This window comes from Haplochromis burtoni, unplaced genomic scaffold, assembly GCF_018398535.1.
Source record: "Haplochromis burtoni strain Fernald_Lab_line unplaced genomic scaffold, NCSU_Asbu1 Contig_326, whole genome shotgun sequence".
In the NCBI taxonomy this organism is placed as follows: domain Eukaryota; kingdom Metazoa; phylum Chordata; class Actinopteri; order Cichliformes; family Cichlidae; genus Haplochromis; species Haplochromis burtoni.
In genome coordinates, this window is record NW_024582687.1 from 256,674 (window position 1) to 400,852 (window position 144,179).

General features: G+C 40.6%; 2 protein-coding genes across 15 annotated transcripts in view; one reads left to right on the plus strand and one right to left on the minus strand.

Annotated features, from left to right (window-relative positions):
- The first annotated feature begins 14,530 nt into the window (after positions 1-14,530).
- rnf152 (ring finger protein 152) lies at positions 14,531-74,618 on the plus strand. 10 transcript variants are annotated; one of them, XM_014339960.2, is made up of 7 exons: positions 14,531-14,934; positions 25,870-25,954; positions 30,061-30,156; positions 31,117-34,057; positions 40,249-40,279; positions 53,867-53,944; positions 69,237-74,618. In XM_014339960.2, the coding sequence occupies exon 7, from the start codon at positions 69,383-69,385 to the stop codon at positions 70,013-70,015; it is 633 nt and encodes a 210-aa protein (XP_014195446.1). In that variant the 5' UTR covers positions 14,531-14,934; positions 25,870-25,954; positions 30,061-30,156; positions 31,117-34,057; positions 40,249-40,279; positions 53,867-53,944; positions 69,237-69,382; the 3' UTR covers positions 70,016-74,618. The 10 variants fall into 10 exon arrangements, with proteins under 10 accessions (XP_014195446.1, XP_042084422.1, XP_042084425.1 ...); XM_042228488.1 differs by having other exon boundaries at positions 25,870-30,156; XM_042228491.1 differs by having other exon boundaries at positions 25,870-30,156; positions 33,967-34,057.
- A 43,365-nt stretch (positions 74,619-117,983) lies between these two features.
- LOC102296449 (cadherin-20) overlaps positions 117,984-144,179 on the minus strand; it is a 107,187-nt gene continuing 80,991 nt past the window's right edge. For all 5 annotated transcript variants that reach the window (XM_042228486.1, XM_042228485.1, XM_005941898.3 and 2 more), the window contains 10 exons: positions 141,754-142,048; positions 141,332-141,451; positions 135,937-136,104; positions 134,313-134,500; positions 133,660-133,913; positions 127,537-127,673; positions 125,871-125,992; positions 125,492-125,609; positions 123,409-123,660; positions 117,984-120,236 (listed from right to left, as the gene is read on the minus strand). In XM_042228486.1, the coding sequence (XP_042084420.1) occupies positions 119,716-120,236; positions 123,409-123,660; positions 125,492-125,609; positions 125,871-125,992; positions 127,537-127,673; positions 133,660-133,913; positions 134,313-134,500; positions 135,937-136,104; positions 141,332-141,451; positions 141,754-142,048 (2,175 nt within the window). In that variant the 3' untranslated portion in view covers positions 117,984-119,715. The remainder of the gene's footprint in view (positions 120,237-123,408; positions 123,661-125,491; positions 125,610-125,870; positions 125,993-127,536; positions 127,674-133,659; positions 133,914-134,312; positions 134,501-135,936; positions 136,105-141,331; positions 141,452-141,753; positions 142,049-144,179) is intronic.

The window sequence follows — 144,179 nt, forward strand, 5'->3', positions numbered from 1 at the left end:
CAGAACACAGTGTGCTTTGAGGTAGGAGCCAAAAAGGGTGTAGTTTGTGGGTGTGATCACCCGTGTGTACACCTGTGAGCATGGACGCGCTTGTTTTTTGTTTTTTTTAAAAGGTTCCTTCATGTAATAATCTGCTAGAGGGTGTGGGGGGGCCACAGCCCCGTCCTCCAGGGCATGAAGCAGGTGTGGAGGAGATCAGAACTCCAGACATCCAGAGGCCCCAGAACACAAGAGACCAAGGAAGACCAACAGAGGGGCAGCCGCGCCACTGTCCCAGAAAAGCTGAGGAGAGTCCCAGATGAGGGCTCACTCAGCAGCCGCGGAGCAGATTTAAAATCCAACAGTGATGTACCGAAGCAATACTACAAAATCTGTCAGCAAAGATTTTTTTTTTACAAAGTCTTAAAATCAGAGTTACAAGTGGATGCCAATGCAAGTGGCAATGTGCTGCACTAAATATCTCAGTCATGTTTTCTACCACTTCTACGTTTTTGGAATTGAGTTAATTGAGTTAACTGGGTTATTTGACTAATAATACGACTTGCTGTGTGGTGCAGATGATCCAAGATATCTGATGCGCCAAGAAAACAACATTATGGTGGCTTGAAAATGCAGCTACATCCACCTTTTATCTTTTATCTGCCATTAAATCCAGATGTTCTTTCCAGCAGAAAGCCAATTTCCCAAATATAGAAATGTTACTTTACTTTTAAAGAATGGGATCTGTGAAGTATTATACTCGGTTTGCCGTGGAAATCATTTCTAGGCTGCTAAACTATCAGAGTGGAAATGATTGTACATTGGCATTCAAAAAGGCTGCTTCTGTCTCCTCGTCCTTCGTTCCCAGACTTTCCATCTGAACGCCTCGCAGCTTGTGACTCTGAACAAACTTCTTTGGACGGGCAAAGAGAGCAGCTGACAAACTGGTTGTCCTGGGAACGCCGCGTGCATGCTCACTTTCCACTCGACATACATTACACTTCCACTTGACATGTACATTACATTACAAGAGACACACGCTGGGGAGGGGGGTGGGGGGGATGTGTGTGGGAGACAAGGACCAGGAGTTACTTTTCTGAGGATGCGGCTTGTCACAGCACATCACAGAGACAGCCGAGCTGCGAGCACAATAGGCAATTAGAAGCTCCCATGGAAGCAGAGGAGACATGATGTAGCTAATAAGGGAAAATAGAGGAAGGACTGGGTGTAGAAGAGGAGGGGGTGGTTGTTGTTGTTTGGATGTTGCATCCTTTGAAGAGTTTGATCCCGCCAGGAGGAGATTCACCTTAATTTACTTGTAGGAAACATCGGGAGCTTGAAGGGTTTGTGTTTGGGAAGTACACAGCAGCCACGCGCTCTGCTGTGATATCGCAAATTTCTCACAAACACGCCATCAGCCTGCATGCTTCCCTAAATTACTCCATTTATAGCCTGGAGTGGCAGCAGGTGTTTGATTCTTTGTGGTGTAAAAGTCGACAGGAGCGGTGAAAATCTCCGCCGAAGCTTTCCGCCTTTCATCTCAGCCGCCGTCCCGTTTAGAGATGGCAGCAGCTGACCTAATTTTCCAGGAATGTGGATGCTTTGTTTTTAAGCCCATCGATACCCTTTCAATTGGCTGGATGCACGCTGACATATCTGTGTTGTCACACTTGTACCTTGCTGTGGGAAACACCTTATCCATCGTGCAACAGCACTGGGGAGAGGTCTGACCCGCTTCCATATTCATTTTGCAGGCGTACAAACATAAAGAGCTGCAACAGTCAGTTCAACAAGCACAGGTCCTCTGGAAGAACTGAAAGTAATTTATTTTATTGAAGAAAGCCTGACCAGAGAGCCAGATTGACGTAGATAAAATAAGTGACGTACCATATATTGAACAGCCAAATAGAAACATGATGCACAAAGTTTTGAAATGTAAATTAAATGAGATTAATATGAGATGGCAGTCATGCACTGGGGCTGGAAACAGAAGAAGTTAAAGTTTTCTTCTTCAAACTTTTCCTGCATCTCCCTCTGTGGAGTCTGGGGATCTCTGAGCTGCTACACTGATGTGTGTCACAGCGCGGGAACAGCAGGCCAAACATGCACAAAAACAGCCAATCAAGAACAACCAGAGTGGCTGGTATTTCTACTGTTTGTTATCTTAATGCTGAACTGTTTGCATTTCTCAAAGCTTAGTCAGTTTGTCAGTTGTCATTGCATTAACTGCGAATGCACTGTGCAACTTTGTGCTCCAAATTAACAGCATTGCTCTGTGCTTTTAGTGATGCTGGTGACTTCACCAATGCACACTCCGTCTTTCACCACAGTCCAGATGGAGTAGTGCAGATTGTGATCGATCTGCAGTTTCTTCAAAACCTAGTGGAGCTTTTACTCTGAAGTTAGAAGTATTTATCTATTTGCATTGTTACCAAACCACAATTAGTCGAAGACAGTTTGACATCTTTACGGTAACAAAGACAGTTAAGGCCTTTTCACACTGAGTGCTTTTGCGACAAAATTAGACGAAATTCAGATGCAAGCTTGTCGCGTATCATCCACAAACACCAAAAATGTGCTGTTTTTTCAAAAACTTCATCGTTAAAAAACTGAATTTCAAAATTTGTAATTGATAACTGTTAGTCAAATTGTCAAATGCACACACACACACACACACACACACACACACACACACACACACACACACACACACACATGCATACATATACACTCAATGCCTTAGGGTTTATGATGCACCATAGGAGTTTTTTTTACAATGGGTGTTGCTGTAAACTGTGTGTCACAGAAGTAAAAGGCTGCTGTGGGGTGATGCTTCTTCAAAGTGGTCTGATACCGAGGGCAGAAGGGCTGCTCTGAGATCCTTCCCTTGCTAGCACGTGAAAACCGGTTGAGCTGTTCTGTCTTGCTTTGTTAACGGGAATAAGTCTGAACTAGCAGGCCTGTGGAAGCGCAGACCCAACAATAACACACAATGATGAGCTGGTCACCGTGTTTCTAAACAGTAACTGAGATTCTGGGTTCATCCAGTTCTCACGAGACGCCAGCAGCAGGGAGAATTTCACGGTTTCATCCAGGAGCTGAAGCTGTATCACGATCGCTTTCATGCATATTTCAGGATGTCAGAGGGGCAGCTTGAGCTCTCGTCTGCAGAGTTGGGACCACATCTGAGGACGCAGAGAAACTGATTGATCCGAAGCAGCGTCCAGCTGTGTGTCTGAAATGAAATAGTATTATTTCACTATTTCCATATCATTGTACATTCAGTACTGATGTGTGTTTTGATCTGCGAGCATGCTTGTTGCCAGATCCAATCGTCTGATTGGTCCGACTGCATGCAAAAAATAGGAAAAACGCAAAACAAATCAAGCTAGGTCTGAAAGATCAAAATGCCACAAATTTGTCCTGCAAAATTATGCGATCGGTGTGAACAGTGAATACTTTTAATGCATAATATATTTGCGCATTTTACACATCCGGTGTTTAAAGCTCTTTAGTCTGGAAATGTTTTGGAAACACAGTAAAAAAGTTTTTTTACATGCCAGCCGTTGTGCATCACTTTTGGCTTCATGCTGCTGTTTGACGAAGATGAGCATAAATTCTGTGTAATAAACATTCAAGACTGTTACTCTGTAATAAGTGGTCTCCATCCCTCCAGTTGCTAAGTTTAAGGTATTTATGTTGGACCCCTCCTGGGGTAAAAGAGAGAAAATATAGAACAACAGCACAGGAAGTAAACACACTCACACACAAATAAATAAATCTATAAACAAACTCTCCACATCCAAATATAAAAATAAGTTCATTTGAAAATGTTACGTGTGCTGTATTGTAATATCTTTAGCACATATACAGGCAGATATTTCTGTCTTTGCTACTTAAAATCGTCCAAAAGCTTTCTCAATCTACAGAGTGCACTGCCACGTCCAATACCACGAAACCATCGAAACCTCATAAATTAACACCAAAAAGAAACATCTAGACTTCACAGGAACACCTGGTTAAATATTCTATCATTTATACAGAAGCTGTTGTTAAATCACAGATTTCTAACTTTGCCTCAGGATATCACATCTCATCTCAGCTGCAGCTTTTCTGTACCTGCCATTCATTGCACATAAATAAGTCAATCATGCATAATCAAGTATTTGTTTTAGCTTCGCCATCAATTTAAAAACACTCTTCTCCTGGTTATTCTTCAAGCATCTAGACTTAAGGAAGGGGCATCATTGTGATTTTGAATCCACCGGTTGGCTGGGTGCCGTTTGTGTGGAGTTTGCATGTTCTTCCGGTGTGTTAAGAGTGGGCGAGAACAACCCACAGAGTTAAAAATATAACCTTGAAGCACAGGAGGGGAAAAAACATGGGGATGATAAACAGACACTCTGAGACAGGAAAAAGGGAAAGCGTGGCTTTATATATCCAGACACAATGAGGAGAAACAGCTGAAACTAATAAGGGGTAACAAGAGCAGGAAAGCAAGACTAAATATAGGACAAAAGAAACAAAGACTATCAAAATAAAACAGGAAGTAACTAAACAGGGAAGCATCTAACAGAGACAGGAGGGAAAACCTGAGGCAACAATAACTACAACTAAGAATCTAACGTTATAAGACCAATAGTTAAACTAAGGATTAAACAGAGAATATTCAGTAATATTTAAAATGTCAAAGTTTAAAAAAGAAAAAAAGAGAACAAACAAAAACAAACTCAGCCTGCGTCTCAGAAGGAGGAAGATGACACTGTTCTCTTCAGGTACTTTGGCTTCCTCCCACAGCTTTTTACGTTAATTGATTATTCTAAAGTGGCTGTAGACAACCCTGCTAAGCAGGAAAAATGCATAGAAGAAAATATGAAAGGATCATGTATTCCTGTTGCCATTCACCAGAAGAAAATCATCTTTGTCTTGCCTCAAAGTTTCAATTACTTTAACCAGGTCAAACAGTTATTTTGACTATTGATGCTGTGAATACTGTGGTGCTGTAGAGTGGCTGTATGTGAAGAACGCTGAGGGAAGTTAAAAAAGAAAAAGCAAACCTTTCATAGCTCTTATAACAGAAATATATACACTATATAACAATACAAATAAGTTGTTTGGCTTTTCTCTTTTATTGAGTTCTCACTCTGGTAATTAAGATATTACCGTTGTCCATTATTATTGTTATGTGTGTGTATCTATAACTATGGCCTGTATAAAGTTTAGTTTGTAATTTAGGTTTTTTTTATACCAACCTCGCTGATGTATCTTGGTTTTCCACTTTTATCTTTTCATTTATTTGTTGGAAATAAACGAATCCATCTAAATGGCAGTCTAAAAGAAGCAGGAAAAGCTCGGAGAACGAGAGGTACGCAAACAGAAATTAGAGACAGCAGCAGCAATGAACACAACGCAGACAATAACAAAAGAGGGAACAGAACAAAAGCAGCCGGTAAAACCACAACGAGAAACGAGAGACAGAAGCAATACAGAGGTGGTCGCTGACATTTATCAGCTATAATTGGTTTTAAGACTTAAAGGCAAAAAAGCAGATCTAACACCGTTGATGATGTTGATGTGAGTCAGACAGCGATAAAACCAACCAACATAGCATAATGTGGAATACTTATGCACAAAAATCTGACTACTATAGCACCCAAGCAAATACTAACAATAGGTGTGTTTACCATGAACAAATAGAGTCTGAGAAGAAGAGCAGAATAGTTCTGCTTTCTTTCTCCTCCTACACTGATGCTACACCTTTACACCAGGTGCAGCAGCTTCCCCATCAACAATGAACACTGACAGTCTGCCCAGGCACTCTGCAAAATGTATAGACTTAGACTGTAAAGACTGTAAAGAATTATTTGACCCGTCCTTAAGTTTTTGGTATTCGTGGATGATGGCTAAGAAACACTGGGAGACACAAAATGCACATTTGAATGGAGGAAACAGGAAGAAGCTGAGAATTCAAGCTTTTGAAGCCCGATAAATAAGACAGTTACAATCCTGCTGACACAGATGATGCTGATAATTTGTGTAGCATTATGAGTCCTCAGGAGAGGCTCTTGATGAGGCTGCAGCACTTCAGCACTGGAAAGGATATTCAGAGAAGGCCTGATGGTTGGAGAAATGTTCACAATAGATAATAATTCTTAAGATAAATACCGAATTGATCCTGCCCTGCTCTATCCAACCTTAATTACCACACCAGATTGCTAGTTCTGGACAATTTAGCAGCAGCTTCGATAACACACAATTGCTATATTATTGCTCTTTCCATCAATATTGGAAGGGTTCAGCAGGAATCCCAGCCATCTGATTTTTTCTGCACATCCAAGAAGGAAATGTCAGATATTTTGAGCTATGCAAGGTGCAGCTGTTCTTATCTTATAGTGGCGAGGTCCCCAAAACAGAGCTGTGTAGGGTGACCAGATGTCCCTCCTTATGTAGGACTGCACAATATTTTTAGCCCTTGTCCTCCTGGCCCACATATTAAGACAATGCCCCACATTTTGATTGTCTCTGCTTTTCTAAAGTCAATACTGTAGGGCAAGACAGTTTTCTAAGATCTGGCTTAGTTCTGGCTTAAAAAGAAATCCAGCTGCAAAAAAAGAGATGATGCAGAGAAAAGCGTTCACAAAGAAGTGGCAGAATCCAGACAATGTTTAACACTGATGTAATGCTTTCAGAGAGAGGAGCCATACCAGAGGCAGGGAGAGTAAAATCCAAATATTTATTCCAGGCTTAAGAGCAGATAAAAGATACAGAATGACTGGAAACCAGAGGATTGCGCTATAAAGCAGAATTTTGGGTTAACTTTTAGGATGAACTCTGGGTTTTCACTGTTACAATGATGGTTCACTTACTGGTGTAAGTTATGCTACAGATCTGGTTCAGAGCAGGTTGTTTTTGAGATAAGAAATGTGCAAGGACAAACCTACCGCCTACTGGCCTATTAATACTCTGGAAAATAGCATCACGAGTCTTGGAAGATGCTCAGACATCAGTGTGTTGACAATAAGAGGGTCTGAAGTCTTTGTCTTTCTCTAATGAGCATCAGTAACAAATATGATTCTTAGATTCAGAATCTGTTTTCTTGTCTCATATCAAAGTTGCATGTAGTCCCACATGGTCAGGCTCCTGCCTTTAGCAAACATGCTGAGGGCCTCTTAACTGCTCCTATTTTAAAACCAAAGGTGATCCCAGGCTTTTAGGTTCTGGCTGCTAAACTTTGGAAGCGTCAGTCCGTCAGGTAGGCTAACCAGCCTGACGGATCGAGGAAGCCTGACGTAGTCTAATCGGTCTACCTGATAGACTGCCGGCTGATTCAGTGGTTTGTTTTAAAACAGCTGAAAACTCAGTTTTAGAGGTTAATTTTCTCTTGATTGTTCCCCCATTATTTTGGCTCTTGTGTGTATAGAAGTGTGTATGCAGGAATGAATGTTGCACCTGTAAACTTAATGTGAAGTTTTTAATCAGACTGTGAAGCACTTTGTGACTGTATGTTTTAAAAAGTGCTCTACAAATAAAAGTATTATTATTGCTAGATTACGTCTATGTTTGAATTCTATTTCTAGATTAATTCTTGCTTTCAGGCCAGTAAGAGCTAAACCAGCCCTGTGTCCATCTGAATATTACATTATAGAAATAATAATTACTGTATGACTTTTATTCAGTGCACTCTCACATACACTCGCACACACACACGTGCTGCTTTCAGCCTATATTATGGCTTCAACCGTATTTTTCTGATATCATATTTTTATGTTTCTTATGTGAATCAGCTGCTCTGCTGCTGTCCATGGACATACTAATATTTCTGATTGGATAAGGAAATGATAATTTGGGTGAGGTGAATTGCTTCATAGTGCAGGAATGCATGAGAAAATAAACTAATAATAAACAGAAAAAAATGGAAACTTAAAGCTGGAACGGTCAACTTGACAAAGTGCAAAGATAATCTGGCAAGTGGGAAGTGGACAACTGGTGTATGCACAAAGAAGGTGGTGCAGACACTGAACAAAGAGCAGTAAAACTGTCTGAAACTGAAGTAAAAGTGGCAGAAATGAAAAACTATTGCAAAATATTGCCAAAAATAACTTGAACAAAAACAATAAGAGACTAAACTTTTAAAAAAATGCCTTACGGGAGTGATATAAATGGTTTAAATTACGTTTTATGCAAACATAATTAAGAAATGTTGTTAATGTTTTCCAAATATGGTCATTCAATATGTTCAGGGAAGACACGAGCATCCAAGCTTGTATTGCAATATCCACTACACTACACTTTTGGTTGTTTGCTTTTACGGGTCCACAGTACATCATTTGTCTACATCTCACCCTGTTCCTACCATCCTCACTTAGCACACCAACCCTCTACCCTGCATCTTGCTTCACTTCACTACATCCATGAATGTTCTGTGGTCTTCGTCTTATTTTCTTGCCTGGCAGCTCCATATTTACCACTCAGTCCAATATATGCACTCTTCCTTCTCTGCATGTCCAAGCACTAGCACTTTTTGGTTCTGGTAGAACCGAGTTAGAAAAAGGCAATTAGCTGCTTTTATTAAAGAAAAATCAGTGTTTGAAAATGACCTCTTTTTCTTGACCAAAATGTTCTTTTTGTTTGTTTTTTTAAGCCACATACTAGAGTTTGTGGTGTGAGAGTCGAGTGCTTTGTACGCCCACTATCCACCCCCACCTCCTCCTTCTGACACTGATGTAGTTTGTAAATGCTTCTCCTCATTTATTTTAAATCAAAGCTGCTTCTGGATGTGATCCAGAAGGAATTATATGTCAGCTAAACTGGGAAAATGATTTATCTGCAATGAAATATTAGAGCCAGGACAAGTTAAGAAAAGGAAGAAAAACTGATCCATGTGTTGACCATAACCAGATATGATCAAGGGCAATAACAATCATTGCTAAATCTAGGACGTCAAGAGTAGTTTGTCAGAATTTTGTGATGAAAACTTCTTAAAGTGCTCTTTCCTCACCTAGGATAGTAAAGGGCAAGACGTTGTTTGACTGGTGCAATGCTTTCTAGTTTTCTCTTTAGACTATACCAACATTTTTTCTGTTGTACATTTACAAACTTGTTTTTGATCACTGTTGATTCCTAATAATCAAGTCTTGAAAGACTGAGCCTTGTATGATGGATATTATGAGCCTCAGCCACACGGGCCTAGAACCCCCTGCAACCTCCTGTTATAGGGAAAAAAATGTATATTTCCTGACCAGTTGGCGAGTGGTTGCTAGCAGTCACAAGGTGGATGTAGCTCCAGAGGTAGAGCAGGCCATCTACTAATTGGAAGGTTGGTGGTTTGATCCCTTGCTGATCCAGTCTGCATGCACATAGTCTTGGGCAAGATACTTACCCCAAGTTGCTTTCTAATCCATTTAGTGTGAATGTTAGAGAGCACATACACAGAAAAAGCACTTTTACGAATGAAGCAAGTTGTATAAAGCACTTTGAGTGCTCAGAGGAGAAAAGTGCTATGTAAGAACCAGATCACATGTAGTTGGCACCAAAGATGCTGATGTTTCTGCAAAAGATGAGAAAAGAGCACAGCAGAAATGGAAAAGGTTCTCTTTCAAAGTAAAAACTGTACCTCACAACTGCAACCAACATCTTTCAAAATGCAGAGTTTTACTGTGAAGCCAAATGCTCTATTTCCTGTTTATGTTGCACTTTGCACAGTAGAGTAGAATAGTTGGCGAGTGTTCGCTAACAACTTGATGTCTTCCATGCAAATGTGTGCAAATGACCAAAACAATGAAAGGAGGCTCTTGGTCCTGCACTGTCCTCTTTGTGACCTAGCGACACCAACAACCTCCATCGACCATTAATACTTTGTGTTGATCATAGACCAGCCTCTAGGTCTTTGTGACTGGGATCTGATGTGTCATCTGTTAGTCAAGTCAAGTCACGTCAGTCTTATCTTATCAGTCAAACTGGGTAGTTTAACCTCACGGACAGTGTCCAGGAACCTTAAGAGCTTTTTCTCTTTGCTTGTTGAATGTGTTTCTGTCCATGTGTCTCCTGCGCTGGCTGAGGCTCTCAACTTTTAAACCTGATCCAGTGATTTGATTTCTTTTTCTGAATAGACAAGAACTCCCAAAACTTTTCAGTTGGCCTCTCCAGCTTTATTTGCACTATTCATGTGCAGTTTTTCTCTAAGCCAAGTTTACAGGTTAAGGAATCCTCCCGCAGCGGTTGCTCGCGTGTCCGGTGAGCTGCTGCAGGGCTATCGATCAAGAGAGATGAAGACTGAAGGTTGCATCCTGCCTGTCTGTGTGTTTATTTAGCCTACAGTAAGGAGGGGAGCGTGTCTACCGAATGCCAATTAAGCCAGTGATGGTCAGATCATTGTCACGCTGCGCTGATGACTGGCAGGTCTGACAAGCTGGCTGAGCCGTGCATGTGGTTCCTTTAATTAACTGCATGTGGGCGGACAGAGCGAATGTGCATGTCAATGGAGAGCAAGCTTCGTATATTTTTTGTAGAACAAAGGATAAGAAATTGGGGCAGCGTAAAGCTTCACTGCTCTCTGACAGAGTAAAGTGAACGCTCTTCTATAAGTTGGTCTCCTGAGGACAATTTTTTGGTTTCTGCCAAGCATTTTGTTTGTAAGTGCAAAGCAGAATGGACAGCATTTAAGTGAGGGTAAGCTAATGCTTAGCTTTGCTCTCCCGTGACAAGTGCACGTCTCTATCACAGGCTCACTCATGTATTTGAACCAGTGAGTCCCATGGGCTGCAGCCAGATTTAGGCACCAAAAAGTCAGCATTAGCATTTCAGATGTCCTATCTGTTTTCATTAACTCAATCTTGCATGAGAGTTCCCAAACTTCCCAGGAGCCCGAAGCTCTGTCAGACATTTGTGGACTCCAGGGGGAGGTTGCCATTTCAGAGTCTTGATGCATCACAGATTCAAACTCCTTATCCTCCATAATTAAAGAAAATGTGTTAAAGGCTGCAGCAATACAGTCATTGAACTCTAGAGGGACCGAGGCTTAGGTCTGCATCACAGGTGGCTTCAAAGAAACTTAGGCACACACATTCACACATGCAGTATATCTAAGATCTTTTTCAATGCATCCCAAGGCCCCCTTTTAATAATTTAACTGAGAGACTTCCCTGCATCTACCTCAGCTGTCCGCTTATGAGCTGCATTTGCCATTACTTTTAATTACTCATCACATTTAATCCTAATGTTCAATCTGATGCTGGTGAAATCACTTTTGAAGCAAATCAGAGCTCCTTCACTGGCAGAAAGTGGTTATAATACCCCCATAATACTCTCAGAGGATCAGACTTTAACAATTATGGTAGTTTTTGAATTTCCTATGAGGGAATATGGCAATATTCTCATCTTCTGCAATCTATTATATTAAATAGAAACCTCTTTTACTCTCTTAGAGTGCCTTGTGTTGTGATTAAAAAAAGTTTTTACTGCATCTTTGCTTTTATTTGACTGAGTACCAATTGGTTCAAATAAGGCAACTTTAGTGAGCAGAACCGCCTGCTGCAAAATTATATATATACAACAAACAGCAAATATATATATGTAAACAACAGCAACAGTTAGGCTGTTTAGGTTAGCCTCAGGGTCGTTTAGCAACAATAGAGGTGTTTGGTGACCAGTGGGCCCCCACCTACTGCTTAATCTATCAGGCGCCTGCTAAGAAGCCAGTTGTTTTCATTTCCATTTGTATGGTTACTAAAATGTACTCCTTTGCCTATTTATAGGTCATTTGCATTCTCATCAGTATTAAATGGGGATAACAAAGGATTTTATAGAAAATGACGTGCAGATGGGGGTGTAATTACAGGTACAGTAAAATCATAATTGGAGAAAGAAAGCAATGAAATTTGAGCTTATCCAAACCATAATCATAATCATAGTTTTACTGCATAAAATTAAGCAAACAGTGACAGAAAATAAAAGTGGGAAGGCAAAACTAAAACTTAAGTATAAACCTGGACTGAGACTCAAACATTCTGGGTAAAAAGTCTGACTTGAGCCTCTGCTTATACTCTCAGTGGATTACAAACAAGTAGAACAGGCCATCGTATCACTTACAGTCCATGTCCACAACAAAGTCTGCTGCCTAGAATACATGTGTAGCTGGTGCACTGTAATGTTATTGGACAAATCTGCACAGTCACAGAAGCCTAGCAGGCATATGGATATCCCCACGAGCCTTGTGCTCACCGTCTAATGATGAAATTGACATCACTTGAAAGTAAACTCAAAGCCAAATTCCACAGCCTTCCCTCCAATTATTTAAAAGAGACTTTTGTTATTCTTTTAAACTGCAACACACTGATCAGCCACAATATTAAAAGCACCCACCCAAAGCTATGATTATTACAGATCTATTGGTTATTGCTTGTGCATAACCATAACCATTCAATGCTCGCATTTTAGGCACGCTTGACTCACTGCAGCCTTGTGTGGAGGTGTCACAACAGGAAACAAAGCAATTCTGAATGTTTCTTCATGGCTTTCTGCAGAATGTTTCATCTTTCCCAATTAGAAAAGAAAACGATCTCCCTCAGCACGATCTGGGAATCCTTATGCTCCCGCAGAGACCAACTTTCTTACAGGCTCTTGCCTCCAGCTTGCTTGCTCCAGTAGACATGGCATCAGAAGGACAGGCAGTGAACATATCCTGCCTATAATATGACAGGGCAGCCAATCCTTTGGGTCCTTGAGTTGTGGGGCTTCCAGGCTGGCACATCCCATGATGTGGTGGTGTAGAGTGTAGAGGACCCAATCTACAGAATGCGATAAAGTTGAACCGTCTACCTACTCCAAAAAGGAAACACAAAGAGCAATCCTTGATTAAAACCACAAAGAAGAAGAAGAAGTGGCAAAAAACAAACAAACAAGGAGCACAGGCTGGTAAAATAACAGACAATGCACTAAAGATGGAGGCAGGACTGTATTAATACATCTATATTGTTAGATTGGAAGCAGTAGCTGAATGAAAAGTAAAAGTGATGAAGATATTCAGACAGAGAAGTTAAATCTCAAAGCAAGGAGACACTAAAACAAAATGTAATTAAAAACAAATACGATGATTTGCAAATCTCATAAACACATTTGATTAATTTTTCTGAAAATACATTTTCAAAAAATTGTACATATCAATTGTACAGTTTTCTGAAAAACAGAAGGTCATTTTGAACAGCTGCTAGACGTAAATGGGCTTTGGCGCAGAGAACACGGCAGTGTTTGTTAGCATCCAATATTGATTTTCCACCTTGTCCCTTACACACAGAGATTTCTTCATATTCTCTCTGGATGACATTCAAAGTCTTGATTCAACAATTTGTAGATGGAGTTTTGCTGATTTTGTAAACCTCTGCCCATCTTTACTTCTGAGAAACTCTGCCTCTCAAAGATGCTCTTTTTAGACTCCGTCTGTAACTGACCACTTCCCATTTAACCTAATTAGTTGCAAAATATTCCTCCAGCTGTTTATTTTAGTATCACTTACATTTCCAACCCTTTGCTTCCCCTGCTACAACATTCATGAGTTCTGATACCGCCATGAAATTCAAAACAAGCTAATATTTTAATGTCTTAGTTTAAACATTTAATAAGTTCTCTATGTTGTATTTTGTGAATAAAATATGATATTTGCAAACTGTTCCTTTTTTGGAACTGGTGTTTTTAACTAAAGCAGGACATGGAAAGAAACTAAACTTTCAAAGTGAAGCAGGAAGAAAGTAAAAGAGAAATACTGATCACACAGAAAAGATGATTCAGGCGGGGAAACACTGAGGGAACTAAAAATACCACTTTGACCAAAACCTACAGTGCATGAAGAGAATTATCATGAAAAGGAATCAAGAATAAAAAAAATCATAATGACAAACAAGAATCTGAACCACAAAACCCTGGGATCATGGATGCTCAGTCAAAACAGCCCTAGTGTTTAGGTGGGTGGTAGATCCATAGTTTGTAGTTGAATGTCAGCCACTACAGCTGGCAGTGTTTTTATAGTTGAGGTTCACTCACTTATGACATTTCACAGCCGCCCTTATATGGCGTGAAAACGACCTGAGCTTCCTTGTTGTTGGAGGAGGGCGCCTGCTGGAGCTATACATGGAAATGGCATGCAAGTGGGAACATCCTTTAAGAAGAAATGGATATAGGAGGAGATTTAGCTTGAAATTAATGACTGCGTGAATGGGCGATACTGGGCAGGCACTTAAAATGTAAAATGGAGGCCACTTAAAAAGTAGGACAACCAAGTTAAAGGAACTTGGGTAACCACGGGGGTTGTTAGGGCTTAAAAGGGGGCACAAATAAGTCTGGACTGGATGGGAGACCAGAGGTGAAACTGGGTCAAACATCGTGGGTTTTTGTGTATCTAGGGTTCGGATTCATTAATATAATAAGGCATGAAAGGAGCTGGGGGGTGGTTGCGTGGGGTGTAGACATACCCCAGCTTTTCTGAATGGCACTTGTCAAAAAGGACAGACTGTACCCCTCCTCCTCCTCCGGGCATCTGTTTCCACTTTAAAACCGCACATGCCTTTTGCAGAGCAGTTAGAGCCCCAGAGGAGCTCGGGAGTGCAGCAGGACCCGCATCACATCGCAGCGCAGCCTGTTTTACTCTGATACCTGCAGCCTGTGATGTATTTATTTATACACATTATTTTGTCTTCCCCTGACAGTGAGAGGGCGTATCCGCTTTGAGAAGGAGGCTGAGCGAGTACAGCGTGAGTGCAAGGAGTGGGAGGGCTGGTTGGAAACACGGGATGAAAACAGTGGAGAGCCACGCCGCCCACTAAACAAGCCGAAGCGCGTACCAACAATTTCGCAACCACCTCTTCTGCTGCTGCTGCTGCTGGTGCCCTGCTTAAATCTACAGAGGAGCGGTGGAGAGCAGACATCCGCCGTCATACATCAGGCAGACAGAGGAACTAACAAAAGGTAAGCGCCGTGTCTCTCTTCCTCTTATCTCTTAAAACGGTGATTTGGTGAGTGAAGCCTGGTCTAAGGGGTTCGAAACACGGAAGAAACAAGTTATCATGAGAGAGAGGATTGCTTTGTTTTGTCGTGCAAAGGTAGGAGCAGCATCCCCGTTGTTTGGCTTTGTCTGCTCACTTTTGCGTGCGCATTGTGCTCGGAGATTCGCGCAACACGGAATGCATGATAGTGACTTTATTTAGGTACTTATTTTAGGAATATGAGTATTTTAGCAGTGTGCACTTTTGCAAAAGCACAAGAAGTTCCTGTACGAGCGGATTTACCTTCCTCTTTGTTTCTTTATCGCACTTCCTTTGTGTTGTTATCAGGATCCCTGCGCCTTCATCAAACTGCCCTTACCAGTATGCACTTCGGTAATTGGGTCTGCTCAGCTTTATCTGCCCGCTGTGTTTACTGAGACTGCGAGAATTCATGTTTAAACGCTGATGTCCTCAAACACTGCCTGAATTTTATTCTGTAAATGGTTTTTAACAACCTACAATAAGTGAAGCGCCCCAGCTGTGCCACAGGCCATCCATGTTGTGCTTTACGCAGCGCTTGTTGTGCCTTTTCAGCAAGAAGACACAGGGTCATTTCATGAAACTGTGCACTGTGATTACCACTAATCTAAATGTAAACTTTGATCTAACCCAGTCTTAATCTTCCCTATGACATTGTCATTTATTTATTTATTTTTTCAGCTGCCAGACTTCATGCAGCGTTTAGGATGTTTGCGCTCCTACCTAATTTTGGGCTTTAGCTTAATTATCTGGAACTATTATCACAGTTTTATTTCCCTGTTGCGCAAATAATTAAACGTTTACTGCTTTATAACCTGTCCTCCCCCTCCTTTTCTTAACAAAAAAAAAAGACACTTTCAGCAGGCGACAGTCTGTCGGCTCTTCCAAATGTGAGAATTTGGCTGCTAAATTTAATTATTTGAAAAATACCAAGAAGTTTGAACACCATAGTAAGGCAGTGAAGGATCCATTTCAAAGGGCCACAGGGTTGACAGTGAACTGTAGCCTTTTATATAAAGTTAAATTTAAAAAAGACGTGAAAAGAATCTGCATTGTCTAATAACCAGCAGGGTGTGACTCCTCTGGTTTCTAATCCATTGTTGAAATCTATGGGAAAACAGCCCCAGGCCTCTTGAGCCTGACTAACCACTTTCCTTTATGGGATTTACGTATTATTTAATATGATATGATGATTATTTTGTAATTCTTGGTCACAAATTAGAGTAAAAAAGCAGAAGAACAGAAGGCATGCTTACGAAGAGGGTTACTTTGTCATTGACAGGTCAGTGAGCGTAGCTTCTTGTCCTGCACTCGTCAATCTGGTTTCAAATTGCTAGGATGATGAATGCAAAAAAGCTTTGAAAACATGACTCCACAAACCAGTGCTCCAGGTCTGTTTGCAGTGTTGCTTACTATTATCACTATTAGCTTGTGACACATGTCAGTTGGTTGAGTTAGCACACTTTTAAATAAGTCTTATGTTTGCAGGCTAGCATTAGATTTATCCGATTGTTGAGTTGGCTCGCTCCTAACAAGTTACATATTAGTTACTATAATAGCAAGTTGCTAACCTAAGTTAGCCACTTGAACTAGCTTTAACTTAAAAGATCAGATATTAGCACTTAAATGTTAGCTTTGTCAGTGGTTTGCTATACAGGGTATATATATTAGTTTTATTAGCTACTCTAAATAGGCCACGTGTTAGCTAATTTTAGGTTGTTGAGTTAATGCTAATGCTAATTTGATTAAATATTAATGAAATAACAGTAGTTTTGGTAGATTGTTGGGTTCGTTCATGTTTATTAGATAACAGCTAGCATTAACTGATTCAGTTAAGCACATTTTTATCTGGCAGTTTCTATGTAAATAGTTGGAGTGGTTTAATTTTGTGTGCAAAAGTTCTCTTAATTCAGGCTTATTAAACAGTTGGTGCAGCTAGGTCCAGGGCCTTTTGCCTGGTTATACCTGCCAAACTGGCAGGATTTAATGTTAATGACATTAATTGAAATGAATTAACAGTGTTTATTAAATGCTGTTTAAATGAACAGGGTTCGGCGTTGGTGACTCATCAGGAGATGTTGCAGAGCAAGCAAGTAGGCATGGTTCAGAAAAGACAGAATATCAGACTGAGTGCAGCAGAAGAAATGTTTAACTTTAAGAGTTCATTCAGTGCAGTCATCCTGCTACAACCTTACACTTATATTATTAAAAGACAAAATATCTCCCCAAGTTACAGTTTTCATCTATTGGCTCAAACTAGCTTTACATTGCTGCAGTTTTGTTTCTTCTTTGTCAACGCCATCTAATTAGAAGTTGTTCCTCCAAACAAAAGCCACATGTATTCATAAGTTTTTTGTTTACTGGGAAGAGTTGTGGTAACCCGTCAACCTGAAAAGAAAGTTTGGCAGTGAGAGTCAAAACAAATCTGATTGTACTCTGTACTTGAAATGTGATGGATTTGACAAGCTTGGCCAAACAAACCAAACAAAAACAAACCAAAAAAATGTACATGTTCTCCTCTCACAGATTTGGGCTTGCAGTAATTTAAAAGCTGCTGAGGTATTTCACAGAGACATTGCGGTCTTTGTTTTAGGCAAAAAGAACAAAAGTCTGGAGCTGCAGTTTAGGTGTATCACTTAATTCAAGGAACCACTCTCCCCTTCACTTTTTGCAATTTTTATCGAACCTCTAGCAGCATTTAGACAGGCTACAACAATTAAGGGCATAAAATGTAAGAACATAGAACATAAAATCAGTCTCTATGCGGATGATGTGTTGCTTTTTCTGCAAAACACACAAACCAACCTCTCTGAGGTAATTACTCTAATAAACTGGTTTTCAAGAGTTTCAGATTATTCAATTAACTGGCCAAAATCTACAGTTCTCCCATTAACTGCTCCTTCCATAATTCTTCCTCTGCCCCACTGCAATCCTGGAAATATTAAATATTTAGGTATTAATGTTTCTCCTAAGCTTTCAGACTTAACTAAATTAAATCAAATCAAATCACTTTTATTGTCACATCACATGTGCAGGTACATTGGTACAGTACATGTGAGTGAAATTCTTGTGTGCGAGCTTCACAAGCAACAGAGTTGTGCAAAATACAAGAATGGCTACATCTGAAACTAATAAATATATGTACAATATATAATAGTATATGCATTTCTGGATGTGTATACTAAATATTTTTCTACGTGTGTGTGTGTGTGTGTGTGTGTGTGTTACACATATTTTACAAATTAAATAGAGTAAACAATAAATAAAATATATAAAAATATACAGAGTTGAGACATGTGCAAAACAGTGGCATTACTGTACAGTATGGAGTGCATAATGTTGAAAGTTCCAGTAGTGAAGTGAGGTGTCTATGACGTGTTCAGCAGTCTGATGGCCTGGTGGAAGAAGCTGTCTCTCAGTCTGCTGGTACGGGACCGGATGCTGCAGAACCTCCTTCCTGATGGAAGTAGTCTGAACAGTTTATGGCTGGGGTGACTGGAGTCCTTGATGATCCTCCCCGCTTTCCTCAGGCACCGCTTCCTGTAGATGTCTTGGAGGGAGGGAAGCTCACCTCCAATTATCCGTTCAGAGCACCGCACTACTCGCTGGAGAGCTTTGCAGTTGTAGCGGTGCTGTTGCCATACCAGGTGGTGATGCTAATTAAACCACATCCCACTTCTAAAGAAAGTAGAAGGCGATCTGACTAGATGGAAATCTTTACCCATATCACTCATGGGAAGGGTCGCCACTATAAAAATGATGATCTTGCCAAAAATAAATTACTTATTTTTGATGATCCCTAACAAACCATCACAAGATTGGTTCAGATCTCTGGATTCATATATTTCCAAATTCCTTTGGAAAGATAAACCCCCGCGTATCAGCTTAAAAACGCTACAAAGAACCAAGGATAAGTAGATCTGCCTAATTTTCACCAATACTTCTTAGCCAACAGGCTTCAGTTCATCTCAGAATGGTTAAAACATACCTTCTTAGTTGAGCCCTGGCTAGATGTTGAACAGGCACTATGCAAGGATCTAGAGATTTCAGACCTACCATTTATTAGCTCAAACATCAAAAGACATGAATGCTTTAAAAGTATCAACATCAGCTTTTCTCTGACAGCATGGTGGGAGTTTCTAAAAATAACGGAGTCTTCATTAATCCCATGCAAACGTACACCTATCTGGAATAACCCTGACATATTACAAAACAATAATATGATTAATTTCCCAGAATGGAGTTGTAAAGGAATTAAATACTTAGAACATATATTAGAGGGAACAGAATTTATTCCATTTGACAGACTAGTTGCACAATATGGGATCAACAAGAAAAGATTTTTAGAATATCAACAAATTAAATCCATAGTAAAAAAGAAATTTAACCTCAGTCAAGTTGAATTACAAACACCACCAAGTGCGGCACATTTCCTTACTCTTAAATCCCCCAAATTATTATCTAAAATATACAGAACACTTTCTAAATTAGATGAATCAATATCCCTTCCTATTGCAAAGTGGGAAGCAGATTTATCAGTCAGCTTAGACCAAAACTTCTGGTCTCAGGTATGCTTAAAAACCTTTAAATTGATTAAAAATCCCAGTCTGCAATTAATACAATACAAAATACTACATAGAGTGCACTATACAGGTCATCGGATGTTCAAGATGGGCTTTACATCTTCCAACAACTGCTCACACTGTCAAGGCAATACACCAGACAATTACATCCACGCTCTTTGGTTCTGTCCACCAGTGCAGAAGTTTTGGCGCGAGATATGTGAAGACTTATCAAAGTGTCTGAAATGTAAAATTCCAACCTCCCCTTTAGTGTGCTTGTTGGGCAAATTGGATGATGTCACTACAGAAACTAATACAGTCCACATGGTTTTTACTGCCCTATGCATCGCCAAGAAAACGGTCCTCATGAACTGGAAAAATAAAAATAATCTTAATTCTAGCCAATATAGAAACCATCTAATAGATCACATTAGTCTCGATATAGCCTCTGCCACCACATTAGATCAATCCCTCTGGGCTCCTTTGATCGGCTCCATCACCTAGCGGGGGTAGGGGGTCGTGGTTTGGTCCCGCCTTAGCTACTGTGGTTGATATGGAGTTGGGACGGGCTTAGGGCGCCTGGAGGACCCCTAGAGACGTTATCCCTGGAGGGCTTAACCCGGGGGTTGTGTTCATAACCTGGTTAGTGGCTCTGGTTGCGCTTAGAGGTTGTTCTCCTCGTGGCTGCGTGCAGCGGGGCTGGAGGATGGTCTGTACTGGTGGACGTAGGTTACTGGCCTGGTGGCCTGGCTGCCCCTGAGTGGATCCGGGGCAGGCGTGGGGGTTTGGGGTTCGGGGGTGCTTCGCCTCCGTGCTGGGGCTCTGGCTGGGCCTTGGGGGCTTCGGTCCTCGTCGGTGTGTCACCGAGGTTGTGAGCGGGTGGGTGCACGGGGGCTCAGCCCTGGCGCAGGGGGCCTCTTGTGCATCGGCCTAACTGGGGGGCTCTTCAACTGGCGGGGAGGTTGTTCCATCCTTGCAGGAGTCCACTCTGCAGGTGGGGGAGAGACATAGGAGAGGTGGAGAATAAACTTACCTTTTTTAGAAAAAAAATTCAAGGAACCAGACGTGCAAAATTTTATAGTGCTTTGTATGTGAGAAATAAACACACAGGGTGAAAATCTCATAAATCTTAGGAAGTAATGCAAATGGAATGGTTTTTTTTTTTCTCCTCTGGTTATGTGGTCATACTAGATGGTCAAAAGTATATGGACAGGTTTTACGTATACTAGTTTGGACTAAAGGGAAGCCTTAAAGATGACTTGCTTTGCTCATTTACAGCTGTGCATTTTCACCCTTGTTTCTCACAGAGTGGCTTTTCACGCACACAGTTGAAATTAATCTATATTTGTCTTCTTCTGGTCCTTGTTGCAGCCCCCTTATAAGCCAACTTTCTTTTTAGTAACAAATAACAGCGATTTTAACAGACTTTCAAGGGAACAATGTAACATCTCTGCCCTACATTTCCATGCAGGCCTTGTTAGAAGTCCAGGTTATGCAGAGTCGCACACTTCAGCACCAGTGCGACTAAATCTCTGGGGGAATATGTCGCCTTATATCACCAACACTTACCAATATTTACTTGGCTTCATCCAGCAGCTGCCTGCCTTCTGCGAGCAGTCAGAGGGAATGAAGGTAAACACTGCCTTTAAGGTTGCTGAGGCAAGGATCCTTAGAAACATGCACAGCTTTCAGACTGTCCTCTGGAGAGCTTAACTCGTCCTGGCATCTTATTCCAGCTGCTTGTCTCTTTCTCTGCTCTTGGGTAGACGTTTGATATTTAACATCATAAAATGTTGCACGTTCATTCAGTGTCAGTTGAAACGGGGAGATTATTTTTCAACCCTGCAGGTTAAGGTTTTTGTAACAGCTTGCCGGTGCTGGGTTTTTGACTTCAGAGTGGTCTTCTGCTGCTGTAGCCCATCTGCTTCAAGGTTTGAGGTGCACTCAGAGATGCTCTTCTGCAGGCTGTGGTCATAATGAGGTGTTATTTGAGTTACCATTGCTTTCTGTTATGTTCAGAGCTCTAGCATGAGTAAGGTATTTTCATCCAATGAACTGTCACTCACTGGATATTTTCTCTTTTTCAAATCGGTCTCTGTAAACTCTGGAGATGGTTTTGTGTGAACGTCCCTGTACATCAGCAGACTCTGAAAAAACTCAGACCAAGAACCATGCAACATTCAAAGTCACATATTTTGTTTCCATATTCTGCTGCGCAATTTGCTCTTCGACAGGTTATTTTGACCATGCATTGAATTGCTGCCACATGATTGGTTGATTAGACATTTGCATTAACAAACAGTTGAAGAGGTGTGCATTCACAAAAATTCAACAAATTGCCTACGCATCAAACCATGAGCAAAGGCATGAGCACAACAACTGATCTTTGATCCTGTATAGCTCACAGTGTTATGCAGCCCTGCCTTCTCGTGTAAATTTTAACACGCATAAATCACAAACTTACTTTGCATTTTTTTTCTGCACCTACACTGATTGGTGAGCCACAGTTGGAGTTTGCAAAGATTCATTTTGAGTTGGTTAAATATGACAGGTAGGTCAAATTTGAGGCATTTGATATATCAACCTGATGCTAATGCAATATTAATAAACATCCTCCTTAACCAGATATTTTCCCCCCTTGTTTCTGTTAGCTCTCTGGGGATCTTCAGTCCAGCTCTCTGTGCTCCCTCCATACATCATTTCTCTCCTTTTTTCTCTTTCCATTTTCCAAAAGCGCACTTCCGCTGTCTCCTCCATTAATTTCTCCTCTCCCAGGACGTTGGCAGGTCCGCTTCCACCTTTCCCTCTGCTTCATTTGCATCTTGGCTCCACACGGCTGCCCAAGTGTTTTCTGGGAGTCAGGTGGCTAATTGGTTCCCATCTGTTGGGAGAAGGCGGCCTTTACGGGATGGTGGGTAATTTGTGTCAGGAGTTTTACCATATTGATTGAGTTCTTTCCTTTTGTTTCCTTTATGCTGCCTGAGCTCTGTGTTGAGTTGCCTGTTTTCTGCTGCTCTGCCTTTCATAGAAGTGAAGACTGTTCTCCTGCAAGCTTTATTTTCACTTGTTTCTGAGGAGAAGTACATGAAGGCTTGTGCTTCAATTTTTGGCTGCTCCTCTGTGTTAATAGTTTCACAATCCTTATCTGCAGCATGAGTTTCTCTCTGTGTAAAGATAACTCTGAGAGGAGGAAGTGGTTGGATCTAGCATGGGCCCAGCAAACCAAAACAGGAAGTGGCAGGAAACACTGAAACGCTTGTTGAGACACACGCGAGAGCCATGAAAAGGATATTTTGTTTACTTCGGAGCTACCTGAAGTCGGGGACATAATTTCACACAGCAGCCCGGGAGACTGCTGGCTCTCTTCCATACAGCACTTTACTGCAGCAGTTTAACATTCAGTATTAACAGAGATGACTGTGTTTAGCCTCAGGGGGCTGCAAAGAACCAGCATGGTGAGGGGTGAGGGCGGGGGGAGGGGTGGCGGTGTCTGGGCTGAGTTGTGATTTGCCAGTGATGAGCCAGTGTGGGTGAGCGACAGACTGACTGCAGTGTTAAGTTGGAGCGTTGCAGATTCTGTGATAACTTACCAAATGATGGGGTGCCTGGCAAGGACGAGATGCTCTGTGGTTGTGCCCCAAAGCTGTTGATTTGGTGGATGCATGACTATTGGCATATTCTCCCTTAGCGGTGCAACGGGTCAAAAGTCTCATGGATTGGATTGGATCGGATCAATTTTTGGATCAGCAAAAAAAGAAACAATACAAAAATTTAACATTTACTTATTTACTTATTGAAGTATTTTTTTGCCCGTTAAAAACATTCAATGCAAGACTCATTCCACGCAATTATTAAAAAAAAAAATTATGGTGCAATATAGGGCTTTGTATCTACCACTCAATTCAATTCAATTTTATTTATAAAGCGCCAAATCACAACAGTCGCCTCAAGGCGCTTTATATTGTAAGGTAGACCCTACAATAATACATACCGCTCATTATATCGCACTCCGCTGTGATCGGATTGATCGGATCGGATTACGGATCAACCCTGATCCGTTGCACCACTATTCTCCCTCACTATCATCGCCTCTCGGCTGTATTAACTTTGCTAACTTTGCATTTCATGTATTTTTAGTTTTAATTCAAAGGTTTTATTGCAGACAAGGTGCAACATCTGGGCCACTTGATGCTGTGTTTGTAAGAATATCAAGCATGTCTGTCGTATTCTATCTTTTTGAAGTGTTTTTATTGCAATTATGTAACCAGTAATATAGTTTGCTGTGTGGTGCAGTTAGTCTGCAAACTCCAAGCCCCCCCCCCCCAAAAAAAAAACAAAAAAACAAAAAAGCAGTCATTATGTAAGTGCAAAAAACTGTAGTTCCTTTAGTGGCCACTGCCGTCAATCCCAGTAGACTCCCATTTATACGAAAGTGGTTAAAGCTTAAAAATTAATGTGATTGATGCTTTGATTTAGGGCATGGGCAGCTGTAGCCAACCAGTGTGTTTGGCTGATGGAGTGTTTGTAAGAGTTGTAATATAATTTTCTGTGAGGTAGAGAACATCCAATAAGTTTGTGGTTCAGTTTTAGCGAGTACATTTCTAGTGTTTTATTTATATCCTACTAATCCGCGTCTCTGTGTGTTACAACTATAAGTTGATAAATGCAGGTTGGCTGCGTTTGCTGATAACTTGGCGCTCCTCTTGTCCAAATATGGGCACATCTAGCTCCCAAAAACCCACATAGCAGCAGCCATGATGCAAACATTTAAGTACAACAAACAAAGTTTGCTGAGTAACTGGTTTCCTGTTCAGTATTCTGGAGTCATATGAGTGCTAACCACATGATGTTGACTAACTTTAAGTTCCCAAACTATAATAAATATGACGTGCCTGGGAAGTATTGACAGGTGTCTCAATCTGGTAGATAAAAAAAGAGACCATCAGCTACAGGTTGAGACGTCAGTCGGATTGTGTTCTTCTGGTACATCAGTCGCCTTCCTTGCCCACTTGTGAGCATGTGTGTATCACATCCTGTCTCTGTAAACCTGCTAGAGTGAAGTTTTATGACATTTTATTAAAATTACAAAGGCTCAATGATGAAATCCATGTTTTACCCCCTGAATGTGAGTTTTCATTGGAAAGTGTGAGTTGCTATTGTGTAAATACCTTTTTCACACTGCACATTCTGCATCTTCATGTTATTAATGTAATGACTGAAAAAGCATTTGTGTTTTTGTGTTATTATTAAAAAAACTGAACAAGATTAAGTGTTTTCAGGAGACATTTGCATAACAAGAAGAGGGAAATAAACCCCTGCCACAAATTAGCTTCATTTAATGTGGATCCGAGTACCAAACAAGCGTTTAGGGAGAACTTTAAGGTTATAGAAAGATTTTAAGAGCCCACTCATTAAATATTCCTTTAACTGTCTGTTTTTAATGGACCTAATTTGCAACTAAACAAACATTTGTGTCAGGTAATTTTCTTTTAGTCTCTTAGCTGATTGCTTTGAACGTATTTGGCACCTTTTTTATGATTTTATTTTTATTCTCTGACAGAAAAATTAAAACGTTTTCTCCTTCATTTCTTATTTTGAAGTGTCCCTTTTGAGATTTCAGCAGTACTTTATGATCTACATTACCTTCATATAATGCTTAAGTATTAGATTACTGTATGTTTTCATCTCTTGCCGTTACCTCTGACTGTTCAGGACGAGCTCTCAATCACTCTGCATCTGTGTGTTTCTACTCATAAAGTTCATCACACCATCCCCTCTGAGAGAGCCGCCAGTGATGAATCAATTTCAAGCTCTTTTTGAGAGCTTCTCGACACTCGGTGGGGTGCCAGTGTTGACCTTGTGTAATGAGGGAAGGTTTCCATATCTGCAAGTTATAAAAAAAAAAAAAAAAAAGTGAATAGCATGAGGAGATGGTGAATGGTGCACTGCTTGGGTAAATTTAATTTGCCATAAAAGAAAAAGGAAAGAGGAGAGAAATGATGAGCTGGTGTGTGGCAGTAGAGGGAAGATGAGGGAAGTAAGTGACATTGTTAGAGCACCACAAATTGAGACGCTTTCAGAGAATTGCACACATCAGTATGTTTTAATGCCGTTATCGTTTTTACTTTCCTGATATCAACGATTTGATTGCTTGCACCAGGCTTGTGAGCTGATACCGCCGTGTTTCTCCTTCCCGCGGCCTGACAGTCGATTTGTTTAGCTGCTGTAATCTAAAATGACTTGCATGCATGCATAGAGACTCGTACATCCATCCTTAATGACACCATTTAATGCTTTTTTTTTTTTTCCCTTTGAAGGAGTGCTGTGTACCTGTGGCCACGGATTCCTGAAAAGGATCCAATTTGATTCAATCACACTCTGTCCTGGTGTTCCTGTTGTTTGGTGGGTGTCTCTGCCAATGATGGATTCAGTTATTTCCATTCGCGGGATGCATTGTAAACTGTGACGAATGGTGCAGGCTAATGCATCATGTGTTGTCAAGGAGAATCATTTACCTTGCCTTCACAATCCATTAAGCCGATGAGAAGAAGAAAAGTTGGATGTGCAGCTGTGGTTTCTCTCTGACACTGACAGAAGATGGACTGAATGGGATCTGTGGATTCTGTGCGTGCCATTGTGAACATTAAGTTCAGTGTATGAAATGCAGTTTGATGGCTGACGGTTCTTTACATTTAGTCTTTGTTGAAAATTGGCTCCAAAACAAATGTTGTGCTGACGCTACTTCAACATCTGATCAGCTCGAACGTTGTGTAGACTTCCGTCTTGGACTCTAGCAAGGAAAAATATGCGAACAAAGTATCTGATATCTAAATCTCGCTTGTTGAGATTTGAGCCTGTAAAAACCTGAGCTGGAGACCATAACTTATGCTGTTGTTCCTGTTGGTAAGGTGAAGAGTGTGACAGGTACAGTACTGTGCAAAAATCTTAACCTGGACTTTGTCTGCTTTTTCACGTATTGTAAGTCCGGGCCTTGTACTTGACCTTTTTCTGATGATGTTTCTTTTTAAACCAACATTGAATTCTTTGAACAAAGGGTTTACTAGATATCATACTGCTGTATTACCCATCCATCTAGAAGCTTTAAAAGAAAAATCAATACATTTTTTCTACAACAGAAAGGCAATGAACATTGTGCTTATTCTTTTGTAATGGAAATGAAAGTGAAAGAAGAGCCCATTCTCACTCCTGGGGTGTAGCATAGCGACGTTTTGTCACGTCCCGTGGCGTTCCAGCCGTAACCTTATCCCTAACCATATCCATAACCTTATTCCTAACATTAATGAGACGTTAAATGATGTAAAATAGTGTTTTCCAAAGCGATTTGAAGAAAATGAACGAACATGTGTAGATTGAGTCCAAACGGTTCTCATGTGTTCTCCTTTTTCCGATGTCTTCATTTAGGAACGTGTTGGGTACCCGAAAACGAAATATGTTGACGATTTGTCACCTAGCGTAAAATGTTACGCTTTGGGAGTGAGAACGTGTTGGAAAGAAAGATGATGAGAGGTAAAGCATTCGAATGCAGTTTACTGTCACTAAGAATGAATTGTGGAGTTGTTGACTCAAGTGTTAAATGGATAACAATATATCCATTAAGACAAGTGCAGGGTGCCCATAATTAAACAAGTCATCATCAGCTTTCTCTATTGTGTTAGCCAAGGAGAGCCACTTTGTTTAGATAATTATTAGCGAAGAGATAATTTGGCACTTGTGTTCGTGTAATGGTGGTCCGTTGACCCACACGGCTTGATCAGGCAAGCGCTGGACGACTAAACTGTCGACTGAGTTAACGATTGGGCTGACTTTTTCTACGGAGCTGCCATATTGTGACCACAGAAAGTGATTTTTATAGTGCTTGTTCACTATTTGAATACCCCCCTTGTAGTTCCTGTGGCAGGTCCACCTACTCAGCCATGCTTTTTTTAATAAGTTGGTCTCCCACAGTGATTTAGCCACAGTGTCAGGCAGTAACTGAGTAAAATATTCATATCTGCTGCCCTTTCTTTGTGTACCCAGGTAGCGAGCTAGTGAGCATTTGAGATGCTTATTTGAGGAATTATGCAGCGAATGCTTCATTTATATATAATGTGGGTGGCGTTGCATGTCACAAACTTTGGTAGGGGTTGCTAATCAGCTGAGAAACAGTCAAGCTGGGCTTCTTCTCACTGATTTGACAAAGGGCTCAGGCCCAAATGACCTATTACCTACTGATTATTTGGTTATAATGCAATCAACTGCTGGCATTCATGTTGCAGATTAGCAGAGACATCGCACCCATGCCTTAACAGGCCTGAGCTGTAGTAAAACCCAAACCATGTCAAAATCTTTAGGTTTAAATGCTTTAGGTGATTATTGTAAATGCATTTTAATTAGACACTATTAGGGATCTGCCAAAAAGGATTCTTTGCATAATAACCAGACATCCAAGGGCTGATTCAAAATATGGTCTGTAATTCTGAACACGAGCTTCAGTTATTTTTAGGTCAATAGTGTCACTTTAATGAAAACCATATAAAAGTAACTTCATATTCCAAAAAGACGTCTATAGTAATATGACTCCTCGGTCTTGTAGTCTGATCAACTCAGCAAATATTTACTAGTTTTCCTCAGTTTCTTGGTCAAATGATAGCGATGGAGGCAGTTTCAGGCTTCACAGCGAAACTTTGCCTGCTAACGGTGACATCACCATGTGTGATGTCACTACATCCATCTTTTATGTACAGCTGGGGCCTCAAACTCTAGTCCTTCCCCTTAAATTTACTTGAGTACAGTTAGGGGTTGCCACGTAAGCATCCAGTCAGGTTCTATAGTCTTACTAATGACCTATTAATTTTATTCAGGTGTGTTGCAACAAGGACACATGGAAATGTTTAGGACACAGCCCTCGAGGACTGGAGTTTGAGACCTCTGGTGTACAGTATGTGGTCTCACACAAGATTTAAAGCCAGCACACATAATATTATACCACACAGTATTTTTCTGCACTTCTTTTTATATTATTGAGGTACATACCAGCCCATGAGTTTTGTGTACCGCTGTTGAATTTTATTCAAACTAGATGTCATGCATTTCAAAGTAACAGCAGCAAAAAATGCAGAACTTCTTCTTTTTTTTGGTAGTTGTTTTCTCCTTTTTGCCCTTTTGCATTTAAATGCAAAGTATCCACATGTTCTTTGCAGAGCAGTCATTGTAGTGCTAAAATAAGAGCGAAGGGCTAAAAGCAAGATACCATCGCAAGGGTTGAACTGATGTCAATAAGGTGTTAATAAATGCGTAATTAAGTTTTTAAGTGTGCAAAGCAATTGTTAATGGACTGAATTGAGGAGCTTTAATAAAACAAGGGTGTGTTGTGCGATTTGTGAAATGATCCAGATATGATTGATGGGCTGGACTGTAAATGGTCGATTTACGGTGAAAGACGTATGTCCTGAATGCTGGGATTTGCATGATGAGATGGCGCCGGGGTTGGGATTTCAATGTCTGAGGCAGATGTTGGAGGATTGATGGATGTTTTGTATTGGAGACGTATGAGGCTGTGAAGCATTGTTGAGCTGTGAAAAATCTGGAGCGCACAACTCTCCACTGTGCAGCGAGTGATGTATCGAGAGCTGGCAAGACGCCCCTGGGAGTCGTTCATTGGGCAGTTCAGGCGACGTGACTCTATGCCTCACCTTTTTGACCTTTTAATGAACTGCAACCAAAGGACTCGCGAGTTTATGCCCTGCTCGGCTCAGGTGTAACCACTGCTTGTCATGTGACCTGTTTTTCCATTTTTATTTAAAGCTTGACAGATTTCAACCATCCGTTCTCCGGTTGGGCTGAAGCCTCGGCTCGCTCGTCACGCAGCCGTGTGCTCAGCATCAGCTAGACACCTGACCCACTTTTCTTTTATTCCAACATCTGGGGCCGTCTGCCTCGATTTGACGCCTCGCGCATGCCTTCGTTATTCATTACGGGGACGTGACACAATCTGTGACAGCTGCTCTTCATGAAGGCATCATGAGAGAAGAAATATAAACAGCAGCAGCATATGGTGCCTTAAATGATGTTACAGATGCTCTAAAAAGATAAATAATAAACAAACAGAGGGTTTATTTTTTCTCTCTATCTTTATCTCTTTGCACACACATCTTATTTGACTGGGGGACTGAATTAGAAAGCCATAACAGAAGCTAAAAATTAGGCTTCTGCAGTTGTTCTGTGTATTTTTTTTATTTTTATTTTTTTATTTTTTTCATGTTCTGTGCCAGGTTCTGGCAAACTGAGGCCCGGGAGGTGAGTTGTTAATGTTGTTATTATCCCGGGAAATGTGCTTTATTTTTTTCAGGGTGACCTCTCCTTTTGAACCTTTTGGAGCTTTTTGGGGGACGTTCTGTGGAAATGGCTGCATGCTGTTTTGTGTCTGTAGGGTAGAGGAGTCACAACGCACTCCTGCCGTGATTGAGTTTTTATTTATTTTTTTCCTCCTCTTTCTTTTTTGTACGTAGGACAAAACCCCAAAAGGCATGCAGCTTGATGGTGCAAAGGGAGGAGGAAGAGAAGATCAGTGATAACGGAAAGTTTAGAAGAAGGGCACATAAAAGGTAGATGAGCAGCAGGGGCGTGCATTTGATTTTTAATTATGCTTGAGGCATCAGCCAAACTCTTTGGTCCTGGGTTACATAGCTTTGAACCATTCCTTGTTACTAGGATACCTGGTACCATATTTTGGAAGTTACTTCAAAGTTAATGCCATGGTGACGAGCCTGCAGAGTAATAATCTGCTGTGTCTGTGAAGCTGAGAAAATATTCATACTAAACCTACAAAATATTTGACTTTAATAACCAGGTTTGAATTTAGTAAAATAAAAGTGTCTCGAGAGCTGTCATGATCAGTAGGATGGTCCGTAACAAAGGATAAGACTGATGCTGATAAACTGTGACTTCATGTGACAGCTCACCTGTCTAGCGTGAAGGAAAGTAACCTTCACAGTCTTGTTTAATGTTAGCTCCTGAGTGATTTTGCCCTCGATGTCCTCGTTCATCAGAATGCATAAATGCACGGATCTTTCTAACTTTAGAAACTCTTGTATCCTGCTGCTCTCTAAAAGCTGTAATGTTGATTTGTTGGCATGTTGTCAAGCCTGTATGCTAAATGTTTCACTCTCTTTGCAGCAAGCTTACCAATGTAAGGCTTAAGAAATGTTAATAGACAAAATGCTATAGATTAACTCAAAAATATAGAGGTGGTTGGCACAGTTTAAAAGTGATTTTTGGCATTAATTCAGATTATTTCATAAGAAAGGGTAAAATTGGGCATAATGAATACAAAGGCAACTGATGTAAGACAAAGTAGGAGACACTGTCCCTATTCCTGGAGACCTTGTGCATCGAAATCTTGCAAAACAAAAAAGTGCATATGTAAAATTACCATTGGATTTATTAAATGTGCACACTGGCCTAGGGGTGGGGCAATCTATCGTATCTACTAGATGTATTTGGGACTGCATGTAATTCATTGAGGTTTTTTTTTTTTTTTTTTTTTTATCCCACATGTTGCGAAGGCATCACTACCTCCCCCCGCCTAATCGGAAAATGTTCTGCCTGCCACACGTGTTTACCAGATGGGGGGGGAATGGCGACAACAGCCCTTTCAGACGAGCGAGGGAATGAGACAGAAGAGGAGTCAGATGAGCTAGTTCCAAATAGAAACAGCACTGGATCAATGATCTGGCAGTGGTTTGGATTTCACAAGAAGAATGTTGAACAAAATGTAATAATTTTCAAGAAATGCCATAAAACTATTTTTGTTAAAGGTAAGAGTACCATGAATTTATTCTACCACCTGAAAAGTCATCCACTGCAAAATGAAGAATGCTTTAAACTCCGCATATCATCATCTCCCCACACACCAAAGAAAATGTCAAATGTTTTTATTTTGAATTATTCTATTTTGTCTCTTAAATTCTTACTTGGTGTACTTTTTGTTGCTTTAAACATTTTTTTGTTAAATGTCTAGTGTTGACCACACAAAGAGATGCACTGTGACAATATTGTAATTTGAGAAAACCTCTGTGTGCAGCTGATGGTTACAAAATGGTTAAAATAAAACATTTAAACTCATTTTTTTTTTTTTTTTTAAAATTTTTATTCAAAGTAGGAAAAAATATTGAATTTTGGATTTGAATGAGGATGCCAGTGCAGTTTTGGGCATTATATGGTTGAGAATAACATTTGTTTTTGGAGGTTATTTGAACATATCATGATATATATCTTGTATTGTGGAGGAAAAAAAATACACTTGCCTATTTTGCTCTTTAACCAACAGATTTCTATAATCTGCATACACTTTTCATACCATTTATACACTAACACAACCCCATTTCCAAGCAGAGAAAGTGGTGACAGTGTTGTAAGAAAGTAGTTTGGACATCAAAGTTGATTTAAAAAAAAAAAAAAAAGACTAATAGACAACAGCAGGTATTTTACTGCCCATGAAAAGGGGAGAAAAAAAATCGACAAGTCAACTAATCTCCACGAAATGGCTAAAATTGAGCTCAGCTACTAGATGAAAGATTGACTGTACAAATATTGTGTATTTTTCTGAGCCCTTTGAAACCATCAGTCACATTCTTTAATAATCAGATCAAGTTGCTAAAATGTGTTGCACTTTCTGCCGTAGGTGGCATTGCAAACACACTGTCCTAGATCAGTTTGCAGAGTGTGGCTAACGTTCTATTGCTCCACATAGACATTGTTCCAACTGAGTGTTTAAATATCAGTAAAAATCTGATTCCATCATTTTAGTACTGCAGATCCACGCTGGTTCATGCTTCTGTTATGTTTATTTTCCAACTCGCTGTCAATTTCCTCTCACAGAAAGATGGAGGGGAGCTTGTTTCTGTTGGATATCCCTCTGTTAGTCGCCAATGGCATTATAAAAACTTAGAAGCAACAGTTTACTGGTGTAAAACATCCATTAAATATGAATATCTAGCTGACTAGTATTTAGCAATATTTAATCATCTAGTTGACTAGCGAGCTTTAAAACAAACAGCAGCCATGTTTACATGGAAACGAGTAACCAGATCAAAAGCCTGACCAAAAAAAAAAAAAGCTTAATGTAAACACACTAGTTGGAAGATTCTGACCTGATCACACTTGTTTGGAGTGAAATTTCTGTCTGATTAAGGCAGGTGGTTTATACAAATCATTAATTAGATTGGGTTGCATGTAAAGACGCCTTTGTATGTTTGATGTGAAATTATTGTGGTTTTTCTGGGAAGTTAGACATTTGTATTGTACAATCACACATGTAATTTTATTGTATTGTAACTATTTGATGTGTCTTCTGGGTCTAAAAGGTTAGGGCAATCCAGAAGAGCCATAAATCTGCTTTCTTTCTAATGACTAGCAGGTACAGCCACTGCAAAAGGTTATTTTGGTTTACAGAAATCTTGGGGAAAAATGGTCCTTGGGCTCCACTGATCCTTGGCCTCAGTAAACGCCAAAGCAACGTGATGTTCACATTTTTAAAGCGCGATATGCTTTGCCATGTTACAGACAAGCTGCCAGCCTACGAGTGTCTAGTGTCCTTGGTTTCTCAGTCAGATCTATCAAACATGTTCAGATTGATGCTTTACAGCTGGATTTGCCAAGTGATGTGTGATATTGGGATAAAATATTTCATGATTCAAGATTTCATGTTAAAATTTTTTTCATTCATTGTTTCATTTTTTTTTTTTTTTTTAAATCCACCATGTATGAGTGACTGAGCTTTGCGCCAGATGATGCCAGTCAGCCTTCCCTTCCATCCTTCATCATTAGTCCACTGCTCCACATTTTGAGTCAAGTCTTTCTGTGCTGCAGCTATTTAACGGTAATAAAGATGTACTGTCTTTGGATTCCCCAGTGCTCACTCTGTTCAGCTCTGCCAGCGAACCTGTCCTCGTAGCCAGATTTATATGCTTGGCAGCCATTCCTCGGATCATTGTTGGACATAAAACAAGCCATGGGTGGAGGGTTGGAGGTGGAGAGGATGTTCAAATGAATAACTTTCATTTCTTTTCTTTCATTTTCACCCAGAAAGGAGTCATTCCTGAGATTAGATGTCACACATGTGATTGGTTTTGGTATTAATAGACTAGTCTGTCATATATGCTGATATTATGTACTGCTTTTTATGCAGTCCACAACAGGAAGGGAACATTTATGAGAATTTCACACATGCTCTCCAGAAGACTACTAGCAAAGCAGTGAAAACCAGGGAGTCTGCAGCAGCATTCCTACACCGTCTTTTACTCCATCTCGCAAAAATCATCTACCTGGCCTCTAATGTGTCTTTACTGCTGCCAGGAAGCACTACAGTGACTTTAATCCCTCTTTTCCTTTTTTTCCCTCTACCTGTTTTTAAGTCTGAGTCAGCGCTCAAACAGAATGACAAACTGGGCCCAGCCGCCTTCCCTTCTGCTGCATTAGACGTCTCAGTGGCTGTGGATCACGATGGTGGGTGGCGAGGCTTTGCCCAGCACCTTGCCGATGGGGAGGTTGATGGTTGCATGTGGAGCAGCATGAAATGACCCTTTTGATGCACACACTTTAAACACACATAAACATAGAGCTTAGTGTGGCTGTGGGTCAAGATGTTATAGTTTTCTTGTTTTATACATTTAAATATGCAGGTTTTAGTTGATTAAAAGCAAAATCCTGAAGCGTTATTTGGTTCAAAGATTTTTGCAGATGTGTACAGAATACGTTCATTTTTATGAACATGTTAAGATCGCACTCAATTAAATAGACAAGTATGCATTTTTGCAGGTCTTTAATGTTGACTGCTTAAGGTGGTAGAAAAGGTCCTTTTAAGGGTTTTGGTGGCTATTGTAGGGCTGTGCGATATGACAAAAATCCCATATACCAATATAAGACATATACATAGCCCCTCCTTTAGGAATAAGGTCCTCGATTTGTTTTGACTGGTCTTTCTGTCTCAACAGGGTCTCAACAGGATCCTCAGCTTTATTGTGAAAGGTTTATGTGGAAAATAAATAAGCGGACAACGGAGCCACACGCTGGGTTTAACTTCATTGTTGCTAACGACAAAGCGTAAAAACAAGCCGTTTGTCCGTCCGTAGCGTAGTTATTTTAAATATAAGAGAAAGGGGGAACTTTAAGAAATTAACATAGCTACTACAGTGACCGTCAAAGCGATGAAAAAATATAGCTGTAAACAGTTTATTTTGCGACACCATGAAAGAAACAAACGGTCAACGTCTTTATATCGTCATCCGATATATATCGTTATATCGAACAGCTCTGGGCAATTGGTAAAAAAAAAAAAAAGAAAGTTGCATGTTGTTGTTGTTGTTGTTGTTGTTTTTTTTTAACATATGAATGCTATGCTTGTAGGTTTTGCATGTTATTTTTTTCTCAAAGATGATTTTCTGTTTTGTAAATCTATATACACTCACCAACCACCTCATTAGGTGCATCTCGCTAGTACCTTGTTGGACTTCCCTTTTGCCTTGAGTGCTGCCTTAAATCTTCACAGGATAGATTGAACAAGTTGCTGGAAACGTTCCTTGGAGGTTTTGATACATGATAGCGTCACACAGTCACGCATGAAGATGAAGATGAAGATCTCCCATTGCACCACATTCCAAAGCTGCTCTATTGGATTGAGATCTGGTAACTGTGGAGGCCATTTGAGAACAGTGAACTCATTGTCATGTTCAAGAAACCAGTTTAAGATGATCTGCTCACAAATCACTGATTAAGTTATCTATGTTGGTGTTATTTTGAGCTTAATAAGGACACATCAGCTGGAAGTGGTATATTATTTATTTAGGTTCCCATCAAGGAAAAACTGCCAGCGTGAAACGACTTAATCAAAGGCTCGTTAATGAATTTCCCTGAATCTTTCTAAAGGTCATGCTGGTGATCTGCAGCTGTGTGTGGCTCAACAGTAGGTTTGAAAGACAGGATGACAAGTCATTTAAAGAGCAGGAAAGAGTTGCTAAACATGATTGACCAGCTGCTTTGAAGGCAGTGGATCTATATTGTAGTCTTTTTTTTTTTTTTTGTACAGCTTTTAAACATTCAGACAGTGTTGCTCTTGCTGCTGTGAGAGATGCGTATCATTTGCGCTTTCTCGGAAACATCATGGTTTATTTGCTGCAAGTCTTTGATGAGCTGTAATAAATTATTATTTTTTTAACAGACAAATTGAACACTGTGTTTGAAGCGCACTTCAAATCCAGATCAAATCCAACTGGAGCCCATCAGTGGCTTTTAGGTAAAAAGGAATAAAGTACTCCTACTATGCATATATTATTTTAAAAGCCTGTTGTATTGGAAGTAAACCAAATAATGAAAGCAGGCATGTCAAACGCATCAGGTGTCTCTTCTCTTTCGGCTCCAAACCCTCATTTGTCTTTGCCTTAATGGGACAGCCGATTGTTTTCCTCCTTGTGAGCATGTTTCCACACAATTTGAATTAATTGGATTGTAAATTGATCCTACTTTGGAGCCAAAACCCTGGAAGCCGTAGCTTTGGCTGCGTACAACGGTTTAATCTGAATACTAAATGTTATTAAAAGCCTCCCCTGCTTCGCCCGTGTAGGACAGTGTGTACCTGGTAATGAGAAAAAAGCCCAGAGGGCTTATTGCATTCATTGTGCAACAGCATGGTATAATTCAGTAATTGATTGCCTTAGTGCCTGCATGTTGCCGTAATGTTTTCAAGATAAACACTATGACGTAGTTCCCATTAAATGGCTCTTTTGGCTCATGCTAACTTTGCATTTACCACCTCTGCTTGGAAGTATCCCCAGATGGTGACCTCTTATGCAGGCAGCAAAATGGCCATCCCAGGCAGCTAATATATGTATTTACTTTGGATCTGTCAGAATGGCAAATGTACACAAGGAATCATGTAAAAACCAGCTTGTGGCATGTGGTACCTTTTACAGAAAGGCAATGAGAGCTAAGAAACACAGATAACTTTATTTAAAAAGAAAAAAAAACAACAACCATGTTAAGTTAAACTTTGTACATTTTGGCCAACCAAGTGGTTTCACAGCTGCTAATCAAACAATTATAACAAGTTATTAAGTTGGTTACGTCATACAAATTGGCCGAGGTGGTCAGTGAGAGAATGCTCATTTGTTACAACGATAAATGAAAGCAGTTGTTTACTTGCCAATGCTAGCTTTGTTTCACACAAAGCACTGAAGGTAACTGATCTGAGAGCAGTGAAAGCAGAGCCAGCAGTGGCTTAGCTAGCATGCTAATCTCCGACAGTCTCCCGTCATAGACCAGAGGTTTATCCACACTTCACATGTGCAATCAAGCTTTATTAATAGGAGATGGAGACAGACAAGTCCATGAGATTTTAGTAGTTCTGTAATCAAGTTTGCTTCCAGAGACAATATCCAACTGCAATCACAAGATGGCAGAGATCTAAAGGATAGATGCAATGAGAGGATGAGGGATGAGAGAAGCTTTATGACAGAATACTGTTTGAGATGAAAGAAGATTTCTTTCACTTAATTTAGGCCTATTTATTTAGAGTCCACTGCACAAGCACTTCCTGCCTTGCTTGCTCTGATAGAATGTCAACGTTCAAATCTTTATAACACAGGTGGAGTTTGCAAAGTTAGCATAATCATTGAAGTTATAATCGCACAGTATTGAAAAATCTCGGTTGAAATAAAGTTGCAATATACTTAAAACAGAGAATTTGGTGCTTTACTTTCTTTTTTTTATTGGTTAAATCAGCATTGTGTAAAACAGACTGTGTAATATATGGATGTCCACACCTCTACACCACACATCAGTTAAACGTGTTTTGCAGTTTCACTGCTGCCATGTACATATCTCCTAGTTAGCTAAGCAACAGATGCATAAAATACTAGAATTGCAGCCAAAAACGGCCTCCAGTGGAATCACAGGTAATATAAAAAGAGGGATGTTACCACTTCTTGATGAGAGGTGATTAGATAAGGAGTATATCCTGGTGACTGACACCATGGACTTGACTGACCTAGGGGTTGAGGACCATTTTCTCACAAACATCTATAGGGCCGAAGTCCTTTTACAACCACAGTTATTGGCCCCTGGTAGCTTCACTTTAAAGACCTTTATACTATCTGTGGTCGGGAGACTAGTCATTGAAAGCAGCCAAGCAACAACTCCAGTATTGAAATGGATAAGCTATTAAAAACAAACCAAAAAACAACAACTCTATAGAGTTGTCCTAAAAAGAGAAGATAAAATAAGAGAGATTTATAGTGTTTTTCACTGTATCTCTGTATTTACGACGATGTTTGTGCAAGTTTTCCCATGAATTAAGGAGGACATAAGGTACAGACACACAAATATTCATACATACATATACTACAATGATGATATGATATGACTATATGGAAGTAGAATAACTTGTCTACTAATCAGAAGGTTATTTGTTCGATCTCCCTCCAGTCTCCATGCCAATAATTCTTGGGCAAGAAATCAACCCCAAGCTGAATGTTTGTAAATGTTAGATAAAAAGAACTTAAACATAGAAAAAAAGTGCTTGGATGAATGGATGAATGTGGCATGTTGTACAAAGTTCTTTGAGTGCTCAGGTAGAGTCGAAAAGCGCTACATAACAACATGTCCACTTAACCATTATAGTAGGATGTACTGTTTTTAAAGCTGGGCAGTCACCTGAGACTATTATGAAGGTGCCACATGTTTTATCTTAACATCCCTTAAAGACCTTATTATCCTTGGTGAGCAGGTTTTTCCTGTGTACACTATACATGTACTTATTAATATTCTGCTCCCAGTAGTAAGAGCTCAGTGTGATGTTTGCATTATATGAGGAGCTCATTGACCTTAATTTGCATGCATCCTTTGATTGATGGTATTTACCTGCCTTTTTATGAATGGCCTTTTTATAGTTGGTGCTCTCCATGAGAACATGGATGAAGTGTGGACTGAAAGATGAACACGATTTTTTTCCCCCTCCTTTCTGTCTTGTACTTTTCTTAAGATCACATTTAGCTGTATTTTTTAAAAAAAAAGAACAATGAGAAAAAGGACTTAAATGTGTCTGGTCTGCTTTAGCTCATTTTCCATTCTTCTAAATTCTCTCTAAACCTTGTGTTTGTTCACTTTTAAAAGCTCTCTTTCCAAGAGAGTGAAGTTCTCCAATCAAAAACACATTTCATTTCATTTTAAACCCCTCCCCTCACAGACACACACGTGGCATCTTATTTTGCTCCACCGGTGGCAGAATTTTAATTCTCTCCTTGCAAAACCTCTTCGCCTATTGTGCTTCACTATTCAGAGTACAGCGCTGCTTCTTCTCATCTCGCCAGCTCTGCTTACACAGCCAAAGCTCGAAGGAGCGAAAGACGCTCCCCACAATGTAGATGACAGGATAAAGGGAGAAGGAGACGGAGAATGAATGAGGAAGGGGAGCGAAAAGAATGGAGAGAGTGATAGAACGAGAAGCGAAAAGGCCAGGGAGGGAGGAGAAGCCATGTCTCCTTTGTCTTGACATTTCTCTGCGTCTCTCCTCTGGGAATGAACACCTCGATATAAATGTTCCACACATAAGATTGAGTGGGATAGGAGGAAGAGGAGGAGGGCTTGTTTGATGTGCATTAGTTATTACAGAGTCTGCGTATAATTTGGTTTGGGGTTGATGTAATTAAAGGGTTCGGGCCTCAGCAGTTTTCCTCAGACTAATTTGTTTAGGAAGTGCTGATTCCCCCACCGGCCGCCGGTGACGATAGAGTGACTCTGCTGCAGCTGTTGCTGGTGGTCATGGCAACAGGAGGGCCCACAGGTGTCCATATTGATATCTCTGTCGAGCTAGCTGCCTCCTCAGCGGGACTGCATTCACATTCAGCACTTTGCAGCTGGTGCTGTTAATCCACACAGTGGCTGGAAAGGACATCCACCTGCTAAATTCTCTAAGAGATGAGGTGGTATTTAGAGGGTGGTACTCATTTACACCTGGGAAAAGGTTATATCCCACTAATAAAATTATATTAACTGCTTATAAAAACTGAAAAGAAATCACGCTAATTAGTGAGCCTTAAGCCAGCACTCTTGTCTGAATTGTTTTCCAGATGGTTAGCCGTGTAGCTCCTGAACAAGCAGCAGCAATTAGACCTGAACCTACCAGAAATTGCAGTTCCTCTAGTGGCCACCTGAGGCTGGCCCAAAAGTGAGTCAATCCCCAGAGACTCCCAGGTTAAAATTTGGACATTTAGACAAAGCATGTTACAAAAAAACTGTTTTTTGATAGTTTCCCTCTTCATGATCACTCTGATCTTGATGCTGGAGGTAGGGACGTGGTGTATTTGACTGACTGGTATCTGCCAGCTCACTAATCTGTGGACCTCTTTTAATGGATTGACTGATTTTGTGGTTGGTTTGTGTGATACACACCATCCTAAATGTTTGTGCTTCAGTTTTGATGTGTGAAATTCTCATATTTTATTGGTCTGTTACTTAGCACTAATTTGCAGGTGTCCCTGTCTGTTCTTTGTACCTGTGCAATTCATAGTAGTTTACCTTCTCACACAAACGGTGACAGCCTGGTGACTATGTTGTCTTTTATATACAGTCTATGCTCCTGAAGCAGATTATATAAAAAAAAAAATGACACTAAGATGAATTTTTTTTATTTCTTTGTTTTTCAGACAAAATAAACACAGGAGTCCGACGACGCTGGTGAGTGAAGTTTATTTAAGTAGAATTAGATTTGTGCCCTTGTGTTTTTAACTTTTAGTAATTGTTAATGAACATTTTGCATTTCAGATGTGAACTTATGATGTGTGAAATGCAGCATGCTAAAAAAAATTTGAGAAACAGGGATGATTTCTGCTTATTTCATAGTAACCTTTAGGTTCTATTAATTTCACTGGACTACTTTTTATATTAACTCATTCACTGCCATTGACGTCTATAGCCGTCAATTGCAGTGAATGAGTCAATGGGTTTAACTCATTCACTGCCAATGGCTGGCAGTGAATGAGTTAAAAAGTATTTTATTTTATTCCCAATTCTTTCATTGACTTTCAGTGATGGTTCCCATTAGTTTTACAAGTGTACCTTTGGTTTTCATTATTATCTTTTTCTTGATGCATGCTCAATCATCCAGGTAAGTAAATCCTAAAACGTTGATTTTGTTCATCTGGACGTTTTCAGTGGAAGAAACGTTTTGTCGCTCATCCAAGTGACTTCTTCAGTTTCAGCTGACTGCAGGTTTCCCCAAGCTTATAAACAGTACATTTGCAGAATGACTGAAACCAGCCCAATTAAAGAACAAAGGGCTGTGAGGTCAGTTTTTTTGATCATTAATATGGAAATTGTCCACTCAATTAATCACTGGCCATGAGGACCATTCACAGAGAGTTGGGGAATTGTGATGGCGATACTCAAAATAAACAAATAATAAATAAAATAAAAACATTTATTCACTGCGAAAAAGAATTAAAAAAAATAAATCTCAATTTTGGTTTCATTATTACACTTTAAGTTTAATAAACAAGCAAGTTGCACTGAGATGATGCAACGCTTGCACAGCACATGGACATTGCATAGACTTGTCTGAATAACAAGTGCTGAATTTTGTAATATAATAAAATAATCTGCCATGCTACAAGCATGACACACCCACAGAGTAAAGGCAGGAGGGCCACCCCAAAGTAGATTTCCAAAGAGTCTGAGGGAGGGAGATTTGAAGAAACAGGAGACAGGAAAACAGCTCATTTCTGACAGAAGATGAGATGATGAGCTGCACAAAGAGCTAAAAGTTCACTTTCAAAAAGAGTTCTTATCCAATATTGTGTCAATATGTTATGTACAAACTGCATGCTGGTACCTGATATGATTGCAAAAATGACTGATTGCACAAAAAGCTAATTTGCCTTTTTGTGTTGTTTTTCTGTGGAAAAATCTAACGAGCTAATCAGCCTTAATCACAAAATGAGGCTGATGAGATGTGTCATTTGTTTTTTGTTAACTACAACAACATGGGTTCCCTCCAAATAAAAAATCTGGCACGTGTTACAGTACAAACACATTCTTGCTCGCAGGAAAGGATGAGTTGGATTTGAGAAGTTGTGAGTGCTGGCAGGGTTTTGGGTTTGTGCGAGTGTGATGCTTGTGGTTTTCTTTGATTTAAAGCCTCACAGTCTGGCGGGGACAGCTAAAGTAAGCGTGCTGTGTTCACGTGCACTTGATGTCACCTTGCAGGATTTCTCTGGGCATTAAAGTTGACTCATACTGGAGTCTGGAGCTGCGGGCATGTGAAGTTCAGCTACAGAGATCATGATGAGTCTCAATTCAGCCTGAAATGAAAATGCAACTTTTTGAGACGTGAACTCAGTTTCTCTGTGAAAGCATCTTCATACTCATGCAACTACATGATTCTTACTAGACACTGGTTATATCTTAAAATTGCTGCCATTATTTTTTATAATTTTACCATTTTGCAGTAATAAGTTCTTCAGTTCTGCTATGGCAGACTGCAGCTTTTGGGATTGGTTTTCTCTGCGAGGTATTTGATGAAAGCAAAGCTTTGCCTACATCTCGAGGCCTAAACTCGGCAGGTTGAGAACCGATCCTGCTGCTCTGCTTCCTGCCGATGATAATCTGTCCACTCCTCGGGTGGCCTGAATGAAAGCAGGAGCCGGCTGACAGATCAAACAAACCACCTCCTTGCTTTCCTGCTTGATTTTCTGGGAAAATAAATAGTTTTCAGCTTTGCTGACAAAGAAAATCACAGGTGGAAAACAGTTGCTAACTATGTGCAGGTGGAGTTTTCATTTTGTGAGCTGCAGGTCTGATAATCACTGAATCTGTAAGTGGTACTGATAAATTCTCAAGTCCTCTCAGGAAATATTTAGATGGACTTGCTGTTTTTGAAATCCTGGAGGCATCCACAGATGTCCTTACGTGGCCTCCCCTGATTGTGTTTACTTCGTGCTGGACCAGGCAGGTGTTTCATGTATAAATTATGCCCATTAGCTCTAACTAAATCGAACACTGGAAGCAAAGAATAAAAGATGTTTCCAGCCTTCTCTAATTCAAATGGCTTTGTAGATTTACTCTGTTCAGTCATGCATTTAGTGAATCTCCTCTCAGTGCAGAGAAAGCTGGCTCACCCGTAATAATCTTTTGTTGGCCAACTGTGTTTTTAAGGCCACCAAGCTGCTAACCATGAGTGCACCATTAGTACTCATGGTTAATTCTCTTTTAATGCCATCTGGAGCAACCAGTTACACAGATTTCAGCTCATTCAGTTTGAGTTTCACAATTAAAGTATGGGAACACCAGGTGATAGAAAAACATCATTAATAATCCACAAGGATCCACTCCAGGAGAGTGGGGTTTAACTCCCAATGCTTATGCTTTCGTCTAATTTGTTGTTAGATTATTTTTGTGGTAAAGTGGACTTTGTTACAATGTTAATCACATTAAAAGCTCTATTTTCTGAGATACCAGCTGACAAGTCCAAACTCATGGAATATATTGCGTGCCTGCAACCCTGAAAAGAAATGCAGTGTTTCCCGCACAAAGAGTTTTTCAAATTTAAATGTAACAATAACAAGTTGTGATAATCCTAAAAACCAACTACACCTCACGATTCAACAGCTGTTAGAACTACCTTCAACAGCTCTCTTAAGATCTTGTCACGTCATTTAAACCAGCTTAATATCTGGCTTTGACGGGGTCATTGCAACACCTCAATTCTTGGTTGACTCAGTCACTGCAAAGTGTCCGGGTCCTGTGGCTGCAAAACGGGCCCAAATCCTCACCCCTCAGCCACAGCGCTGACAGTTGGTGTGCGGTGTTTCAACTGACAGGATGTGGTTGGTGATGCTGTCCACTATCACCCAATATCTTCACTCTGGTCTTGCCTGTCCAAATGGCATTGTTGAAGAAGTCTTTCTTTCTTACATGACTGTATTTTTGGCTGTGTGAAAAGAAATGCAGTGTTTCCTACACAGATTTTACATGGTATGACTCCACAGGTATATTTGGTGATGCATTTTCTTAGGATTTTTTTTTTATTTTTATTTTTCCAAATTTTGATAACATGTGCCACAGTAGAGTTAAAAAGTTTAGTCGCTGCGAAACCAGCAAGCCTTTGCTGTTCGTCTATTTTGCTACTGTAAGGAGGACACACTGGAGATGCCAACAGCTGGCTCTCCAGTGAGTCTCGTGTCACATGGCTTGAGCCTTCACGGCCTGCTGCAACGTGGTTGAAGTTTCAAATAATGAGGTAAGCCTATGTAGATGTAATTCCTAAAGCTTTGGCTTCACACAATTTTTTTTATTTTTTTTATTTTTTACATTTTTTATATGATGTCAAGGACGGAATAGGATTTCTTTGGACTGTAAAGCACGCAAAGCTACTCTAGAGTCCAAGACGAATGAAAAATGAGCATAATAGGCCCCCATTTAAAACTTTTTTTTATGAATATAATTGTGTTGAAGTAGCTTCTTCACTCTAATCCTCTAATTGAACTGTATTAAAATGGCTTCACATATCTCTGTCCATGTATTGACACTTAAATGCTCTTTAATATTACAGCACTTTAGCTTACAGTATAACATTTATGCTATGTTGTATCATACTGCCATAAAAGTTGCTTTCAGATCATTTTTGTAGTGGAGTTCATATGAAGGGAATACAAAAGAATTCATGAGACTTTGTGCTTAACTGTGTGCGTGACAGCAAGTTAACATGGCTACAAATATGAGCTCCAGAAATATATATGACCCATATTCATGTCTTGTGGGACTGTCTTCACTCAGTTCATCCTCTGGTGATGTCTTCAAGCTTGATGTATGTCTTTCTTGCCGGCGTCTCATATCTCATTCGTGCTCCGTGTACTCGTTTTTTTTTTTTTAAATCCCCCGCCGCACGCTGTCAGTGCGTCCCTTGGCCTGTTGATTGAAACATGCCCGCAGTCTGTCTGACGACATTCGATGCCAAGTGGCTGATTTATTTGCTCTGTAACACACCGATCCTCCTGCTGTGAAACCCCCCTCCACTCTGCTTCCATTTGAGGAATCTTGGAGTGGATGTGGTGCATTTCATCAGACATTGACTCTGTAAAACAGTTTTCCTCCTTCTCACTTCTGGCTGCTGAGCTGTCACTTGCTGAGATGGCATTGTGCTCTTCATTGACTGCACCTTTGTGTGTTTGTCTGGTCCTTTACAACGGTCTCATCGGATGTCATGGCCATTGATTAACTCGACAGGCCTCGTCAGAGCTTGTTATCCCGTCCATTTTCTTGCCAACTGCTCGAGTCATTAACATTTAGGTTACTGCGCAGAATGCCTCAGCAGGTGTTAATGTAGCTCATTTTCCTCACCAGCGTCCATCCACACCTGTGCTGCTGTCCTAGAACAGCGTGTGCTGTGCAAGTGTGATAAAGAAAAGCAGCACATCACAAACACTCTGAAGTCTGTGCATCTTACAAAGGACGAAATTAATGATTGGGTCACTTTCTGATGCTTTGTTAATCAGCTGATTGCATTTGGGTCGCAAATCCTCTTCAGTAAACTCTTAAAATAAACTAAATGACCAGCTGAAATCTGTCCATCCGTATGTCCATCCACTCAATCACCCATCCATCCATCCACTCACTCATCCTCCCACTGACCCATCCATCCACTCACTCATCCTCCCACTGACCCATCCATCCATCCATCCATCCATCCATCCATCCATCCATCTCCTCATCCTCCACTCCACATCCATCCATCCACTCACTCATCCTCCCACTGACCCATCCATCCATCCACTCACTCATCCTCCCACTCACCCATCCATCCATCCATCCACTCACTCATCCTCCCACTCACCCATCCATCCATCCACTCACTCATCCTCCCACTCACCCATCCATCCACCCACTCACTCATCCTCCCACTCACCCACCCATCCACTAATCCATCCATCCACTCACCCATCTACCCACTCACCCACCCATCCACCCATCCATCCACCAATCCGTCCATTCATCCACTCACCCATCCGTTCATCCACCCACCCATCCATTTATTCATCCATCTAGTACTGATTTTCTGGGTTGTGGTCATGGCGGCAGTAGCTGGCAGAAAACTCCAGACCTCCCTCTCACCAACAGCCGCCTCCAGCTCGTCTGCGGGAAAACCGTAATCTTTCTGGTTTGCCCTGGGTCTACCTCACAGCCTCTTCTTGCTACGATATGCCAGGGAATACACTGTTCATCCATCCATCACTACCCTATGACCACATAGATCGACCGGTAAATTGTCAGCAGCTCTCTTTACCACCGTTCCTGTAAACCATCCGTTTGTCAATCACCCACTCATGAACAAGACCCCGAGATACTTAAACTCCTCCACTTCTATTAGAACTACATTATCTACCACTGTATCTTACAAGGTCATGTCTGTTTTATACAGTTATTATATACTACACTGGGCTACAATTAAAATGACAAAATGCGCTTTAAATTTTAAACTGGGTCAAATTTTTCTGCACCCCCGGCCCCCCCTCCAAAAAAAAAAGAGAGAATACGTAGGACAAATTAGAGGATCTCATCCAGGCCGGTTTGTGACTGTTTCTCTTTGGTGGGAGCCACTGCAATGATGTCACAGTGTATAGGAGGAAGTGGTGCACTGAAACACAGGGAAATCTCGGTACATAATATTTACATATCACCTGACGTCTGCAGGCTAAAGGACTGTTCTCCTGGCTTCTCTTACCATGGAGGTGTTTCTTTAATACAAGCTACATGTTGTTGACCACTACAGCCACAGCTCCCTCTGTCAGCTGCAGGTCTTTCCGGAAACCAATTGTTTCCCCAGGTTGTCCACTGCCAAGCCCGAGAATTGGCTTTACAAAAGGAGCTCTATGAGGCTGAACCAATTTCATCAGAGGCACCTTGAAAGCATGTGTGCACAGGTAGCCTTTCACATGTTTGGCCTCAGGAGACACCACTGAAGGTCAAGCGTGTCAGCTGTGAATGTGCAATATGTGTGTTTGTGTGTGTCTGTGTGTTTTGTGTTTGACATTTGCCTTTTTTTTTTTTTTTTTTAGTAGTAGCTCACTCAGCTGCGGGGCTCTTGTGTGTTGCACTGCTTTAAAGAGAGGGGTGATCTACAGGAGAGAGTGGTGCTGGAGGTGGAGGTAATCAGGGGTTTGTCAGCGGTCGCATCTGTGTGATGTCTGTACAGGTCAAAGGTGCGTCATTCAGCTCATGTGGATGTAGAGACAATGACACGAGCCTCTCTGCCTCTAGTGTTGTTCTTTGTCTTTCCCACTAACTACCCCCCACTCTCTGTTACATTGCAAAGGATTGTAATACAAGATGGATTAACCTCCCGTTAGGCCAGAATACAACAAGCAGCTGAGACTATTAGAGAATTTTTTTTTTTTTTACTGCAGTAGAGACTTTCATTATTTCCTTTTATCTCCTGAACAGTCATTTGCTTAAGAGTCCACATCTGAGTGTCTCCTATAATGGATGAAATTGCCATTTATTAAACGTGCCACAGTGCTTCGTCTGTCAGCTCCTAAAAACAATACAGTCATCAATCTCAGACGTGCTCTTGGCAGAAGTTTGGTCCATTTTCAGCATCCTCTCCTACCATATGATGATACTTGAACTTTGCTGATATTTGAAAGATTAGCATCTTTCCTGTGCTAATATTTCATAGACTGGTACATGTGTAGTGCTTTCCCACAATATCTGGTAACTTAAAGTGCTTTTAACCAACTATTTATACACTCACACTCTGATTCATCAGGGGCAGTTCAGGGTTCAGAATCTTCCCCCAAGGATACTTAAACATACAGCAGTGCTCTGTGTTTGCAACATCATGACATATAATCTTTAGCTAGTTAGCTAACTGTTGTTGTTAGAAGAGTCTTTGTATTACTGCTGTATTTTTTTTCAGCTCCATTCTGAAGCTTGCATTTGCACTAAATTATGTTTACACACCTCTGCCAACTGTATCCTGACAATCAGTCATTAGTCACTCTGACATGTTTCTTTCTGGTAGTTATTGTGCAAATTAAGTGGTACTTAAATGAATCACAGGCAGCCACAGACCTGATCTGATCTAAAACACGTTCTTTAAGATTTTTACCACCAAGAAATGGTCAAAATCTCCCTTTTTGATTACTGGCATGAATTTAAAAAACAAACAAACAACGCAGCCTTTATTGGGTCCGTCCATGCCTTGTGCCAGAGTGCAGGATTAAACCACGACTTCAGATGACCTCGACATGCTCACAGATCAACACCACGATTCCCCGACATGCTCGGGTGTAATGAGCAACACCTGACACCACGACAACAAAACACCATCAGGCTTTAATCCTGTCAAATTGCCACCACTGGTCTGTTTTCTAAAGCCCTTTATCTGCCTCGCCTGCCCATTCACTAACATGCATAAGCTCCCAGAGTCTCTGTGCATCCTATATCCTCCCCACCAGGGCCCATTATCTTAAGTGAGTGCTGATAGGATGTGAGGGGTAGTCCAAATGAGCAAAAGTGTGTTTGAGATCTGACTCGTAATCTAGCTTGTATAAAAATTGCGTAAGTGATATGTTCTAAATTTCCCTCTATGTGTTAGTATAAACCAAACCTGTATATGTGAGAGCTGCGGGGCTTTGCTACTCGGCTGTCCGACACATCAACTCCATGCTCTTTTTAAACACAGCAAACACAGCGAGCTTGCCAGTGAGGGATAAGGCATGTAGGAATATCAAAGCCTTTTTATTTGGCAACATCTGGGGACATTTTCTGGAGGCTGACTGCAACAGAAACTAATGAAAGCTGCCCTTAAAGTGGGAATTATGCACGTCAAGGTTCCTCTGGAGAGGAGTCTCTTTAGCGCTGGCAAGCTGTTTTACAGTCCCCATACGGAGGACTGCTTTGTATTTCAAAACCAGCCCCGTGTTTTCACTTCTACAGAAAAAGGAGAGGCTTCGAGGCTGAGCCGTTTTTTTCTTTTCATTTCGTTTTCTTGATGTGTGTTGATGTGCAAATAGTTGTCAAAGCCGTAGTTCCCTGTCTGAGGTCGGAAACACCAAGACTATATATTTCCTTTCTGGTTGGCACAGGTTGCTGATTTAATGGGATCATAACAGATTCTCAAGTCTTGTTATCTCGGCCAGACATGTTCTAATATTTCATATATGTAAAGGTAATAACCTTGCATTCATTTCGCAGCTCGCTTCTACAGAAATGTGATACAATGTATGCCTTAGTCTATCAAATAAACTGCGAGGGTGCCAGAGTTCATCCCTGACAGTATCTGATAGTGTTTTTTCTTTTAGATACTTCTTCTTATCAGTTGCACCAAAAACACGATTCAGGACTTTCTGTGCAGGCTTCACAGCAACATCAAGGATCACTTGATGCTGCTGGAAAGTAGATGAGTGGAAAGAACAGCTTTCAGTTCTTCCCACTCATTGAGATCAGCTGCAATCTTGTCATGGTCTCAGGGATTGTGAATTTTTTTTTTTCTTTGCTTCCCTCGGTCTTTTCTATGTCTGTGCCTTTGCCTTTCTCTTTACGCAGTTACTTTTCTGTCTGTCTCTTTTACTTCCTGTCTCTGTCTTCCCTCTGGTTAACTGTTCTCACGTGCTGTTATTTCTTTCCTTGCACTGGTATCTGTCTTGTTCTCTAATTAGTGCACTTTGTAAACACAGTAACTGTCCACTTTGTTTGTTACACCTTGGTAGTACCAATTTTGATCTCTTTTTGCTTTCTTAATTCTTCATTGCATAGATTCAACAGGCTGTTGTATGTATTCCTCCAAGATTTTGGTCCATATTGACATGATACTCTCACAGATTTGCAGATTTATTAGCTGCACATCTGTGATGAAAATATCTCATTCCACCACATCTCAAAGGTGCTACATTGGATTGAGATCTAGTGATTATGGAGGCCATTTGTGTATGTTGAATTCTTTGTAATGTTCTAGAAACCAGCTGCGTGACATGGTGTGTTATCCTGCTATGAGCAGCTATCAGCTGAAAGATGCTCAGTTGTTACCTGGGGACCTAAAGTGTCAAGAAAACACACTGCTGCTCCACCAACACCAGCCTGAAGTGTTGATACAAGGTGGAATGGATCTATACTTCCATGTTGTTTATCTTAAAAATGACCCTACCATCCAGGTGTTGCAGCAAAAATCGAGATTCATCAGACTATGCAATATTTGTCTAGTCTTCTGCTGTCCAGTTTTGAATTGTAGCCTCTGTTCTTCCCAAGAGGAGAGGCACCCAACAGGAAACAGACTGTGGTCCTCCAGTGTAATTGCAAAAGAGGACCACATTGTGCTAAAACTGTGCTTCAACGTTCTTCAACGTTTGACATGTTGTGCATTCAGAGATGCTTTTCTGCATATCTTTGTTCAAATTAATGGTTATTTAAGTTACTGTTGCAGTCCTGTTAGCTTGACCCAGTCTGGTCACTTCCCTTTGACATCTGGCATCAACAGGGTGTTTGCACCCTTTTTGTTTCTCGTACCTCAGATGGATTCTCATCTTTTGTTATGTCGTCTGCCGGTGTCTTATATTTGGGTCCTTTCTCTTAGTACAATGATATATTTACAATCAGATGTCTTAGGTTGGAGCCATTACTTCCAGTAACAGTACTTTGTAAAGATATATGCACTGATCATCTTCTCTTATTCTGAATGGCCATAAAATCTAAACCAACTAAACAGCCCCCAACAAAGCTGTTAGAGGACAAAGGGAAATCGGGGCTGCAAGGAAGATGGAATTAGAGAAATCAAAAATTAAACAGTACAAATTTGTAAAATTGACTTTTTATTAATAAAAATGAGTCTAAAAGGCCATAATGTCACCTTTTCCTAACAGAACTGAATGTTACCATTGATTAAAGGTGACACAGTATCTTTCCATTTATTTGTTGATAAGGCTCGTTAAAGAGATTAAGAGGTTACTGTATCGGTTTGCACTGCGTCCTGATGGATTTATTAGTAGTTGTCCTGACCTGTGACTCAGGAGCTACCTGCCAATCAGGGTATTGACTCGCTTTGTGTTTTCACCAGCTGAAGGTGTCCACGCTGACATCAGCCTCTGTGGAATATTTCTATCCTAGGCTGAGTGCCAAAGATGTGCTCAGCCTCAACACAGTCTGTCTCACTAAAAGAGATGAACGGGGAGGGAGAGTGGCAACATCCCGGCCATTCCTCAAAGTCTAAACTGTGTTAGCAGGTGGCACAGCAGGCGGCGAATTTATGAAATACTGTGAAAACTTGCTTTTCCCATTTTTATCTATAAACTGGCCACATAGTCCTTCAAAACAATAGCCTTTACTTTCCCTAATGTAGAATGTGTTTGAGGAGTTTTGTTTCATTTGCAGTTTTACAACACAGGCAGCTTTCTTTTGTCCTTCCAGAGACACCACAGCTGCTACTTAAAGATTTCTGCTCTCTGTTCTGGTGTTTCTTCTTTTCCTTGTTTTTAAGATTTCAATTTTCACTTGAAACAGAAGGATTAAATAGTTTTAATTGGTTTATACTCAAAGGATTTAGGATTATAATATAGAGTTACGTCATCTTGCCTGAAAGTCAATGTTATTGGTGGTGAAAACAGAGCTTTCTGAGACTGGTGCTTATTGAAAAATATCTTCAAGCACACAGAAACAAAAAGACAGGTTTACCCTGACATATCTGGAGCCTACTTGCTATGAAGAACAATTTTGAGTCGTGATTAAGGTTCAGAATGTGGAACGAAGGCCTTTGGTTCTTCTTTGATAAGATTTTCTCTTGAGGTAGGTGATGCCAGTGCACATCATTTGAGGTTGGAGTCTTAAGATAAGATAAGAGTTGTTGGGCTGTCAGTTTAAGAGCTTTGATAAGCCAGTTATGTTATGTGTGCTACCAAAAGTGACATTGTCGCTCACAGTGTCTAACTTTGCATTTTATAATCTGAGTTTATTCACTTTCTGGCTGAAAGTATGGGAGACTAGAGCACACCAAACTAATGCCTTAGTCATCTAGGCAGTGACCCCCTGGCAACCTCTGGGGGGCGAGGAAAAAAATGTGCATTCCCATTTCCAACCATTTTTCAAGTGGTTGCTGACCTTGGCGCAGTTGCTTTAGACAGTTTCGCTTAGGCTTGGTTGTCAATAGTTTGCATGGTACACACTGATTTGTCTGCAAACACTCACAAGCTACCCACTGTTTCCAGTTTCTGGTTTGGATTGCACTTTTCAGATTCACTCCAGCCCGTTAGCCTTCAAAGTAAAAGCTTTGCCTTATTGTGGTAACTAACCCCTTTCAAAAGGTGTAAACTATATAAAGCAAACTTGCAAAAGGAATCAAACCATTCCAAGAGACTTCCTCAAAACTTTCTCAAAAGATGGAAAAATAAAAGGAACATAAGGAAACAATAAAAAGATGCAAAACAAGAACATGTTACAAAAGAAAATCATGAATCACTGACTATAAAGATGCAATCCAGCCCTGAAGAGATGCAGAACAACCACAAAGATGCAAAACAAAAATAATGAGATACAAAAAGACCTCACAAAAAAAGACTAAGAGATCATAATTAGAAACAAAATGGCCAGTGGAAGAGCAGGGGGTCCTTTACATATCAGTACTCATGGTTCGCTCATATCAGTAGATAGGATTTTGCAGTACTTTTTTTTTTTTTTTTTTTGCAGTACCTTAAAACACTGGAATTAAAGGTGATATTTACCACCGTCCTCTCAGCACTTTACAGCTGGATTCAGAGCACAGTTTCCTGTTGTTATTTCCCTCCATCCCACTCGACACATGCTGAATTTTACTGAGGGGAGAGCGAGAGAGGAAAGTGAGCCGAACTGGAAATCGCATTACACGTTTCCGCAAGGACTTGGAGGGAAAACAACCTGTTGTTGTTGCCAATGCCAGACAGAAAAACCCTCGAGCAAGTGTCAAAGTGGCACACGCTTCTTTTTCATCCTGTGTCAGAAAATATTCCAACTTGTTCACACGTGTAACCCCAACCTGACAGCTTTTTCAGAAGTAAGATTGGCAGGAAGTTATTTTTTTTTATTTTTATGAAACGTGTATAAATGTTGTGTTGAAAGTAAAAGCATGAAAAGACAAAAACTGGGATGTTTTCCACATTTTCCCAAACCATCAGATATACTTTAATGCCTGTTTACAATATGGATTACTGAGCTGTCATTGGTAAAGGACGCAGTTCATTTCTGACATCTGTCTTTGGACCAATTGCTTGGCAACAGCACATACTCCATCATCCTACGACTTCGTCATCTCAGGCCACTCAATCCTCCTCGAGGCTTTTCATGTAATTCACAACGATGTTCCTGTGTTTCATTGGCATGTTGAACCTTGATTTCATTGAATGGAAACTGGCTATTATGCATTTGCTTTAATGGCGGTTTGACACGATCGCAGCTAATGGGACGGGCGTTACTCTGAAAAGGAGAATAATCCACCATTTAAATACAGCTTACTATAGAGAGGAAATTAATGCATGAAGGTTGAACTTGCTGTTGGATAACACAGGATCTGTGGAGTGCCTCTTAGTAAAGAGTCGGGGACATTACACAGCAGATAATGGCATGTCTGAGTGCTAATAATGAATGTAAAGATGAGTTTCACATTTTCTTATCCGACACCTGTGATCTAATATATTTTTCTTATTTTACTGGAAAGATGAGATTTGTGTTTGAAGTTGAGTTTGAAACATGATTTTGTTTTTATTTTAATAATAATTAATGCTAAGCTGTACCCATCCATGATTAAACTTGTTTTAACATTGTGGATTGCTCCCTTTTTCAAAAAAAAGTTTAAATGTCTCTAGATCTTGATCAAGAGTGATTGGATAGCAAATCCATATTTAAACACTCAGCAGTGGTGTTGAGCTTTAGTTAGAGACCAAAACAATAAAGTTTGTGTTTAGTGTGGCTGGGTTCAGCCCAGATTGAGGAGTTTGTGGTCTAGATTTGGTGATCTGGACATCTGAGCATGTCGGGGGGGAGGGGACACCAGGGTTGGAACCAGTGATGTTATTAAGCCATAAATGGACATAAGTTATTTTTGGCAGCTCTTCAGCGATCAGAGGCCGATCCCCTCAAACTGTAGGTGTGCCTGACCTGAGATTCTTTAGCAAAATATGAAAGAAGTGGATCATCAGTTCACTCCTCTTTTGAGGCTTTAACCCCTCAACTTCCTCAGGCCTCCATAGAGGCAGCTCTTCAATTGGGGCCAGTACTGACAGTTTGTCTTTTGTCCTTTTCTCCTAACAGCGATCCTTTTGGCCCTGATTCATTTGTGATTTGGGCACCACGACTGATCGGAATAAGTTGGAATCCGCTTCTGTCTGGGTGAGTTTGTACTGCCCGTCGAGAGACCCTAAAGACACTAGTTAGACTCTGGTTTGCCTTTATTTTTATTTGCTCTTTACTATATTTAGTCTTTTGTTTATCTTTCATTCTCTTGTAGAATAAAAGACAGAAGGAACAACATGACAATCCTGCCCCTTTTAGAAATGATAGCTGATGTGTATGAGAGTGAATTTGACATTTCAGCCATTGCAAATACAGACTATATTTGACCTGACCATAAAACTTGCTGTCCTACAGAAATTGTGTAGTATTTAGAAGGAAGTGCTGCATTTAATGAGAACAAGCATTAAAGTCAAACTATAGTTCATGAATTGAAGGTTATGGAGGGCATAACAACGCCGTACTTACCGGCTTTAAGAAGCTTGTACCTGTAAGCACTAATTGGTGAACTATGGTTACCTGTAGTTTGTCATGTTTGTCTGTAAAATCTCATTAACCACCAGCTGAGTGGTCGTAAAATTTGGAAAACAAAAAAACAAAAGAGTGCAACACAAACTGGAAATGATGGTTCATCTCCAAAGTAAAACTTGATCCCTCTAAAACATGTTGGCACGCCTTTTGCTTTCATGGTGAACTTTCTTCATATGCGGTTTGCGTCGCACTTTTTCCCTACAGCTCAGAGAAGAGCAGGACAGTATTTGTAGACAACGTCACTTCCATTCAAGCTACAACTACATTTGCAACAATATGCTAGCAACCAGGAGGCTTTTGAAAACCAGTTTGGGAATATAAATGTTTCTCTTGTGAGTTTTGGTTGCCACAGGATCACGGACTGGTCTGGTGTGGTTCAGTTTTAGCAAACACTCAGAACCAGTCAGGTAATACTAATTTTTCCCCTCACAACCGGTGGCTAACTGCTGGTTGAGGACTAATCTCTGGGCCTTTATTCTCTTCTCACATGACCAAAGGTAATTTCATTTGGTTAGTGGTCACATGTCTGCAAAATACTTTTACCACTATTTTTTCTTTTTTTTGCCACATATTTCTCCCATAGATTTCAATTTAGTGTCTTTCTCTAATCAGAATCATAAGAAACCTGTCTAAACTCTGCTGGTGTCATTATTCTACCAAATGAAAATTTTCATTTCCTTCATAGTGATAAGGTAAACCTTGTTTATTGCAGCAATTACTGCTGAGTAAAACAAAAAGAAAATATTTGTTTACGTTCTGTGAAATAATTAAGTTGTCACAAAGCATTAAATTACACTGAAATACGCAGAATTAATCCTCAGGCCTTCTTCTGGTTTTCTTGTGCGTGTGGGAGTAGACGACGTTTGTTTGGGTTCGCCCATAATTAACGTGTCAAAGCGCCAGCGACGATATAGAGGTGTTAATGGTGACAAGGTGACATGTAAAGGTTTGAGGGCAGCTCTAAAAATATGCCGCTGTCACCTCATCAGTTCTCCCACCGTCGGTCGTTTCCCCGACGCCCTCGGAGCGAGTCTTTGACAAAACATCCACGATATGACAACCCGTGTCTCCTAACAACGTGCCACGGTTTCCAAACGCGCTTCAAACTGACTGACAGACTCTTGAAAGCGTTAGCTGGCAGCGCTGCCGTCGATGGATGTGCGAGCCAAGGTGCAGGTTGAAGAGGAGGCGATACGTGTGATGACTCTCTAATCGACTGGTTCTTTTTTTCTTCTTCTTTTTTTTTCCCTGAATGTTTTCCTGCCGAGCTTCTAAAAGACACTCAAGCTTGGAGTTTTTAGAGCTTGTGCTGTGAAAATGCTGCAAATGGACGCACACACACACATGAACACCTACACCAACACGCACACAAATTCCTGCTGTGCTGCTTCCTGATGTGCGAATGAGCTCATACTGAGGGATCGGGGTCGAGGTGCATTATCTCAGGTACCAGAGAGTCTTATTTACCACTTCCTGTCAGGCTTAAAACCCACAAATCAGGGCACAAACACACAGAGACAGAGAAAAGCTCTTCTTCATACACCTGTGATTATGGTTTCTGTTTTTTTTTTTATTTTTTGGTTCTCTCAAATGTCTTCTCACAGCCTCACGGCCTGTCCTTAAATGCCATCACCTCGCCTGTGAACTCTGTTATTTAATAAGTGAATTGAAGTGTTTCATTCTGCAGCGAGATGTGCTCCATTTGAAGACCTGATGGTACAAAATGATTTCTGCCATGAGAGGAAAAAAGCACATTATGAGCTATGAGTCATCTGGAGACTGCATTAACCTCTGAAAGTTTTTCTTTGTTTTTGAAATATTATTCAAACTTTTTTTTTTCTTCCAGGAAACAACATAAAATAATAACAGTGCCATTGTCCCACAGTTGATAATTTGTGTGATCCTCATTTACATAATTTCTGTAAGCAGATTAGCTTAATTAAAACTGTCAGTGCTGTTTTGAAGTTTAGCCAGAGCTGCTGCGCTTGCCTTTATCTCCAAGCTCCTGGATCTTTATTTGAATCTGCAGATGTAGATCGAGCCTCCGGCTGCTGTAGTCGCAGCGATGACCTTTTTCTGCTTTAAAAATTGCATGTTTTCTCAGGATAGAGATGCCTCTCATCAAAGAGCAGAGAGGAACATTGATTAGTTTTCCAGAGGGAGTTTTTTGGACTTACTGTGACCTCTGTGAAAGTTGAAGGGATGCATCATGCTGTAGTCATAGGCAGTTTAAAGGATGGATGAAGCTTCATGGGCTGAAACGTGAAGCCAATCCTGAAAGCGACTTAAGCTGGGCTTCTTTTTAATGGCCAGCAGCAGTTGTGTCCTCTGCTCAATCGATCTTTTATTTCATTAAAAAGATTTTTGAGGCTTTTACAAGGTCAGTGTGCAAGTTTATAGTCTCATACATTAAAACGTGATGTACATATTGTGTTGTTGTTGTAGTCAGAAAAGTTAATAAACCAGGGAAAGCATCCAGTTTCATGTTGTTGACTGCAAAGATTGTCAACTCAAGTCTTCATAACCAGTCTGTGGCTTCAGTAGAAGTGTGCTTTCTGGTCTTATATTTATTGGAGAAAGCGATACATTTAAAAAAGTTTTAAGTTTATAAGGTTGAATTATCCATCTGTAATATAATGGACTCTGTAAGTCACTGTAAATCATCCTGGGATGAATTGTTGTTATGCTTTATAATTAAACTACAGTTGAAACTGAAATGCAGCTGACAAATTCTAACTGGCTTTTATAGCTGATTTTAAGTTCAGACTTTGTTTTTGTACCTGGAGAGAGGTACTGGATGAAGTCAGTTCTCACCAGGTAACCTCCCAGCATTGCGGGAGTTGATGTGACGGACAGTGCTGCACAGGCAGACCTGTGCTGGTGGAGGGAATCCATCCAGCAGTTCTGCCAGCTCTGACTCTCTCTGGCTTCTCAAGCTGGAAATTGCCATAATGTATCCTGCAGTGGTCGGCTGCACAGGCCTCTTTCAGACGCTCCGTCTGCTCTGCTGACACACATATACACAGTGCAACACTATCACATTATGTGTGATGCACAAAAAGAAACGCGCAGATACAACAGTGTCAGCTAATGTGTGCACTTAATATATGCTTAAATACGCAGAGAAAAACGGTACGATTACTAATGTGGACTCAGGTTTGGTTAAGCTGCTGTTGTAAAGAAGCATTAGGGAAGCAGTAGTTTGCACTTTGATCACAGCGAGAAGCTTAGAAATAAACTCAGCTTGGAGTCGTTCTTCCCAATTCTGGGGCAGAAATTCTTCTGTCTTCAGTAACTCGTTATCTTTGGCTCACCTTACCCTTTCTGAGTCAAGCACACAGCCTCTCTACTTTCTTTTACTGTATCTGTCTTTACTGTTGAAAGCAGCACAGTAACCCAGCAGCTAGCTGGCATTACCCATCATGCCTTGTGACAGTGTGTGTGTCATTGTGTTTGGTCTGTTCAATAGGCTTAGCTGCAGATTTGTAATTCTTCTTTTGCATGAATGTTTATGATTTATATCATTTAGTGTAACAAGAACAAAAAATGTTCTTTTCGGTGCTACTAGTGACCAATAATAAAATGTGCCCGTGACATTTTAAAAGCCACAGTTTATATCTTTTCTGTTCACCAGTACTCCAAAACCTAAAATCCCACAAGTACTGATTCCAATTTTCAAGAGTAAGGTTGATGCAGAGCTGTAGCTACTACAGAGCAATAAAGCTGATGAGCCATGCCATGAAGCTATGGGAAAGAGTTGTTGAAGCCAAGTTAAGGGGAGAGGTGATGATCAGCGAGCAGCACTACTGATGCAATGTTTCCTTTGAGGGTGTTGATGGAGAAGTGTAGAGAGGTCAGAAGGAGTTTCATGGTGTTATTGTGGCTTTAGAGAAAGCATATGATAAACTACCAAGAGAGGAACTGTGGTACACCATAACGAAGCCAGGAGAGGCAGAGAGGTAAGCGAGGGTGGTGCAGGACGTGCATGAGGACAGCGAGACAGTTGTGATGTTTATGATAGGAGTGACAGATGGGCTCAAGGTGGGGGTGGGATTACATCACAGATCTGAGCACTTTTTTGTTTGCAGTGGTGGTGGACAGACTGCTAGATGAGGCTGGCTGGGAGTGTCCGTGGACTATGATGTTTACAGATAATATTGATCTGTAGTAAGGGTGGGGAGCAGGTGGAAGAGAGCCTGGAGAGGTGGAGGTATGTTGTAGAAAGAAAAGGATTGAGTGTCAGTAGAAGCTTGAAAGAATACATGTGTATGAATGAGAGGGAGACGGATATAAGAAGCAAATACCGTAGAGTAAAGTGGATAAAATTTGCATACAAGAAACAGTGGAGAAGAGAGGCAAAGAACAGAGTGCCAGCAGGGTGGAGTGGGTGGAGATGAAAGAATGAGAGAATGAAAGGGAACATTTACAAGATAATACCAGGACTTACTTGCAGGACTTATCTAAGATTCGGAGACTGTAGCATGGACAAGACAGGAGGCCAAACTGAAGATGATAAGATTTTTATTGTGATTTCCATTGAGTGGAATGGACAGGATAAACAAGAAGCACATCAGCTCAGGTTAAGCAGGTTAGAGAGGAAAGAGTTTGGACAAGTGCACAAGAGGGATAGTGGATGCATTGAACAAAGGATGTTGAAAATAAAGGTTCCTGGCAGGAGTAAAAGTGAAAGACCACAGAAAAGGTTTATGGATGTAGTGAAGGAGGACATGCAGACAGTTGTTAGGACAGGTGAGATGGAGGCAGATGTGGTGACCGCTAAAAAGAATGGCCAAAAGAAGATGAATGAAATTATACCACACAGTACTGTACAGAACATCACAACTTTTTAGGTGTGTCCCCCTTAACACTTGAACCTCTGCTCTGTGCCCATTATGCACAGTGCAGAGGTTCATCCTCCATGCCCACTAAAATCAAAAACTGGTCCTCATTCTGTACTCTACTCTTGAGCCCACATTCACATATGTACTGTAAAATGTAACGTCTCAAGGGCAGCCTGTTCTTTGCCCTTCTCGCCTGTGCAGTTAACATGAAATGTGTATGAAAAATGGGCTGCAGTTTAACGAAATTGATGAGTTTTGGATTAAAACACACGCACATACGCGCGCACACACACAGCTGCTTGAGTCTTAACCCCAGCAGCTCCTGCTTGACCACTTCACCTTCAGTTAAATGTACTCTGGAGGAGAAGTGTTGAGACCCATCCAGACTCGTGATGTGTGGGAGAGAAAATCGACACAGCAGCTTTATGCAAACGCTGCCTCAGCACAATGCCTGCAGTCCTGACACACAGCAGAGGAGAGCACGTTTGATTTGGCATGTTTATTCGCACTGTAACATTTATGTTGTTGCAAAGAGCCTGCAGCTGAAAACATGAATGTTGATGGAAAGATTAAAAAAATTGGAATACATTAGTGACGATTAGCTGCAGTAAAACCAACACTTTATCCCCATTTGTCTGTCATGTCACGGAATACATTAAAGCGGTGATGTTGGCACTCTGCAGCTATGCTGGTCAGTTTGTTTGACACTGAAGGCGACACAGGTGAAAAAAGCAAAGTGGGGTGGAGGTGAGCGATGAGTTCCAGCAGTGAGCTACATCAGCGTCTGTCTGTGTGTTATTAAAAGCAAATCTGGATGCAGTTGTGGATGAATAAGTGGGTTAACTGGATGAAACTGGTTTTTCACAGGTTGAATTGATCGTTTTTTAACAATGGTAGCAGGGCCACAGCACAGATTTCCACACCAATTTTCACACTAATCAGTAGTAACCTATTGCAGTGACCCTGGAGGCAACACTGCCATTTCATAGATGTTTGCCGGGGAGAACGCAGGTGCTTCAGCTCTTTGATGTTGGTTTGAGTTGTTTGTTCATGATGGAGGATCAGAAGCAAATTTATTGTTAGGAAGCTGCTGCAGAAATACGTTTTCAGGGTTTTCCAGATTGTTCTGACTGAACTGATGAGTTACATTCACTGGCAACTCCTCATTGATGCAAATATGTGGTTGGCAGCAATTTAGCATGCAGATGTGGTTGAGAAGTACTGGTGTGAGTATTTCAGCAACTGTTGATCTGCTGGGATTTTCTCACACAACTAAGGTTTAATCCACAAAAGAGAAAATATCCAGTGAGTGTTGTTTCTCTGGGTGAAAATGTGTTGATGTCAGAGGTCAGCAGAGAATGGCCAGACTGCTTTGAGCGGATAGGAAGGCAACAGTAGCTCAAACAACCATTTATTACATCCAATGTATCCAGAAGAACATCAATGAATGCACAACAAACCAAAGCTTGAAGCTACAGCAGCAGAAAACCACACTGGATGGCACTCCTGTCAGCTAAGAACAGCAAACTGAGTCTATAATTCAAACAGGCTCACCCACACGGGACAGCAGAGGATTAAAGACACGCTGTCTGGTCTGTTGAGTCTCTGCTGCAACACGGTGGTAACATGATGGTAGGCTCAGAATGTGGCTTAAGTAACATGGAAGCATGAATCCATCCTGCCTTGTTTCAACAGTTCAGGCTGCTGCTGCTGGTGATGGTGGTGTAATGGTGTGGAGGATATTTTCAGATTGTTTAAATTCTGGCCTCTTGGAAGCAGTGACATGTGAGAAAATCACAAGTCATGATCAGCTGTTCTCATAAAGATTATGACGGCCAAATGCAACAATTTATTGGACACCGTTGTGTTCAATATGACATTAATTAGCTTAATTTTCATTACGACTTGTACTGGGTGAGTGCTTTAATTTTCTCATTTTTAGACTTTTAGATATATGAACCCGTGTCCAGTCCTCCTGACAGTAATGTTTGTGGTTTTATTTGTTCTCAACTTCAAAGTAAAAAGAAAAATTAAAAATAGATCAGTTTCTGATTGCGGTCTAATTTTTCCCAACCTCAATCTGGGCAAATCTGGTTGAAATCTGACAAAAACATTGAGCTGACAGCATTGATTTAATAGTTTTTATTAAATGTCATTTTGTTAGTGTAGAAGAACACTTCAGTTCCTAAGAGATCTGGTTAGCAGTGACATAGGATCCTTTAGACACATGAACACTAAGTTTGTGTGTCAGTTTGTTAGTTGAAGCATCTTGTTGGCTCTTGTGGGTCGAGGTGTTGCTTTTGTTTTGACCTCACCTGAGTTTTTTTGTCTGTAGTATTTTAAAAAAAACCCAAAAATGCCAAAACAAACTATCAACCCTTTCAGGAATTTCCTTTGTCTTCTGCTCTTTTGTCTCCCTCGAGCTCACACTGTACATCATCAGCTCACTGACATTTCACGGGTGCAAACCGCCGGATTAGCAAAGCTCTCCCCAACGCTGCTTCCAGCTTCTTTATTATGTCGGCCATGTGGAGCTGTGGCTGTTGTGGTTATTTTTAACTCCTGTCTGCGAGAAGGAACACTTTTTCTGTCCTCCTCCTCGTTTGTGTGCGGAGGCCCCGTGGGGAGGGGTTGTTTTCTGTTGGTCACTCCCAGAGGACCACAGGCGCGATGGGCCTACGGAGGCTGCTGCTCGGTCACTCTGCATCGTTACTAAATCGGACATCATTCCCTCCTCCCACGCTGTAAACTTTCCTTCAAACAAACCGTCTCCAGGTGCGCTTCAGTCTCAGGTTGCTGTTGTTCAACGCTGCTCCTGTTGGACCTTTTGTGGATATTTCGTTGTTGCATATCCACAGTATGTAGGTGTGACAGTAAGTGGGTCAGCCAGGTTGTCCTGGTTACAGCTCAGTTGAATCGATAAATCATATTGTTAAGTCGCAGCCGCGTTTGGTCCTCCAGCTCCTTGCTGTTATTTCATGGCCTCACAACGCTCCTTGAGAGCAGACAAGGACTTTTTTTTTTTTCTTACAGGCTGAGAAAACGATACCGTGTGGCTGATTTTCTATTATCATCCCTCCCCATTTTCAGGGAACAACAACAAAAAAACAACTAAATCCCAGACATGACAGATTGTGACGATGATGGTGACAGATTTTGGAAAATGGTGGCGATGGATTTTGAAAAATTAATCCAAAACATAAATAATCTGTGCTAATTATAGACACTGACTTTATTTAATCCCACACTGGGGAAATTCACTCATTACCGCAAGGGACAGAATAAAATTAGAGATGTATTAGAAAAATAAAAATATAAAAAAATATAAATAAGAAAACTAGTGTAGTGTACGCAAAATATTATACTATGCGCAGACAGTTATAATTTACAGAGAAATACCCCGTGGTGGTGGTTGTTGTGTACATAAAGTGCATTGGGAATGATAATGATACACGTGTACTTTTATCCCGTGTGGGTATTGTAAATCTTTTTCTGTTTCCCAGAACTGCAACCAATTCTCTTCTATCATGTTAAAACTAAAAAAAGACTTTAATTACTTTCTTTATTCACGCAAATGTTAAAAAAAATTACAAAAAATACATAAAAATCAAATTCAAATTCAAATTTTATTTGTCACGTACACAGTCATACACAGTACGATATGTAGTGAAATGATGCTGCAGGCAGTGTAAAAGATAGACAAAGCTTTCAGGTCTGCAAAGTTAAGCTAACAAAGTATGTTAAACCTGCACTCTGTTAAAGACCACTAGGGGGCAATACTTGTGGTTGCAAAAAGGTCTGTGGGAAAAGAGCCTTCTGCTGACCTCTGTGAACACTTTAAAGAGGAGTTTGTGGGCTCTGTCACAAACAGAGGTTGCTCTGTGCTGTATCCAATCCCGAGTGTCCCCTTCTGCCCACTCCCCGGTTGGACTATGCTCACACTCCGATGAACGATCCGAGCGTGAGCACACATCAGTTCGTCTCTGCTTTTTCCATGGAAACACTCACTCTTGCAGTTACAATTGCAATTTCGTTTAAAGCTTTAAAGCTAGCTACACAATCTGAAGAACGACATTTTTATCACTAAAGAGAACAAAGAGAAGGGCTAAATCGCACATCCTGACTGGGCTAGACCAACGGACTGAGTCGTTTGGTACCGGGCCGCGAGAGTTGAGGCTTTTGTGTGAAATTGATGGTTTTCAGGGTTTTTAGCAGTTTTTACAGTTTTAGCTTTATTTTTTTTAAATAATTTTTATAGTTCAGTTTCCCTGTGTCTTTTCCTGTGTGTTATAAATAAATCTTTTTTTGGTACCGGTACTGGTTTTATTTTGTTGTATCTGCGATACCTTAAAAGATGGTCTGTGAAAATATTGTCAGGCATAAACCAATCCGTGGTGCAAAAAAGGTTGGGGACCGCTGGGCTAGACCCAAAACCTTCAGGGTAGATGCCAACTGCAGTCACCCCTTAGCCCAAGTGGGGCCAATGTCCTCCTAAGTCTTCTAGTTGTTGCAACCAGATGCACTTAACAGTGTTTGTACTTATGTATTAAAATTACATTTTTTTTAACCCTTCTCAGGCTTCATGTCTTACACAGCTACAGAAAGAATGCTTTAATTAACATTTGAACTGCACTCTGAACACGAACACACCAGAAGTCGATAATTACTACAGCAGTTCATGGCGGTCTGTTACTGTCTAACCCTTAAAAAACACAAACATTGTTTATATGTGGATCTGTAATGTGGCTTCAAGGTCTAAACACAGTATAACAACACAAGGAAATTAATGAAGCGTGGGAGTGTGTGGAAGTTTCTATAGTCAAAATATGTTTTTATTCTTATAATTAGTATTATATTATTAAATTAAACAAGTGTGTGAGCAAAAAGTAAAAGGCACCAGGGAAAAGTAGTAAAGTTTAGTGTAAATGCAATAAATAAGGCTCATTGTTTGCATTAATAGATCTAATGATTTATTGTAGATCGTATCTGACTGCAGGAACCACCAACCACTGACCTTTCACACACACTGTGGTTGGCCAGAACTGGACTCAAAAACCACAATAGTTACAGGTTGTGTCGATGCAACATTTCCTGAGAGTTAAATTTCCAGAGGGAGTGATGTCAGGTTGCAGGGTTTTGGAGTGGGTTTGTGGTTATGACTTACTCAACTGTACAGCACAGGCTATTCATTCAAACCTGCTATTGTATTAGTCTTTTTGACAATTTTATTAAACTAAAACAAAGTGCACTTTTCTTATTTTACAAGTCTATGCTGTATTTTTATATCATGTGACTTTATTTTCATCAATGGCGTTGACAAAATGCATAGAAAGGAAAAGGCCAAAGGGAGGAGAGCGAAAAAGTCACTTGGAAAGTGAAAATCCTGAACTGATGTAAAGCAGAGGAGGAAAGCATTTGCAGTCAGGAGGGAAGAAAAGAGGGAGAGCGACTGGGTGTATGGGAATATTGAGCCACAAAGCATTTATGTCAGATCAAAGCTAATCCTTATCTTTGGGAGAAGGATTCAGTAATACCCTGGGCTGTCTTTCCCCCCCTCAAGGGCAGGTTTCTGTCTGTCTCGCTCTGCTCTTCTTGCTCACTTTTCCATGGAACTAGGGGAAATTTTCTGCACCTTTTCCCAGCTTTGACTCAGTGTGGAGAAACTGGGTCAGCTGGGGAGTGCAGAGTGAGGAGGAGGAGGAATTGTGGGTCTAGCCTCCAGACTCAGCTGGAGAGGGAGTTTTGCCTTAGGGGGTGCTGGTGCTGAAGGCAGGGGAGGGAGGCGGGGCGGTCGAGTGGAGGATGCTGACTACAGACACTAGAGATGCTCCACGACAGGACTCTCTTAAGATCTCATCATAACTTTCTGAAGGAAAGTGCAACATTGTACCAACATACTTGGACTTGCCTAATAAAGCTGCGATATTACTATTTAGTCAAATGATCATTAATACATCACCTTCTGGGTCTTAGCCTCTGAAATGCCCAGCCTGATGCTTTCACGAACTCTGCAATTAAAACATTACATGTAATATATATCACATGTTCATGTGTTAGAGTTATTGTTCTTTTTCCAGCTTGCTTTGTATCCCTTTTTCTTAGTTTTGCTTTGGTTTCACTTTCTCGCTTTACAGACCAATTGGTGACCCCATGGTAACCTCCACATGCTAGGATATCAAATGCAATCTTTGACTGGTTGGTGAATGGTTGCTTGCTGCAATTAGGTGAAATCAGTAGTAAAGAGTGTGCAGCAAAAAACGTCGCTAACAGATTGCTGCAGTCACCTGTTGTTTGCATGTAAAGCTTGCCGACTAGTTGCTGAGTGGTAGTGAAACTGAAAAAAGTGCAGAACATTCACCTTCAAAATATCTGCGCATGGAATTCACCATCTTCTATCAAATTGCTATACTGGCGAATCCCTAAAAATTAAAGCTAAATAGAATCAGTATTCAGAAAAGAGGTTAACGGTCTTGCAAATCAGGGAAGGGTTTTGTTGCTTCTTTATTCTGGAAAGCGTTCGTTTAGGTGGCTCAGCCCTCTGATCAGGATTCCTCTTGCATGCATCCCTAAGGAGGTGTTCTGGTTAGGGCAATTTGGAGGAAACCCCAGGGCGAACCTTGAATACACTGGAGGGATTAGGCTTCCCATCTGGCTATGCAGGATCCCCCAGGAAGAGCTGCAGGATGTGATTATGCATGAGGGTGCTTAGGCTACGCTTTTCTTACAGCATATATTGATGACTCAGTCAGTGAAATTATTTCAAACAGACCAGCCTGTCCTTTTTTTTTGTTGTGGTTGTTTAATGCCACTCAAGGTCGAATGTGATCATCTGTTTTCACTCAAGTGAACCAAACTAAAAGAAGACTGAATATAGCGCTCCAAGCATGCTTAGTGTGAACTCATTCTTATCTGTCACTGCTACATCAGTGTCCCCACAGGGCCAGAGGATGAGTTTAATTGCCTAAGATCTTGTTTTTGATAACAGTGTAAGATGCGCAGTGTTGCAGGGCAATCAGTGGTCACCTTTTTCCCCATTTCTGTCAACACTTTATTTTGCCGACCCCCACCCACCCTTTTCGTCCTCGACGTCGGCCCACAGTCATGCCCGGACGGACGCCGACGGCGCCGAGATGGCAGCATAGAGAAAGATAGATGTACCCTTCCCTCCTCAGCAGTTTTCACACTTGACAATTTGAGCGAGAAAATAAAATATAAAGTCGGCAGCGCCCTGTTTGGTATTCATTGTTTCCTTGGTGCTATTTTGACAGGGTTTAATCATCTGCAAAAGCAAACTATCACAGCTTCCGCATGGATTAACACGGTAGAGACGTGATTATGCAGGAGGAGGAGGAAGAAACTGTTTATGGAGTTTGTGGCCTGAAGGAGAAAAGAATTAGCCGTGGTTAACAAAGATACCGACGACGAGTCTTGTGAACTTGCCTCTTCTGCAGTCCACTGCCGGCTAATGTGTAGAGTGTCTGTTGCATATCACGACTCCTCATCCTTCATGATGCATTGTTGTATTTTGACCACTACCCTTGTACCTTCCCTTCTTCTAGGCCTCTTATCTGTGCATAAGTCACATCTGTTCCTCTTGCTGACTCATGTTGCATTTAGTGATTTGACATGACTCTTATAGCATCTTTGCAAGTTCTGAAAGCTCCTCTAATACAAAGCAGCAGCCGCACAGTTTGAAGGTCCAATAAGAGCAGCAAACGATGGCATTTGGTTAATTCTCCTTGTGATTTTGTTTTTGCTGCAGTAGCAAGCAGATTGCACAAAACCAATTTGTTTTGTCAACATGAATGCAAAATCCAGAACAGGAGGTACTCATTAGCTGAACCACAATGCATGCATGGTTTACAGACAATTATGAGATAGGAGGTTGTTAATTTTTAACGGCACGTGGCGCTGTCAAACCTCCTCAAAATTAGATCCAGCAGATTAATACTTTTAAATAGATTAAACAGACATTGAACATTTAGGAAGAAGTTGGATGTTTTTTATTTATTAGTTAAAGTTGCTTCGATATCTGAAATCATCGGAGCCAATCATATTTAAACATATTTTTAATTAATGGGACAGGAAGTTGTAACCAAGAAAAGTGAAAAGTCCAGTACGGTTCTGCATTACTTTGACCGAGAAACTGAAGAGTAAGCTGATATATAACCGCTTACTGGAGCAACGCATAATCACATTCAGCACAGGCATGTGGATGTTAAACCGCCATGAAAGATGGCTCTTATCATTAGCAACACTAATCACATATAAAAGCAATATTTTAACTTCATCCGTGAGATTATAATAAGTTTTGAGTGTCAAAAAGTCTGATTTTTGCAAAACTGCGATTTCAAACCTATAGTCCCTATGAAGGTCACATTACTGTATTTAATACACATTAAATCAATACATTTTGAATGCTAACATGTAGGTCATAACATGACATGATATAACTGTTTAGAAAAAAGGCCTCTTGCCTTTGCTGTTATTATATCAGGGAAAGGTTCTTGTTTTCCCTGGTAACCAGTAGTTGTTAGGGAAAAAAGTCATTCTGGACATTGCTGGGGGAAATTTGCAAAGAAAGTATTGCATCAAAAACCTCAGTGTTTGCTGTGGCTAATTGCCATGGTCGTTTGCAGTCTTTCATGTTTCTCCGAAAATACTAATTAAGCAAATACAATTTTTAAGTGTGTGTTTCACTAGTGCTTAGAGTAGCTGAATAGTGTTTGTAGCCAAAAACGTGACTCAATCTTCGTCTGCAGCCACACGCTAGAAATCAAAGCAATCAGAACGAGGTTTTCTTTTGCCAGCCAGTTGGGAAATACATATTTTTCCTTGGTGACAGGCTGCATGGATATGGTTGTCTAGTCTCCAGTTCTTGGGCCTTATTCACTTGTTCTACATTATCACGTCACACATCCCAAATTACAGACAAATCGTGTGGTTAGTGGTCAATATGGTGCTACATCGGAAACCTCATCGCAGTTGCATTGGTCTCTATCAGATTGCCAGTCACTGACCAGTCAGTCACTGACCAGTCAGTAGGCCTGTGTGACTCTGGGACTGGTCTCTAAATTTGATGTTTAACAGGATCTGTTTTTCTAGTGTTGCACTTTGCAGACAGTCTCTGAACAAAAAATCTTTGCCACTTTTGCAACAACTTAACTTTTATAAATACTGGTCTCATGTGTTTATGCTCTCAGTTATTAGTTTTAAAGTAGATGATAAAGCACTACATGCTTGACTGACAAGTTTCTAGAATATGAGTCTGCTGCACTCTCGCAACCAGATCCACTCCTAACTTGTCATTAAAACAAAACTTGATGTCGAACTCCAAAATGCCAAACCTTCAAACCAATAGACACTATCAAGGTGACATGTCCATTTTTATATACAGCCTATGTTACCATCACTGGTAACCACTTTCTAACTTCTGTACAGGTAAAAATAGCCAGCCTGCACACTCATATTTTACAACAATGAATTGATGTTTTATAAAAAAAAGATGGTCAAGCTGTAGAGGTGTCTGATGGAAATTTAACCTACTTCCTGTGCTGATTAAAGCTTGGGAACAAGTGAGTCAGTTGACCTTTTAGTTGCTGTTTCAAAAGGTCAAACACACACCGCTCAGCTCAGCAGCACGGTTTCTAAAAGCCGCAGTAACTGCAGGCAAAAGCACCGGTGCAGTCATGAAAGCTTGGGTTTGGGCACAAAAAACAAAACTTTTCTGCATCAGAGAAATGGTAAATATTGGAGCCGATGTTTGAGTATTCAATGATGAGCAAGCTACCGAGAGATGAGTTTTTGGTGAAAAGACTTTAAGCAAACAGCAGCTGCACTGTGTCCTTTTTCTCTCCAGAGTTAGAAGTGTTGTAGTTCCTGCTGATGCTGCAGACTCTTGATATCAAATGATGAATATCAAAAAGAAGAGATCCTCAGTAGATAGTTCTGCAATGTGCGTACAAAACCTTGAATTCTTATTGATGTTGTTTTTTTTCCTTTTTTTCTTTCTGTTGCAGATGAAGGGCCATGTTGCCCCCAAAGGGCCGTAATACCACTGTGAAGTTGTGAACGAAACCAGCTCTGCTTCCCCCCCCCCCTGCGTTTCTTCTAGAGCCAATTAAATTGTGTTTTCCCTCTTGTGAAAATACCTTTTTTCCTGGAAATGGAGACTCTTTCCCAGGATTCGATGCTCGAGTGTCAGATCTGCTTTAACTACTACAGCCCCCGACGGCGACCCAAACTCCTGGATTGCCGACACACATGCTGTTCGGTGTGTTTGACCCAAATGCGTAGCAGCCAGAAAGAGATCCGCTGCCCATGGTGTCGTGGCGTCACCAAGCTCCCCCCGGGCCTGTCCGTGTCTCACCTCCCGGATGACCCAGACATCATCACCGTCATCGCCATCCCTCACACCTCTGAGCACACGCCTGTCTTTATTCGCCTCCCCAGCAATGGCTGCTACATGCTTCCCATCGCTAAAGACCGGGCACTGGGCCTGCCTGGGGAGCTGGGATGTCGCTTCTTGCCCGGCAGCCAGCAGAAGGGGGTGACAGTGGTGACTGTGCCCGAGGAGCAGCCACTGGGTCTGGCTATGGGTCTAGACGGTGTAGGTTTGGAGGGAAGTGAGGGAGAGAGGAGGGTTACTGGTCCAGTGGGAGGAGCAGGAAAGGGCTCCACATGGTCTGGAGTGTGCACAGTGATCCTGGTGGCGTGTGTGCTGCTCTTTCTCCTGGGCATCGTGCTGCACAACATGTCCTGCATCTCCAAACGCTTCACTGTTATTTCCTGCGGCTGAGGGAGGCCGCTGCGGACCCCCTCAGGATTCCCTCCCACCAGCCCTGCCTCTCCTCAGGGTGGGACTCTGTTAAGGAGAGGGAACTAAACTCACATCGAGGGCATTAAAGGAAACTACAGTGCAGTGTAGAGAGACAGTGATGATGATGATAAAGAAGAAGAGGGCAGGAAGGAGAGCCACAAACTGGTCTAATGTTGTGGAGTTTTTTTAATCCTTGAAATGGAAATATGCATTTAAATCTTCACTCTCCTCTCATTGGACAGCACTCTGCTGGCGTTGAAACACCCACCTTTCTCCATTCCTTCCATTTTTCCTGAAAGAACGCTTTGGGAATCCCTCCAGATACGTTTCTGGCCCGCCGATTTGTTTTTGGCTGGAAGCTGTGCTGACACTCACACTCGCTGTGGTTGGATTGCCCGTTTAGTCTGTGGTTTGTAGAAATGCATCATCATAAAGTTGTTTAGATGAATGCCCGCTCCGAGTGCGATGTCTCCAGCTGGTGCTGCAGTACAGGGAGTCCGGACTTGGCCGCTCACCGTTCCCTGATGTTGCAGGAATTAACTGTGCAGGATTTTCTTCTGCCTCCTCCAGCCTGAATATTCTGAGGAGCTAAAATCAACTTTCTTTTTTCTTCTTTTTTTTTTTTTTGTCAAAAACACAACCTGTGCAGAACAAACTGTTGCTGTGATGATAGTTCCACATAGTTAGTAAAGGCTGCGTTGTCAAAAATATGGATTGTAATGTTCATACATACCAGCTGAAATACAAACACAGGTAGTACAGAGTCGTGTTATTAGGGCTTTAAGAAATAAACAATGTTAAATGAATTGATTGTCATTGGTTCCAGCCTCTCATATATCAGGTTTTTCTGTCTTATATAACTGTACGATAAATACTCTTGTACTTTGGCCTGTTGTTTGCACACAAAAACAATCTAAAGCTGTCACTTAGGATTGCCAATTAACTCATAATTGACAGAGAATTGGTATAAGCAATTTAATGAAGAAATTAAGACCTTGAATTGGTATTAATTTAAATGAAAATGATGAGCATTTGGAAGAATAATTTAGCTTCGCTTCAGGCAATTGGATGAGAAGTTCAGCATCACCTTCTTATCCGTCTTGAAGCTATAGAGAAGGGATATCTTTGCAAGAAAAACACGTTGCACTAGCTTTAGAGCATCAGAACTTCACTTTGAAGTTAGCTAGGCTAACGCTTTCCTCTTGTGTCCGTGTAACTAGCTAGCAGGTTAGCTTTCAAAATGAAGCTCTAAAAAATAAAACATTTGAACATCAAGACGTACCAATATAGAGCTTACCTGTTAGGGCATATTTGTTAACTTTAAAGTTAACTTGATTTTAATAGTTAATGAATATTCAAAATTTTACATTTTTTTCCTCAAATTAGCTGATTGGCTAGCTTTCTACATCTCTGCCTGTTTAAAAATAAATAAATCACAGCTTGATATTTTCTATTGATATTTTTTCTTCTTTTTTTCATTTGTTCTTCTTCAAAAAATAATCAGAAAATATTTTTCTGTAATTCGAGAACTTTGGATATATTAAAAAAGCTATCACATTTTTGAACTTTAAAGCAACCAAGGCTAGCTGGTTTCCCCGTTTGAGCTGAGCTCCAGCTGAGAATGGACAGATACAGTGATGCTGATCCTCTCATCAAATTCTCTGCAAGGAAGCCAACAAGCTCATAAAAATTTTAGTTTTCAAAATTGCAGCATTCTTCTGTTTTATTATTTTCAGTTTTTATGTTTTTGATGTTTATTCATGTGATTGAATTTGTTCATTTGCTTTTTCATCCTGACCCGCCTCATACTGACTTCATTCTCTAAAGCCAGATCCTCCAGGCCTTCGCCAGCAGCCCACATGCCATCTTCCTCCACCTTCTCATCTTCCCCTTAATTCTGAAACTGCTTTGTATATGGGCTGAACTGTAAAACAATGAGTTTATGTAGTATGTGAGTAACAAGTCAAGAGTGGGAGGCCGCTGTAAGGTTACTGTTAATGAGGGCTGTATTGATTTATCTGCTTTTGAATATTTCACTGCAGAGGTGGATATTTCTGGACTCATTTTATTCCCACTTTTGTATGTTGAGGCAAGCATTTTGTCTGCTTACTGTAAATCAGTAGATGTACAGTACACATAAACAGGGTAAACGCTTTTGTACAGCAGTCTCATCATGTACAGAATGATTGTAATTGTCATTTTTGATCATTTCCTTTTTCTTTGACATATTTTAGCCTTTTTTGTGTGTTTGAGCTTAAATAAACATGAGTTATTCAGGGCGCGCAGATTTGTTTCACCACACCAATGATAAACATGAGAAAAATAATGTTTAATATAATACTCTAGGTTTATTTCAGACACCTAAACTATAAAATGACTTTTACCCTGAAAAACAAACTAGAAGAAATATTATTTGATTTATACTCCATATTTATTGGGTTGGATTCATATCAGCATGATTTTATCGACTGCCGCCAAAGTAAGAATTCCAAACTGTTCAAAGTAAATAAATTTGGAGATTAAATCAAACGTGCTTCAGATATTTTGCCTTTCAGCTCTGCGACACTCTCCTGAAAAGGCGTTCAGGGTGCAGAGGGGGCAGCTGTTTTGTTCTGCAGATGCTGGGATAGATGGAGTTAAGTTCAGCCGAAATGGTTTGTGTCGTGCTGGTTGCTACGAAACAGCACTGAAGGTCCTTTTGAAGTTGCTCAAAGTTGAAATATTTTCAGCTCCTAGCACTCTGTGTTCTATATGCTCTAAAGAACTTTCTAATTTCTCAACACTTGGGGTTGAAGTGGTGTTTTGGGGAGATAGCTTTCTCCAAGATAAAAAAAGTTGGATTTTATTTATGCCTGTTAGTTGAAGATAATGGGTTATTATTGCTTAATAAACATTAATAAATTGTTATTCATTTCTTAAAATGTCATCACTGCCTTTAAATCATCGAAAAGATCCTCTAATGCAACCCAAAGCAATTATTAATGTTAAAATTTAAAAACACCCATATCTCGATGCCTAATGTAGAATCACAGCATTTCTACTGGGAACTTGAGTCAAAATGTCAGTTTAAAGCATTACAAGTATGTCATGCACAGTTTTATTACCATAATGTGGCATGACTGCTACTTTTAATCCACAAGAGCAATGCTGAAGGGGACAAGTGGAGGATGTGCTCTTAAGGACCAGCTTAACCCATATGGGTTTATTCAGCCATGCTTCATAAGGTCAAATATATCTGCTAAAGTTTTTCTTTTGTATCTATGTCTCAGATATCTGTGGAATCTTTGGGCTTAAAAGAGACAAAAACAAAAAAATATCCAACTCGGCCAACCTGTTGTCAAGTACTACACACTTAGTCCACACTTAGAATAGTGTTAGTTAGATAGTATTTTTGTAGCTGAAAGTTTTTGCCAAACAACTTATCTTTGGGTGATGTTCTCACACAGCACAGTCATCCATTTAAATGGCAGGTTTAATACCAATATCCACCCCAAGCCCTACAAGGACTGACCTCTCACAGTGTTCACCTGTCTGAGGAGTCCTTGAAAGCTAAGGTTATTTTTAATTTCTTTAGAGCCAAGAACTTAAAGGACCAACTCTCTCACTGGAACATCTTATAGGCTTTTGTCTTAAAGAGTGAACAAAGGGAAAACATGGTTGCTTCTCCCATACTTGCTGTTTTTCAGTAACCTTATAGTTAACGTCATTGCACTTTGAACTGTGGGTAAATTTAAGCAAGACATATGTGCATTTTTTTCTGGTGCAGTTGGTGTAGGAACAACAACCAGTCTTCACAAGGCAAGCTAACAGAGGACTGTTACCAACTTTTATGATGAACTTTACATCAAAGTGCACAAACTGCCATGTTGCTCTTTCAGCGATGTTGTTTGGTTGACACTGTTGATGCCAGGGATGTGTGTAATGCCCCTCAATATCCATGAATCTGTGATGTGGACATTTGCATTGAGCTGTAATTATGAGTTGGATAGGGTTGAAGAAGGTCATCAACCCAGCAGCAGGCCCAGTTTTGTGCATCGGGGCATTTTTGTTTACTCCAGGAAGTTTACTCAAGCGCACGTATCTAACTAAACAGTCTGAAACAGACTCTATGAGGGAGCTGTGCTCAGACCCTAGCACCGTTCACCTCAATCGTCATTCAGCTCGTTCACACTGAGCACATGTGACAAACGTGAAAGAGTCTGGAGATACCATGGTATTCATCAATCTGAATAAATATCAAGCATCGATGATGGCATACTAAGACCTGTAGCATGGTCCAGAACCAGTAGTAGGCTTATGAATAAGATCCAGCACCAGTCCATTGAGTGTTTGGTGACAATTAGCTTTTGATTTGCTACAAACCTCATAGCTCTAAATGTGATGTCTGTATGTAATAGTTTCAGTATCCAGACTAAGAACATTAGTTTTAATCATAAATTTTTAGTGATAAACTGGAAGAATATAAATTTAAAACGCCAAATAAAACCAATATAAACTGTGAAAATGTGCATTTGTGGTGTGGCCAAGATCTATGTTACGGTTTAGTGAGCAATGGGCCGCCATGAACAAGACTTCAAAAGCAGAAAAAACAGGTTAATGAAAAACAAGCCCATCTTTTTCTTTTATCCATCCATCATTTCATGAGATGTAAGCTAAAGACAGCGGATGAAATCCACCTGGAAGAAAGTCTTGTTCCTCCCATTATACTACCATTTCATCTTTTCATTCTCCCTCCACTGACTGAAAGAGAAACCAAATCACATCGCTGAATCTCCTTCTTATTCTGTGTTAATTGTTTTATTTCTGTTCCAATCAAAATGTGCCCTGTACTTCCTGTTTTCTTTCTTTCTTTTTTAAAAAACAAACAAACAAAAAACAAAGCAAAAACAGAAACTTAAGGACAGAAGTGTAGAGGGAGGCTTGTCATTTCTGTGCCTGTGTGTTTTTGTACAATGCCGTGAAGTTCCTGTTGTAGTTTCCTGTGTGTGTCAGCTCTGATGATGGCTGACAAAGCAAGCAGCAGCTGTTTTTAGTGAAATATTAAAGCAAACACTGAATCTAAGCAAGGACTCTGACTGTCTTTAATTGAACCTCCATTGCACCTATTTTCTGGTGATATATCAACTTTTTTTATTAAAAGAAATTGAGCCATGTAAAAGATTTAAAACAAAAGCATATTCCCTGTTGCTTTATGTATTGAAATTCCATATGTCATGGTTGAGTAAACTCAGTGGAGAGCAGACTCCCTTTTGTTTACCCTCAGGAACCTCTTTTCTTTTTTATTTATTGATATAGTGGCACCGTGGTAATTAAGGCTCCCCAGGGGCCAACTGCATCCAGCTTTGCTGCAGTAAAACACCTCTGTTTCTTACAGGCAGCAGCTGCTGCTAATGATGGCCACAGTTACAGAGACTTTTGTAGAGTTTAAATGGTTCTAACAGGTTACACAAGCCCATGAAATTAAACAGTCCTTGGGGCTTAATTCTTGACCACTAGAGTAAATACTAATAGCATTTCATAAAGCTAGGACTGTCTCCACAGCAGCTTTACACAGTTTTTTGGGGATTGCTGCTAAAGTCATATTCTAGAAACCTGGCTGACCTCGACTTCTTGTACAGGGGTATTTGTGCCTCACTTTGAGTGTCACAGGTTAGATCCCAATCATTATGCGAGACAACATGACCCAGGAGAGCAGTAGAAGCCAACTGCATGGATCTGACATCATTCGGACATGGATCCTAATAGAAAGAAAAGTGAGCCAGCCGGAGAGGAAGAGCTGTCTAACCCACAGGAACTAAGAGGCAGGCTAGAGGAGGTGCATGTGTTGTGGAAAAATAGGGCAACTACACTTGGTGGTTGGCAGCTGTTGGCCTGAAAGTGGAGCTTGAACTTCATTCATAACTTTGGTTACAGTCAAAAGTTCCAAAACACATAATAAAAATAGACAAAGCAGGAGGATGACCTGGAAGAAGACTTTACAGCTGAAAAACATCAGCCAAAATACTTTGGATTGATTTTCTGCAGTGTTAGTTCAGTTTACAATCAAGACTATATTGGTCCTCCATTGAAATGCTGGATTCAGGTAGCATACAAATGTATAGGGATTCACAAAAAATGCAATTTATTAAATCTGTCCGAGAAAGCAAAGGACACTTGTGTGCAAGTGCCATGTCATTAACATATTATTACCACCCTAATGTCTTTTGGTAAAATGAATATTATGCTACATTCAGTAAGATTTAAATTCACATACATTTATCACAAAATTGTTTATTGAGGTCATAGGTCAAAGGAGATTATTTTCCCACTGGTTCCTGTATAATCAGACTTCGTTTTGGAACATGCCACTGGAACTACTGGCCATTAGAAAAAATGCAGGATAAAGGGACTTTCTTAATGGTTTCAGTTTTCATGCCTGTTTGCTATATTTATCTTGTACATGTGGTCTAGAAGAGCAACACAAACTGCGCTGTGAGAATTTAAGGAGTTAAAAAAATCATAATGAAGTCAGAAATGAAAACAAGCATAGAAGCATTTCAGTCAAAACTGTGTCTAGACTAAAATTAGTCATGTGCAATCAAAACTGAGCTGTAACCTGTAGATTTAAATGGTTCTGTTTATTCTCATTAGATCCTTTCTGATGTAAAAGAGAAAACATACACAGAAAAGGCAGGAGGTCATTTACACCCCAGAAAGAAAACAAATGAATATATCAAATTACAGACGCCCAGATGTGGATATAATTCTTTACAGAATTTTGCAGTTTGGTGCTGTTTCTTTAAATTCTACAACTTTTCTACCTCATGCATATTTCAAAGTAACAGTAACAGTACACGGGCAGCTGTTTCTATCTTTGCAACTTAAAATAACTACATTCAAGCAAATGATGACACTCACCTATTAAGTGCTTTGCTAGCCTGCGCCACTTTTTAATAACCTTTCGCATATAAAAACGAAATGTTTTAACAAGATAAACGCAATCTTCCACTATGATACAGAATTTCCATATTTTTAAGAGCATTTTAAAACCTGTAGTTCGTTTAGTCTGGTCCGAATCAGTTGCTGAGTCTGTAAACTTGTAGCTTTTCCATGTGGTTTATCTGGTTTTCACAGCAAAAAAATGTGTCACTACAAACCACCTGAGAATGTTCAGTCTGCTCACTGGCCAGATCTGTTTGAGGCAGAGCAACAAAATGAGAAACTTGAGAATTTACATTCATTTCATGGCTGGTTTTTAGGCCTTACAGACCTTTGTGCATCTATATCTGTACCTCCCCTCATTGAGAATACAAAGCATACAAGACATTTTCTGTAGCTCACACTAAAGTAAGGCAATGTGCACCTTGTAGTTGGTTTGGTTCAGGGTCAGATAATTTTAACACCATAAATGAACTGCTCTGGAACCGTACTGAAACCGGCTCCTCCAAAAGGTCTTGGTACGGCTGTTTTGGTCTGCGCCTGAGTGTGATTTTTGCATTCACACCTGCACCGGGCGGGGGACCCGAGTTAGATTTAAATGGGATTTTCATAATTCACCTCTATCAGAAATTATAATGTTTGTATTAGTATTAATATTTGGATCTAGTTTTCAGTCAGCACTACTGCATCTAAAGTCTTCTCAAGCTCTGTTTCTGACACCACCAATACCACAGTGTCATCTGTGTCAGACAGTCAGATCTTAGACTACAAATAGAAGTTAATTAAATTATGTACAGCAAACATGTGATCTAATGTTTAATAACCTGCCTTAAAACCTACTTGGTCGTCGCCAAGGAAACCCATTTAGTTAAATAAGAAGTCACACACTTTTTAAATACGGAAGTAAATCCTTTTCTGATACAACTAAGGAGTGTAATTACTTTTTAGTTGTCTGTACAGATGTTAACTCCTTTACCACAATATAATGGTTTGATAATTCTTATTGTCCAGTTTCTTGGTATAATCCTTGTCCTCTGCACCAGAAAAACATGCTTACATCTAATATCTTAATACTCTTAATTTAAACAGAAACATCGTCTAACTGATTAAAACATCCAGAAGTATGTTTTATACAATCTATAGGAATAGAAACATTAAGAATAGAATAAAATGTTGTCACCTTTCCATTGCTTCAAATCAAATCCATTTCCACTCTCCTAAATCTCTAATTACATTATTCTTGAATGAATGACTTTCATGGTCGTTGTAATGTTTTCTGGAGATGCTTCTTGTTCATGTTCTCACGGTCTCAAGGTAGCATCTCAGGGTGGTTTACCACAGTAGATCGATAATTTGATTATACCCATGCATACAAGTGGTCTGTAATTTAGAGGCATGCCACATAAACTCTGCCCACGCAGCAAGAAGAACAGGCAGAAGGCTGTTGCTATTCAGACTGTGAAGCCAAAATGGAAATTCAAAGATCTTTCCAGTATCTTGTTTATGTAGAAAGTTAAAGCTTTTTAAAGAAGTTTCCCCGTTCATCACGCACCAACAGCTTCTGTAAATTTGCATAGCTGCTCTGTACCACAGATAAGATAGATGCTGTGTACACGTATGACATAAGTTGCTCTTTAACCAAAATTAAGGTCTCTGTGCTACAATACAATTTTCTATGATGAACATTAGGCAGATGCAATTAATTTAAATAGGAGTCCTACTTATAGTCACCCTGGAAACACACCGGTTGTGGACATCACGTCTTTTACATGTTCTTTTTCTCTTTTACATAATTTCTACAGTTTCAAATGACACTTGAAGTGTTTTGAATCTGAGTCTTTTATTTTGGAAAATTTACCAGATTCTTGATGGTTTTCCCTGTGTCTCACTTCCAGCGTTCCTCATCTGCCCTTTTCAGCATGATGTAACTTTTGTAAAATATCAACTCAATATTTTTTTTAAGTCTCACCATGGAGACCATTCCTGAAATACCCTGCAGCACATCTGAAATTGCAAACATTGTCTTGAGCGTTGAGTAGTCACTGGTGCTTGGATTTGCACTTATAGGAATGCTGCCAAATTCAATATTTAAACAAAAACTTTTGAGATGAATGCCAGGCAGATGCGATTTATCACAACAGGAGTCTCATTTAGGGTATTACACAGTTTGTTTTGTGTAAACATCTCCAAGATGACTGTGTTCATCCTTCATGCAACATAAAAATCGCCTGGAGTTTCAAAGGTGAAATGTTTAGTATCTGGGTCTTTTATTTTTTTTTTTAGCCTTTATTTGATAGGACAAAGTTAGGGAAGCACTAAGATGGTTCAGACATGTGCAGGAGGGATAATGGATATATTGGACAAAAATGTTGAAGATAGAGCTGCCAGGCATGAGGAAAAGGGACAGACCACAGAAAAGAATATTAATGGATACAGTGAAGGAGGATTGTGTGACAGAGGAGGGTGCTAGAGACAGGGTGATCTGCTGTGATGACCCCTAAAGAAAGCAGCCAAAAGAAGAAGAAAGATTTGGAAATGGTCTCGGGCAGTCTCAGACCCAGGCCAGTGCAGGATCTTCAGTACATGAGCTGCCAGCTCAGCTAGCAGCGCCTGGGCAGCATCTTTAATATTGAACATCAACCAGAGTCCAGGGTTTAATGTCTTGCCCTCCACATCTGCTCTGCGCAGCCTTCATAAAAATGGACCTGGAACTATTTTAAGCAAAGTGGATTATACAGCTGCTTCTATTACACCAAATACATAGAAAGATACTTTATTTATGCCAAGACTCTGTTACAGCAGTTAAAATATAATAAAGAAGTAGGATGCTATGTCTCTCCCTAAAGCTTATTCAGAATTATCCTCCCTTTAATTCAAACTACAATTCACAAAATGAACATTATGTTGTATTCAGTAAGACTCACAACTATTTTATACTTTTGAACATAAACTCAGCAGAAAAGTCTTTACTGTGTTCATGGATCAAAAGAGGAGGAAGGTCATTTTCCCACAAACTCACAAACAAAATGAAATCTGACTGTATGGATCTGTCTGAGCAAGATTACGCAGAATGAACAAGCCAAATTTCATGGCTTAGTAGAGTTGTGAAATAATGCAAAAGACGTATCCATTTAGTTTAGTTTCTGGATTGCTGTCTCTAAAATAGTAAAATTAAGGGCCTGACCTTAGACGTTCTTTCTGAGATTGTTTTATTTGGACTTTTGAGGCCCAAAGTTGTCCCTTTATAATAGTTTCTTTTATTTTCTCCCCTTGACCACTGTGTCTTCCTTTGAAAAGAGAAACAAGAAACACAGAAAACCAGTTTCCCACCTCTCATTTTTGTCCCACTCCAGTAGTCTCAATTTGTGACCAATTACCCCCCCTACCCAGCATGGTACAATACTGTATTTTAAACCAGCTTGTTTACACTACTTTCGCTGCTCACCTCAAACCTGCACCTGAGCCTGGCTTTGCTGGAGGTTTCTTGCTGTTAAATTGAGGTTTTTTCCTTCCCACTGTCGGTAAGCTAGAATAGAATAGAATAGAATAGAATAGAATAGAATAGAATAGAATAGAATAGAATAGAATAGAATTGAACAATCCTTTAATTGACCCACAAGGGGAAATTTGGTTACATTTTGGTTAAACTGTAGCTCATAGGGTTTCATTGACTGTTTGGGTTTTCTCTATATGGTTGTATGGTCTTTAAGTTACATTATAAAGTGTGTTGAACCAATTGTTGTGATTTGGTGCCATATAAAACTGAACTGAAGTGGACTGTTAAATAGTATCTTACAAGACATCCATTGTGACAACTAAATATGTTATTTTTAAAGGGTCCAACTACCTTCCTAAACTTGTTTTTAAAAAATAAATTCTGCATTTATGTAATGGAAAACATGATTTTATGCTTTTTCAGCCAAAAATAAACTTATCCTAAATGTAAACACAGAAACTGAATGCAATTTTACACAGCTATAAGCTGCATACCAGGATTAAACTAAAGATGAAATCCAAATGTAACTTGGTAAAGTTTGCTAATCCTCACCTGGATGGCTGCTCATTTACATCTTTTCTGAGTCAGAAGTGAGAAATTCTAGCTTCGTCATATCTCTGGCACACAGCGTTAAAGGTCTGTCACAGGGACTACTTTCCTGTATCACTGTATTATGTGAGCGCTCTCGAGGATGTATCATGGATTCTTGGCATAAGCTTGCGAGACTGTCATCCGTTTAAGCCTGGCAGAAGATGAGACTTCTCTTCCTCACACTGGGGAAAGAGAAAAAAAAAGTTATGGTTCCCATTTATAGGAGGCAGTGTTGGGTGACAGTGTGCAACAGAGTGAATAAAAGCAATATCAATTTTTCAGCGAACACTCTTACAGTATGTCAGGCAACTGGAAACTTAAATATTTGAAAGGATTAAGGGACAAAGTTCTGCGTTACCCAAGCAGAGGTGTACATCATGTGCATGTTTTAGGCCTGGAAGTTTGTTTTAAAAGACATGCAGAGGATAACGGGGGAACTTTTGAGTGACTGAAGTGCAAAATACAATGCATGATGGTTAGCATGCACCAGCAGGAACTAGTGAACATCTAATTAATTTTCATCATTCAAGTAAGGGATACTTTTTAATTTTATGTATATGTCACATAGATGTTAAGTGCTAAACAGCGCCTTGTTCCATGACATTAACCTGGCTGTCAGACAAAGCCTTTTGGGGGCTCTTTTAGGGTTACTTGTGACGATTTAACTGCAAATACCATCCAGTGTTGACAATACAAAGAAGGATTTGTGGTTATCGCAGTAGACTGAGTTTTAATCCTAGGTTTTCAAGATTATGAAGGTGTTTTTGATGGGATACATTTTCATGGTAACCCCAGATAACAGATCACATTCCTGGAAGAAACTCCCTCAGTGAGGAGATTTTAAGTGTTGTTTATAAAAGTCCATTTTTACTTTATTCCTCGGTTTGTTTGTACTGGCTGCAAGAAATAGAAATTGTTGTAGGCATTACTATAGTATATTAAATAGTATAATATAGGCTATAATATTGGTATATCCGCCTATTATTAGCCTTGCATCTATTGCATTAATTGAGGCTGTCGTTGTTTTTACGTGATGGAAGTTTATCTAATAGAAACAGCAGTTGGATTGGCTTGTGGTGTCCTGGACACCAAATATTCAGCCACTTCAGAAAAGGATCACTCTCCGGTTGACTAGGATTTCAGTCACTAGGATTTCATCTTAGGATCAGGAGTTTTTCAAGGCAAGTAATCCAAACCAAGCAGCAACATATTAACCTCGTGTTGTTCTCTTAGTTGAGAACAACATCCAAAGTCATACCAGAGCTGTACATTTCATTTTTTAGATATTACATAAAAGATGTTAAACTTAATTGTTACATTTGGGAGAAGGTGGGCTAAGTGAAAGCCTTGCTGCTCATTTAGTCTTTTTTTTATAATGATAAAAATCATGACCCCAAAATACTTTTACCGTTTGCAGTTTTTCCTGAGCTTGTAAGCAATTTTCTTCTTTAGGATACACTAGAACACTTTTAAGCTGCCTGCTATGATTGCCGCCTCGGGACATACAATATCAAAGAAAAACAAACAGAATTTCAGAATTTTGGCATCAGATCGTTTCTGGTGTTCTGACTTCTGGGTTCTCTTACTCAGTTCAGATGAGGTTTAACTACGTTGTGGTTGGCCATCCTGTACACCACTTTTCATCTCTTTCTCATAAACATTCACACAATGGTGTGGAAAACTTTCTAATATTATAATTTGATCTTAATCCATGACATCAGCTGCTCTGGTGCCAATATAACCATCCATGCTTCTGATTGGTCAGATACTGCTCAGCTCAATGGGGAAATCCTAGGTTGACTAGCTGATTTGATAACTACCTTTGCATGACCAGTTCTTAGAATAAGAATAAGAATAGAATAGAACAGAATAGAATAGAATAGAAATCCTGGGTATGTTAAATATGATTTGTTCATCTCGATTGTGTCAACATTTTTAAATTACTTTAACATATTGTAATGCTGTTAATGGTCATTTCTGTGCAGGCTTTTCTGCTGAATTCCTCTTTATTGGTTGCTGATAAAAGAGTCTTCTGGCGAGTTCAGATCTGATCTTTCTTTCCTTCTTTATCCGGGAGAAGCTGCAGCCGACCTGACCCGACCCGGCCGGGGACGATCAAACAAATTGAAAAATGACAGGCTCAGAAAAATGACCCTCACTTCGCTGGCAAATACAGACGAGAGAAAATCAATTCTGTTGCTGATGAGATCGTTGCTTTGGCACGCACAGGTGTGGGTAATGACAGGTTAATTAGTCTGCCTGTGTGGGGTAGTAGCAGAAACTGATGGCTGGTGGGTTTTTCAGGGTACAATGGCCCCTCATTTGCATTTTGACAGCATCCACAATGCAGGAGAGCCTCACCAATCAATCTCATGAAATTCATCTTTTTCTGGCCAGCTGAAGGCTTGATTGAGGACTCTTAATGGAGCAGTTTTAGATTTCTTTGGGCTTTGAATTTAATAATATTTATTTTTAAAGCTAACTTTGAAGAGGCAGACCCCGAGGTCACTTTATCCTGCTGAATTTAACTCCCACCATCAGGACAGAGTTTAGTTATATGGTAATTTAAGTGGGAAGAGAAGGGGGGAAAGTAATGAACAGATTTCCTTCCAAATTCAATTAAAAATGACACCCACTCTCAGGAAATGATTGAACATCAAGCCAAAGTGTTTTTACTTGAATGCCAGCAAAGAAATGAGTCAGCTGAAGACCTTTGCTTGCATAATTTCTCAATGATTTTAATGTTTTATATACTGACCCGTGACACCAAGGCTTTTTAAAAATCACACTGGATTTGGGGTCTGCCGATTTTTCTTTTTTGGAATCACTTTAGATGACTTCATTATTCATTGGGAGCTACTTGACACTGTGATCCCTGAAAAGATGAGCTGTGTACTTACAGAAGCATTTCTGTGTCATATCTGGCTTTTAGGGTGACATTTAAAAATGCATTTTAAGATGGCACTGACAGAGCTCGCGTTCAGGGTCATTACAAAGATAAAAACTTTGTTTGATTGTTGAATGGATCGTAATCTGCAGCTAGAAAGATTGAACAAACCAGTGCCAATAAACTGTAAGATAAGGTCTCTTTGCCTGTGGACAGCCATGTTTGGGGTATTAGTTGGTTTTCTGTGGCTTCTTTTTTGACTTCCAAAGTCAAACTATGAAGTCAGTGAAGGGAAACTTGTGATAATAAACACAAGAGGTAATGAGGAGAGAGGAAACACAGCTGAAACTAATCAGGAAAGACCAGGCTAGGGAAGTGAACTACATACCAAACATGCAAGATACAAGTTACCAAAATAAAACAGGAGATAACCAAACAAGAAAACATCACTGATGGAGACTTGTCACGCAAAGATGGAACTCGAAGGAAAAGATAATACACAAATCCAGGGGTCAATATAAACCCAAAGAAAACCAAGAACCACAGTGAAGCTGCATTCGCTTCAGCTTCTTTGCACTTGCATTTCTCAAGTTGGTATCTCTTTGTTGTATTTTGTGCATTGAACTAAAACGGTATTACTTATGGATCTAGATAGAAACCACAATACCCCGATATTTATCTAGTTTAATTTAGCTTCCTGTTCAGGAAATGACCATCACCACGTCATTCCTGCTTCTTTGTTTCCTCGGAATGTTCTGGGAACGACATGTTGCAGTCTACAGCAAATCTTTTGCTCAGACATACTCTCGCTGTGACCTTTCCCACAATCAGGGCAGATGGCCAAACACACCCTGGATTGCTTCCAATTTTCATTCTTTGAAGAGATGGCATACTCTCGGCAGCTTTGCACTTCTGCCTTGAAAAACAAGTTGAGATGATGTTATTTGGAGCTTCTGCTAACTTTAGAACAGAATTCAGAACCGTGTCTAAAAGTTTGAGGGCTAACAAAGGGCTCATTGGGGGACCAGAAAAAGAAAAAAAGGGATTCAAGTTTTAATGGAAATACCAGCTCCTGTGTGTTTGTCTCATTTTCTTCAGAGGATGCCCACGAGGTAAGGATGGGGTATGAACAGATGGCATGTTTTATCACCGGCGAGCACTCAGCTCTCATGCTTTTCTTTGAACACGAGTATTGTTCACTTCAAGTGAAGCCCAAATTGACTTCCTTCCTCCCTGAGCTCTGTCCCCTCCCTGCTGCTTCACTCCTGGAAATCCCTCTCTGACGCTGACAATACCCCGATTCCCCCGAGCAATTACACTTCAAGGACTTAATCACACCGTTTCACACTCTCCTCTTTTATTGCTCCGGGATTCTTGCTCGATTCTCCTCGATTTTACTTCTCCAGTTGACTTCCCAGCTTTGACTTAATTACCGGTTTGAAAGACAGTGTTTCTTTTTCCTTCCTAGTCTGCCTGTGTACACATCAGCGTCTTTTTATCATTAAGAAGGGGTGTCAAGGATCGCAGAGAAGCCTGTTAAGAGACTAAAGTCTTAATTAAGGAGTTTAGACAGCCGAGAGCACTGCTTGCCTAAGTGGCCCTTTAGTTGGAAAGTTCTGTCAATCTTGGCAGCATCATTGGGGATGAAGATGGGAAGAGAACAAGATGGTCGCCATGGGTTTAAAGCTTTCACTCAGCCCACTACTTTAGCTTCTTTAAAATACTCGGATTCCTCATGCAACATTTAAAACCCCCTCTTACCACAGAATGTACGGGTTAGGTCTCAAGTAGTGCAGAAAGTTATTCAACAGCGTTTTTTAATATTCAATTAATGCATTTGAAAATACAAAATATTTTTAAGTTACAACTGTGAAGCTTCTTGATATCTAATCTGCCCCTATTATGAGAGCCCATCTGAGCCCTGTAGTTTTCCCAGGATCCGATGCTTCTGTACCGTATCAGTACAGAAGCTCAGAGATTCACAGATTAAACATGATGAGATGTTTCTACACTTTTAAAAACTGAAAACTGATGAAACTTCAGGACAAAAGTTTGGAAAAAGCTCTCAGATTTCTTTGCTTCTGGTTTTGACTTCTTCTCTTGGTTTTTAAGTGTATTATTATTATTATTATTATTATTATTATTATTATTATTATTATTATTATTATTATTATTATTATTATTATTATCCTCCTCCTATATAAGCACCAATGCGGAGATTTTGTCTGAGTGGAGGTACCTATTTTTTGGAAGAATACCACAGTGAGTAGCCGTGCACTCAGTGCTAGTATAATATTCTGTTGGAATATGGGTTTTTGCTTGGTCTGTGTATCCAGAGGGGTTTCCACCAACTGTGAACGTGCTGTCTTGCAGTACTCCAATATCTCAGTGGTGCATTGCTGGACGCAAATGACCTATTTCCAGTGTCGGTCGAATGTTGATTGGTTGACAAGTGGACCGAACCAGGGAAGAAAGTGAGAAGCACAAACAATATACAGTAATAAATGAATCAAAGATAAAGAAAAAACACAGCATGAAAGGTGCAGTGTAATGGGTTAAAGGAGGGAGGATCCACAGATCCTGGTGGCAGCATGCAAAACGTTCATATAGGTGTGAAACTGTAAAAATAATTGATAAAGTATCAGAATTTCAGGAGCGTGACCACGGCTTCAAACACGCTCCTTACAGTTCTTATCTAAATATGTTCAACAAGCTGTTCTTGTTTACGTGCCCCACCCTGCCACCCTTTTCAATTCTTTAACTTCTTCACTTCTATTTAGTGCACGGGGATCTGCCAGGCCCGGGAGCTGCCACCAGTCCCCTTCAAAACCTTCCCCAAATCGCAGCTCACGTCCAAGCCATTCACCTTTATCTACTAAAACACAGTCAAATGTTTTTGTTATTATTATTATTTTTTTGTTACAGTTGATGGGAAGACATTGGTTTTTGCTGCCACCACTTATAAACTGTCCCAAAGAGAAGTAATAGAGAAAGCAATCTGTCATCTATGTAGACGTGATCTGTGGTTGCTGACCAGTGGAGTGAAAAAGGTTCATTTACACATATTAATTTTTTTTCCCTCAGGAAGAGGCTGCTGATGATGGCAAGGAGTGTGTGTGCTCAGAGAGCGCTTTGGTGATACATTTCAGTCAGCTGTTACCATTTTCATTTAGTTTTTAATTTACCTGTCTTAGATGATCAGAAAGTGGATACTTGGCAGTAATTGTAAACTGTATCGTGTGACGATCTAAAATAAGTTCGTTCCTTTTTCTGCCGTGATAATTATGCATGGAGCTGGAAATCTTCCTCCCCCTGAACACATTCAGCTAAAGGTTAAGAGAATCATACACGGAGTAAAAAACCAATCCTAATTTAAGCAGAGTTGTCTCTGACATTTACACCTTTCTTCAAACAAACTTAGAAAAGGTGCATTGTTTAAATAGAAGAGTAACCGTGCCATTTATTTTTCAAGTTGGAGCAGATAATGCAAGAAGTCTGTACATGACAACTCAGGAACTTGATACTGAGAATGAAAAGATCAATACTGAATTAAAAAGTAAAACAACAAACTTTAAATCGCAAGTTAAACTTGTGAACGAAGGACACTCAATAACATCTTTTATTCTTCTGAAATGCAAAACAATTAAACTCAAACATTTTTTCCAGTATTTTTAATAGTTTTTACAGTTCTTCAGCGAGGAAGGTGGGCATCAGTGTTTTAATTTGGTCCAGATTATTTTGTTAAATTGCTAAAGAGTGGCTCTATACAAAAATATTCTAGAGTCAAACGTGAGGCCATTTGCCCAACAGCTGAAGGCTGGCCAAAATCGGATCATGCAGCAGGATGCACAGCAGCAAATCTAGAACTGAATGGCTGAGAAAGAAAAGGATGAAATGAACTAAATCATCACTGTAAATACCAAGGTAAATAATAATAATGGATTGCATTGATATAGCGCTTTTCTGGGCCCTCAAAGCGCTTTACAATGCCACTATTCATTCACTCTCACATTCACACATTGGTGGAGGCAGCTACAGTTGTAGCCACAGCTGCCCTGGGGCAGACTGACAGAAGCCAGGCTGCCGTATCGCGCCATCGGCCCCTCTGGCCATCACCAGTAAAGGCTAAAGTTGCTGCACAGCAATGTGAGAGACTGATGAAGTCATACAGAAAATAATTACTTCAGGTTATTGAACTTATTGCCGCTAAAGGTGGCTCTACAAGCAACTGAATCATGGGGTGTACTTAGTTCTTCACATGACTTCATAGAGTCCTGTTGTGAACTCATGAACGTGGCCCAGACTGACTATTGCAACCTCTTAATTGAAGCTCTTACATTTTCTCTTGCCCTTGTTACATTTGGTGATGTAGTTGATGATATTTCAGTCAGAACAGAAGAAAAACCCAGCATAAAAACCCAGCAACACACACATGCGCGCGCACATGCACGCACGCACACACTGCTGCAAACCACAGAAAAGCTGAATAGCTTGTGTCAGTGTGACCTCTGTGGTTTGGAGTATAAACCGACGACTGGCTTCAGGTCTTTGTGGCACACCGTTCATACTTTATCTTTTCAATCCTCTCTGCCTTTAGATGACGACAGGGGATAATAAAATAGACGAAATGATTTGGGAAATTCAGTCAGTGATGCCTATTTTCTATGATACAAGATTAAAAACAGAGCTATGAGAAAAATAAAGACTGGAAAACAAAGCCTTTGTTTTTATACATTGTAATGGCATTGTTTCAAGGTTATGCAAACATCAGTGGGGACTATTTTGAAAATCTTGTTAGCTGCCGACTAGCAGTGTTTCCACCGGGTTTATTGTCAGTCAGTGAAACCCAGTAGATAAAAAGTAAACAAAGGCAGACCTTGAGGGATGATGTGAATTTGTTTTCTTATATTTAAAAGGCTTCTGTTTGGAAGACAGCAACAAGACAACAGATGTCAGTATCCTCGGATAGATAGAGTCGTTCCTGCAGGAGTTTGATAATTTGCCAATAATTTACCAATTATAATCCAGTCCTACTGTTTCTACCTAATTGTTATGTTTATGTAAGTCTCATGTTCTCTTCAGTTTATACTCTAGTTTTATTTATTCTAATGTTTGTACTCTTAATGTTTTTATCTTAAATCATGTATAGTTTTCATCCCCTTCCCCTATTTAAAGTCTACAGTTTGCTTGTTTAATGGAGCAGAAAGCTTAAGTTAAAGCTTTATTTTAAATGACAATCCTGACAATCCTGTCACGCTGCCCATCCATGCATCCATCCATCCATCCATCCATCCATCCATCCATCCATCCATCCATGCATCCATCCATCCATCCATCCATGCATCCATCCATCCATGCATCCATCCATCCATGATCAACCATCCATGCATCCATCCATCCATGCATCCATCCATCCATCCATCCATGCATCCATCCATCCATGCATCCATCCATCCATCCATGCATCCATCCATCCATGCATCCATCCATGCATCCATCCATCCATCCATCCATCCATCCATCCATCCATCCATCCATCCATCCATCCATCCATGCATCCATCCATCCATGCATCCATCCATCCATCCATCCATCCATCCATCCATCCATCCATCCATCCATCCATCCATCCATCCATCCATCCATCCTCTTAACTGCTTCTCCAGCTTGGCTTCATCCAGCCTGTCCTTTACATCATATCTTTTGCTTTGTGACACTTTATTTTTGGCTCATCGTGGAAACATTCACTGATTCACTACACTGGAGAGTGGACTTTGCTTCTTAAAAGTTCTATGATGCTCTAGTGGCAACATGTACGGCAGGTTATTACACGTAGACCTGTCATAATCCCTTCAGTCCTCCATCTATCTTTCAGTGTTTGTGTTTCCCTTCCAGGGGAGGTGTTGCCTTCTTCTTTGCAGTCTGGAAAACCTATAATCAGTCACCATGGCAGACTGGTTGGTGGCTGAATACACTGAACACCAGCAGGGACTTACTTATTTCTTTCTGGATGTTCTTCTTCAACTCTCAGTCCATCAAACTGCAGGTAACCTCTCCTGACGTGACGTACTGTCCAGCTTTTTCTCCACTCAGAGTGGTAAACTCCCACTGTGCCCGTAATGGCTAGAATCACTGCTCTTCCACTCTGCCCTAAATGGCCCACAGATGGAGCCTCTTGTCTTTTTCAGTGTCTTCATCCTGATGTCCCACTGGGTTTTGTTTCCCATCTCGTGTGAGCCTGTGTTGATTATCTACTGATAGAAAGGCACAGCCATCTGGCTAATATCTTTACCAGACATCCTTTATAGATTTTTCTCCCCACGTCGTACCAAAACAAAAAAGGTGCAATATCAATCTCCTGACTTCAGCAAAACCCAATAAAGACAACATCGATCCTGACCGGTCCCAAGAGGGTGAATCCTTCCGCTGGTGAAACACTTCACCCTCCATTAGATTATTTCTTAATTAGATTTGCAGTGCAGATTATTTGCCGTCACTCGAGACAGGCTGTGAAACAGGCTGGCGGGATCTATGCTGTTCGGAGATGACCTCAGCTGCAGGTGGCAGAGATGTTCATTAGCATATTTTTACATCAGGAATATGCTTCTGGATTTGTCTGCTCTCCCCCCTACCCACATGCTCGTGTGTGTTTAGATAGTTCAAAGAGGCATAAACTGAAATTAATTCTGTCTGCGCCAGCGGAGGAGCAAAGCACTCGCTCTCTCCATTTCACTGACATTTTTGCCACTTGGCGATGTATTTCCTCAACTGTCCCATCGCCGCTTTAATTTATTGACGCTCCTATTGATTCAGATAGTTCCCAGCGATGCATGGCCCCGTGCGAATTATTGGACTACACTGGAGTATTGACTGTAGAAACCTTTTGTTGTGCCATCATCACACAGGCCTGCGAGCCAATTTCTGCAAGCCGTGCATTTTTTATGCTCACAATCATAAAAGCAGACAAGCAAAATTATGCAAACACACACTCGCACGTACACTCAGGCAAACACCTGCATCGCTCCACCCTCACACAACATACACAGACACGCACACCAAACTTGTTTCTTTCATTCCTTGCTGAAATGAAGCATGCTCGCTAAGAGACGGGCCCCATTCTGGCTTGTCTAATCCATCAGCTGTGGGGAAAACGCTGTGCCAGCCATATTCACTAAATCCCTCACTGTCAGAGTCATCAGCCCGCCTGTCTGTCTGCTTGTCCTCACTTCAGGCCCCTCGAAAGATCTTAACACTGCTCCATAAATATTCTCGACTTGTTCCAGACTTTAAAGGGTTCGTTTACTCAAACTTGCCTCCAAAAATCGCTCAGCCACAGTTGTGTCTGCTGGTATTTACTAGCATGTGTAAAGTAATTATCAGTGTTCCCTTCAGACCAGTTTCATAGCAAAACCCCACAAGTTTGCAGTTAATTTCAACAGGAATTGTGTTTTGTTTCCTCTGAGGGGTGTCTGAGGTCAGCCTTAGAGAGAGGGTGAGGTGACTGGTCATTTGAACCACTGTTCCTCATCAAAAGGAGCCAGTCGAGCTGACTAGCATCCCTCCTGGGCACTTCCTGGGTTAGTATTTCAAGCAGGTTCAACTGGGAGGAGCCCCAGGGGCAGACCCAGGACATACTGGAAAGATTATGTACCTTAGCTCACTTGGGAACACATTGATGTGTCCCCAGAAGAGCTGGTGGCTGGCGAGAGGGAAGTCTGGGCATCTGCTGCTTAAAGGGACCAGGTCACAGATGAGTGTCAGAAAATGAATGAATATGGATGGATTGATGTATCTGCAGCACATCCATGTATTTTCTCCATAATAATAAGATCCTTGATTTAAACTTAAATAAGTATCTTTATAGATATTAATTCAAAGTACATGTTAACTTTCACTTTACATTGGAGATAATTTATCTGACATTTATCTGAATATGACAAACCTCTTCCAGTTTATTCTCAGTTTCATGCCCCAGCTTCCTTCCCGGTTTCTTATTTCTCATATTTCTCATTTGTACATGAGGATCTGCTCCATGCACTTCCCCTCACCGCCCAAACACTCGCAGCAGAAAGCTGTCCCTCCCTGAGCCTGGTTATGCTGGAGTTCTTTCTCCCCGCCATCACCACTTGCTGCTCATTAGAGATCCACTGATTGTTGGGGTTCTTTCTCAAATATTGTAGGGTCTTTGCCTTACATTTGTAAATAAATAAATACATTCAGCATGAAAAGTTGCCAAACTTTGAGTGGGTTTAGCCAGCCTATTCCTGCAGGTTTTATAACCCAGATATTGATTTCATATGATGCTAAGTTGCAAAAGATAAAATGACTTTTTAAAATTTATGATAATTATGATGTGAGACGTTTACCTTTATATTTAATCCAATCACACCAAATAACTGCATCTGCCCATCCGTCCAGGTCTCTGCCTCATCGTTTTTTATACACACTCTAAAATCATTTTACTCCATACGTATGAGACCCCACAGCATTACAGTGTGGACACACTCTCCTCATACATTTCCTGAGAGACACAATCATACACAGATACTGTATTTTTAAAGACACACCTGCTCCCACAGTCAGCCCATGCTGTCAGCTCTGATCTAATCAGAGCCGACTGCCTGAGAATGGGCCGCTCTGACATTTACACCACCTGACCACAGCGCTACCAACTGTCAGTCTTCCTCTGTGTGTGTGTCCTTAAAAAATGCAATTTATTGAAAGCTTTTATTCAAAATGGCTCCCAGTCTTGGGTGTGTGCATGTGTGTGTATTTCTCTCTTAAGTAGGTCCAGTGGGGAATCGAATACCTCGACTCTGACGTCACTAAACCGCGGTCTGAAAATAACTTCCTGCCCATGTTTTAGTTTTAGAGTCGAATCCAAAAGCACAAGTTGAAGGTAACTTCTTTCTGCAGGGCCCCTGCTGTTTGGATACAAGCTTCTTTAGTTTGCTTACATGTGGAAAACATGCTTATTAACCAAAAAGGACTGTGTAATAAGAAGGATTGTGTAAATTCAAGTAAATCTGTTACAAAACGTATGAGTTTAGAAACTATTTTATATTCAATGTCCTACATTATTATGGACAAAAATAAACTTTGTGCTCATACATTAAATAGCAGGTGTCTAGTATAAGTGCTTAATATAAGCCACTAACCTCAGTACTTTAACATTTATATGTTATGGAGCACAGATGTAAAAAATACATTGCAGATACAATATTGGTCTATCTGTAAATGCTGTAAGTTGGTTTTCAAATTACTTGTCAGCAAGAAAACAGTGTGTCCGTGCTGCTGGGTCTTCTTCCTCTTTTCTCCCAGTATCCAAAGGAGTTCCGCAGGGCTTCATATTAGGACCATTGCTATTTTCTCTTTACATAAACAAACGTTGTGATAATTTGTCAAATGCAGCATTTCATCTTTATGCAGATGATACAATTATTTATTGTTCATCCCCTTCAGTAGCACAAACCCTGCAGTTTCTGCAGTCTGCCTTTGATGTCGTTCAGTCCCATTTAACTCAACTTAAGTTGGTGTTAAATCCAGAGAAATCCAAGTTCATGTTATTCTCAAATGGCAAAGAGTTGTTAGCTACGTCTCCTAAGATTAAAACAATTCAAGGATCTGAAATTGAAATGGTCACATCTTACAAGTATCTAGGGATCATTATAGATCAGAATTTGTCATTTAAGACTCACATTCAAAGGCTTGTGTCGAAGTTAAAACTAAAACTAGGTTACTTTTTTAGAAACCAATCCTGTTTCTCCCTCCAAGTGAGAAAACATTTGATTCGTGCAACCTTTTTACCTTTATTGGATTATGGTGACCTATTTTTATGAATGCACCTGCCCACTACCTAAAGAGGTTGGATACTGTGTACCATTGTGCTTTACGTTTTATTACTGGCTATGGAAATCGTGTACATCATTGTTCTTTGTATGCTGCTGCTAAATGTCCATCTTTGCATATTCGCAGACTCTCCCATTGGTTGATCTTTAGCTATAAATCTCTCCTTGGGCTGGTTCCATCTTGTTTATGTGTTTATATGTGTAAAAACCACAACCAATACAACCTTCGTTCGAACAAAATCATACAATTGATTGTCCCAAAAATCAGAACAGAATTGGGGAAAAGGGCTTTTAAATACGCTGCCCCTGCTTCCTGGAATAATTTGCAGAAGGAACTGAAATGATCAGAATTGGTTACCTTGGGAGAGTTTAAGTCTGTCTTAAAGGAACGAGAGAACAGCTCTTTTACTCAGTGTGATTGTTTTTAATGTACTCTTAATTTGATCTGTTATTGTATTTTTACACATGTTTGTATGGGATATTGTAGTTGTTTTAAATGTTATATACCTATGTGGTATGTGACTTTTGTTGCCATGATGCCAGGTCTCTCTTGGAAATGAGATTTTTAATCTCAATGAGATTTTTTACCTGGATAAATAAAGGATTAATAAAATAACTAGAATCATCAGAACGAAACAGCTAATATTTATAAATACTTAAGATGGAAAAGTAAAACAAAGAAAACCTGTAATCTGTGTTTGTGTTTCTCTCCTAATAGAGCAAAAATGAGCTGCTCTTTCCACTGGAATGCAGGAAATGTGCATTTACGAGTTTCCGCCTTTAAAAAGACACATCAGAGCACAGGCAAGAATTTCAAGACTGTGAAACAGGCCTGTAATTATCCTTAGATCTGATGGCACAACAGGAGAGAGCAGATACAACTAATAGCGGGCATGCATTGCTTTAAAGATAAAGGACCAAGTGGTTCTGAAAATAACTGGCTCAGAAAAGCAAAAGCTTTAGTGCAGCTGGAAAAGGCATTGGAAAAATAACTGAAGCAAAAATGAAAAGTGCTAAAACACAGATGTTAAGTTAAATTAGCATACGGTATAGCAGATTTAAAAAAAAGCTAAATTAGCTAGACGATATTAGCACTATCACACACTTCAGCATGCAGAGTTATAAGCAGGGCTGCAAACTTTAAAGCAGCATTAGAAGGATTTAGGACCAGTAGAGCAAATACTATCCACATATATTGGTCCTGCTGAATGTGCTTAATATTCACCCAATCAGGTTTAGTTTCCATTGATTTAGCTGTCAGGTGTTCTACTTCCTCTACAAAGACACTCAACTTATTTAATCTGAAACATTTAGTTCAAGCCTGCCTACTGGGGCCTTAACACGGGGAAAAAAACACTAGCTGTGAGATCAGAGGCCATGAAACATCAGGGATTCTTTGACTTGTAGCAATGGCATGCTAATTAACCAGTGACAGACTGATCTGTCCAGAGTGTACCCTGTCTCTCCAGCCCCTCCCCACAACCCTCTGTTGGATGTGCATTTAATAAGCCAGATGGATGGGAGATAAAGAGTCCAAGTTAACATTTGCACCAGTTAATGAAGGACCCTGAACTTAATATAAAGCGTCCTGAGGCAACTGTTGTGATTTGGCACTATATAAATACAATTGAACTGAATTAAATATAAAAGGTGCATGAATGTTGAGGCAAGTTTAACATAGCCAGGTTTTGTTGTAATAGCTGGCTTGACAAGCTGGTGTCATGATGGTGGTTCTTTCTTAACCACCGTTTACACATCATCAGATGAAAGGCTGATAGAGATTTATAAAGAATATCTTTAAAAAATATATATATATAACAATTTATCCAAAAAAAGGTTCGCTTAAACGTTTAAAGCTATTAAGTGGAACAAAGTAGAGCAACAAACAGTGTTGGTTCTTTTTTTAATATCAGGTTTAAAAATTTCTAATGTATAGGCGTCATGAAACATATTGATGATGGATGTATTCGGTTTAGATCAGCTGAACCATTATGTGTAAAATATGGTTTGAAAAGTGAACCGCCATTCTTTTAAATGGCCACCAGGGGGAGATACCTGTAATTGCAAGATTGTAGTAAACTTGTCTGCCATTTTGGACATGTGACAATCATGAGGATAATGTAAGACCAGGTCAGTAATCATCTGACAGTCACCTATCACTAGGTAAAAATTTTATTCCCTCCTTGGTCTGGCCTCTAGCATATTTCTGGTTGCATTTTGTTTGGAAGTGTTGGACTTGTTGCTTGCTGCTCTCTAAGCTCTAGTAAAACTTGAAAAAGTATGAGACAAACTGGAAGTCAAGAAGGTTTGCCTTCAAAGTAAAAATTGCACATGTTGAAACAAACTTTAAAGGTGAACCTTTGGAATTTCTCTCTTGTGTCACATTTATTCACGTTTCACCAGAGCTGGATTAGAAATTGACAAGTATTCGCAGGCAAACATGGAAAAACTACAGGCCAGCAAAGCAATCAAAGTAGTCGATGTAAAAACAACCCTTAGTCCTTACCTGTGTAAGTATTTGTTTATGGGCTCACTCACTTTGGTCATTGGATAAAACAGGAAGTCCATTGTATAAATTTCGGTTGTTGGCAGAAAGGAGGATTATGCAGGGAATTCTCTATTAGCTAATGATTTCTGATTTAATAAGTCATTAGTTCCACCCATCATATCAGCTTTCAAAAAGCCAAGATGGCGACAGCAGAAAAAATCATCTTGAGACTTCATAAGAGGACTTCACAATGCCTATATCCATCTTTTATACCGTCTATGGTATACTGCTTAAGAACCTGCTCAATTTTACATTTAATTTACTAATTCATATTTATCCTATATCTTATTTGGTCTGGATGATCCAGTTTCAGTTTTTGACATTTGTGATTATCTCCAGTGTAAATTACATGTGAGCTGTGACTGCATTTGACCCGATTTGAGGTTCCATTTCTACCTGTTCTTTAGCTATCGATCTGTTTACGCTTCTCGGCCTTAATGAATGCACCGGGGAGGCTGCAGAGGCGGCATGACGGATTAAAGGAGGTCATACTCAACTCAAAACAAATGTGTGCAATCCTGGGAATATGCATCATGCTGCTCTGTATGCACCGTGCCCTGACAAGATGCTTGCTCACGTTGCAGATTCCTATCCGCCTAAATCCACCTTCATCCTGACATCAGCTTGACACATACCAACCGGATAGAGACCTGCTTCAGACTGGACTTTTCAAAGTTATCCAGGCATATAAATCGCTGTGTTGCCCTTGAGCAAGATCCTTAATGGCAGCAGAGTTCAGTCTGTGTTATGACAAAAAATAAAGGTCAAAAATTGCTCCTTTGAAATGGAAAACTTCAGTGTAGTATTTGTAGAGAAGTCTGCACCAGCTCCTCTGTCCTCACATTTGTCTTTGGAGACTTAGCGTGGCTGCTCTTGGAGAGGTGTAGAGTCAGAGGTGAGGAGAGAAGCTTTACTTCATGTTTCTCACTGGGAGAAAGGAGTCTCAGAAGGTCAGTAAGAGGGCAAGAGTCTGTCTGTGTGACTGTAGTTACACTGAGGGAGACAGAAAGAGGGCACAAGCCAGTATGAAGGGTACTGTTAGAAAAAGGAAAGAGAACATCTAAGAAAAAGCCGTTCAGAGTACTTAACAATTTGGGCTAAATTTGTAAATTGACTCCACTGTATATAGCTTCTTTTTTTTGGTTACCATAGCTGTCACAATGCACTTTGCAGCGTTTTTGCTTTATTTACCTCGCTCACATTCGGCCCAGGGGATCTGGAGATGTAATGCAAGGCTCCAGCCTGCAATAAAGAGCAACTTTAGGTCCAGTGTGTTACACAGAGTCTCTCTCAGTGTGTGGTGGAGAAGGTCAAAACAATGTATACCCCCTAGAGCTACTTATCAGACCTTAATGTCTTTAATAATAATATGAAAAGAAAAGGTAAATATTTTTTTCCAGTGTAAAGGAAACCATTGACAAATGTTTATTGACACTGTTAAGATACAGTATTAGAAGATATTTGCCAAAACAAAAGTAAAATAGGTTAGATATTGAGTAGATTTGAATGTTTCTCTGGGTGTGTTGATTTTTCACCATTTTAGGTCCATTTCTGCACATAATACCATTACCAGAAATTCAAGACTAGTCTCCATGAGGTATTATCCACATGGGTATAAATAAGTACACAACAGCATTGCCCAAGTTACAGTAAGTTACCTTATTTTCTGAGAGTGTATCCTTATCTATGAAATGAACAGCTGGTGGAATGTCATCAGCTGTTACGTGGACAGCTGGTTAGGCTAGTCACTGCAGCCAGGCTAGGCACAAGTAGCTCAGTACCTCAGGTACAGGTGGTACACCTTCTGATTTTTGCAGTTTCTTTAAAGATATTTATTAAGGCATCTGGGCAATTGGTTTAACTCTCAAGGCGCCATGATCCTTAAGCATGCAAAGCACTTTCTATTACAAGTCTTATTCACAAAATTACACATGAATGGATTGGAGGCAACTTGGGGTTGCCCATCGATACTTTCACATATGGTCCACCAACCTTAGTAGCATCCCTCCTGGGCACTTCCTGGGTTTGCAGTCTGCAGACTTGCAACTCTACCACCTGAGCCACAACCGCTCCTTGTCTGTTCTTCCTCGTCCCTCGTTTTTCATCTTTTCTGGCTTTTTGTTTGGAATTCAATTTGCAGTTGTTGTTTTTGGGCTGAAGTAGGACTCTGGATTCTGACACAGGGTGCCAAAGTCAGTTTTAAAAGATTTGTTGAAAGGCAACCAGTTCTCAATATTGAGCAAGTGTGAAACTCGAGATCTAGGTCTCAAGGCAGGAAAAGTAAAGCGCAGACATCAAGTATAACCCTTATTTGTAAGTGTGAGTGACTGAGGCTCAGGAGGGGTTTGTGGAGGACAGGTGAGCTTCCGGAAAGGTGAGTGGTGCAACGACAGAGAATGGGTAGGCAAGGTTCAAGTCCTTCTCCTTACGGGTAGGAGATTCCTAAAGTGATGGTGGTAAACACAGATTTCCTCAGTGCAGCAGGGTTGGAACAGAGCAGGTTAGCTTTGCAAAGGCTAAAAACTACAAGACTGATGGTGAAACAAAGTTAGTCAATGGAAACCCAAAACACAGCAGCAAACAAAGAGGGCTTGATAACCACGAGTACGTAAGAGCAAAATCCCAGAGCCTGCCCAAACCATGACAGCAGTATCATGCATTTGGGTCCTCTCCATATTAACCTCCTAAGACCCGAACTCTTCCACGTGCATGCATTTTTAACTTCTCTTTAATATTTGGGCTGATTGGGACCCAATGACAAGATTTTCTTTTTACCTGATTTTTGTTTCTAAGAAAAATGAGAGCCACATATGAGGGTATTCGTTTAAAATTTTGATAGAACAGTAGCAGTATAATGTCCTCGTAAGTGGATATCAGGCCCCTGTAGAGCAAAATTGAGTATTTTGGTCTAAATAACCCAAAATATGTGGACACAGGGTCCTAGGAGGCTAAGCTAGAAATATGTTTTAAATAATGAAAAACTCTGATGACAAACGGTTGCATCTCTATTATTTAAGAAAAACTATATCTAAGAGCATTTTTCTTGTTTAATATCAGATATGAGATACGCCTTATAACATTTGATATTTATTTAAAACACATCATTGTTGAGTCTGTGTGTTAGATCGAGATCTAGACTTGAATTCAACAGATGGGTTTCAGTAGATAAACTCGCCTGCAGATAGGTGCAGACTGAGGCAGCTGCTCTTCACTCACGTGGCTGGATCTCCATGAAAGTGTGTCAATGACTGACATACAGCTGGCAGCTCCTGTGATGTATCGAGTAATCCTGGACTGATGACAGCCCTCACGCTCCACCTGTCTCCTCTGAAGATGTAGCCCGAAGCGTGCCCTTCCCTGCCAGCTCCTCCCCGCACCTGAGGGTGTCAGCGCTCGTCATGACTGACCTCTGAAACTCTGCACCAAGGGGGAATGGCTGCTCAACTTCTTACCCTCAAGGTTCCTTGAAAAAGCCAGACCTGGCGAAAGTTAACCTTGCCTGTGTAATCCGTGTGCGTGAAACAGCTGCTGGGCACTTCCTGACAAGATTCAGTAATAGATTTTTCAAAATGCCAAGGATATATAGAATTCTTAGAAGAGCTGTGCATCTGGCAATTGAGTTATTTTCTCATCAGGTCCCTGCTGAGCACTAATTGGACAGAAAGTATGAAATGTCATCCATGTGGTCATGAGTTCCAGTGTAGCGGATCTATATAGGCCACGTCTCTGCAGCATTGAAATGTACTCACCTACACATAATGTCAACTTTTTACACCTCATTTTATTTAGTAAATTTATTGTTCTTCTAAATCTGGTCTAATAGTACAAATGTGTTTACACAGGAAGCACAATTCTCCACAGAGAGAAGTTCACACTCCATAGAGTGGAGACTGAGACCAGAGGGTTTTTTTTTTTAATTCACTTGGTTATCTCAGTTAAAAAAAAAAGAAACCCAGACAGCATGAAGCCAAGAACTGGTCTCTCCCAGGGTATGCCTGTATCCACACATTGTCAGGTGTACACAATTGGGAACAAGCCTTGGCAGCAACTACAGATTCTTGCACCAGAGGTTGTAGAGGGGCGTACCAAGGTCCAATACCACCACTAGTGACAGAACAAAATAAGTGCCCAGTAGCCGAAAGCATCTCAGGATAGACCTCTTCTGAGCCAGTCACCTCCCAGGATACAAGTGCTCAAAGAAAAATGTAGGCATGTACTTCACATTTTATGTAAAGTAAATAATTTAAGTTCTGATTTTCTTTCACTCTCATATATAGACTATATTAGCCTGTCAAAGCTCCAGAGATGTTGTAAAAGATAGCTAGTCTTCTATCACAGCACAGCCAGGCAGTACAAGGATTCAAGGGTTGGTTTTTTTTATTGTTATTTCTGGATAGTTATATGAGGTGAAAAGATAGTTTGTTTTCTTGACATTAATGCAGAGACTCTTGTCCCTGCAACGGCTCTCCAGTCTTTCTACCTCCTGCCTGCAGTCACACTCATCATTGCTGATGATGCATCCCACCACATCTGCAAACTTCACAATATGGCAGCTTTGATGTTTTGCTGAGCAGTCACATGTCAGCAGAATGAACAGGAGGAGACTCGGCACAGCCCCCTGGGGAGCTCCGGTGCTGAAGATGATGGGGGAGGAGGAGCTGGTCGTAATTTTGACAGGCTGTACCCTGTTGGTTAAGAAGACCAGGACCCAATAGCAGAGTGAGGAGTTCAGGCCAAGCATTGCTAGTTTTTGCACCAGTCTGTGCAATAATTGTATTGAAGGCAGAAATGAAATTTAGGAAGAGCAGGCATGCATACAAGTCCTTAGTCTCAAGGTGTGTGAGGGTATGTATCACTGATGACCTAGTCTGTGATGCAATTAATGCCCATACACATAATCTTCTGTTGGTTTTGCCATCTTCATGATTTATTATATATAATATTAATTCAGCAAAAATGGAATTATGATCATTTTACTTGAGAGCACCCAGAAAAATAACTTGTTTTTCATTTTGGTCTGTAGGTTTTCAGCGCGTCACCTCAGCAGGTGATTCCTCTGAAGAAGATTTCTAATTGAGGGTGTGCTAATCAGTGAAATCAGCAGTGGAGACTTTGCCCACAGTTGTTTTTTGTTAATTCACTTGGTTATTTTAGTTAAAAAATAGAAGTCCAGACAGTATGAAGCCAAGACGTTTTGTCTCTCAAGGCATGCCTTTATCCACACATCCTAATGGCTGCAGTCTGCAGAATGTGGCATCCCTGACTTTCAGCAGAGACTTGACCTCTGCATGCAGCCAGAGTTTCTGGTTCTGGTAGATGGTTTCGGTCTTAGCGGTGGTGACATGGGTAATACATTTGGAGACGTATCAGCTCCACCTCTCTCCACCTCTGTGAATTGAAAACTGTCCTGTAACACAGAGATAGAGTCACTTGGCCACATAATGATGGTCCTCTGTGTTAGTCAGTTTGTGGCGCTGTAACAGACAACATTAAGCACAGACCAGCATGACTGAGATGTGGTCACGGAGGTCGAGGTGGGGTCAGAGGTGACTTTTTATGCACCTCGTATGTTTGTGCACACACGGTCCAATGTGTTGTTTTTCCATGTTGCTATGGTGCCATGCTGGTAAAATTTAGGCAGGACGTCCGTCACATCAGTGTGGCTGAAGTCTCCAACTACTGCCTAAAAGGCCTCCAGGTGCTTGTTTTGGAGGGAGCTGATGTTGTCGTCCTCCAGCATCAGCAGCCGGTGGGATTTAAACAATCATGACAAACACAGCTGTGAACTCATGAGATCTAAGGCGAAGGATCAATCACAGTGAAAACACACGAACACAGTGAAATGTTCATAAAAGGCCACACAATTCTGCTTTTTTACATAACTAAACCATGCTGAATTTGATTTCACCCACGTGTTTTCTTTTTTAAAGATGCTTATAGCATCAGAGTAGATCTTGAATCAGAGTCATCAGCAATAAGTAGTTGCACTGTCAATTAACATTCTTTTATTTCAAATAAATCTACAAGTAACACAACATGAAGAATTTGTTCGGATGTCTGTGTCTGCTGTGTTTAACATTGGAAATGTATGACCAGAGAATGTTTAGATAAATTATGTTTTGTGGCAGTGAAAGGTAACATTCAATTCAGTCATCATCAGGGGACTGTGGATATAAGTAGACTGTACTCGTGCTATGTTTTTCCACTCAACTTGAGCAAACAAAATGCCGTCTTACTACACAAATGCCCTTTTGTAGTAAAAAAGGTGCCTCATTCACAGATTTCTTTCTACATCTAAGCCTTTGCCTAACTTTCACACATATGTACAATATGATAGATCCATCTGGGAAGGTCTCGGTTCAGTATTTTGTCTAAGAATATGTGAACATGCAGACTATGGGGGCCGGAAGTTGACCCATCAACCTCCTAAGTGATAGACTACCCACTCTAGCCCAGGAGCCCCTCCATCCAATGGAGTTTTCAAAATCCGCTCACCACATAAGGCACTGCAAATTAACTTCTACATCAACTGGATTAATAAGGAAAATGCACAAAATTTCCAACATTTCTCTTTTCACAAAGCAGGATGAGGCCAAGAAGAACTTGCCAGCAACCTGCCAGTAGGTGCAGAGTTTCCCTCATCTCTGGCCTTTCACTAAACCTGTTTTCTGGAGCAGGGACCAACTTTGAAGCCAACATCATTAGAAAACTGATCCGTTTGCGGTGCTTTTGAGGATGTCGCTCACAAACTTTGGAACAGCTTCCTCACCCCATCAGGTTGTTTGAATCTGTAGTTCATTTTAAAATAACTGTTTTACACAAGCTTCAATCTGTTTACGAATTATTGAGTTCTTCGAGTATTGTCACGGTATTGGGTTCGTAATTATGTTCTTTGATTATTGTTGTTCATGTTTTTGGGGTTTCTTTATTTCTCAGAGATCTTAGTCCTCTCCCCCTTGGTTTTATCTCAGCCTGTGTTTGAGTCTCTGTGTTTGTTCATCCCCTGTGTCTTCCCAGTCAGTCATGCCTCCCTATCACTGTTAGTTACCCTTGTCTCTGTGCTCTATGTTCTGTTCCTGGTCTTAGTCCTGTTTCTTGTTCTCCTCATTTAGTCTCCATGCGCTGTGTGCTTGCCTGTCATGTTCCACGTCTCTGTGTCATCTGTTTGTGTTGCATGCTTCCTGTTTTATTTTGATAGTCTTTGTCCTACGTCAGTGTATCTAGTTTTGCTTCCCTTGTCTCTTTATGTCTGGTTAGTCCCAGCTGTGTTTCCACCTGTTCCTCATCCTCTCATTATCCTGCCTGTGTATTTTTGTCCTCAGCTTTCCCCTGTTTGTTTTCGTGTCGTACCATCAACCTTCACAATACTGTGGTTTTCCCTCTGCGTTTCCAACTATTTCCTAGTTACTGTTCCTGGTTTGGTTTCTAGTTGGAGTTTTGTATTTGTAGTGAGTTATTTACAGCCAAAATAAAGCTGCCTCTTTTAGTTTACTCTTTCGTTTATGAGTGCTGCATTTGGGTCCTACATCCTGCCTGCCACAAAGCAAATCCTTAACAAATGTGGATCTTCATATTTCACTGTAGCTCAAACTGGTACTTGAGATAACCTTTCATAAACCAGTATATATCATGGTCCTGAAAACGTATTCATCTGTTTCTAATTGTTCATGTTCCTGTTGTTTTCTGTGTTTCCCTCTGTTTTATTTTAACATTCACTTCTCTTGTTTATGTATGCTTTTCCCCCCTTCTTCGGGAATGTCTGCTCCACCCTCATTAGTCTCGCCTGTGTCCAGTCTTCCTTGTATGCATCTACAAATAAAACTCAGCCCCACACAACATGTTTCACATTTTAGATTCAATTCTCTTTTCCCACCGGAAGCACAGCAATTCATATTCCTCTTTTTTTTCCCCTTTGTACATCCTTTTTGCACAAGCTAGAGACAAGTGCTTTGAGATGAGCTGCTCAGCTTCTGAAAGTTAAATGGACGTGGCTGTCACCTCCATGGAATTTCAAGGGAGAGTTAAAAGTAAGATCTTTTTAGCTCTCCATGTAGAAAATGTGAGCTGGCAGAATATTAAAGGCAAGACAATGCACTCAAGATAAAAAATGTAGACTCAAATTTGGATATCTGTGGCGCTTCACAGGGAGCTGAAACTTGGAGGTTACCCTTTGTTGAACTCTCACACTCAGCTGCTTAAAAATCAGTTCAGTGTTGGAGGAATTCAGCAAATATGGTTCTGTGTTTTACTCTTGTTTGCAAACAAAATGTGATGAATATATGCAAGAACTCACAGTTCTGGGAGTCTTTTACAAAGTGAAAGCCACTTAAGATTACTGGCGCTTTAATATTACAAAGAAATGAAGATAAAGTGAAAGAAAAAGCTGCTTCTCAGATGCTGAGTTGAATATTTAAAAAGCTTTGTGTTTTCAGCTAGTTTACTATTTTAACAATGGTTTTGCTTGTGCTCTCCTAAGCATAATGTGTTTGGATGTAGTCCAGCTCCTTCAGCGAATGCACGATGTGCTTGTACTGCAGCTCGTGCTTGCACAGCTGGAATTAGATCCATGCGTGACCAAAAGTACACAAGTTGCACGTCTTCCATCCATCTTCAGCCAACTGATATCAAACCTGCTGTGCTCAGTGGCTTTGGCCTCTGGGGTGGACAGTCGTGCACCACTGAGAGTCTGCAGGATTTAATTTAGGGCAAAGACTCCACTGCTGATTTCACTGATTTGCACACCCTCAATTTCAAATCTCAAATCTTCTTCAGAGGAATCACCTGCTGAGGTGAGAAGTTGAAATGAAAACCTGCAGATCAAAATGAAACAGAACTTCTGGGTGCTTTAGTTGCTCTCAAGTAAAATGATCATAATTCAGTTTTTGCATGTGTAACAGTTTATGGGTAGTTCCCATTAAAGTGCTCAATTAATGACCTTTGAGCTATGCAAGCCCACAAAGTGCCCAGAACTTTTATCACTGTCAAAACATCTTTAAAAGTCTTATGCAGACAAATCTGTCTACATGATATCAAGTCAGGCATGAAAGCCCATTTTGAGGTGGGTTGCAAAGTAGCTTACAGGGGCAGGAGTAACTTATGGGACAGGCAATGTAGGGTTCTTAGCATATCAGATTTTTCAACAGGATACACAGAAGGGAATCAGATGAATCATCTGCTGATGTGAACTGGCTTTGAAATCAGCTGTAATGTTAAAATTCCTGTCTATGCTCCATTTCCACACAGATAGTAGTTTTCCTCAAGCCGTGTTAACCTGTGTTTACACCATAGTCTAAAACCTAAGATGCATTTCACAAAACTGACAGTATAAACAAACACAACAACTACAACAAAAAAAAATATGTCGGGGGAAAAATGATTACAACCTTACATTTTTAAATTGGAACAGCTCCATGCCATGTTGAAGCACAGTCAACAGTTGCTACTGTTGCAGTTTTCTTAAAAAGAGTAAAACTATCTTTAAAGATTTTGAGAGCTCACATGGTGGTTTGGATAAAGGGGGCATTTCTAAAGCTTAAATTTCAATATTCTGAAGGTGTACGGTTAGAAGTTAGTGGCAGAGGTTTAAAATGCTCCAGAAGGAACCAAAACAGTCCATCAATAAACCGTCCGGTTCAGTGATTTGAATTAGTAGAAGCAAAAGCTTCTTATGTCTACACAGCTGTCTAGAAAAAGCTGTTGTGCCACTGGCTTTGAGCCTCAATAAAATACAGATTGAGTTATCACAAAAATTCATCCCATGTACAATAGAACAGAAACTTTGATCATGTTTATTTTACTGCTCAAACTAGACACATTAACAATGGAGTTTATGAGGACTGACTCACTTTGTCAAAGGTAGGGTTAGTTACTTTGACATCACCCGCTGGTTTCTGCTGTCCCATTTTGAAGCTTCAAGTTGAGTGTTTACCCTGTCACCATGTTGGTTGCAAAACCCTCCCAAAAAAACAGAACCAAAAAAACTAAACCAAAGAAAACCCCTGAAAGCTTGTGATTGACAAGTCATTAGCCAATGAGCATCTGGTTATACTACAGCTTATCCTCCGTTTTGAAACATGATACAGTGCTTTACTAAATACTCTTTTTACTATTGTATATGACTCCAAATCCCTCACTGAGATCACAAACAAAGAGAATTTTCACAGAGGTCAATCACAAATTAGTCAAATCTCTTTCCCATGGACTTCTATTGGGGCCTCTTTTGTGAAGTCATGCACACATTTCTCACGACTTGTCTACCATATTGGATTTGATGCTACCACTGGATGCTTGGGAAATATGTGTGTTCTGACCGGTGATTACTGGACATTGCTGGCCATGATAAACTGGATTGCAAAGGAGGTACTGGACAACAAACTTTGCTTACAGATTTCCATAGTTGTCTGTAGTTTTTCCTTATTTGTCTGCAAAAACTTGCCAACTAACAGTGTTAGTTAAACTTCATCAAATGTGACTCAAAACAGTACCAGTTTAGTTTAGTGGGTGAGCAGGCAGCCATATGGGACATGGCCAGAAGGAATTGAAACAATTTTTTTTTCCAGAGATTTTGTTTGGGGAATATACTTTTTTCCTAGCAACAGGTTGTATACACTTGCAATCAGTTTCCTGCAAGTGCCATCAACCTCCAGCAACCACACCCAGTCAGCGAATACTGATTTTGTCATCACAGCTAGCGTTTGCCATTTCGTCGAGTACCACTCTCTAAAATATGAGTCACGTTGTTAGTGGCCATATCTGCAAAACTCCACAAGGCCAGAAGTCTTCTTCCTATCCGGTGGCCTTCAGAGTGAATGCATTAGGTTTTAGGCATTTCCTTATTGGCTTATTTTCTCCTTGACCTGGAAGTTAAGTCCGTGTTTTACACCATGAGCCACTTTCAAGTGGCCACTAGAGGAACTGCATTTTTTGGCCCTTTTTCTTTAGATTAGTTTTTAAGTTATACAGCTTAACCCCCATGATTGTAGGTGACACGTTTCCACTGATTTCTGTATTTACAAACAAGTTTGTTGTTTTTTATTTATGTTAAGAGACCATAAAATACATATTAAGAAATTAAATCACAATAGAACAATTGATTAAATGTTTTCATTTAAAGAAGTCAAATTAAAGGTTGTTCTTTATATCCTGGCCTATTTTTGAGCCTAGTGATGGAGATGGAGATTTCATCAAGACAACTGTGAATCAGAAGACACAAAGAATGAAATACTTCATCTCAGGCTCATGTAATGCTTAGAGCTGTCATTAAAGTTTGGGTGGGTGGCAGAAGATTTGTCCCAGTTGTCCCAGTGCAAGATAGGTTTGGTGATTTGCACATGCAGTATTTATTTAAGTCCTAATCTGAAACTACAGAGAAAGCAAATTATGATGGTGAGTTAGTGAGATGCTAAAAAAGAGGCTGCTTGTTTGTTAAACCAGCAATATTTTCTGAAGAAAGTCACATTCACAAATGGTTCATCTTCGCTCTCAGACAGAAGGAAGACGGCTGGTAAACAAATCAGCCCAAAAGATCATCATCTTTATCGTCTTGGGGCCAGCTTTACAAACACTCCATATTCCTTCCAGTCCTCTTGCTGTTTTCCTCTTTGTACAAACAAGCATTCATTGTGAAGGTCCCAGATACCCAGCACACTGTGTACCAAGTCCAATTTGTCAGATCCTGTTTGTGGATCCACAGGGATGATGGAAGCAAACAAACTGGACACTGCGAGGCAAAATGAAAAGAGGAAGTATCGCTTCTTCTAATCATTGCCTTTGATAGATCGAGCTATACCTCCTGGGTCATGGCTCGCCTCCCACCGACTCTCAGAGATGAAAGGTGTCTGTCAGCACCATTAATAGCAAAACGTGCAAAGCAGGCGGGGGCGAATGCAGGATCAAAACAGTTTGAAGTGCAGAGTGAAATTCTTGTTTCTGTCATGAATTTTTTTTAGAGTTTATAATATAAAGGAAAAAACAAAACACGCATGACTTCCTCTGTCATGTTTCTGTCATCTCTACCTGGAGGATAGCCGCCATCCGTGACATCTTTCCTATACATTCTTGTGTGTGAGGACTTTGCTGCTGTCTCTCCTTTTTTATTCAAGAAGCGGGACGGATGCTTTGATGCTGCTTGGCAGTTTTGGCTCCTCTGTATGTATGTTTTAGAGTTTTTATCTAAATACAGTGACATTCAAGTGACCTAATGCAGAGTGTTTAAGCTTCTAGCTTGTGTTTGACATTACTCATTTGTCCTCATTCCAAAGTCATCGAAAGTGCTTTTTCTCAAAAGCAGCTCTGCACAAGGTGTCCTCTGGTAGTGGATGAGGCATCGGGCATGAGCTGAGTCTGTCACTCCAAACTCAGCATTTTTACTGTCATGAAGGAAGGTCATTTATATCAGTTTTGTTAAGTTTTCTCTCTGTGATAACCATTAACCATCCTACCTGATTGGTCTCGTCTGTGTTTTCTTCTCTATCTGCTAATGACTCACCTGTCCACTCAGTACAGCTTCCTTTTTTTCTCCTGCAAGACTGTCTTTTTCTTTAATCAAATGTTCAAGCATTTACTCAATAATACTCCTCAGGTTTCCATTTTCAAATGGTTTTGGATTTGTGGCTGTCTCGTTTTCTTTTTCTTTGTTCTGTCCTCCTCCCTTGTGATGCGCATAGCTAAACAGGCTTGATTTGGCAGTTTTACACAACCAGATGTTTGACACGTCGCCTTTGGGCTTATGTCTCAGTCGGAAAACAAACCATCAGTCTTGCCAGGCAAAACGTGTTATGCACTAGACTATGGAGCTATGCACGTTCTCATTTCCTAGTCATGTAAATTAGTGTCAAAAAGAACAGTAAATTAGATTTTGGTGGTTGATTTCTCACAGGCTCTTTGAAATGACAAAGACCACACAAGGATGCTCCAGAAAATACATGTCATTTTCCAAAAATCTAAAATATTAACTTTTCTACCTGCGTGACACTGGCAATTAAAACATCAGAATCAGAATCAGAATCAGAAAGGGTTTTATTGCCAAATGTTGAGCAGGTTTACAAAATTAGGAAATTGCTGCGGTGCTTCAGTGCAACTAAATTATTAACAAAAAAAATATTTTCTAGCATAACCAGAGGAGTCTGATTCTTTTGTGCCAATGCCAGTTAACAAACAGGGAGGCTAAAACAAAGTGCATAATACAATGGCCTGACTGCCACCCCTCAAATGTCCCAGTGAGGTCCTCACGGGTCTAAAACTTTATTGTCACAGTTCTTGATTTTTTTTTTTTGTAGTTTTATTGTGTCTTAACATGTTAGGTGTAGCCAAAGGTGTGAATGTGATCTGTTTCTTTGGCCACGCCCACACTAAAACGGCGTTTTTGTCTGAAAACGCTCCGCGTCCACACTAGCATCTTCAGTTGTTTTCACAGAGTTGTGTGTCCACACTGAAACAGCCGAAAACGCTTACGTTCCAGTACTGCGCATGCATGAAACGCAAGACAATTCGACCCGCCTCATTTCTGTCAGCCGCTTATTTACTTTCCGGCTCGCTGAAACGGTGCGTCAAAATGTTGAGGAAAAGCACCGAGTTTTTTAAATGGACTAACAATGAGGTGGAGTTGTTGTTTCGAGTAACACAAAAGTACAAAGTTGCAAAAGCGAGTGAGAATGAAAGAATTTAATTACATGTACAAACTGATATTAATCTTTAATAGGGCTGTCAAAATTCAGAGCAAACAAAACAACTGGTGTATAACGCCCTCCGCTATCTTAGTTTAATAGGTCTGCATCATATGACTAACATGCGTCATCATTTTAGAAAGTCTGCGTTTTCACTGTCAACACTGCTACGCGAAAGCACCGTTTTGAAATATATGCATTTTCGAGAGCGTTTTCAAAACGCTGCGTTTTCCATCAGCAAAAACGACGCCTCAGTGTGGATGGGAGGCCAAAACGAAAACGCATTAGTGTGGACGTAGCCTCTGTCTTAGCCCTGTGATTGACTGATGACCTTTCCAGAGTGTATCTTTCCTCTTTCACTATGACAGCTGGGATAAACTTCGGCCCCATGACTAAATAGATGGATGGCTGGTTGGTTCTTTTGCATCTTGTTTTGGTTTTACATACTGTTTGTTTCCATTCTCTGCGATGATCTGACCTGTCTTGGCTTTTGTTACTTCACCTGCCTCTGTGTCCTGCATTTTGATCCCACTGACCTTTGTTTGATGCTGCTGGTCAAAAGACACCCGCCCGATGACTTCTGATAAATTTGCATTATGTAACGTCGTTCTTGCAACTTCATGATTACGTCCATTGAAAAGTAAAACCTAGGTCTGTGCATACCAACATTTCCGTCAATATAAATCACAATGGTGACTTGAAGAGATTCTTTGTTTGGCTGGATGACGTGAACTATCATAAAGAAAACAGTTTAGTACCAAATTTGCTTCATACTGTCCAGAAACACCTTGATGTGCATGTAGAGCATGGATACAACATCCAGTTTTATGATTCTGGCCCATGCTCACCCACTTCACTGAATGTGAAGGCTGTCTTCATTGTGACTAACTCTGTACTGCATGCAGACATGGGCACTTAAGAAAGCTGACGTCACATTGACAAAGATAGAAAATATGAATTGGCCATAAGTGTCTGAGATTACTATAATTTAGTACCACTTTTATTCTTAGCGTAAAGGGTCATGAATTTTCTCCAGTGGTTTCACTTTTAGTCCTGGAACGTTTTGCAGGATGTCAAAGTGCAGATGCAGATGCAGATGATGTTCTTACACAGATTAACTGGTCTTAATTCAGATATCAACAGAAAAAAAATGTTGTGAAATATTTTTACAGTGATTAAAATATTAATATTGCTTTTGTTTTAAATTTAGACAACAATAAATGTCAGTAAGATTCCAGCATAGCAGCTGATAGAGTTCTGAAATCTTCTATTTAATATTCACTTCATGCTCTATGCAGAAATAATTTAGCAATAGGTCTATTAGATCAGCACAACCAGTCATGACCTATGTCCTAAACTGTCATAGAGAGATTTTATTCTAAGCTGAGAATGGATCCTGTACACTGAGTTTTTGTGAGAGCAGCACTTTCTTCTGATCATTAAAAGTAATAAATGTAGGAGAAATTGGCCTTGAGCAGCAAACTGAAACTAATGTGAACTGAAGTTCGCTGATGTGAACTGCAGATTAATCCAATATGCACTTTGATATCGACTGCAATTTTCAGGCACACCAAGAGGCCTCAGATTCTTTTATTTCTGCAACAACAAAGCCCAGAAAGTCTCAAGTTTAGTTTTCTTTGTATCTGCCTTCAGAGAGCACTGTGGTGCGGTAGGTAGTCCCTTTGCCTCACAGCTCAAAGGTTCTGGATACAGACCTTCTGCTTGGTTGGTTCCCTTCTGTGTGGGTTTCCTCATTTGGTTCAAAGACATGCTTGTCAGGGGGGAAAAAAGCCAAAAACTGCAGTTCATCTAATAAGTATCAAAAAGTGAGGATTTTGATTTGAAAGATAACATATTTCAGTTCCTAAACCCAGGCTTGTTTGTCAAGTAGCTAAAATGCAGTCTAATCCTAAATAATTCAGCAGCAACCTGTTAGATGTTTATGTTGTGACGCTGGCTGTCTACGTGGAGGATTTGAGGTGGCTCTGCAATAATGGCTAATAAACACCAAAAATCTAATGGGAGAAAAAACACCCAGAGGAACAAAAAACAAGGCTGAGAGGAATCAAGCAGATTGTTGCTTGAAAGTAAAGCTAGTGCGAGTGTCTGCAGCCGAGTGTGAAGTTTCTCTAATAGCCACTTAAGGCTGCTTCCAGAAGTGAGCTAATCCCTATACACTCCCATGTGAAAATGTCTATCCTAACAGCATAAAAAAGCACATTTACACCCTATTTTGGCTTAAAGTTACTGGTCTGCTATGAAGGTAAACATTTTGCAAAATGTGAGAGCTTGCAGACACACGGAGCTGGAGCTATTAGCTAACTATTAGATCTAATCACCACTAATTCCAGTCACTGAACTAGACATCTCAACCATGTTTGTAAGGCTGAGGGATTTTACCTGACACATAACAATTTATTCGGCAAATATTTGTATGATGCACTTGTACATTTAATCGTGTAGCTTGTTAAAGGGCATACTCATCTCTTGCCCAGTGACAGTTGAGATTGATTCCAGGCCCTCGTGACCCCATGTTGGATAAATGGTTAGGAAAATGGTCCATGGATGGCTTCATAGTCAAGTGCCCAATTCCCTTAATGGCTCCTTTAGCTACAAAGAAGTTGCACTGGTGATTATTTGTCTTACAATATTAATGAAAATGCATGTAAAAGCTGTGTTTCGTATAGCCTGCTGCTCTCACTGGCTGTGGCCCAGTGCTTCTCTCGAGGTTACGTCAACAAGAGGAGCTCCTGAGATTATTTGGCATTATTTTCTGGCATTGCTATCGGCGACTCTGTAACAGCTCCCACAGTGTCTGGCTGCTCTAACCTAATGTTCCTCAAATCAGGACACAATTTGGGGTTTCGACTTAGTTCTAAGATGCAAGACACTAAAGCTTAAGCTTTCACTTTGAGCTGGTCTTAAAAAAGCTGCTCGTGTTATCAGACTGATGTTTCAATCAATAACGGCTTTAGTCTAGCATCCAGCAAAAGACAAATTCTTATTTTAAAAATGTATCTTTTAATGTAATGAGTATTCAAAGTGGTGTTGTATGGCTAGACTTTCTAAAATTCAAAAATACTTACAAATGTTCTCCATTGGCCTGTAATATGGAGCAGGCTTTGCGTTATTGAGGTAACTCAAGGTGTTTCACTTCCTACCAAAGCTTACTTCTCCAGACTAGGATGTCTTAAAAGATCGGGGGATATTGATTAGGAAAAACCCTTTTCTGGTCGATTGTTCCAACACTTGAATCCAAGTTCAGTGGAGAGGATTTGTAACTGGGAACTGTGGGATCATATTCCTCTGGGTTGAGAGTCTTGGGATCTTAGGTGGAGTATATCTTAGACCAGTGAACTAAACTGAAGCACTGATGCAGGCATTGTACCAGACTGTCATGCTAAAATGAGAGATGATCTGAAAGGTGAAATCCATCTACATTCCAACCCTCATCCGTGGTTATGAGATCTGGGAAAATGACAGGAAGACTAAGCGGCACATGTCTCCCTTCAGAGGTTTTGCAGGGATACTCAGCTCCGAGGAATCCCTGGAGTAGACCCAGAATGCGCTGGAGAAATCATATGTATGCATATATCATCTGACCTGTGAACACCTCAGGACCTCCCACAAGGAACTAGAAAGGATTGCTGGGAGAAGAACGCCTGGAATACTGTGCTTTAGCCTGCTGCCAATGTGGGTGGATAGATTTCTTGTTTGGCTTCAAATAGTCTCAACTTTATTGATATAGTAGCTTTTGCTTAAAGGTCACACATATTTAAACAGCACTTAATACTATTCTTCTCAAAGACATTCAGACTGCAGCAGCTGTGTTGCTTTTACTTATATTATGTTGTATTAAATGTTTGCTAGATGTTTCCAGTTGGTCAGCTGCTCCTGTGGCTACTTTTTCATGTAAACATACGGGTAGCTAAATTGATGAACGTTGGGGAAACGACCTTTATGCTCAGCCTGATTTCGGCTGATAGGATAAATGAAGCTGGATAAATATATCCTGAATATGTTGAAGTACGTTCACCCTATTTGGTACAAGCCCCAGGCCAGCAGCAGGGTTTAGTTCACATTTACCTCACTGTTTGCCATCATAGGGTGAGAAACATTTGGTTCCCCAAACCATACTTATTTAGCACGTGATTTAGTCCTGCATGGTTCACCAGCAACATGCTGAATGTTAAAGTTAATGTAGCTGTCTATGTGAAGGGTGGGAGCAGGCCCTGTGGTAATGGCCAATAAACTCCACAAACTTAATGTGAGAAAAACAGCTAGAAAAATAAAAGCTACGAGGAATCAGCAGGTTGTTGCTTGGAAGTAAAACTATGTGCAAGCATCCTCAGCTGAGTGTGAAGTTCCTCTAAACCTCTGAGACGGCGATGATGTGCCGCTCAGGAGCAAAACACCCTGACGGCAAAAGCTCATGTTCTGCTGCAGCTTAAAGAGATAAAGTGGAAATAACCCATCGCTGGGCCGAGGAAGGGAGACAAAGATGTAGGAAGAGGGGGAGAAAAAAAGGTAATGGAAAACATGTAGGACTTTTGAGTGAAAGAAAGATTAAGAGTTGAACTTGTGGGAGAATAAAGGTGGAGATGCAGAGATAAGGGGATCAGAGGGAGGCAGCCCGGCAGCGATTGGGTCTGTATATGTTTCGCTCTCTGACTCTACATGTCAAATGGGTCGGACCTGCTTTTCTCTCCAGGGGCCTGGAGTTTGCCTTTCTTTCCGCCCCTTAATTTCCAGCAGAGCGTAGTGTGTGTCTGTGTGTGTGGTGGGGTTTTGTGGTGGGGTTTTTTTAAACTTTGTGTGTGTGTGTGTGTGTGTGTGTGTGTGTGGTGGGGTTTTTTTAACTTTGCAATAGGGGATGATTCAGTGGGTCTGCTGCAGTTTACCCTCGGCAGGATTAGAGCTGGAAGCTGTCTTATTATCTTCCACCGTTTGAGCTCTGTCGTCTGTTAGAAAGAGCAGTGGAGCTTAAGACAAATTACCCCCTCAGTGTCTTTCGGATGGCATGGCTTCGGCCTGGAAATGGCCTTGGGAGAGGCTGGCAGTGGGGCAAATGGGAAGGAGGAGGCGGCCTGTGAATGGAAGAGGCTGGAGGGATTGTTAGTTTAATTTATGCTGCAGAACAAGGCAAAGTGTAGAGGAGGGCACTGAGGAGGAAAGAGACTGGAAGACATGAGTTTTATGTGCTGACAGATGTTTTTGACTGCATATTTATAGTGAGAAGTGATGGAGCGTCCTTCTTGTCTTTGAAAACAAAGCCCCTTACCTCTGAAAGATGTTATTGTTTTCTTAAATTCTTGACGCCAGAAGTGATTGGATTTTGACAAGTTGTGTGGTAATAGAGTAGCTAGCTTTACTAGACAGTAAATTTGTTACTTTATTTCTATATGTTTGCCACTTTTTCTCAAATAAAAAAAACAAAAGAGAAAATTTTGAATTTTGTTCCTGTTAATTTACCCCTCCTCGGGGAGTCCCTTAATAATCTGTTATTATTTTTGCCACAAATGGCTGTTTCTGTCATTAAATCTGAATCTTGAGTAGCTTTGGCGTATTAGAGTTATAACCTCGATTTGGCGTTGTTTACATTTTTTCATCCACTTTCAATGCTTGCTAATTATTTCTGTATGCGGCAGCTATTTAGCCACTACCTCAAAGTCTGCACTGGATTGTCGCGATAGTTTAAAACACTTATTTTGAAGCAGAGATATGATGCAAGATAGGGAAAGAACAAAAAATTTGGAAACCCTTTGTTGAGTGCTGAATGCTGAAACAAAGAGTGACAAATTAGAGAAAACCCCCGCTGTGTAATTGAAGCATTCTGCTCAGTGTGAAGAGGACATGAATTCATTCAAGTTTAAATTTAAATCCGAGAAATATTGCAGGCTCATCTGCCGTGCAATTTCACTGTTGAGTGCCACCCAGCAAGTAAGCCAGAGCCACTGATTTCAGTTATTTCTGTTATTTGTTTTGACAACACAAATGGAAATTTTAAAGTAGTGGAAAATACCTTGAGGTGTAGATTATCACTTTCTCCTTTCTCTCAACGTCCACTTCTTGATTTCCCTTCATCTTCCTCCCTCCTCTTTAGTTTTGCTTCTCCTTTCTCTTCATTTTGATTGACATTAGCAATTCAGTGGAGCCTCTTGTTTATAATTGATTGATTTCCCATTGGCAAATATTCCATTCGTTCATGTAAACGTTACAGTGAGAGCAATCAGATGGAACGATTTTTGAGGCTGGAGGCTCAGGTACAGCAGGCGGTGTGTGGGATGAGCTTTTAATCAGTGCCGAGCATTATCGCTGCAAAACAAAATAAGTCAAGCAAATTAAGCGCTTTGAGAGAAACTGTAATGAAAAGCGAATCATCTGCAGCAACACTTTAGAGGACAATTTAGCATATGATTGCAACTTTAAATAGCTGCTTTATCTTCTCAGGGACTTACACTTCTGTCACACTTCGGGGGACTGCATAATGCTCCTCGCCGCCCAAAGAAGCAGTTTATTATTCCAAATTACGCTGACAAAGATGCTCAGAGAGGAACTTTTTGTTGTCTTCCTCATTCCACTGTTATCGTCGCTTCACGGGGCATGTTTACAAAAAGATTGCTCCCTGCAAGTCTTGTTCTGACCACTGGCACAAGCGTATTTATGATGTGGACTGAATTCACCCGTCTTTTCTCTTCTGCTTATCCTTATCATGGTCGTGTGGTCGTTTCTCAGCTACCATAGGCTAAGAGACGGGGTACACCCTGGGCAGAAAGAACCAGACAGAACCCTGGAACCATGAGGAGAATGTGCAAACTAACATGCTAACCACTGTGCCACCGTGCTGCCCGGGCTGGGCTCAATTCAGTTTTATTTAAACTGTGTCATCTCAAGGTAAATTGGAATTGAAAGTATGCAAAAATGTTGTAGAGGGGAAACCCACAGACCCAACATATGTGATAGAGGAAGGAGGCAGCCATCTGCAGGTGACCTAACTATCTCAGATATTGAACCTACACCTGCAAAGATGACTACAGAAAAACACAAGGAAAGAGGCTGGTCAGAAACCTGTATGCCACTGCACTCCAGCATGATGTCACAGTTTAGAAAGTTTTCATTGGAAGTCGCTTCTCAGATTCTTTAGTACATTAACTGTCAACCAACCAAACTATTTTATTGACAGAAATTACACATCAGGGTCATTTACAATGCTCTAATATTCTTTCAAATGTCTCTATTAGTATTTATACTATACTACCAAATTAATATAAATACTATCTAAATTATTGTAATTTAATTAATTATAGCCTTTAATCATTTTTAGCATTCCGCTAGATCTTTATACCAAACTTGACTGAAAGTGGACCTTCCTCCAAAAGTTACCACCTGTTTGTCCAATCAAACAGTCACAGAGATCAGCATCAGAGGGTAATTGGGCCTCAAACATTGTGCCCTTAAAATCCCTTAAAGTAGCCTGTCCTGCATGCCTGCTTTAGTTTTATTTAAGGGTATCTCTGAAATTGATTCTAGCTTTCTTGGCCGTGAAAATACAGTATAGTGATTACAAATTAGAACAATACAAAAATAGTAAAAGACTGAGATTATTGCAATTAATTTCACAATAGTACACAGAAATATAGCTTAAATCCTAAATGACCCCACCCAGCCACTTGGTTAATGGTTCCAATCGAGAAACCAGAAAATTGCTGGACAATGGAGTGATGGATTTACAAGAAAAAAACTTTATGTCAAATTATGAGAGGAAAAAAAAAGTGATTTTAAAGGAAGAGAAAAATATGTGAGGAAAAAAAACTGCAACTTTGTGAGAAAAAAACCCTTCAAATTATGATAGAAAAATGTGGCAACTTTATAGTGATGGATGCAAATGACAACAAGAAGAAAGCAGCAAAGGCATTTGATGCAAAAACTGACAAATATACAAGGAAAACATTGAAAATGTATGAGGATGCAGAAAAAGTCCCCCCCCCCCCCTCAAAATTTGAACCTAACTAGAAAATGAGAAGAGTGGCAATTTCCCAAGGGAGACGCAGGCAACTTTGTGAAAAAAGTGGGATATTTAGGAGAAAAAGACAGCCCTCATTTGATACGCCCCTTTTAAAAGAGCTAAGATGGTGATGTCAGATGTTCAGAATGGGACTTGACACACCAGTGAATGACATCATGGTGGATACTTCCACCGTTTTTTAAGAGACTCATGAAAGATTAGCTGACACTTGTTTGTTCCACAGGTTTTCTTTTCAAATGTGCACATGGAAGAGTCCAGACCAGGACTTGCAGAGACTAGACAGAACGTCCTGCCTTTAGTCATGCAACTCTTCATTTATTGGACTCTGCACTGCATAATGGGAGATTGTGCAAGTCAGAATTACCCACTGAGCCTCAGTGCACAGAAACAAAGAAACATGAAGACCAGAAGGCAGGCAACACCCATTTTTGACTTTTTATTACCAAGAATACAAAATATATCTACATTCACATACCACTTACTGTAGCATGACTCACAACATAGATTTCAAGTAAACTCCATCCAATTGAATTATCAAAATCTACCTCCACATCTCTCCCAGTTTGGAAAATCCTTTTGGTGTTTGTGTGTGATTTACGTTTTTTTTTTTTATTCTTTCCTTCTTCTAACATGTCTTTCATTTGTCCTTTTTACAGTTGGCACTTGATGCAGGTTCTCAATGTCTCTGTAGTCCACAGGATCGGAGGATTAAGCCACATTTGTGTGGGGACAGAAAAGCAACACGGTATCTCTAACAGGACAGATCAAGCCTCGTTGCCACCAGACTCCGGCTGGCACGGCGGTGGATCCAAAATGAAAGGCGACTCGGTCGGGCGTTTGTCCACGTGTAGTCCTTTCCGCTGTGCCACATGTCTCAGATGAGATTCAAACATCCACTAAGACAAATCCAAGATTTTATTTCATTTTTTTAATAAAATGCTTCCCTCTCATCCTAATGAATGGATACCTGCTTTATGTTTTGGAGTTACAATACAAAGAGCTTAAAAATGGTACAAAAACAATAATACAGTAAACATATTAACTCTGAAACCCCACATGGGACTACGACATCGCCGTCTCCGCAGCACGTCATGTGACATTTAGAGATGCAGCTTCTCACACGGATTGAAAACAAAGGCAGTTACATCATGTATGTTACAACGTATGCGTGATCTTTTGAAGATTTCCTCGCATGGCAGAGGCTTAAAGTACAGTCTCGGCTTGAAGGACCCAAATAACTTAGCAGAACATATAAATACAGCAAGTGGAACAAAGAAATAAATTAAGACCTGCCACGGATGGAACAAAAATACGACTGCAGCAACGACTCCTCGCTTTGATTCTTCAAGCCCATCTCTGGCATAAATTGCTCGGCGTCTTGAATCGAAGGGGCTCTGCCTGTGGCTGGGTCAGGCAGTTGAAGTTGGTGTGTGCTTTGAAGCCGTTCCTCAGCTTGGCCCCCAAGAGGCTGCCAGATTTGGCCTGCCTCTGAAGCCCGTCTCTGGGGTAGATTTAAAACCTGCTGCAGGCCTTCAAGGCTGTGGAGAATAGAGGCTTCGGCAGGATTTTGATTTCTAACAGTCATGGATGTGGCCATGAGTACATCTCAGCTTTGTTGTTGTCACTTCTTGGTTGTTTCAGTCTCTTTTAAAAAAAAAATATTTTCATACGTCCGTTTGTAAAGGAAAAGGCCCTGTCGTCCTACCACAGTGGAGGACTGTTTGTCTCCAGCACGCCGTACATCTCAGCAAGTTTTTTAAAGCGAGGCCCCCAGTCATTCAGGTAGTCATACTCATGGTCGGTGTTTGAGGTTCCAGATTGCAACGAGCTGAGGGACTCCGCGACAGAGCCTTCCCCCTCGTAAGCGTACGTCTGCAGGGAGTCGTAAGGCGGGGCGCACGGGTCCATGTCGGCTTCCAGGAGCTTCGCCAGCACGTATCCGTGAACATTGCTGTCCCCGCTGCCGCCGCCCATGACACATGCCTGAGGGACGTATCGGGACAGGCTTTCAATCTCCGGCAGCATGTCCTGTCTCATCTTGCCCGGATGGTGGTGCGCCTCACGAGGGTTCCACATGGCGGCGATGTCGAAGGCTTCGGTGTCCTCCTCGCCACCGCCTTCATCGTCATAGCGCACGATGTTCTCATGCACGTTCTCCTCCTCGTCACACAGGTAGGGCTTCTTACGATGGGTCCGCAGGGAAAGCATGAGCAGGATCATCACTGTTATAAAGGGAAAAAATGAATGAGTATAGAGGCCATAAGGAATCAGTGCTTTAAGTAAATGCTGTGACAGACACGGTTATTCATTTTTAAAATTCTTGGTGTTTTAATGTTAAAATGTAAAACCAAGCCTCGACCTCTGCAGCTACAAACCAACAATTGAAGTTCTAGTGGCTACTCCCATCTTTTATATACAGTCTATTATAGCTACTCATGGCAAAAGATCAAGACCCGGGTTTTCAAACATAAGGCGGGGGTCCAGAAAGGCTACAAAGCTACAAAGCTAGATGGCTTTGGAATATTTGAAGGAGTGCATAGATTTTTTACTTTTATAATAAGGAGTCAACTTACTTATTCACATCTATGAATAATTAACTAACTCTGGGAATAGGAGCAAGTATAAAAACATTACCAACTGATACAAAGCTCAAATAAAGATATTTTTAGAAAACACTATTTCACAACCCTTCAGCTCAAATGCATCAACAGTGTTCAAGAAGAAACGCTTGTGCCATCAAAACCAGAATTACTGCATCTACGAGGAAAAAAATAAAATTCACAAGAAGGCGAGCAAGGATGTTTTAAGAAAATTTACTGCTGCCTGTCAGAGCAGCAGAGCGAGTCAACCTGCTGAGCCCTTCTACCCGCAGCTACAGGTCTGCAGGGAGAGATAAAGCGGGTCCGTATCGTCCCCTGGGGAACTGAAAGTGTGATGCTACAGGGCAGCTGGTGCTAATGAATGCTAGACTTTCTGCGAGGGTGAGAAAATAAATCCATATTTAATCCTACAATGCTGATGTCACACTGGGAGATGCCTCCTTTTTTGCAAACAGACTTTTTAGCCTTCGGCTGTTGTGTTGTGTCACGTCTTGGGTGATCTAAGATCTCTCGGCAGGCTGCATATTTTGCGCACTTTGCTTTTTAAGTTCAGCTTCAGGGTTGATTACCTTCTTCAGAGGGGGTATCACAAATATTTAAAGTAGCACACCGACTCGCTGAAAGGTCAGGGTGTAAAACAAAGTGCGGCAGTGATTTTAATCACGGCCCGCTCCTACCCCTGAGGCTTGCCCTCAGCTGGTTCTTTCACATCCTACAACAGGAGATTAAAATGTGGTCTGACTTGGAAAATGTTTTCCAGCCACATATTCCAGCAGTTTACGGCAGCTGCATGATGTCTTTCTGCATTTGTGCACTTCACGTTTGACCTGTCAATCAGACAGGCGTCCAAAATGAGACGAACCGTGAAGATTTCGGTGCAGAAAAAGGTTCTCGTCGTGCTGGGTTTCCAACATGACATTCACAGTTTGTGCAGAGCATGATTGGACAAATCAGGGACAACTGTTTCACCAATGTTTTTCTTTTTTAAAACAGCGATTGCAGGACTCCAGGATAAAACCACAAAATGGAGACCAAAAGCAACATTTTATAAATATTCACAAGTATTAAACATGCCTAACCCTTATCCCTTTAAATCTCACTTGTTACACAGGACACTTCAGGGTAAGTATAGTGGAAGGTTTTACTACAGATTCTCAGTGCTTTGTCCTTTAATTTCAGGTAGGTTTAGGTCATGTGGAGATACAGAAATTCTTTTATTGCTGCCATATAATCTGCATCATTATAATTGCATTAATAACATTCTTTACAGCATTATTTCATCTAATAATATTTCTCACAGTATTGATACTGCATTACAGTTGTTTATTGAAGATGTTCATTTGAGGATCCTTCCATTATGTTAACTTTTATTACAAGTACGGTTAGAAGTATTTTACACACATTGCATATCTGTGCTTATTTTGAGTTGATGTTCAGTTCATTAAGGGTCTTAAGCTTCACTGGTGTGACTGTCCAGGTGATACATGCTGAGGGAGACTAGAACATAGAAGGATGACTGCATGCATGCTTACAATACATATAACACATATAATCTAGGAATGTGCCAGGCCTGAGGCCTTAACTCATTTGGTGTCTTAATATATTTTATTCTACTTGGTAACAGACGATCAGAGTCAATAATTAGCCTCAGAGACCCTGAGGGCTTGAAGTTTATTACCTTGTATGGAAGGTGTTATAGAAAAGAGAAGTTCTATGTCTGCTTATAGCTATTAAAGATGTACGATTAACGGTGACTAATGTCTGGAACCTATTTTAATCTGTCATTGACGCCATGGGGGGGCGTGTACCCCACTGGTTTATAAGTATCCACAAGATGTATTTTGGTCAGAGGACATATGTTGATGTTTTCTCCGGGCTGTTAATAAACTCATCGTTTGATTGCACTTTTCTGGGGCCTCCGTGGTTTGTGACACTGCTCTACATTGATTGATTTCGCGACAGTCATTAATCTGAAAACAGCGGCTGATGTTAACTATGACTTTTCTGAATAAAATCACACTACTGTCACAGAGCTTGTTATATTTTCATATAAACAGGTTCAAAAAGACAGCTGAAGACAGAATCGCTTTATATTGCTTTAAGTTAAACACCCTACAATATACATCTGATGACTGTGGGGAGGAAGAACTCAGAAAAAGGTCCGCTGGTGGTTTCTAACAGAAAGAAACCACCAGCGGATCCAGGCTCAAGGACAAATGTGACAAAACACAAGCTACAGGCATTCATTGTGACATATAAACATAAAGACAGCATAACTAAGCAATGGTTGCTTATGCAGGTTGTCTGCATTAGCTCTGTTTTGTCCACCCAGTGTAAAACATGCTTTGTTAACGCTGTCCATGTCAACCCAGAGGATTTTTATAAAAGAGATTCTTATTCTACTTTTAGAAAATATACAAGTAAGACTGTAAATGGAGATGGATAGTTTCTTCTATAAACCGTAAACCAGTATAATTGTCATGAAAGAGAAATTTCACTATAGATAATAAAATCTTGTTTTGTAGCAGACTGTAAATATGCTTAAAATTTGGCATGTTAGCATGGAAGTCTAAGGCCATTGGTTCTTGTCTTATGGAGCCAACCTCAAGTGGCCATTGCAGGAACTGCAGTTTTTGGCACTCTCTTTATATTAAAGCTCAAACGTTCGTTCCCTTTAATATGTAAGAATAATAAACCATGTAGGGCAGCAGCACTTATGTGTGTCACCTAAACTTAGGCTTTGTGAGCTTTTAGCTGACACGGTTATTTGCACATCATCGTAACAGCAGCTCACCCAGCAAGACGAAAATGCAGGCCAGGATGGCGATCAGAGCCCCCCTGCTGAGGCTGGCGGGCAGGCTGTAGGCCTCAGCGTTGCATGACATGACGTTGCCCTCCTGGTCGCAGCTACACACACGTATAGTCAGCGTGCTGGTGCTACTCTGAACCGGCTGCTCACTGTCCGAGATGAAAATGGGCAAATAGAAGACGGTCTGGTCTTGCTGTGACCAACCGCCACGGCGAGTCAGGATCCACGCTGTGTTGTCTGGAAGCGAATACAGAGGTCACAAAAAGATCAAGTTAGTGTTCAGAAATACAACAATAAGATGCTTAGTGTGAGGTAGCTGATAGCAGCAGGGTTACATGTATGTGCTGCATTCAGGGTAACTGAACACGCGAAGGGGTCATGGGATGCTGGTGAGAATTGAAGACGAGCACAGCTGTGAACAGGAAATGTCGACCGAAGCTACTAAATATCACACCTATTACTCACAGAGGCTTATTTCAAGACACTGATCTTTACTGTCAATATATAGCAGGAAAAAAGAGTTTTAATAGCCTCACATACATTTGATCATCTCCCACGGTTTCTACAGCTGTTACTGTAGTTAAAATTATGTATTAAATATCCTTTAGTGCAATATTTCTGTCTAGCCTGAGGGAGAAAAAGTTAGCAAAATTATCTGATTGTTCTAAATTACTATAAATATAATTCTGCTTTGCATTCCCTTCCCCACACTCCTAGAATGTAATTATAATGGAGAAACACTGAATCCTTCATTATATTTTTTATTAAGTAAATGAAGATATTTGAGAAGAATCATCTTTAACAATATCAAGAACATGAAGATTCATAAGAATGTGAATTGTGTGTTTTAATGAAAGGAATTAAAAGTCCTTAGCAAGTTCTAAAATTTGATAAATACAAACTCAGATGAACTACAGCACATGACACTTCATATTTGCATAACTGATTTAGGAAAAATGAAGCCAAAATGCAGCATGTGTGGTGAATACTAAGTATACCCAAAGAGGAAAGACATCTGCAATGATCTTATAGAAGCAACAATCGCTGGACATTAGTCTGGAAAAGTTACACAATCTTTTTCAAACAATCTGAAGTCATTCTGCAATGAGAGATTCTTCATAAGTGGAAGTTGACATCCCAGCAAACTCAACCCAAGGTCAGACTCTGCAATGCTTAAAGAAACTGAGATGTAGCTCTTGGGTTTTTAACAATTTGTACAGGTGTCAGTTAGCATGCTATATGTTAAAATTCTGTTACAACTAGGAGAAGACGGAAGATGGTTAGTTTGCCAGGGTTGCCAGGTATAGGCCTGTTCTCTCTAAAAAACAACATGGCAGCATGGCTTAGGTTTGCAAAGTTGCATCTGAACAAACCACGAGACTTCTGCATTAATGTCCTCTGGACAGAAAAGACCAAAGTGGAGATGTTTGGCTATAATGTACAGCAAGTACCAATCACAGCATGCCAGCACTAACGCCCCATACCAAGTGGTGAAGGGGTGATGAGTTGGCACAGGCACAGGACCTGGCCACCTTACAGCAGTTGCGTTGACCATGAACTCCAGAGTATCTGCCTCCACTTCCAAGTATTCTAGAGCCAGTTTTGAGACCATATGTTTGGCAGTTTCATTGAAACTGAATCATGCAACAGGACAATGATCCCAAACACAGCAGCAACTCTACAACAGACTGGCCGAAAAAAGAAGCGGTGTTATAGTGTAGTTTTTGTTAAAAAAAAAACACACATGCTGCAGTTCATTTGAGGTTGTATTTTAATAATAATTTAAAAATTTTGACTTGCAGATGATTTTGAATTATGTCCTGATTCGTAAGACCTTAGAACAGAAGGAAGCTGTACTTGCTTTTTACCACGACTGCATTAAAATGTAAAAACCATGAATATTTACTGCTGGGCTGCATACTTCCATACTACATATTTTACTGTGGATGCTGCTCTTCCATAGATAAGGAGAAACAGCGATCTTATTTTACTGGTCCAACTCACTAGAAATCAAATTAGCCTGCATGGAAAACTCGTGCATGACACAGAACCGTGACTGAACGTGTACCTTGGTTATCTTTCAGGGTGAAGTTAGGGTTGTTGACGGCCTCTGGAGCCAAGCTGTAGTAGAAGTGCTGCCCACCAAGCGGCTCGTCTGGATCTACTGCTGTCACGGTCTGGATCAGCTGGATTACAGACATGAAATACAGTCATATTTAAAATCTGCTAATGGCTTATTTCACTTTCAGCAAGAAATGGTAGAAGTGATAGTCGAACAGATGTTATGTAGTGGAGAAAAATGTGTTTTTCTGGAGTACAGGTGGTATAAAATGTGTGTCAGATTTTACTCTACGAGCACCGGAATATAAATTATACAAGTATTTTATCATCACTAATGACTCAAAGGGACTTATTCCAAACACTGATGCAAACTGGTGTCTCCGTACCTGCCCTGCTTTGGCATTTTCACACACATACGCCTCCAGGTAGTGCATCAGCGACGGAGGATTATCATTCACATCCAGGACCCTCACAGCCACCGACACACTTGCGATCTGTGTGGGGTTATCTGCAGGGAAACGCAAACTGGTCAGAGGCTGATGGACGGAGATAAATGACTCTGAGAAATCCTAAGGTGCAGCATGTTTGCTGTAAAAGATTTACAGAGGAGCTCAGCAGGATCCTCACAGATTACAGTCCTGTTATTCCCCATTACAGCCTGCCATTTGCATACCCTAACCAGCTGTGTAATAAGCTGTGAAAACACAATTAGTGCAAAGTAACTACTTTCTCAGGTTTCATCACATGATCCATCCATCAGAGGTGTGAGATTAGCTCTCGAGGTCAAAGCTCCACGTGGTCTTACTATGCTTTAATATTCACTGCAGTGAGCGTGCTCCAACTTTGCTGAAGTTGAAGATTTGGTAATTTAATAATCTACGAATTAGTTTAGTTCAAATTGAACTACACTGTGTAACAAATTAAAGTTCTGACACAATCTCCAAATTAATTATCACTTTTGGTAACAAAGTGTTGACTCTATCCTAAACACATTGTCAAAATTCTTAAAAAAAATTTCACTTAATGCTTTCAGTTCTCACATAATCACCTTTTTAATTACTAGTATTGTTAGTGTCCGACTGCTTTTTGCGTTTAATTTAGGACATTTAGCAGTTTTTGGACTCAATTACATTATTACAAGTAACACAAGTTTGTCATTAAGAAGCTAATGTAAAATTGTTGACACATCATAACACACATACCTTTCACAAACATGGCTCAATCTCAGTAACTTTATGTCCACAGGTCTAAAAATACTTATATCACAACTATAAAGTTACAATTTCATGTGAGTTCCTCGTTATTTTTGCTCTTGAATTTACAGCAACATATAAAAAGCTACTCATTTTTAAAGTATGAAGTGAAAATAAGGACTGTGAAGTAGAGAGAAAGTTTTTTATCGTCAGCTTTGTTTTGTTCCGGTTCATTGAAATTTTTTCCCTCTTCCTCTCTGTGCCCTTTCCGTCTCTGTCACATCTTTAATTAGCCACCATGCGGGAAGTTCTTTAATTAGTCATTAATTCAATTACCATCTCCTTTAAGGTGTGTCTACCAAACAAAGGCACAAACAGACAAACAAAGCAAAGGGAGGAGGGGTGAAGGTGACTTTCGGGGCTACCAGCTGTGTGCGGCTCTGCGGGGCATCTCCTGCTCAGCGTTACATAACTCTGCAAGAGCTGTTCTCAAAAAATCACTCAGTCTGCGTTCATTCAAGTTTACTCCATCCACCTGTTTGTTTGTGTTTTCTGCATAAAGCCGCTGAATGAATCTCACAGTTTTCTGCTGTTAAGTCCTTAAATTCAAACAGTTATTTAAATTTGAGCTGCAGTTTTACAGGTTATGATAACTGTATGCATGATTGATTTCTATATTTTTGAAATGTTAGCACTAATCTGTGTCACGTAGTGCTCCCATACCACCTATGGATGCACATGCTGTTCAAAAACTACTTTAGTCTTTAAATAGAGACTACACTGTAATGGCATAAAAGCAGCAAAAGCAGAACTCAGTTACAGCCAGATGTGTCTTTATTTGCATGTGTGTAAGACGTACTCATCTCCATGGCGAGGATGGTGATGTTGTGCCAGCCGACTTCCTCTCGGTCTAGCGAGCGCACCGTCATCAGTGACCCGGAGGTGATTTCGATGTAGAAGTACTTGTCGGGGTCACTGGATCTGTCAATGGAGTACCTGGTGACACAAGATGATGACATAATGACAACAATGATAAATAAAATGTACCTTTGTGTAATTTTAAGTGGTTCATAGGGTAATGCATGCACGCACACATAATCCAGCGCGTGACCCACGCGTGGGTCAGATGTCAGGCTGGAAACTCCTGAGGGAACTATGAGAAGAGGCTCCAGATAAGACTTAATCAGAGTATCTGCCTCCTCTGCCAAACTTCCAACATGTTGGGACATGCAGACCTGCAGAGTGCCGCCCTGGCTCGTTTCCTGCCACCGTGGGCCATTTTCCAGAAACGCTCTTTTGAGAGAGACACGCAGCAACAACAACAACAACCGGCCACACTCACACACACAGGAGGAGAGGGATGAAGAGCGCATCCTCTTCCAGGCTGTGGAGCATAAACCAGTTTATTCACACAGAGATGGAGCTCACCTGTCACTGCCATGCTCTCCTCTCACCTGGAAGAGCCGCCAATGTGTGTTTCAACCAGGAAACAAGCATATGTGTGTAAATCTGTGATCTGATCTGATGATAACTTGCATGTTGTTGCACTTTCATTTTTTCCAAACATAAGGAAAAAAAGGAAAGTAAACTGTATTCTGTTAAATTCCTTAAAGGAACGGTAAGATGATGGTATAACAGAGCGTCAGTGACGTAAGATTTTCTTCTGCGGTTATATTGGAGCAGTGAATACTAGACAGCACTTATTGAGCAGAAAATCTCTCATATGCTGAGGCAAGACTAGCATGCACAGATGATCAATAATAGCTTATGAAAAACCCACTTTTGTGCTATTTTGAACTTTTATAATTTGATTTGAGAGCAATGCATTCACGCAGATATAACACATCTTCTCCTTCACTGCATCCACGAACCTCCTCCGAGGCCTTCTTCTTTTCCTCCTGTCTGGCAGCTCCATCTTCAACATTCTCCAAATAAAAGTTTTAGCATCATCAGCTCTGCCACCTCCAGCTCGACCTTCTATCTGCTTGTTTCACTCTTGCTGCTAACCTTTAGTCAGAAATCACTCCTGACACTCATTTCCACCCACACCACCCTGCCAGCACCCTCTCCTTCATCACTTTTGTGCATCGTCTATTGTTTTGGATTGTTTACCAGAGGTTTTTAAACTCGGGTACCTTCACTAACTGTACATCACACACATGCATTGTGTCTTGCTTCCATTGACATTCATTCCTCTTTTCTCCAGACCATACCTCCACCTCTGCAGCTCTCTTCTACCTACTCCTTACTTTCACTACAGATCACAGTGTCATCTGCAAACACCAGAGTCTTCACCGTAGACTTGTATCTGACCTTATCTGTCAACCTGTCAAACAATAAGGGGCTCAGACCAGATATCTATATATGTAATCCTACCCCCACCTTGAACCCATCTGTCACTCGTACTGCACATCTTATCACTCTCTCGTTGTCCATGTTCATGTCTAGCACCACTTTCTCTCCCACTCATAACTTCATCATGTAGTACCACAGTTCCTCCTCATGTAACCTGTCATATGCTTTGTTTTTCACTGCTGCAAATCCTGATATTTTAGTCTGAACTTGCCCTGGTTAAGTCTTCTCTTTTAATAAATATGACCAGTTTTATTTGTCTCGTAGAAGCGCATTAAATGCATCACATCATACTGACACAGGCAACATACTGAAGGAAGAAATATTTTTGCCTTTAAATGACTAATTAACACACATGCTGTTGTGATCATCACCAGATGCAGATATCAAATGTTTAATAAAAGTCTGTTGCTGGCACACTGAGGCATTAGCAGCAGACTGTGCTTGCAGACTTGCTCGCTGTGCGCGTTTTTGACTGACTGCCGACAGGAAACAGTCGTGATTGGCATGTCTGCCGCTGGCGAGGATCTCCCTGAAGGATCTCTATTAATATCACTGGTCCACAGTCCTGAGGAGGGGGGGAGGGGGCAGTGTGTGTGAAAAAGCAGGTGAAAAAGTGTGAGGTGAGTGCATACAGATGTATCTGCCAGTCACGCTGCAGCGCAGAAAGGACGGAGAGATGACAGATGAGGCAGACGGAGACACTGAAGGTCACCTGCTGCTTGTTGTTATCTGCCATCTGATGTTGCTGTTGCTGCAACAGCCGATTCCTCAGTTATCTGCAGCTCCCATTGCCAAAACTCGCATTTTGAAAATCTCTCACTGATGCTCGTCCAGCCCTGAAGATTTTAGTGACACGACATTTTCAGACTGCAACTTCAGCTGCTCTGAATCCTGTTGCTTCCAGATATTAGAAATCAGTTTTCTGCTGATGGTCGTGGTTGGGTCTTTTATTAATCATCAAAACCTTGGATGACTACCTGTAGATCTCCCATAGCAAAAAAATAGTCTTAGAGTTACTTTTGCTAGTCTCTCTGTCACATCAGTAAACGAGGATTACTTTATAAACTCGGCCACTTGTGTCAGCCCATATAAAATAAAACATTGAGCTCATTTTCAAATTCTTACTCTAAAAGTCATTAAGGAGGATTATCCAGTGTTAGAGTTGAACACAAATGATTAACCAATGATTGTGAAGTTTCACAAATTGATCCGCCTCTTCTCATCACAACAAACAAACAAAGGTGAGAGCAATGGCTCACACTATGGTTGCTGTGAACAGAATGCATCCATCGTTAATGTCTTTACTAACACCTGTGCTTTCCTGTTTAGTGTTAAAAAGAAGCTGATTAAAAAGAAGATGGACTGTTTGTTCTGTTCTTCTCTTTGGAGACAAGCTTCTTCAACAGCTTCAGAACTTCAAGTGAACAAGCTCAGCTTTTACTGATCATAGACAGACATGTGAGAGAAGTCTCCTGGTCCTCATTACTAGGCCATAATAAGAAAAACAGCTTTTACTGTCAATAAATAGCAGGCTTTTATAACAGTGAGTCAGTAAAGAATGATGCATTTGAACTTGTACTAAGAACTTCCAGAATACCGCAGCCACTTCAGTCGCAGCAGTACATGGTAACCTCATTGATGAGCGCCGGCTGCATCTTGTGATTTTAAGAAGCCTCAGTCTTCAAACAGCAAACAAAAGGGCTGTTTTTAGGGAAATGGGGGGGGGGGGAGAAAAAAAAATCAGTTTTCTGCTATGAGGTTCATTTAAAAAAACCAAAAATAAAACACATTCTCTAGGCCAAGAGAGTATTTTTTAATGTGTCCTGAACAATAGTTCTCCAGGCTTTTCTTTGGACATTGGCTGCTTTTTCACTTATTTTCTGTCCAGTCCTTGTAAGAATATTTTAAAACCATATAATCCTGACCTATGAGTCATTCAAGGATAAAAAGGCATCTAACTGAAGGGATGAACCAGTGTTGCATCTACACATAACAGAGCACTTAGCAAAGAACCACCACCTCCTTAGCCACTTTTTCACTACCAGCCTGTTGCAAAAACACATAAACATATTTCCCCATTTCTTTAGTTGAATGTATGAAAGATGTCAAACTGTCAAATAGAATTTTTCTACCAACAAGATGATTCTTGAAGAGCTTTTAGCTGAAAACCTGATATATCTAAGCATGGCAGTGTCCTTAAAAGATTGTGAAAATGAAGGACAAAAGAAGAAATGGCTCATTGCCACATTCACCTATTCATACAGACACTTTTTTCTGTCCTTAAGTGCTTTCTATCTAACATTCATACACATTCACAGCCATCTGTAAAACACGGTGGTTCGGGCCCACTTTACAGACAGGAGAAATTGTCAAAATTGATCAAATTATGAACACAAAGAAGTACAGTCAGATTTGTATCCACCGTATAACACCATCTGGAATCTATCTCATTAGTAATGGCTAAATCTTTCAGCATGACAATGATTTCAAACACACTGCCAGTGCAGTAAAATCATACCTGGGTAGAAAAACACAATCAGTCGTAGATTGTCCTCCTCAGAGCTCGGACCTCCACATTACAGTAGAAGTGTGGGGTCATCTGAAGGTAGCTAACATCCAAAGATGAGCTTTTCCTTTAAGAAGGTTGGAGGATTGTTCCTAAAGACTACTTAAATAAATGATAAGGAAGCTTTCCTAAGAGAGTTCAGGCTGTGTTGAAAAATAAAGGTGCTCCTACCAGAAATCGACTTTCAAGCTCATTAGGATCCTCAAAACTGTTTCTGTAAATATTTTCTGTGTTTTGTTTTGCATGTGTTGCAGGTATGCACATGTATGTCCATGTACATTTGCACATGTTTAAATAAATCACCTATTTCCTCATCTCACTAGCAAAATATGAAGAAATTGGGGATGACTTAAGACTTGCAGTACTGTTATACAGTTGAGTTGCATGACGTGTTACCTGTCAGTGAAGGGGGAAACAATAGAAGTCAATATCTATGAGTGAAAGAGGACGAAAACCCTGACACAGCACTCGGGTTAAACTGCTGAGTGTCCGTGCAGACGGATGAAGTGAGCAGCAAACGCACACAGGAGTCATCTACATCGTCTTCCTTTACTTTTCACCCTGATCGAGGTGGAAAAAAGGGAAAGCTGGGACGAGGTGCAGCTTGTGTGAAGCACTCAGTCACCCCCGCAGCCGCTCATTCCTTCAGATGATTAATAGCCTAATTAAAAGGCTTTATGTCTAATTAGTTTATGAAAGGTGCAGTCTGGACGATCAACGCACCACGCAACATCTGTTCTACCTGAGAACAAACCAGACTGAAATAAATGACATACGTCGTCAGCGTCTCTACTTCTGCGTGGTCTTTGGTTGTTACACAGATTAGTCCTCTATCTCGTGTCAGCTGTCCTGCTCTGAACATATATGTGGATAAATGGGAGCTCAGTCATATCAGCCTGCAGCTGCAGCCAGCTGTGAGTTGTGTTGTTATGCTGCCCCCTGCTGGTAAACAGGTTACTTTACTCTTATTTTACTTTAAACTAATGAAAATGCAGATTTAACTAAATATGATGCTCCAGATAGACTTACATTATTAAATTACTGAATTGACAACGCTGGTAAAATTGTGATGAAATCAATGAAAATTACCGACATATTTTAAATACATTTTGGTTTATAAGTTTCCAAGCTTATAGAAGAGTTGCTTAAAAAATATCCATATTTAAAGGTGAAGAGTGGGAATTTTTTTTAACCTCTGTTTTAAATTCACCCCTCAGTGCATAAGTTTAATCTCTGAGAGAACCCAAACACATTCTGTGAGTCTGTCTTGGTTCCAGTTGACTGGTTTTAGTCAATGGGATGGGTAATTTGTTTGCCGAACACAAATTAACTCATTGATGCATCTCAGAATTGGTTCAGTTTACTGCTTCTGAAGCCAGTGGTCTCAGAAGCTGATCGAGGCTGGGCTGTTGGCATGCAGGATGTTGGCATGCATATCCATGAGAGCACCATACCTGATCTGATTGTTTCTGGTGGAATCTGAGCTACCGAGATGAGGCATTCCAACCTAAGCTTGTGCCATATACAGACTTCTCTAGCCACCATTTAGTCCCTGTGTCTCTGAACATGTTGGGTTGATGCCTTCATCAGGCTCAATCAGTGACCTTTGCACCCACTGAAGGCTACACTTATCCAAGAATGGAGAAAAAATCCTCAGATACAGATTGTGCAGTCCATGTTTAGACAGTGACTGCTAGCATCACATCCAGATAAGGCCACACCTTATATTCAGCATCTTGTATCTACATATATTACAGTGTTGGTGCATAAAATCTGAAGCCAGTAGAAACAACAAAGAGGACTTCCAGCAGACTGTTTCTGCCACACATCTGCACAGAAATTCTGCTAAATCAAACCATACGAAGCACATAACTGGAGCATTATCACAAAAAATAGAAACTTTGCCTTTGAGGTGGTTTTTTTGTCGTATCAAGGGTATTTATTGACCTATTTAAATGCTTAAAATGTAGACTAAACTCTTGCACAGTAAGCATGTTTGCAGTAAAACTGCAAAACTACTGAAGCACACAAAATCTGGAGTGGTTTATTTGTCATCCTCACCTCACAGTGTTGTTGGCAGCATCCGGATCCCTCGCTGACACGGTCTTCACCATAGTCCCGATCTCTGCGTCCTCTGGCAGCTCGACGTAGTACGCCGGCGAGTCGAACAGCGGGGGCTCGTCCACGTCCTCTATGCTCACGTGCACGATGGTGACGTCCTTGAAGGGCCCGCGGTGGCGAAAGGCCGGATCCAAGTGGGTGTTGGCTCCCTCCACCTTTAGAGTGTAGCTTGGCTTGATCTCAAAGTTTAGCGGCTGATGGGGTAACACACAAAAAGATTTTAAACTTTTAAAAATGACCTCTGGGGTTAAGACGTGGATTGAGATTAAAAGGTTAAACTGCTGGTATTTCATGGTAAAATCAGCAAACGCTGGGCCTATCTGCTAGGAACTGTCCAGCTCAAAATAAAAAATGAATATTAAGTATTTATTTCAGTGCTGAATTTACTGAAGAGATGCTGCAAAAAGAATGTGATCTTTCCCTCACTCAAGGTGAAATTAAATTGATAGATTCCTGAAGGGACTTTTGAGTGTAGGACAAAGAAGGCTTTCAGCCTTTTGTAAATGATAAAAAATGGACTGTTTCTTTTTTAAAAAAAGAAAAAGAAATTGGATAGTTAATATCTATATCATAATATCATCTTTAGTCTGTACCTTTTTCACTGTGATGATGCCAAAGAGGTTTGTAGGGTCGGTGCTGATGTCAAAGGTGTCCCTTCCATCCCCATCGATGATGCTGTACTTCATCTCAGCATTGACCCCAATGTCCCTGTCCTTCGCCCAGATGCGTCCCACCACCGACCCCACAGGAGCCGACTCAGGAATACTCATCTGGTACAGCCCTGAAGACACAGATTAACATGAGTGTAATCAAACGGGTTCACTTTTCAGTCCTCTAGAGGGAGCCAAACCTCTTCGGCTCCTCTTGTCACCAAACCACATCTCAAGCCGGATGAAATAAATGGCTCCATAAACGCCTCACAATTGGGTTATCTACTGTCTCATGGGTCGGCTTGAATTTCATCTACCGTTTAACCTCAAAGAAGAGGTGACAGCTGCCCAATTTGTGGAGCTCCCCGCAGCCTTAAAGCAAAACGCTTGCACATTGTGTTTGTTGGAGGGGAATCCCTGAAGCTCTTCACAACCGATCAAAGTTCCATCGGAGTGATGGCGTTAATTGGTTTGGGGACTGGTGATGGAGGAGGAAGTGGGCGCTGGGTGTTTTCTTTGTCTAAGAGCGAAGCCACCGGTCGGCCAAGCCGAGATGACCGCAGACAGCTAGACAAACCCCTGACCTAATGAGAGAAGTAGAAATTGGTATATTGAAAGAGACAGCATGGGGCGTCTGGTGGCTGGGAAGAAGGAGAAGAGGGAGGGAGGGAGGAGGCCAGAGGGTAAATGACTGGGGATTGGTGGCTAGAAGTGGACAGAGGGGCTAATGGCTTGGGTTCTCCAGAGAAATGAAGTGGATAGATGTAGAGATGAATAGTTTTGCACCGTTCTTATTGGGGGCAGTTTTAAAAATACACAAAGCACACCACGAGTGAGGTGTCAACCCTGAAACTAAACAGTGATCTCAGGGCCATTTCAGGGCTCTGAGTTTGGGTTCCTGGCCTGTCTCAGCTGCAGCACGCTCAGGCTGTACTATAATGCACAAGGCAGAGTTCAGTGTAAAGTCAGCATCATTTTAAGGCCAAGCTTCCAGAAAGCAAAAACACCAACTGGCTCAAAATCGAGACTTAATCCTACTTCTTACCAAAAATAATAAAACAGTATCAGTATTATGCTGAACCATAAATATATAAAACTGCATGATAAGGTCTTCCTAAAGAACGACATCTGAGCTTTCTCCAGAGACTCCAAAACTTAACTTTGAAAAGAGGACTTCTTATGAAGATTAAAAAAAGTGTTTACTGCAGTAGAAGTTAAATGGTTGTTTGTTTTTCCTATTAGTTCAGTCATTTGTCTGATAAAAATTAAGAGCTAATTTGTGGACTGCTGGTTGGACAAATCAGCTCGCTGGAAGAATATCTTCTGACATTTAAAGTAATGCTTTGTTTCAGCCCTCATTACCTCAGGGAGTCATAGCTCAAAGCTGCACAGTTTGTATATACTCAGAGGCTTTTTCTTTTTCTTTTCGAAGTTTTCCTGCAGTATATCACACGCTGCTGTTTCATAGCTGCTGAGACAAAGTACATGTTGCTCCTCCTCGAGGCTGATATGGGTTCAGGTAGAAAATCAATAAAACTAAGAAAAACATCTGCAGAGGGTTGCTTACTTTGGTCAAACATGGGCGGGTTGTCGTTGATGTCGCTGAGCGTGATGTTGACAGTAGTGGTGCCGGCTAGCCCCCCCAGCTGCCCGCCCATGTCCTTCGCCTGGATGACCACAGTGTAGTTTTCTCTGGTCTCGCGGTCCATGTCTGCCAGGGACACACGGACCACGCCTAAAAACAGAGAGGCAAATTAAAAGTCAGTTGACACAGACTGAGGTGAAACAGCCAAAGGATGGTGTCCTGAAATGAACGTAAAACCTTGATGATCAACTGATTTTATATTGATCTCTGTCTGTTCATGAGGGATTTTTCCAGCATCTCGTTGAATCTGTGCATGAAGAATTACGCAAGTCATGAAGGCAAAAAGAGTTCAAACCCATCGCTAGCAAGGTGTACCAAATAAAGTCGCCAGTAAATGTGCATTCTGCTACATCCAAAAGGTGATCTGCTGGTGCCTGGGGGGCTTGAGAGGAGTCCAGTGTCATCCTAATACACATGCATGCATAAATCATCCTCGCACCACACACCACAACTAATTAGTTTCTCTAATTTAGAGTCCCCCACCCGAACACACATTACTGTTATTTCTCATTTGGATATCCAATATGTTAGTATGATATGATGCTATGGCAACTGTACACTGTTTTTAAATTTTAAATTGTGCAAGCTAGCAGAATGGCAGTCTAGTTTATGCCTGATGAAAAATGAAAAAGGTTTTTTTAGAAATCATAATTAATATTTTCCTCATTAATGATGCATCTCACAAACCATCCTCTGTTTTTCAGGATGTTAATTTTTATGCAGATTAACCACTGTGCCTGCGGACATATGTGCAATCTGTGCATCATTACAGTGGATGCCACTTAAGCCCAATAATCTCATTGTCATGTTAATGAAACCAGGTTCAAATTACTTTTTTGGCTTTGTGACATGGTGCATTATCATGCTGAGAGCAGTCATTAGGAGATTGTAAACCATGCGAATGACCAGGAACGTTTAGGGGGAGACATGGTATTTAGATAATAATGAATCAAAATCTACGGGCAAATGTCCCAGACCACAAAGAGTCAATCAACACCCAAGCTGAGAAATATGAAAGCCAATCATCTTGTTGCACTGAGACATGCACAGAGCAGAGGTTTGGGACAATTTTAATTGTGCAGCAGCAGACATATCTACTTGTTAATGTGGTAGAAATGTTGATAAGCATTCTTTTTGCTTTGCTGTTGTAGCCATAGCATGACTTTAGATTGAATTTGTCCAGAGTTTTTGTGGGACAAGCAGACACTGACCAAGTTAGCACAGATGTGCAAAAAGCTGCAGCTTTCAAAAACATCTTTATAGCCTGATATAAAAAAAATTTTCTGGCCTTTACGGATAGTTTCTCTACAAAGGGCACTACGTTTTGAATCATCAACCTGGATGAGTTAGGGGTCTGGCACCAGCAGATGAATGCACAGGTATTTGCCATAGACAGTACATACGATGTAGCCAAATTAAAAATTGGTCAGAAAGGACTATTATCCTGGTGATGCTCACTCGTTCACTTGATTTTGATTTATTTGTAGCGTGACTTCACCAACCAGTGAGATGCATCATGTTCCTATGTTCCTGTTTATTCTGTCTTTGGTAGTTGGTAGACTTCACCTCTGCTAATGGGAGTCAACGAACTGGACCTCTGAACCGCCTAATTGAATTACCTGACAAATAATATGGGCTGCTACTAAAAACAGCCTGCCCAAGAAGCTTTTGTTTCAGTTTGGGTGAGAAAATCTAGTTAATTAGCACTAATTAGCAGGTATAGGTGTTGCACTCATACAATTTGCCAATTTCTCATCCAAGAGGTTTTAGGTTTTAACAGCTGATGGGATTCTCAGCCAGTTAAACCCTGGTGGAGTTGTCACCTTAGAAGTAGACCTGAGGTTTGACTTACGTTGTTATCATGAGAGTTATTAGGGTCAGATGCATCTAGATGTGAGTGGGAGTTGAAACAGATGGGATCTCAAAATATATCTGTAGGCGACTGATCGATGATATCATTTTCAAGGACCTAAAAAAAGAGTTGCCTTCAAGCACCTAAGACTACCATGACTTTGAAAAAAAAAAATAACAACAATGTGGTGGTGGTCATGAAGATGTAATAATGTCCTTTTTAGATTCTATTTTGAGTCAAAAGAATCAAACTTTGTGGCTTCATATTTAGTGGACTTCAAAATAATTTTGCAGTACCTGACTTAACGTGACTTGCTTCTAGAAAAGGTCAACTGTGGTACTGAAAACATCATCTCTGACCATAGATTTGAGCCTGCTATCTGCAGCTTTAGGACAAAAAGGAGACTAATCAGACCAAGATACATTTTTGTCCAGTTTTAGTGAGTCTGTGACCTCTGCTGCCTCAGTCAGACTCAATGTGGTCCTTTGCTGTTGTAGCCTGTCCACCTCTGACTCAAATGCTTTCTTTCTCAGCACGGACGTAAAGATTGGTTATCTATGCTACTGTCTGCCAGCTCCAACCGGTCTGCCAGCTGACCTCTCACCTAACTGAACTCCAGAAGCAGCTGTGTGGTGGAAATCTCACAATATCAGCAGTTGGAGAAAAACCACATTTCTCCTGATTCTGATGTTTTATGTTTAGATTAAGTAAGCATTCGGACTTATCTGCAGACTTTAATGTTTTGCTCTGCAAACACATGATTGCGTGATCAGATGAGCACATAATTACACAGATGCACAGGTGTTCCTAATGAAGTTATCACTCAGTGTCCTAATCAAGAAGTGGAAATAATCACATTTACTTTAGTTTGAACTGAAAATGAGAGCAAAGAAAAGTAAGAAATTGTTGCTTCTAGAGGATTAAATAAGGTATTTTTTTGCATAGCTGCACAGTTAAAGTGCACGTAACCAACCTCAACCCTGCAACTACACCTCACTATTGGCTTACAGCCTAATTTCTCTGAATCGCATTTGCGTGCTTTTTTAAATAGCTTTTATTTTAAATCTGCAGCACAATTCATGCAAGGTAAAAGTTTTGTGCTATAGAATCAGAAAAGGAGTTCAAGTTGCGGGCAGCTCCAAGGCTGTCTGTGTTTAAGTTGTACATTGTGGCAGCACTAATAAAAGCTGTGCCTATAGTCGAGGCAGTGAGGCTGATTGATGGCTGCAGAGCCGACCTACAGCAGCAGCGGTAGCAGTAGTCTGACTGGCTGTTGATGGGCAGTGCACCCTCAGCGGTTTGGCAACAGATTCTGTGCTGACAAAGAAACGGGACAGCTGTGTTAAACACTGGCCAGAGGTACTAATGGATTTTTGGACATTGTAGTAAATCCTTTAACCACATCCTAGAAAGCTACAGGTTTAAAGAAATCTTCCTCTTTTACAAGTTATGTTTACCTTATTTTTATATGCTGTTATTTTGTAAAACACGCTGGCCAACCAATAATCTTTATTCTTCTTCTTTTAAAATATACCTGGCTGCAGTAGTTTGATCTAATTCAGACCCAAGAGTATTGGAGAGGTCTCTCACGCTTGTGGGTTGATAATTTAGTTCATCCCAAAGCTGTTAGATGGTCAAAGTCAGAGCTTTGTCTGAACAAGTCCAGTTTTTTTCCACACCATGCTGTACGCTGGCTTCACGCACTGAAGCACTGTCATGTTGAAACAGGAAAATGATAAATACACAAAGGTGGAAGTGCACTACCAAAAATGTCTCCACTTTTTTAAACACCCTCAGTGTGTAAATATTCCTGTCTCCCTTTTTGGGATCGTCTGTTGTCATCCTGAGGTCCCTGGTTAGTCTCCATGTTGCTGTACTCTGTTTCTTATCTGCAGTTAGTATTCGTGCATTATTCTTCCTGTCTTTTGGGGGCAGCTGTGGCTGGTTGGATGGTTGGATACTTGGCTCCTCCCATCAATGGTCTGAAGCACCATTGAGTAAGATGCTGAACCAGCTAGTTACCCCAGTGCTTCATGTGTGTAATGTTATGTCTAGATAAAAACACTGTATGAATGTATGTGTGACACTAGGAGTGTTAAAATGGTGTAGTTGCATACTTGACAACATTTAATTAGTTAACTGGATGCAACATAATGGAATATTAGTTGGTAAAAGGCACTAACATCACTAAAAAAAGACACAAAATCTAGTTCAGTGACTCAAATTAGAGAAAGTGAAGCTGTGGCTTCCAGCTGCAAGTCAAGGTCGCCACAGCAATAATAGAAAACTTAAAGCCTGAAAAAACCCAGGTGGTTAGGTTGCAGTTTTAAATCAAGGCAACAGCACAATTATCCTAAATATACAGACAGGTTGTAGCAAGCTGTAAACGTATTTATTTCTGCTATAAAGACCGACATTTTAATGTGAGAGTCTCAGGGAAGTGACTCAGTTTTTGCCCGTAAACCAAAAACTGCTTCTTTTTTTTTAAATCTTCGCTGCAACCAAAGGGAGTACGCCACACATAAGTTTGGGGCCCTGACTTTTGTCAAATGTAGTAGCCTATATCATTTAGCTTTAAGTACAGGGTGCAACACTCCCTTTTATTATCTACTGTATACTAATAATTACTTTTAATTACTTCTGGTACTGATTGAAATGAAGAAGGTCAAGCTGTGTGATCAAAAGCATTTGCAAGAAATACATAATACAAAGCCAAGTATGCTGTTTGTTTCTTGATCCAGTCTTTATGCTAAGCTAGGCTCACAGGATGTGGGTTAAAGCAGGTTTCTCAAAAACTTCAAATAGTCCTTTACTAATAAAATGACTTAAAAAATAAATAATTGTATATTTTCTGTCACCATTGATGGATTCATCATCTCAGAAGAAAATACTCAAAATATAAGCTGGTAACTGGGACTCAACTGCTGCTTGGAAAGAGATAAAAAAGAGAAAGCAGGTGAGAAGAAACCAGCAAGATGGTTAAAAGTATACTGCAAAATACATAGTATTTAATTTTATATTTCTCCAAGCGTTTGCTCTCCATGCTATGAGGCGCCGTCTGTCTTATTCTGTCCTCATTTTCAACAGAAAAGTCACACTTTGAGCTCTTTTTTTGTCGGGTGCCAGGATTTAGAGACGTGGCAAGTTGCGTCGCGTTTCAGACAAGTGTTCGGTAGTCTCATAGCAACAACAGGAACCATGCTGAGCTTCCTACATTCAAAGTCGGTTTGGTATACACAGGGGTGTGGACTGCTAAAATCAGACAAAATCAGTGTGATATAGTGTTAAAAAAGAGGTGGTAGGTGCCTGTTAATAAATCTTAAGGAAGTTTGTGGACTTTATCGGGTCATCTGACATCATTTTGAGTAATTACAAATTCATATGGAGCTCATAAAATAGTTAGTAGCTGGTGAAGCTTGAAATTTCCAGCTTCTGCATGCAATGAGTGGTTTTGCAGCTTCGTACCAGTCTTGGCATCTACAGAGAAATAAGGCTGGCCCTCCAGGATGCTGTAGACCACACGTGCGCTGTTGCCATATGTGGGGTCGTCAGCATCTGTAGCGGTCAGCTGGATCACAGATGTTCCTGGAAGCAGAGGTTAGCGGGAGATGATGCAGTTATAAATAGGAAGCATCCTCTTAGGTGGAGATTTCTCCATCTGTAGACACAAACTAACTGTGCTTATTTACTTTAAAAGTATCTTTATGAATTGTGAATGAAGCAGATGGAAACGAGGCTGTAAGAACAAGCAACAGCGTCAACTCTGAAGGGCTTTTATGCACTTTGTTATTGTTCGCCATGGCTGCAAACATGGACAAACATGCACAGAGAACATTTTTGTTTCTGTCTCCTACCATGCGCCCGCCTTTCCTTTTCCTTCTGCTTACCTATTTTGGACATCTCAGGCACAGTCGCCTGGTATGGGCCATCTAGAAATCTCGGCTCGTTGTCGTTGATGTCCTGGATCTTGACGATGAACTCGGACTCGGGCTCTAGGGGCCTGTCCGTGAGGCGGTTGCGGGCCTGTGCACGGAGTATGTACTGAGCCTTCACCTCTCGGTCCAGCCTCTGGATTGCGTGGATGTCCCCCGTGCTGTCATCGATGGTGAACGTGGTTCCCGCCCCTTCCCCCGTGAGGATGTACTTAATGGAGCCATCACCTTTGTCCATGTCTGAGTGGAGCTGTGCGGTTCAGAGTTGTTAGTTAAAAGTGAAATTCTCATGACCAGCATGAAAGACCAGTCATAAGTTGACAGTACAACAGACAAATGGTGCAGTCCAAAAGTATTAGGGCATTGACATGTTTTGGGAATGATAATTAGGTCGTATCTTCCAATTTTAGAAAAATGCAACAGCACAGCGATCCTAAGCATACAGAAATGACAAACAAACAGCTTTACTGGGACAAATGAAGCAACGTCCAAGTCAACCTCATGATCTCAGTCCAACTAAACATGTGTTATAGTTGCTGCAGAAAAAAACCACACACCCAGAAATGAGGATACACAAGAAAAGAGGCTGTAGTACATGCCTGGAACAATGTGGCTCCCTATTTAGGGAATTAGTCAAGTTATCAAAGAACAGTAAAGTATGTGATGAAAATTTGCTATTTCACATTTTTGCAACCTGACTGTTAGGAGTGTAAGAGTAGCCATGATTCAGTGTGCACAACACAGCTACAGGGTAACTTTCTTAAAGTGGACTTGTTGTGCTCCTTTCCAGCTCCATATTTTTATTTTGGGCTTTTATTAGAAGGGCTCTGTCAGGGGCTTTGGATTCTCTGTCTGAAACAAGCCATTTAAGCCCCTCCCCCTGTAAACAGCTTTAGTCTTATTGACTGGCCCTAACAAAGAGACGGTTTGAATAGCAAATAGGTTGAGTAGGTTAAAAAAAAAATCAATGCATATGCTGGCATTGTTGACAATGGTTAAGGTGATGCTTCATGGATATTGTCAAATTTGGGTAAGTAATTTGTTATCTAAAATCTGCTGCAGCGCACTCAAACCTTTGATTCAAGAGAACAAGATGAATTAAAGCATCTTTGCCTTTGTCAGGGATTCATTTTGATCTTCTGATGATTTGCTTGCTGAAGATGATTCTTCATTAACAGCTTTCATTTGACCACCTGCTCCGTTTTACTCCCTCTTCTCTCGTCAGTAATGGAATATAAGATACGCTCTGAATCAAAAGTAGGTAAAATAAAATCAGAAGAACATAATTCAAGTGATGTCGCTTTATCAGTTTTTTTTTTCATCTTTTTTCAGCCCCAGAGGTTACTCCACGGTTTCAGCCAGGGGTGTCAAACCTAAGACCCGGGTGGGGCCAGAATGTCTCACTAGCAAAGACCTCACGTTGCTCGTCGTACTGCATCAAAGTACTTTGGTTGTAGTAAAATTGCTTATTATTGTTCGTATTACATTAAATAACAGAAAATTTCCAGTTTTTGTTGTTTGTTTGTTTTTTTACAGTTAAGTCACAGTAAAAGAAAAACAAAAAAGAAAACAAATAAACAAATAGATATATAAATTCAGCACTTTTTTGCAAATTAACATTGTCCTGTAATTTGTTGTGTCGACAAGCATGTCGAGCTGTGCTGGTTGGTTTGCGCTGCACTACAATTTGTAGTTAAACTTCTTTTCACTGAATGTTTTCTGCGATATGTAGGATATGTACCAATAGAGTTCCCAGTCTGGCCCACTTCAGATCAGTGGGTATGTGATGATTTTAGCACCTGGATCTAAGCTTTTCCTGATGTAATTTGATGTAATGTGATTAGCAATTAACTAATTTTGACCTCACCAGGGCTCATTGTTAATGGTTTTTACTTTGTAGTCTAAATAATCTGGAAAAACATGAAATGTCCTTATGATAAATTAATGCATTACTGTCAAACTGATTTGAGTCCCCCAAAATTGTAAAATTCTTGACCTCCAGGGATGGTGTGTGCTTATGTGTTGCTCTTAATATTGTTGCTGGAAGTAGACATGTAATCACAGCTTACAGCCTGTTGCCCGAGACCCTGCAGTGCAATCAGAAGCCTTTTGTAGCCTCTAAGAGCAAATGTCATCCTGTTGATCTGCAATCAGACTTTACTTTGTACTTAAAGGGCCTCTGCGTATGATGAGTGCTTGCTGCCATCACACTAGCGGAGTGAAATTAAATGCCCCCCAGTCTGTCTCATATATAATCAACAGGTGTGCAGCCAGGCCACAACACAGCACTAAATCTGCAAACACTCCTTTCAAGACACACTTCCTTTGGCTGTTTTTCTCATCTGGGGCCGAGCCGAGGTGGTTGAACGGCTAAAAGTTTT

What these genes read in the sequence shown, in the direction of transcription:
- rnf152 (XM_042228488.1), top strand. Translation starts at nt 69,383, where the DNA reads ATGGAGACTCTTTCCCAGGATTCGATGCTCGAGTGTCAGATCTGCTTT.